Source organism: Quercus robur, chromosome 5 (genome assembly GCF_932294415.1).
Source record: "Quercus robur chromosome 5, dhQueRobu3.1, whole genome shotgun sequence".
Classification (NCBI taxonomy): domain Eukaryota; kingdom Viridiplantae; phylum Streptophyta; class Magnoliopsida; order Fagales; family Fagaceae; genus Quercus; species Quercus robur.
Genome location: NC_065538.1, coordinates 56,032,482 through 56,147,593, shown reverse-complemented (window position 1 = coordinate 56,147,593; position 115,112 = coordinate 56,032,482). Strand labels below are relative to the sequence as shown.

Sequence of the window (115,112 nt, the reverse complement as noted above, 5' to 3'; positions counted from 1 at the left end):
AGCTAAAAAAATTGAAAACATATATAAATATATATATATATATATATATATATATATATATATATATATTTATATATATAGGGCTAATTACAACTTACTCACCTGTGATTTGGCCGAAATTTAAGTTGCCTACTCGTAGTTTGAAATTTGGCACTTTACCCACCTGAGGTTAGCTTAGTTAGGATTCTGTTATCCACCTCTGTTAAAAATGAGGCTAAATATGTATTTTTGCTCTCTTTTATGTTTTTCCCCTCTCAAAACATAAAAAAATATAAAAGAAAAAGAAAAAACAAGATCAAAAAGTGAATTTTTTGGTAAAAATTATGAACAAATATTACCACCACCATAGAAGCTATTAGATTCATGGATTTCATAAGAGTTTAAATGTTTAAAACAAATGATGATTTGTATATTCTATCTTTTTAGTCCACAAGTTCTTCTTTGGTGATTTATATTGGCTTGTTCTTTGTTGAGCAGATAACTGGGGAATAGTTGGGGAGGTCAGGATGGCATCAGACATGCATCAAAGGAAAGCTGATATGGCTTGCTATTCTGACTATTTTATTGCTCTTCTAGGTCTCTCTTTCGTTTTCTCTCAGACTCTAAAATTGTGGACAATTGAATTACTGATTTTTATCCATATAATAGGTGGGTATCTGGGTATGGTCTGTATGGAACTTTGGAAGTTGTCACATGGTCCCAGCTTGGAATCCATGACAAGCATGTAAAGCAACTTCATGATTTAAACTAAAATTTGAAAGCTAGTTCGCATACATATTGGATGATCAAAACCTGATATGTAAATGTTTGTTAATAATTTTTACCAAAAACTTCACTTTTTGATCTTGTTTTTTCTTATTCTTTTATATATATATATTTTATATATATATATATAAATGTTTGTTACCAAAAATGTTTGTTAATATATATATATATATATATATATATATTTTTTTTTATGTTTTGAGAGGAGAGAGACATAAAAGAAAGCAAAAATACATATTTAGCCCCATTTTTAATAGAGGTGGGTAACAAAACACTAACTGAGCTAACCTTAGGTGGGTAAGTTGTAATTAGCCCATATATATAACACTGTTGCAATACCACAGTTATGTACACCAATATGCATAAAAATTAGAAACACTAAAAACTGTTGGTTGTTAGCAAACAAAAAAAAAAAAAAGAGAGATTATTCTATAAAAAAAATAAAAAATAAAAAAAGAAGAAGAAAGAAAGAAAGAAAGAAATTGAAGCTAAATAATAACTTGGTTTTTAGCATGAAGCATCATGGGTTAAGTGGCAACTAAGAACCCTAAATGGGCCAACCAATTGGAGCAAATTATTCTAAAAAATCTAATAAATAAATATGGGGAAAAAGCATTTTCTGATTATTTTCTCCCCTTTATGTTTTGGGTAGTTCACAATTCCTTCCATTATCTTTAAAACCAAACAATGTCTTTCACTATGTTTCAAAAATGAGCAAATACCTTATACCCTTATTCTATTACTCACACTTAAACGGAACAGAATCTTTTAAATCCTGAAATATTTCATTGCACAAAGTCTAAAATACCCTCAACTAAATATGAAAATACCAAAAATACCCCCAAGTGTAAAATCCGTGTAAACACAATGTAGATTAAACAACGCTAGGCTTGAATTTTCAATGAGGAGATATTTGTTCAAGAACTTGATTTCCCCTCCTATCTAAATCTAGAGCTGATTCGTGAGGGTTTATTGCTTTAAGATTGTGAGTTTTACATTGGTTGATTTGAATCTTTTTATCATTGTTGGAAATTTTGGTCAGACATTGATGGAATTCAAGTTTTGTTACTCTGATCCTTGTAAAATGAGCTTTAGGAAATTTTGTCTCTGCGAGAAATATAGAATATATATATCAAGATCTCTGTCGAGAGTTCTTCTTACGTTTCTTGTACCTTAGACACGCGTCTTGATGTTATTAGACAATGCTTAGTCTAGGATTTTTCTAAGAAGGAAGTTGGGCTTGGCGCTCTGCAGAATGGGCTCTAAAGTACTATTTTACCGTTGCCAGTTTATGCGCAAATGCTGCAAAGTGGTCTTATCCTCTGTTTTTGTCACAGAAGGAACTTTTCTCTAGTTTCTGCCACAAGACTGAATTTTTTGTTGTGCAGTAAAACCTTCTACTGTGCAATAAAACTTTCTATTGCACAGTAAAGCTTTCTACTTTGCAATAAAGTTTTTTGCACTTTTCTGCAACGTGAATGACTACTCTTCATTTTTTACTGCAGAAATACTTTTCTACTTCCTGCATATAAACAAATCTAAGACCCAAAGAAAATACCCGTCAAGCAAATGTTAGTTTACATGGGTTATTCTCAAATATATACATACATATATTCATATATGTACTTATACGTATTCACATATACATATATAAAATATATTTTGTAGAACATAAGATACAAGGTATATGTATATATACTTGGCAGGATAATGATTAGTTCATGTCAAGAGTAAAACATGTAATAACAAAGAAATAAGAAAGCTTCAATAGAAAAGGTTTAGCTAGTATAATAGCTAACACGGTAAATATAATAAAAATGTGCTACAGCAAAATAACTAGTACGGTAAATAAAGATACCACAGCAGGACAACTGATGCAGCGAACATGATATAAAACATGCTACAGCAAAATGACTAAATACAGCAAATATAATTTCTAACTAGCAAAATCAAATATATTTGCAATCGAAATCAAGTATTGAATCTTCCTGTAGAATATGTAAACCAAGAAGGAACCCAAACCCCAACTTGAACAACCTTGTCATAGGCTTTTGCCATCAAAGTTGTGCATTTTGGAAAATAGGCCTAAATAGCTACTAGCTATTACTTTTGGGGGACTTCAAAGAGTGAATTTGCTAAGAGAGAGAAAAGATGGTCTATTGATGCATGAACCTATTTATGCCGTGTTTTCTCTCTTCTTTTTACCACTTTCTTTCTTTCTTTCTCTCTGTTCTTTTTACTCTTAGTTTCTGACTACTATCTTGCCGTGGGTTGTTTTTCTCCTTTCCCTTTTGGATCCCCCTCTCCTTGGGTGCCTCTCCCCTTCTAAGTGCCTTCCTTAGGTGCTTACTACTCCCTTACCATAGGTTCCTCCCCTTAGGTACTTCTCCCTTTTCATCTATGGCTACCTCTTCCTTTTATAGTGAACTGATTCAATTGGATTTCTCATTTTTGCTCCTAGGACTTCACCAACTATTTTTGGTTTGTTGTGTACATTCCTTTAGGACTACCCACCAACCCATTGGTTGCCCAGCCACTACCTCTGCTCAAAATACGTTTGCTGCATCACTACTCATTTCATGACAAAATTTCCTTTTGTTTGCTCTTGCTGTATACCTCTACCTCTAGGTTCAAATGGATAAGGATTGGGCTACCTCACCACCTACCTCTATGGCATGCATCAGATGGTCCCAGCCATCTACTACCTCTTGTGTGCTTGCTCCACTATTTTCTGTTTTTGTCTTCTTTTGTTCCCACATTGTTTCTGCCGTAGCAGATTAGCTTTGTTTCGTTCAACTGCGTGTCTATGTCTTATTTCTTCATGTGTTTCCTGTGTTTGTCATTTCCTTTATTTTGGCTTTTCTTTTCTTCACGCAATTCCTGCTGCTAACACTTCCTACTGTTCCTTGTTTCTTTTCATCGTGCTTTTTCATATTAGTTTTCACACATATCCTTTTATATAAAAGGATTTGGGCTTTTTGTGGGCCAAATAATGTTGACTAGATTTAAAGGGTCTTAGGCCCAATTTGCCTTGATTTGTCAAAGCCATTTTGTTGAAGAATTATATTTTGCGGCAGATCTGTATTCTGCTGCAGATTTGTATTTTGCTGCAGATATGCATTCTGCTGCAAATCACTTTCCCTTGCATTTCTTTCTTTGGGCCTTTCTTGCTTTTTGGTCTTCTTGGTGGGCTTTTGGGCCTTGCTTTTCATTGGGCTTTCCTCCATATGGGCTTTTGGGTAGAGATTTGCAAAAATGGGCATCAACAATTTCTTTGCTCTGCCTATTACAATCATAAATATTTTTTAAAATATTTTGTCAAAAGCATTGCCATGATCTGTAATTTCATTATTTAGTTGAGTATTTTAAACTTTGCAAAAATAATAATATTTCAAGTTCCATTATATTAACCAAATGAAAGTATTTGCTCATGTCCAAAACATAGAGGAAACATTGCTTGAGTGGGAGAATTGTGAATTACACTAAACATAAAGGGAGATTTTTTTTTTTTTTTTTTTTTTTCACAATAAGAAATAAAAACACAATTATATAAGACACAAAACCAAAGAAAATTTTGAAATTTGATGCAATTTCTAGTGAATCTCCACTTTGACTCAAATTCCACTAGATAATCTCTTTCTTTTTGGATCAACTCCACCTTAATCCAAATAAACATTCTTTGAACATGTTAATCATGGTTTCCACTAACGCCAAACTTGTATGTGCCTAAATCAAAATAAGTGCAAACTTATACCTTTTATTATTATTATTATTATTATTTTCCATATTGCGGATTCATAGTAGAATAATCTATTTCCCACTCTAGTCACCTTAACCCAGCAAAGGAAAAACCCTGCACCCTGCCCATCACCAATCCAACCACCTCTACTCTAAACCCACGAAGCCAAGTCAGAACAACAAAGAAATAAGATGGAGTGATAGCAGCAATTCAGAAGCTTGGCAAGATGATGAAGATATAAGTGATACACAAAATCTCAACAATGATGACATCCTTACCAATACCATCTTTCGTAGGGGACAGTCATTCAACTAGACAGTGTTTCCCTAGAAAGGAACAGAGCATTATGGAGGCAATTTTTGGTGGGATATCTTCTTGACAGAAGACGTTTCTCTGTAAGAAGAATACAGTCCATTCTAAACTCTGTCTGAAGGCTTAGAGGTAGCATTCGAATAGTAGGTAGGCAAGAGAGTTTCTACATCATCCACTTTGAATATCCAATAGACCAGGAATATATCCTCCGTGAGAGACCTTGGTCCGTTGATGGTGCTTTGTTTGGAGTGGAGCAGTGGACTCCCAATCTAGCTCTAAACCGAATCCAATTAACTTTCTTTACTACTTAGGTTCAAGTGCACAATCTACCATTGGAGTATCATGACATTAAATTGGCACATTTTATGGGTGATTTAATTGGAGAATATGTCTCTATGGATTGGCAGCCCACTTTCCCTCGAAACATCTGTTTCTTAAGATTGCAAGTGAGGATCGATCCATGGCTCCCACTAGTCGCTGAGTTCATTCTAAAATGCGACGATGGCCAATACACATGGATAGAGTGTTGTTATGAATGCATTTTCAAAATCTACAAAAAGTGTGGATTGATTGGGCATTCTCATAGCCAATGTCACATGGACATTGTGGACATGGAAGAACTACTTAGAGATCAAGCATATCGAACACGATCTCGTTGCCTTATTAAGTTTGCCCTTGATATCACATAAGTCTTGTACACTGATGACATAAGAGCCTTCAAACGCCATCCTAGCAAAAGAACAACTCAACTCAGATACGAAGTTGAGTCACAGCCTAGCCCAGCAGACCTCCCTAACAACCAACAACCTAGTGTTCCTTGATCTCCAAACAACCAACATCAAACCAATCTTCATCAACAACCCAGCAATCAGCCACTTCTAAACAACAACCAACCTTATCCAGGTGAAGACAGTAGGAACAATTCTCAAAGTCAGAGGACAACACTAGGGCACTCGAGTTTTGGCAGGTTCATGGTAAGGGATTTAAGTGATCTGAAAGCTCATAATCCTCATAGCCTTACAAATGACAGCTTCTAGGAAAAAAATATCCTTGCTGATACTGATGATGAAAATGATCCTCCAAATGTTGCTTTTAATACTACTACCCAACTAACCTCAGATCAGACTAATAATAGACAAAACCAATCATAGGACCCTCCTGAAGGCTCAAATATCAGATTGGTGGAAGTAGAAGAAGGCTTATGTGGGTTGACTAATGCAGAACTAGTCTTCATGGATTGGGAGGCATCCTACTCCAGCTACCAAAGGGCTATAGGCGAAGAGTTTTCAAGCTTGTTGAGACTTTACCAGAAGAATCAAAAATTTCAAACTTTGAAATAGGAGAAAGCAGTGGGACAACTCATGACAATAAAGATTTACAAGTTATTGGGGGTACTCTCACTAGAATGATTCCTAGGGAGGCTCAATATGAGAATAAAAGCATGAACCATAATCTCACTTGCCAACATGTAGACAACACTGTGGGAAACCTAGAGTTTAGCACACACACTTGGGAGATTAGTCCACAACTAGCAGTATCGATCTTACTTTCCCTTTGCTACAAAACTCAAAGCCCTACCTCCCTTCTAAATCACCTTCAAGGGCTAACACAAAGTTTCATGCAGTTAAATGGTCTCTCTATGAGGCAACTAAATGATCCCAGGATTCATTATGATGCTGCTCTGTCCAACTAGCATGCAAGCACGAAGGTCATGTTCTACGACCCCAGTTTGTCCTTCAACAAGCTGCAATACCAATAGCCAAAAAAGCCTTCACCCAAACGACAAAGATGTGATGAAGTACAAGGTATAAGCAGTCCACGCCGAAGAAGAATTGATCAACATCAATGGATTCCTAGTACTAAAACTCAAAGGGAATTTTATAACCAAGCAGAGGTAGTGTCTAATGTAGTAGCATCTCTACAACACTCTGGCATTGAAAATAATGAGCTTATAATTAGAATCAGAATTCTAGACAATCCTAGTTAACATAGGGAACCAAACTTCAATTGGAACAAACCACAATCTCAACAGCTATAAGCAAGTTTGATGTTATCACAAATTTTGCACCTTTTGTCCAACCTGGGGCTATCAAAGGCAGCCCATGAAAGGCCTCCACAGCAACCATGAGGATTTTGGCATGGAACTATAGGGGTCTAGGCAATCCCTCTACAGTTTCTCTATGCTCAAAGATTGTCCAAGTACAAAGGCCATCCATTATGTTTTTGATGGAAACAAAGCAAAAGGAAGGTAAAGGCAAATATTGGACACATAGATGATCTTTTGAGAATTTTGAAGAAGTGGGTAGGGTGGGTATGTCAAGGGGATTTCTATTATGTTGGTCAAATATTCACCTTGCTATACTGGATGCATAAAAAAATATTATCCACACTAGAATAAAAATGCCAAATGTTGGTTTTGTCTATTACACTTTCATATATGGTCATCCAACCACACAAAAGGAAACATGTCTGGAATCACCTCTTATCTTTTCACAACACAGTAACAGACCCTTGGGTATGGATTGGAGATTTTAACCAAGTCCTTAACCAAGAAGATAAATTTTCTCTTAGGAATCAAGCATGCCTAGGTGCAACAGAATTATACAATTGTCTCCAAGAAGAAAGCATGATCCCCATGAATGCCACAGGAGTACAATACACATGGAAAAATAATAGGGAATGTGAAGAATTTGTGTGTGAACGGCTTGACAGAGTTTTTGTTAACCTGGACTGGTTACACACTTACGAACATAGTAGTCTGAAAGCTTGGCCAATATCAATTTCAGATCATGCCCCTTTAATTTTAGAAACCCACAAAAAGAAAATCTTTCAAAAAAGACCTCAAAGATTTGAAGCTATGTGGTTATTAAATCCAAGCTGCAAAAAACTCATTGAAGACACATTGCAGGAAAAAATATCAGGTTCAGTTACACATATATTGACAACAAAATTTAAGAGAGTGCAAAAGGTATGCAATGAATGGAATAAAAATGACTTGGGAAATATCCATAAACGTCTAGCATAACTGAAGAACCAATTGATGTACTTGCAAAACCAATATTACACCCTAGAGATAGCCAAACAAGAGAAAGAGAATAGGCAGGAACTACAACTTTTGTTGGATATGGAAGAAACCTTTTGGGCACAAAAAGCAAGAAAAGACTGGATACAAAAAGGGGATAGAAATACAAAATACTTTCATGCCTTAGTAAAGCAAAGGAGAATAAATAATCGTGTAGTCCGCATTAGACAGGACTTGAGGCAATGGTTGGAAGAAGATGAATCTATCAGAACACATATTAGAGAATACTTCGAAAAGCTTTACCAAATGTTAGAAGAGGTGAGCAAGGAAGACATACTAAGGAAGCTGGACAATTACAATATTCCAGGGTTGTCCTTCCTTCATAGGCAAGATCTAGACAAAGACTTCACAGAAAAGGAAGTTAAGGATGCGGTTTTCTAGTTGGGAGCCTGGAAAGCACCTGGACCAAATGGTATCCCTGCTTTGGTCCCCTAAAAGTGTTGGAACACCATAGGACCCACAATTACACAAGCTACTCTTGGGTTTTTACGATCAAGCTTCATTCTCAAGGAACTCAATAATACTTTCATTACCTTGATCCCAAAGAGCCTAAGTTTTGAAATGGTTGGAGATTTTAGACCAATTAGCTTGTGTAACGTTGCCTACAAGGTAGCATCAAAAGTTCTGGCAAACAGATTAAAACCCATTATGGAAGACATCATCACTCCATACCAGAATGCTTTCATCAAAGGGCATCTTATTTCAGACAACCTTATCATAGCTCATGAATTACTCCATATAATAAAAGCCAAGAAAAAAGGTCAAGCTCGATTTGCAACTATAAAAGTCGACTTGAGTAAAGCTTATGACCGCCTGAGTTAGAACTTCTTGGAAGCTGTTCTCCAAAAAATGGGATTCAGCCAACTATGGATAAACTCAATTATGCAATGTGTAAGTATAGTAACTTACAGCATCCTAATCAATGGTGCACCAACTGAAAACATCAAACCAACAAGAGGCATTAGACAAGGTGATCCGTTATCCACTTACCTCTTTATTCTTTGTGCTAAAATCTTATCTTGTATGCTACTAGATATAGAGGATAAAGGACTCATACAGGGAATCGCTCTACAGAAAGGAGAAATGCCTATATCACATTTATTTTTTGCTGACGACATCCTCTTATTCATGAAACTAAACAAACAAAACCCAGAGCGATTAAAAGAAGTCTTGGAAAGCTTTTGTAAAATGTCTAGGCAAAAAATAAATGATAGTAAATCCGTTCTGATTGTCAGTCCAAACTGCAAATTTGAAGAAAGAGAAGATTTGCAACACAAGTTCAAGATTCAAATAAAAAACATGATTGGGAAATATTTGGGGATTGCCATTGACGCATGTACCAAAATGAAAGACATAGGAAATCAAATCATTGACCGAATTCAAAGTAATCTATAGAACTGGAAAGGTAAGTTACTGTCCCAAGTAGGCAAACTCACTTTGATCAAATCAGTCATGCAAGCTATGCCAATTTACACAATGTCAATACATCTTCTCCCAAAAGATACTTGCAATCGAATTGATAAAATAATGCAAGATTTTTGGTGGGGTGATAATATTGAAAAGAAAAAGATTCAAAAAATCGCTTGGGAAAAGATTCGTCAAACAAGAAGCAATGGGGGACTTGGTATTAGGAAAACAGAGACTTTCGATAGAGCCTTAGTTGCAAAACAATTCTGGAGGATAGGGAAAAATCTGCAATCATTACTAGCCAAAACCTTGAGAAGCACATATTATCCCAAGACCAACCATATATGGGAAATAGATCGAGTCCCTGGAAACTCCCATAAGATGTGGAAAAACATATGGCAAACAAAGAATTCCTCACTAGCTCAAGCAAAGTGGCAAGTGGGAAAAGGGGACAGCATTGGACTAAGAGACTCCCTTTGGCACAAGCCAAGGAATGTAGACAGCTTAGATCATCTTCAACTACAGCATGGTACAGTTAAAGATCTTATGGATCCAACATCAGGAAATTGGAATAGAGAATTGATAAACACTGTTTACAATAGGCCTAAAGCAGAAGCTATCCTGAGCACGACCTTCTCCAAATTTGGAAACATTGATAAGGTAATCTGGCCCTTCTCTAGCAGAGGTGAATACCAAGTGAAACAGGGCTAAAAAATATTTAACGGCTATAATTCAAGAAAATGCTAATCATAATCATACAAGTAAAAAGTGCTGGCTTAATTTATGGAAACTAGGGATTCCTTTTAGGCTGTCTATATTCTTGCGGAAAATCCTCCACTATGGACTACCAACAAGAACTGAATTATCCAAGAAGCAAATTATCACGGATGAGAATTGTGCGGTTTGTGGAGAACACCAGGAAACTCTAGACCACCTGTTCATGTCATGTCACTTTGCGAGAGCTATATGGTATGGAGCTGTGCAAGGGCGAAGAACTCACTTGACTAACACAACAGATTGGTTAACTGGATGAAGTCACAAATTGAAAAATGTTACATAAAAAATCATGGGGAAATAGAGATATTGACAGAATAAGGGGCGATTCTTTGGACAATTTGGAAGACAAGAAATAGAGCCATTATTTATAAACAGGAGCCAAACATCCATCAAGCTTCGCGTACAGTCCAAAGATTAAAGGGTGAATGGATGCAAGCAATGATATTCCAAGAGCAACACCACTACACCCCACCGGAGAAAAGACATTACAGAAATTACTCAAACTGTAAGGAATGGCAGATTTTAATTATCATAGGAAACAAAAACCATTGTGGTAAATCAAATTGGGATGGGGGAGCCTTTGTGATTAAAAATCACTTAGGACAATCCGTCAAGAAAGGATGTTTCTCATGGCATGTAAGGAATAAGAAGACCAGCAATCTTTTAGCTATTCGCGAGGCGCTCTACACTACTTGGAAGGAAGGATATAGAAAAGCCATCTTACTTGTTAGCTCAGAAAACTTAGCGGAAGAGCTGGAAACTATAAATACAAACAACAAGGAAGCAAAGATTCTCCTAGAAGATATCCGAATCCAAAAGAGAATGTTTCAAAGTCTACAAATCAAAGTTGCTCCTGAACCTATATTCCAAGAAGCCCAGCAATTGGTGAAGATGGCAACCCAGTCCTTTGTGCACACTCTTTGGCACTAATTTTTTTCATTGTTACCAAAAAAAAACACCTCGAACTTTGGCACCAATTTATTAAAATTTAGAATTAGAATTTATACCCATGCCCAACTAATAAGAACCCCATGGGAAATTGAAGATTTGAATTCCTGCCAAAAGGGAAAGAGGAAAGAAAGTTCAGTGTTTAACAACAGAATTTGGGTCTAATGAAGTGTTTTGGCTAACTGCTGCTTTCTCGCAATTTAATAGTCTTAAAATAACATCAAATGGCAACTGCATTTTCAGTGATCTTCAGTCTTATGATGACTGTACACTATATCATTGGCACACAATTTTTTTCTTTTCCCCATTTTAGCTTTGCATCTGGCTACCACAACCCGCCAAGCAAAGGGGATCCAATCTGGATATTGCCCTGTAATTCTAGTGTTTATTGCCTATTACCATCCACAATGAAGTAAATAAGTAATCCTTCCAAAAAAAAATTCCCAAGTAATTAGTCACAAAATCAGCTTCTAGTAACATCCTGTCAGTAAGATTTAACATTCTATGTCTGAATCTCTGATGGAGTATTCTGTTGCTGGTGTTCTCTCTGTTCTACCTCTTCTTGTTGTTGCAATGGCTGCTGCTCTTGATGTTGTAGAGGCTGTTGTGGGTACAGCAGTTGCTGTTGTTGCTGCTGATAAGGTTGTTGCAGTGAAAGCTGCTGCTGCTGATTGTATTGTAACTGTTGTTGCTGAAGCTGTTGCAACTGCTGCTGCTGCTGAAAGGGATTTTGTTGCAGTTGATGGTAATGTTGTTGCAGTTGCTGCTGATACTGCTGTTGCTGGGGATGTTGCTGCTGCTGTTGCAGTTGCAGTTGTTGTTGTTGTAGAAGAAACTGCTGTTGCTGGTAGTAATAATATTGCCACATATGATTATTCTGAACAGGCCCATACTGCCCATCACTTTGTATTACATACTGAGAAGTCTGCGAAACAATAGGTAGAGCAGGCAGCTGAGACTCAGATGCAGTGGTAATACTCTGTTGCTGCACATTTTGCACTTGCCAGGCATTGTTAGTTGTTAAATTAGTATGAGCAGCTGCTTCTTGAAACTGATTTTGTCCTTGACTGCTTTGCTGAACTTGTGCATTTTGAGAAGACTGATTGGAATAACATTGACTTGAAGGCATTTGAGCATCCATTTCAGCCCTTGGGTACTTTTGTGGAGGCTCCTGCCGATGTTGATGCATTTTTCGTTGTGAATGCCCTCGAGACCCAAATTTAAAATTTCTGCGAACTCTATCAGAATTATTTCTTTGCCGCCAATTTCCACCACTATTTGCAGTAAACTGTGGCTGCCTAATTGTCTGTGTTGGAATAGGATTTTGATGGCTTGCTGAAGCTGAGGGATTAACCACTTCAATTTTAGTTCTGGAAGAAGCTTGAGTACCTAATGGGCTGCACAATGAAGCATTGGGACTAGCACTACAACTGCTCTGTAGCATGCTTCTATTCAACATTTGGGTATCTTCAGAAGATTCACACGTGTGAGATGTAGCGGGAACCGATTTAGGAGATCTATCATTCTGGGTGTCCAAGGAGAGATTCTCCAACAAAGGTGGCTTCAGGTCTTGTTCAGACTCATGGTCATACTGTTGCTGAACATCGGGTTCTTTCAAGCATTCTTTTGAAGATTGTAGAGATTCAGCTTCATTAGCAATATCACCAAGTCTGTCAACAGATGACACCATTGGTTCAGAAATATCTTCTCTAGGCTGCTTGGAACCTTCTGGAGCCACCTGTTTTACTTGTATCAAATTTAAAGATGACACATTTGGATCAGGAGTATCTCTTCTGAGCTGCTCAGGAACTTCTGGAGATACGTGTTCTTGTACTAAATCTACAGATGGCACACTTGGTTCGGGAGTCTGGTCTACAGAAGGCACACCTGGTTCAAGAGTACTGTCTACAGAAGCCACACCTGGTTCGAGAATATTGTCTACAGAAGGCACACCCGGTTCAAGAGTATTGTCTTGGGGCTGCTCAGAAACTTTTGGATATGCCTGTACACTGTTGCCATCTTCTCTTGATTGGGTCTGGTCTACAGAAACCCGCTCAATTTGATTATCATTATTTTCAAAAGATGGAAGTTTCTGTTCTGATATGTTAGTTGGAGCCTGATCAGACTGGGTATCATACTTTTCTAAAGGTGACATTTTCTTGTCTCGTAAAGTGAGTTGGATCAAGAGGTTAGAACTCAAATCTCCATATTGCTGATGAGGCTTAGAGAGTGTCCTTAGAGAGTTTGGAAATAATCGTATGTGCCGGTTCCATGCCTTCCTCAAGTCATGGATGGTTCCACAGAGGTCAACAAACTGCTCCCATCATACATGAATTAGTAACAAGTGGATTCTGATAGAATTGCTGAGATTTTTTAGATAGGAATGCATGCAAATAGGAAATTGTACAATAAAGCATGAGTGTGGAGATGCAATTTCAATTAACTCATTAATACGCGCCTGCGCGGGGGGGGGGGGGGGGGGGGGGGGAAGAGGGATCCTTAGTCAACATATAGCATGAATGAGAAAAGGGCTTTCAAATGAAACACATTAAGCGACAGCATATGGAAGAGAAAGATACAGACTCACAAACCAGGAAGAAACGGAACTTCCTCACCAAAACTAGAAAAACAGAAAATGAAATGGGGAGAGAGAGAGGGAGAGAGAGAGAGAGAGAGAGAGAAAGAGAGAGATCATCACCACTTTATACTATATTGCCCATGACCAGATTGATGGATACCACATCATCCACATTTAATATCCTCTACATCTTGAAATAAGAGTTTAAAGAGAATTTTTACCTCTATATATAAGTTTGAAATATCCTCCGCATCTTTCCCATTTAATCCCTGAGATATTCCTGGCCCTGGAGATATTGCATTAGCTATAACACAGTCTACCACATTTATGTGCCTTGGGCCTTCATGCATCATTGTGAAATTTACCAACTCCTGTAGAAATTAAAATAAAGCATCTGAAGCAACAACTAACTGTTTAATAGCAGTTAGAACACGATTATAATGCTGCAGAGTCAAGGGTTCATAATTTAAGAAACAAACTGACAATTTAGCATTAAAACTTGATTGTGACCATTTATGCAAGCCTGTGTATGTTGCAGAGACTGTGTCAATCATTTTTGCTTCAGGATTTCAGAAATGTAACAAATAAATTGAAAAATATAATTTTAAATTGATACAATTCAATGTTGACATATTGTCATTATTTTCGACAAGCATATTAATGTGAGAAGCAATAATATGATTAGATGGAAAAAGGGCAGAAAACCTCTAATAGTAATTTGCAGTGAGGCACATGTTTGATGCCATCTACCAAGACATTTATGGCAGCATCTGCACTACCAGAACTCTGTAGTGTAAACCAAAAAAAGAAACGAAAAATCAGTAACCATATCTAATGTCAGCATTCAAATGTAGAACAAACATAGAAGGAATGACGAATTACCCAAAAGAGAAAACGAAAAAGAGAGGAACAGTTCATATTTGCAAAACAAAGAAGCTACAATGAAGAAAAGGTGCTTCCTAAATGGCCAAACTGGGAACGCACATTTACTCTCCCTTACCAGTTTTATATCAAATCAACGGAATTCAGCTTTACTTGGTTCAATGTATAAGTATCTCAAACACAAACAAGCATAAAAGCACACAATAGCAAATAGAATGTTTTGAAAATTTTGAATATGATCTTTTCATGTTGAAGAAGAAAGACTAATTTTGGGAAAGCAGAAATAAAACAATAGTAAGACTCTCAAACAATTTAGCCCGAGAAATCAATCAATAAGTAATTGACAATTAAAATTTTAATTTTTTAAAATAAATCTGGATCTACAGACAGTGCATGTAAAAATTGATAAAATTGCAATGTTGAAAAGTTGGGTGTGGATATATCACCTACCATATATTTAAGCCGAGAAAAATGCACATATAAAATGGAAAGAGTATGCGTCATTTTCTTCATGGCAGCCATTTCTAGTGCTTCTTTGTACACATTGGAAGCTGCTTCAAGATTTCCCTGATAGTGTTGGAACACAAAAGCATATGTAATTTATTAAACTAATTATAGACAGTATAAAGTCAAGTTAGCTTTCATTTTTGAATGATAAAAGAGAGGATCACACACCATACGTTTTTCCATGTTAGCTTTCATTTTAACATTTTCCACAAAGTTGGGACCAGATTCTGCCTCGCATTGAAGAAAAGCAGCCTGGGCCCCACACACATCTCCTATTTGCTCCTTAAACCTGGATTTGAAAAGATGGACCACTGGAACTCTCTGCAACGAACATATGAGGAGGGCCATAAACACCTCCAGTCATGTATAAAGCAATCGAGTCAAAGTATCCTATGAAAACCAGCAATCAAAAAAGTTTCAGAGTTCCATAAGCTTGTCTTGTAGTTAATTAGAGTACTGTAGATACAGGAGGGAATTCTGATTTAGTCCATCTGCATAATGTCATTCAAGTTTTCCTCAAGGGTATTCAGGACAGCTTAGCTAGTTCTTAGATAGCATTAAACAATATTCACACTGCCCAATATATGATATTGGTACAAAACATTATTTCGTGATAAAGCTATAATAATATCACTATGCTCAAGTAGTTTGAATGGTGCTAAGATGGTTTCACAGGCAGCATATTCCCACTATTACACAATGGGAAAATTATTTCCAGTAGTTCACTTTTTATGTATAAGGTAAACATAAGAAGGTAATACATCTATAGCAGTCAAGATTGCGGATACCTTCACAAGAATTGTCGTATGAGGAATTACCTTTTAATTCAAACAAAAATTGCAAAAGACATACTCTCCAATCATTTAAATACAGAAAAAGCCTATGTAAAAAGTTTAACATATATAATTAACGTAATGTTATCTAACATATCCTCATAGGTGGTGCCGGGAGCAGGTCCATTATGACAGATCTAAAAAAATTAAGCTGTCAAACTTATAGTCTCTATAAAATACAAATATCTACGCAAATAAATAATAATTACTTTCTTGATCACTCTATTATGTAAACAAGGGTACCTATGCTCCAATCATTTGTGTACAAAACTTCAGTCATTTTTGTCCACTAGTAACCTCTATTTCTTCCACTTCTTTATCCATTCATATTTTGATTGTATTGCATGACACATATTATCTGCAGTAACCCTCCAATAAACTATAATCTTAGGACATAATTGAACTAAGATTTGATCCCAATTTATTGGAATTGGCTATTGATCCTCGTCAACTTGGGAATGGCCACGTATAACTTCTCTGCTATTCTATCCTATCAAAGTCATATTCTTTTTTACAACCCTAATTAACGCATCTTCACTACTTCTGTAAATGTTATTTTATGCCTCTCTATTTCTATTACTTCCTCAACTTAAATTAAATCACTCCTGACTAACATACTGATTAGTCTTCACTACAAATACTGCTTTTTGGTAAGTCTTAAACACAAACATTTTTTCTTTGACAAAGACGGGGATCAAACTCTGGAAAAAGACCTCACAGAGGAGGTGACTATATCATCAAGCCATAAGCCAATGGACAATCTTATGCAACTTACCCCTATCTTTTCATCAATAAGAGCCAATAGCTTATGGGAGAACTAGAACATCCTGGTGATTCCAATGAAGACATCCAAGGTTCAAATCTCCCTTATAGCCAATAACCTATAGGAGTCACCCATACCTTTGAACAGACCATTTCATTTCTTATCAATCCTAGCATTCCAGTCCATCTTAATATTCACACTTTGGCTGCATTCTTTTTTTTGATAGGTAATAAGACTTTTATTAAAAAAAATTGAACATCATGTTCACGATGGTGAACACTTTGAACAATGAAACAAATACAAGAAGATCAAGAGCTAAAAGAAATAGAAGCTAAAAAATCCGCTACCACAGTACAATTCGTACACCCCCAAATACGAGCCCAAAGAAACAGAGTACGAAAAAGTAAACATTTTAGATGTTCCAAAGTTCTCGCCTCGTCTTCAAAAATGCGGGCATTACGTTCCTGCCATACTAACCACATTAAACATGCCGGGACCATGTTCCAAATGATTGAAAGATGCTTTCCAAACCAGTTTCTCCAAATAAAGAAAAAAGATTTCACTGACCTTGGCATTACCCATTGAATCCCAAACACTGCAAAAACTTCACACCATAAGGCATGAGAGAACTTACAGTGAAGAAGAAGGTGGTTCACTGATTCCCCATCACAACAACACAAGCAACACCTATTAACCAAAAACTGACCTTTCTTAATAAGGTTGTCAATAGTGAGTATCCCATCATTAGCTGCTGTCCATAAGAAGAAAGACACCCGTTTAGGCACCTTAGTACGCCATATACATTCCCAAGGAAAGGCATCAGTGGTAGGACTAGATAGTAGCTTATAAAAAGAGCGCACATCAAAAACACCAGATGTAGTCAACCTCCAGACCAGCTGATCCTCCCCTTCACCCCTTGGCATAGAGGAATAAATAAACTCAAAGAATGAATAGACAATGTTCGCCTGCCAATCCTGAGGACCATGACGAAACAATAAATTCCAGCTCCTACCTCCTTCTGAATTTGATACAACCAAGTCAGAGACCCATGCTTCTTTAGCAATAGAGCAATCATACATGGAAGGGAAGAGGTCCTTTAAAGGAGTAGGCCCACACCATGGGTCATGCCAAAATCTAACACGGCTGCCCTCCCCCACAGTAAACAAAATCTGGCTAAAGAACTTCCCTGTTCCTTTTTGAATACTCCTCCACATCCCACACCCGTGAGCAACTCTTACCCCTCTAGTGCACCAACCTCCTCTCGCCTCTCCATATTTGTCTGCTATAACCTGACGCCATAATCTATAATTTTCTTTCCCAAACCGCCACAACCACTTCCCAAGCAAAGCCTTGTTAAACAGCCCAACTCTCCGGATTCCCAAACCACCACATTCAACTGGCAGGCATACCTTATCCCAAGCAACTAAAGGATATTTAAAAACATCCTCTAAGGCCCCCCAAAGGAAATTCCTCTGAATTCTTTCAATTCTTGCAGCCACAGCCTGAGGGATAGTAAATAACGATAAAAAGTAGGTGGGAAGGCTCGATAGGGTACTTTTTAACAAAATAAGCCTACCTCCTTTCGACAAATACAGCCTTTTCCATCCAGCCAACCGTTTCTCCATTTTTTCAATAATAGGATTCCAAATTGATGAATCCTTATAATGTGCCCCAAGGGGCATGCCCAAATATCTCATAGGCAGAGTGCCCACCTTGCAGCAAAGGATACGAGCCAAACCATTCAAATCCCCAACATCACCAACAGGAACAATCTCACTCTTGCCTACATTCACTTTTAGGCCTGTAATAGCTTCAAAGAAGATCAGCACCATCCGCACATATAATAACTGGTCCCTAGCAGCATCACAAAACAGTATAGTGTCATCAGCAAAAAGAATGTGAGAAATATGGATACCCCCATGTCTATGAGACCCCGCTTTAAATCCACAAAGAAAACCACCATTTTCTGTCCTCTTCAATAGTCTACTCAACACTTCCATAATCATAAGAAATAGAAGTGGAGATAAAGGATCCCCTTGGCGAAGACCACGAGAACTACCAAAAAAGCCTGCAGGAGATCCATTAACCAGAACAGAGAATTTAACTGTAGAGATGCATGCCTTGATCCACCTACTCCACCTTGCCCCAAAACCCATCCTTTCCATAAGGTAAAATAGTGCATTCCAGTTCACATGATCATAAGCCTTCTCAATGTCCAGCTTTATTATAACACCTGGAATACCACTCTTCAACCTGCTGTCTAAGCATTCATTAGCAACAAGAACTGAATCAAGGATTTGTCTCCCTCCCACAAAAGAGTTTTGAGAGTCCGATATCAGTTTATCCAAAACTCCTCGAAGCCTATGAGCCAACACCTTAGCCAACAGTTTATAAAGACTGCCCACAAGACTAATAGGGCGAAAGTCTTTGATATTTACTGCATTAGTCTTCTTGGGGATCAAACAAAGAAACGTGGCATTAAGAGATTTCTCAAAAACACACTGACTGTGAAAATCTTTGAAGAAAGCCAATATATCCCCTTCTAAAACACTCCAGCATTTCTGAAAGAATGCCATAGTAAACCCATCTGGCCCAGGGGCCTTATCGCCTTCCGCCTCCTTAAGAGCCTTAAGAATCTCCTCCTTCTCAAACTCTCTCTCCAACATAGACCTCTCAGTTTCGTCTAGACAAGCGAACTCTAACCCATCAATAGTAGGTCTCCAAGTTTCTGGTTCCTGATATAATCTCTTGTAAAAATCCACCACTTGATCCGTAACATCTGATTCCTCCTCAAAGAGAACGCCATCCACCTCCACTCCCCTAATCTGATTTGTTCGCCTATGGGAATTGGCAATTCTATGAAAGAACCGTGTGTTGTTATCCCCTTCCTTGATAAAAAGAGCCTTGGATTTCTGCCTCCAAGAAATCTCTTCCAGGGAAGCTAGAAAATCTATATCGGATTTAACCACCAACCTTCTAGCCCTATCCTCTTGAGTCAACACCTGCATCTCTTCTCTTGAGTCAATGTCTAAGAGCTCTGCCAAAAGACTCTTTTTCCTAAAAGCTACATCACCAAAAACATTCTTGTTCCAATGCTTCAAATCCCTTTTAAGAGCTTTCAATTTACAAGCTAGAACATAACTTGGAGGTCCTATGAAATGATAACCATTCCACCAATGACGAACCATATCCACAAAACCCTCCACTTTTAACCACATATTTTCAAATCTAAAAGGGCTTTTCCCCCTCGACATACCACCAGCCTCTACTAGCAAAGGACAATGATCCGACACCACCCTGGGGAGAGTTCTTTGAGTCACATCTAAGAAATGCTCTTCCCAATCTGCTGTCATCAAAACTCTATCAAGTCTGGACATAGAAGGACTATCAGAGTCTCGAAACCAAGTATATTCACCTCCTACCAAAGGCAGATCAATCAGCGAATGCTTAGCAATGAAATCCGAGAATTTAAACATGGCTGGACTGAACGAGTTACAGCCAAGTCTCTCAGCCGGGTAACGGATAACATTGAAATCCCCCAACAAGCACCAAGCCCCAGCCCACCGTGATCTCACTGAGTCTAATTCTGCCCACATAGCATCCCTAAGACTTCCATCAGTCGGTCCATACACCCCTGAACAAATCCATTCAAAGCCATCTGACACACCCTTCAACACAACAGAAATTGAAAAACTTCCAACCACTGAATCTACTCTCTCAAAAACCCGTCTATCCCACATCAGAATAACACCCCCAGATGTATGTATGGCATCTAAAGCCCCCCAGTCTACAAAGGGACTACCCCAGAGACTTTTAACCAATCTGGAATTTGTGCTATCAAGTTTAGATTCTTGAACACAAACGATATCACACTTCCATTCCCGTAAAAGATTCTTCACAACATCTCTCTTATGAGGATTATTCAAACCCCTCACATTCCATGACAGCATTTTTAAATTCATTTACCAACAAATAAACCCAAACTAGAGGATTTCAAACTGCCTCTAGTACTTCTACCAGAACACCCATCATAATTAATAGATGAAAACAAATTTCTTAACTCCCTCATCCCCTTTTGGTTTGAATTGCTTACCCGACGAGTGGTAACAGCAGTTGCTTGCTGCTCCCAAACCCTCTCAAGTTTTTGAAAAAAATCAATACACTGTCTCTCGCAACAATCAATTGGGAAACCCACATAGGTACCAAAATCTCTAATCATCCTGCTCACCCATTCTGAAGGCTCCAAAACCTCTTCCATTGAAATCCCATCCGAGCCATCATCCATAGAGACGAGATCAAGAGAACCATTTGGGTCCCACAGAGCCAGAGGTGTAATGACCTCAGGATTAACAGCCTCCTCACCCTTACCCAAAGGCAAAGAAGCATCCCAAATCAGTCTAGAAACCTCAGAGTCAACCGACCCACAACCCACCTCAGAAATAGGAACATTCAAGTCCGAAACCACCCTCACTTGGCTCTGAACCTGAACTGGACACCCAGAATTTTCAATAGTTGTCACACGAGCTCCAAGACCTGTATCGGCAACCAAAAACCCAGTCCCTTGGTCCACGTTTTGATCAGCGACAACAGGGGAGCATGCCGGTGCTCTATCGACACTCAAGTCTGCCTCCACAACAGTGCCGTGAACAACTGACCCCGACTCACGATCGACGAGCTTCGAATCAGTCACAAGTGGGTCGCTCAGTCTCTCGCCGGAGCACTGGAACTCCCCTGACTCTTCCATGTGAGCCGGTTCCTCAACGGACTTCATATCGGCAACATGGAAGCCACCCAGCGACCCATTCGGAGCATTGATCGCCGATAGAGGTTCGTCGGAGGCTTGGTTCACTACCGCCGGTCCTGTCGGCACAAAGGGAGGCTGAGCCATTCGAGTTGGGCTGAGCCGATCACCCTCAACTGCCACTTCCGTCACTGCTAAAGGAGAAATCATCACTGGTGTCGTAGTCGTAAGCGAGACCAAGGGCTGGTTAAAAGACTCCAGTACAGATGGGCCACTAGAAGAGCTCTCTCCAGTCTCCATGTTACATGGGCTTGACCAGCCCAGGCCCAAATTAGAAGATTTAGTGCCCAACAGACCCACTGTATTACCCAAAAGAGTTTGGGTTTTCTGAATGCACGGGTCCAGGCCTCCTGTTTTAATCTGAGCATTAATACTCTCCCTTGCTACCCATTTGCCAGCTTGTTTACCACCCTTAATACCATCCCAAGAAACCCGCCTCTTTCCAAACTCATTCACCTCCACAATCAATCCTCTCCCTAGCCAACGTGACTTCCTATTATCATGCAACTTTCCAAACTCAACAATATTTGAATTCAAATTGAACTTGAAAGGAATATTGTGATTATTACCTTCCGGGATTTTCTCCTTAATAATAGTCTTACCATTAATACCACCTTCTTCACCCTCACCACCACCCACGGCTGCCTGGGGAAGACTTCCGGCCTGCTTTTCTGAAACTACTACCTGTGTATTGTCACTCGGAAGGTCCAAAATATTCTTCACAACACCATCCTTGACTTTTTCTTTGATAAAGGGCTGCTGAACAGGCTTTGGCCTTGCCTGCACTGGAGCTTTGACAGCTTCCACATAGGATCTGGCAGCACGATATTTTGGGACTTGCTTCGCCTTATACGGTGCAAACTTCAAACCACCCAACGCATATTGAGAAGGTTCCAACATTCTTCTTAATTCAATCCCAAAAATTCTCCATCCTTGTTGTGACTTTCCGGCAGGAATAATGATAGTTCTCCGCAGCCCCCCTACCTTAAGCTCTGTTACTGATAAGTACTGTCCAAACGAGTTGGACCCCCGTTGCAAAGTGTAAGCAGTATCACCCTCCCTGAACGTGAAAAATTGCTTAGGATCAACCCCAATCACAATGTGTTCCAGATTCCGCATTACCCACAGTGCTGCACTCTTGCCCATAAAAACAGATTGCATGTAGTATTTTCCCCGTTCAAAAATCCAAAGAGAGAAAAAATTCCCTCCTTCCTCAACCACCAATTGAAACAGCTTAGATTCAATAAAAAAACTTCTAAATCCACCCATACTGACTTAGGTGTAGTTAATCTTTCTCATATAGGATGCAACTACATATGTCCTTTAAAAGTTTACAATACTTTGGCTGCATTCATCATGTTTCTTTTTAACAACTTAAAAAATTTTGCACCATAGAGCATAGCTGGTCTTCCGATAATCCCATCAACCTATAATTTTAGGAGTAAATACAAAGCACACCCTCTAAGTTTGGGGTAATTTTGATTTTAGTCTCCAGTATTTAAAACTTCTGATTTTAGCCCTAAATATTTGAGTCTGTTTTTAACACAGTCCTTCTGCCTAAACACGTTAATAATGAGGCAGTTAAATGCCACCTATGCCTGTAATTTGCGCTAGCTGGTACAATTAAAACGATATTAATAATAATAACAGTTCTTTAAAATCAAAGTATAAACTCAAAAATAATATAAAATAACTGGATCAATCTCTTTTTCTAGCATGTTTTCGACATCCAAACAAAGAGACAACAACCCAACCCTACCACCACACCATCGGCTCACCACCCATCACATATCATCAATGTGTGTACGATATACCCAATTGAGAAAAGACCAGATTCAAAGAATTTGCAATTTCAGAAAAAGAGAAAAAGAAAAAAAGTGAAAGTCAAAGAGGAGCTATTGAAGGGAGGAACTGCCACTTGAGCTAGAGCTCATTGGCAACATGTTTTCAATTTATACGGAAACCAATGGGCAAAATTAAAACGATATTAACAAACAAAATCAGTGTACTTGAAATGGAAGAGAAAAAAAAATTATTTATATATATATATGAGGAAAATACCTTCAGAAAAATTAGTGTCGATCGGTCCAAAGCATTATTGGCTATTTCTCTTCCTCCCTTAGATTCCATAAACTCCACATAACGCATCCAAAATTCCGGGTAATTAGCACATGGAATCAAGCATCTCTCATAAAGTTTAACAGCCTACCATCAGGGAAAGAAAAGGGTGGGGTATTAGAAATCCTAAGAGAAGGGAAAGAATGTAAAGGAGGAGAGGAAGGGGGGGGGGGGGGGGGGAACAGGCATAGTCCACATAAGCACAAGGATAATATTTTACCCAGTCAAAATCCCCATGCATCTCAACAAAGTCCAGATAGTTATGCCAATTCTCCAATTGACTCGAATCTAGTGGCTTGACATGGAAATAAGACCTATGAATATTAGCTTCAAAATGACGAATTTGATCATCTAATTTGTGTGCTTCTTTATAGAACCATTCTCCCACAGACAGATATTTCTGCAGTGCTTTAGATCTAGCAAAGCCAGTGGATGGATCTAGCAGGTCTTTGATGATACAAGAAATCTCATCATCCTTAAAACATATTGGCTCTTTGCTTTCAAGCACAGGTTCTTTCTGTAATTTTTCAGTAGCAGAAATGCTCTTGCACTTTATCTCCTCTTCCCAAAAAGCAACCAACTTCTTAAAGCTGAGGAAAAACGGAACTAATAAGATACAATTTAGATGAAAAACAGAATCATGGTAAAACACTGTGGTAGTATCACAATAAAAGAGAATGCAATGGAAACAAAAATTAACTGCCTTAATAAATTATGGGTTTTTTTTTTTGATAAGTAATAAGAATATATTAAAAAGAAGAGGGGTGTCACCTGAGTATACAGGAAGTATACATCAAGGACAAAACAAATCAAGTGCATAAAGTACAAAAGTCCATGAAACCATGGACTGAAGAAAAAGAACGAAAACCAAACACTGTAACCCAATCTAGAAGAGTCTTAAGGAAGATGAGTTTAAGATCTGCAATTAATCTCTCTAAGTCCTCAAAATGCCGGTTATTCCTCTCCCTCCAAATGCACCACATCAAACAATGGGGCACAGCCATCCAAATAGCCGAATTCCGATGCCTCCCCAACTTTCCTTGCCAACAAGCCAACAGATCCACCACTGTTTTCGGCATAACCCAGTGAATGCCAAAAAGAGTAAACACCATAGACCATAAATCAAAAGCAATAAGGCTATGGATAAGGAGGTGGTCAACAGATTCCCCATTTCTTTTACACATACAACACCAATCCAAAATCAAAATCTGTCGTTTCCTAAGATTATCAATAGTCAAAATATTCCCTAAAACTGCAGTCCACACAAAAAAAACAACTCTAGAGGGGACCTTAGACTTCTAAACAGTCTTCCAAGGGAAAGACTGATCGACACTATTAGTCAGCACCTGGTAATAGGAACGAACAGTAAAACCTTTACCCCTAGCAGGTTTCCAACACATCTTATCGTCCCCAACTCCTTTCAAAGAAACTCCATAAATCCTAGACATTAAACTGTAGAAGGATTCCAAATCCCAATCTTTGCTGTATCTTCTAAAAGTTAGATCCCAAAAAAGAACACCATTTGGGAACTTCATCAACTCAGACACAGAGGCCTCCTTATTTCGACTTAACGAAAAAAGTCTTGGGTAGAGCACACACAAAGAATCGTCCCCACACCAAATATCCTGCCAAAATCTAACAGTAAAACCGGCCCCAACCTCAAATTGGATGTGACGAACAAAAGATGGCCAACCACGACTAATAGACTTCCACAAGCTTACACCATGAGGGCCAATAACAGGAAGAGTGCACCGACCTCCCCCTTCACAACCATATTTTGCCCCTATCACTCTCCTCCACAAGGCCTGACGCTCATTCCCAAATCTCCATAACCACTTTCCAAACAAGGCTTTATTAAAAGTTCTCAGACTTCTAATAGCTAAACCTCCAGAATGAAGAGGAGTGCAAACCGTGGCCCATTTCACTAGGTGAGTTTTCTTAACATCCCCCATACCACTCCAGAGAAAATTCCGTTGAAGTTGCTCAATACGGTTTGCAACCTCCACTGGGATAGGAAACAGAGAGAGAAAATAAGTTGGAAGATTGGACAATGTACTCTTAATAAGAGTAACTTTACCTCCTTTTGAGAGATACATACGTTTCCAACCTGCTAACCTCCTCTCCACCTTCTCCAAAATTGGATTCCAAATAGATCTATCTCTAACATTAGCACCCAAAGGAAGACCTAGGTACTGCAATGGAAAGGAGCCTTGCTTGCACCCTAGCACATCCACCATATCTACTATGTTAGGAACCACACCCACGAGGACCAATTCAGATTTGCCCAGATTAATATTCAGCCCAGAAACTACTTCAAACCAAAACAGCACCAGCTGGAGAAACTGAATCTGACCAAGATCAGCATCACAAAAGACCAGGGTATCATCGGCGAATAGAAGATGGGACACCTGCAAAGAGTTCCCTGTAGGACCCACCCTAAAACCAAACATGAGCCCATCCCTCACTGCCTTATCCAACATTTTACCAAAAGCATTCGTAATAATGACAAACAATAACGGGGACAATGGATTACCTTGTCTTAAACCTCTAGAGCTATCAAAAAAACCACATGAAGATCCATTAATGAGAATGGAGAATTTAATAGTAGAGATGCAGAAGAAAACCCATCTTCTCCATTTATCATGAAAGCCACAACGATCCAACATATAAATGAGAAAGTCCCAATTTACATGATCATAAGCCTTCTCTACATCCAGCTTACACAACACCCCAAGAACTCCTGACTTTAGCCTACTATCCAAGCATTCATTGGCAATAAGAACATAATCTAAAATTTGTCTTCCTTTGACAAAAGCATTTTGAGATCGTGAACAATATCCCCAAGCACCATTTTCAACCTGTTAGCTAAAACTTTAGCAATAATTTTGTACACCCCTCCAATTAAACTAATAGGCCGAAAATCCCTTACCTCCACTACATCAACTTTTTTAGGAATTAAAGAGATGAAAGTAGCATTCAAGCTTTTCTCAAACTGAGCATTATCAAAAAAATACTGAAAAACCTCCAAAATATTAGTTTTGATAATGGCCCAACAAGCCTGAAAAAACGCCATAGGGAATCCATCAGGTCCAGGAGCTTTATCACCATCAAAATCCATGACCACTTCAAAAATCTCAGCTTCCTCAAAAGGTCTTTCCAACCAGCCAGCCTTATCCTCAGAAATCTTCGAAAAATTCAGCACATCTGGATGAGAACGAATGTGCTTATCTTCCGAGTAAAGACTTTTATAGAACCGAACAATACCCTCTTCAATAACTTTCTGATCTGATGTCAACACTCCACCAAAGATTAAATTGCCAATACTGTTACTCCTATTAGAATTAGCTATTTGGTGAAAGAATTTCATATTGCAGTCCTCCTCCTTCAACCATAGCACCCTTGATTTTTGTCTCCAACTAATTTCCTCCAACAACACCATCCTCTCAATCTCCAAGCGAATTCTCTCTTTATCGCGCTTCTCATCATCAGAAAGAGATACCCTCTCCTCTTTAGTATCCAGGGCATTCAGATCATTCCATAGATTAATTCTCTTAATGGAGACATTGCCAAACTCGGTTTCATTCCACTTTTTTAAGTCCCCCTTTAAAGCTTTCAATTTCATGGCAAACTTGTAACTAGGAGTTCCAAGAAAATGATACGAGTCCCACCAATTTTTCACCTTCTCCACAAAGTCATCCACTTGAAGCCACATGTTTTCAAAACGAAAAGGCCTACGACCCTTATGAATATCCCCGCCCTCCAAAGAAATGGGAAAGTGGTCTGACAGAACTCTACCCAACCTTTTTTGATGGATATTTGGATAATGCTCCTCCCATTCTGAAGAAAAGAGGAAGCGATCTATCCTAGAACCAGACAGAGAGTTTGACCAAGAGAAACTACCACCCTCCAAAGGGATATCCAGTAACCCATTACAAGAGATGAAATCAGAAAAATTATACATATCCTGAGTGAAGTTCTCTGCCCCCAAACGTTCGGAAGGAAAACGAATTGCATTGAAGTCACCACCCACACACCAAGGCAAATTCCACCAACTAAAAAGACCCGCTAACTCCTCCCACATCAGCCTCTTCTCCCTATCAACATTAGGACCATACACTCCAAAGAAAGCCCATTCAAAATTATCTCCCACATTCCTAAATCTACAAGACTTTTTAAAAGTCACCCACAGCTTCTTCCAACTTTCCTAAATGTTCTAGAGAACTGCACAGGTGATTGCTTAGACGCCAACTCTTCCACGTTAAACAACAGCCTCTTGGCACTCTTCTTCCCCAAAGTGACAAAGCGTGAAGAATCTTGACCTTTTTCAATAATACGTAATGAATAAAAAGTACCACCTTCTTCGACAGAAAATTCAAAAGCTTTGGACTCAACAAAGAAAAACGTGGACCCTCCCATAAATCTCTCTGTTTTAGCCTCCACAAAACAGAGCACAGTGCAACTACTGTAATTTCTACGCCCAAAACTTACTTTAAGATCTCCATACTTATGGTTTGTTGGTCACAAGAAATTCAAAATTCTTACACAAATACATAAAGGTACCACAAAAATAAATGTGTAGTCAATGAAGAACCAAACGTCTGATTGATAAAATCATATACGATTCAATTGAAGTAAAAATTTGGTGAATTGTAACAAGAAAGTTCAAATATCAGATAAATCAATCAGTTCAGTTGTAATTGGTAGGATGGGCATGGTTTAAGTATCACAGATTTGCAGCTTGAAAACAACTAATAAACTCAAAATTACTGCATATAAGTGTAATTTTGGGAAGAGTCACTGAATATTAAAAACAAAATTTGAATAGTAAATTGAAAGTTTTTTTTCTCTTCTTTTTCCCTTTTTTTTTTGGGGTGTGTGTGTGTCACTGCATATAAGGTAGATGAAGACTAATAACATCAGTAGAAGTGATGCAGCACAAGTAGGAAATATGAATGATAAAAGAGGAACAAAAGGAACAACTGGACAAATCCTAGGCTTCACCACCTAGAACCTGCCTGCAAACCCTAGGCATCATCACCTAAGGGTGTTTGGCATCACCACCAAACAGAGGAAAACAAAGGAGGAGACATTTCTCAACTCATAATAATCATATTCTTATTCAAATTCAACTGCCTTTCACCATTACAAGAGCGCTAGTTAAATAGTTTAAGGGATTAAACTAATATGGAAAGCATCTAATCAAATCCCTAAAACTGTCTACATTAATAACCAAATTCAAAAACAAAATTGATTGCAAATTAGACAATCTCGGTTCCCTGCATCAAGAAGTAATACAGAAAAGAAAAGAATGTGCAACCTCTTTTTAGGTGAGGCATGCAATCTTATTGGCCTATCACGTGAATAACAAAGATCTATATCCAGTATATTACTAATTTACTTGACTATCATTATAAGTTAAAATCACTGAAACTTCCAACGCTAATAGCTCTAATCAAAAGCCATCAATCAAATAACATGGTCAATTAAAATGAGTTCAATCTTAATGTTTCTCCTACTTAATAATTTCTTTTTATGATTTGGGTGTTTTTGTTTTCTTTTGATAAGAAAATTTCACTACTGAACGATACAAGTAATAAGAGATCCATGATGTATCATTTGTTCACACAACTTACTAGAAATGCATCAACCAGCCCATGTCACAGTTGGGACATCTATCATGTTTTCATCAAAATATGATCTAATATTTGCGATATCCTGACTTAGTCATCAATGTAGTTATATATTGGTCCATAATCTAACCCTATATTTGGATGGAGGATATAAGTATAACAGGAGAAGAGAAGAGTACATTCCTGCCACCCTTCCCCTCTCCCCCACTCCCTCCAGCACCCTCCATTCCAAACACACTTTAGATCAGAACAATGCCATGTGAAATAGGGTAATGCCTAAAGGTTAACAGGAAGAGGAGATGAACTATCTGGTTTTAAGCACTTTAATTAGTGTATTCCAGCCACCCTTATCCTCTCCTCTCCTCTCCTTCCATTTGCCACCATTTGAAACATACCTTTAGAAGCAGAACAGTGTCATGAGGAATACGGTGATGTCTAAGGTCAACTCAAAGAGAAGGTGGACTACTGCTGGTTTTGAGCTCTTTGGTTGATCATGGAAGAGTTCATATGAATAAGAGTGAGCAGTACATAACGTTGGAACAACTAGCGTATAAAAGGGAACATTTTGGTTGGTTTTCTAGTCATTCATAAAAAACGTAATGGGAATGAAATAAGAATCACATTTGTCATTAGGAACATTATTTTAAAGGGTTTATATAGCAACATTTTCTTTTTTTCATATCTCAAAAGTTTTAGTTTTTAAAACTACATTATGGAATTGGGAAAAGAGAAATCTTTTTTTTTGATAAGTAATAAGGATATATATTGAAGAACACTACCTTATGCAGAAAAACATAAGGCAGAGAGCAAAATACAGAAAGATAGGATAAAGAGGAAAGAAAAAAGAAAGGAAAGGGAAAAGAGAAATCTAGAAAAGCAAGACATACCGATTATAATAATGACGCAACTTTTTGGTTGGGAATCGTAGAGCTTTGATGTAAATGTGTGTTAGGGAACTCCACTGCTGTTGAGAAAGCTCAAATTCAATGTATTTGTCCCACAAAGTCTGGCACATGTAATCTTTTCCAACAAAAGAGATACCTCTCTGAAACAATCTGTCAAAAAAATAAATAAGAAACCATTAATTGCCTTTTGAATGGCTATATGTATTTCATCAATCAAGAAGATCCAAGGTATTGAAAAGTACTGAAATCTTTAAAATAAAAAATAACAGAATTAAATGAAATTTAGAATTTTTTTGATAAGTGAAATGAATTAGAATATGCACACTTAATCATTCAGCTTTCAGAAGAAGACATTCAATTGCTGAAGCATAGATTACTTCATCATAAAAATAAATTAAATGAAATTTAGAATATGCACACTTATTTACAGCTTTCATCAATAAGTATTGTTCAGATAGTTGTGAGCCAGAAGGTAAAAATCCTTCCACGTTTATCACTCTGGCATTACTACTATTTAGTATTACCATCAAGTAAATACCTAAAAATAATAATAAAAAACCCATAAAGTGAAACTGGCAATGGACATTAAACTAAACTCAATAATAAAAAACCCATTAAGTTATTTCTATTCTATATGATAACCAAGATTAAAACTAGAATATTACTCTCTAGCCAGGACTTCCACAAGTACAAAAATAACATGGCAAATCAAAACTCAATCCATTAAATACAGGGTTGTCCAGATCATACATTTAAAAGGGTGGTACCAAGTCTCTTGTTAATGTGTTTGACTACTGGAAATCGTGGAAGAAACGGTCCACACCAATGTTCACTTCCTCTAGCTTCCCAAATACTAAACAAAGCTTGATATCCAAAGAAGCTTCATTTTTTTTTTTGATCAGTAATAAGATATATTGATAAAAAGGAACACCCAAGTGCACCGGAAGTGAACAAGGGAAAGGAAATCAAATACAAAAATTGCAAGAGTCTAGGAAAACAATAAAAGAAGGGAAAGATTTATTTTGCAAAGCAAACAACCAATCCCTTAAAGTTCTAAAAAAGAGAAGCTTGAGATCCGGAATAGATCTCTCAGAATCTTCAAAACATCTACTATTCCGCTCCCTCCAAAGGCACCACAATAAGCAATGAGGAATGATAGACCAAATAAAACCATTTCGATGACGACCAAAGCTGCCTTGCCAACATCGCAGCAGCCCCAAAACAGAGTGTGGCATAACCCAAGAAACTCCAAAAAGATCCAAAACCATAGACCAAAGATCCGAAGCAAAAGGACAATGAAGGAATAGATGGTCAATCGATTCACCATTTCTCTTACACATGTAGCACCAATCCAAAATCCATACCTTCCTTTTACGTAAATTGTCAATCGTCAAGCATTTCCCTAAGGCAGCAGTCCAAACAAAGAAAGCAACTCTAGAGGGAATCTTCTGCTTCCAAATACTTTTCCAAGGAAATCCAAAGAAGGCGAAGCCAACTAAAATTCTATAATAATCACTAACCAAGAAACCCTTAACTTTGCTAGGAATCCAACACATTTTATCCTCACCTAGCCCCCTTATAGAAGAACCATAAATGGTTTCCAAGAAATCAGACATAGCCTCTAGATCCCGAGCATGGACACCCCTAACGAATCTCACATCCCAAAAGCGGACACCATTGGTGGACATCAAAAGCTCAGCCACACTGGCATCCTTATTCCTGCAAAATCTGAACAAGTCCAAATATCTAGCAGCAAGAGAAGTCTCTCCACACCACCGGTCCTGCCAAAACTTCACTCTAGACCCATCACCAATATCATATAGAATATGGCGAGAGAAGGAAGGCCATCCCTGATGGATATTTTTCCATAAACCAACACCATAAGGGCCAATCACAGCTCTGGTACACCAGCCCCCCCCCACATACATCCATATTTTATCTCTATCACTTGCCTCCAAAGGACATCTTCCTCGATCCCAAATCTCCAAAGCCACTTCCCAAGCAAAGCTTCATTGAAGAGTCTTATCTTCCTTATCCCTAAGCCACCCGAAGAAATAGGAGAACAAACAGTAGCCCATTTAACCAAATGAATTTTAGGATCATCTCCAAAACTGTCCCATAAGAAATTCCGCTGGAGCCTCTCAATTCAGTTAGCCACACTAGCAGGAATAGGAAATAGAGATAGAAAATAAGTGGGTAAATTAGAAAGGGTGCTTTTGATTAGGGTGACTCTACCTCCCTTGGATAAGTATAAGCGTTTCCAACCCGCCAATCTCCTCTCCATTTTCTCCAGAATTGGATTCCATAATAGTCTTATCCTTGAATTTAGCACCCAAAGGAAGACCAAGATATTTCATTGGGAGAGAGCCCTGCTTGCAGCCAAGAACAACCAAGAAAAGGTCTATATGATTGACTACCCCAACCGGAACCAATTCTGACTTGCCTAGGTTAATCTTTAGGCCTAACACCGCCTCAAACTAGATAAGAATCATACGAAGAATCAAAATCTGATCTAAATCAGCCTCACAAAAGATTAGAGTGTCATCCGCAAAAAGGAGATGAGACACCGCCTTGGATCTTCCCTCCAAGTTACCCACACTGAAACCCGACATGCGACCTACATGAACAGCTTTATCCAACATTCTTCCAAGAGCTTCCATCACCAAGACAAACAACAAAGGAGACAACGGATCACCTTGCCTCAAGCCTCTAGTGCTACCAAAGAATCCACAAGGAGAGCCATTAATCAAGATGGAGAAACGGACAGTGGATAGACAAAAGAGGATCTTCCCTCCAAGCTTCATTTTTTTAATACCCACAGATGACCTAGTTTTACTCAAAATCACTTTTTCCAATAAGAAATGGAACATTCAACCTTTTCTGATTGGGTGTGTGTGTCTATAATATATATGGCATTCATACTTCGAGAGGAGGGACAGAGATGAAAACTGAGAAACCAAGATGATACAAAGTGTTTTTCTTTTTTTGTTCAAGTTTGTAGTTTTGTGTTTTCCTTTTATACTAGACTATCTTCATCTGAAACAAATCAAGTTTGTTGTTTTACTTTTTCCCCGTTTATACCAGACTATCTTCATCTGAAACAATCAACTTTTTTGCGTGGAAATCTTTTAAATAATTGGACACCTAAGAAGGCAAGAACTTATCCGTCTAAGTACAAATAAATCCTTTCACCTGAATAACCAGGCTCCAAGGTGCATTGTTGAGATGATAGATAAAAACTGCACACAAGTTAGAAAATAAAACATCCCACTTTAATAGTGTGATTAGTGTCTGAGAAGCAACATTTTCAATTAAATCCTTTCATATTTCTAAGTGGAAACTGTTGTAGCATGGTTCAATTTCCAAGAATATATTCATATAACTGAGAATTCTTACAATATATATACAGCAAGCAATTGTTGTGGAAGCTAAGTCAAATTTTCTAACTATTGATATTACCTACGGATATCAGATGAATCCTCAAAAACTGACATGCTGAATGTACAATAATCAACCCACACACCAACAGAGTATGTTGCTGACTGGACAGCTCGTTCAAAAATTTCAACAACCTTGTCAACAGTGCATAATCGTGTCTTATGATCAGCATACTTCCTCCAGTATCCATAGCACAAGGGGAACTCGGACAAGAAGGAGTCATACACTAAACATATTTTTTTAATGTCATCCTGCAGTAGTTGCACAAAATACCTTATTTGCAGTCAGCATACAAATTAATCTGTGAGCAGCAAAAATTAATAATTAAGATTTAACCAAGGCAATTGCAGTGAAGTAGACAGACTAAACAAAAAGTACCACTAGAGCTAACTCATCGAAGTAGATTTGTACAAACTTTCTTAATAAATCATAAACACATAAAGGAACTCCTTAGAAGAGCAGCATCCAAGTCCCCATGATGTGCAAAAGAACTCTACTCCTCAAGGGGCATTAGCAGATATAAGACAAAGTTAACAAATCAGGACAAAAATTAGAAGAAAAAAAATAAAGAGGGAGACAGAGAAAGAGATAAACATAAACATAAAGTTCCAGAAAAGGGAAAAAGGGTCCTAAGAAAGTCAAATTATATCCCCTGAATGCATCAGTGTCATTTCTGTCAAAAGCTTGCCTACTTCTCTCCATCCACTTAGTTCCAATCATGCATAGTGGCAATGTTCTAAGAATCATGCATCTTTATTCTCCAAATATCTGATTCCACCACATCACCTGATGCACAGTGAACAATATGAATTCAACCACCACATAATTCCATTTATGCATGTATGCATCAGTGTCATTTCTGTCAAAAGCTTGCCTATTTCTCTCCATCCATGTATTTCCATTCATGCATAGAGGCATTGTTCTAAGAATAATGTGTCTTTATTCTCCAAATATCTGATTACACCACATCACCTGATGCACAGCGAACGATATGAAAGTCAACCACCGCATCTCCTTGCTAAACATTTTAAAAGAAGATGGTCCACCAACTTGTCAGAGCTTCTATACATGCAAATCAAAACGTGGGTATCCCTATAAATCGAAAATTTTAATTTCAAGAATGCCACAGAAAAGTGATGGCTTTCCTTAAATATAAGTTCATTTTACAAAAATAGAATAGTGTTGTCAAACATACATGATATATACAAGAGGACCTCCTAAAAGAAACTCCAAAAAGGAAAATTATGGAAGACTGCTGAGAACAGTCATTCAGTCAACATAAAAGTGGTAAGCTCTATTATGTTAAAAGTTCAATTATTTAGTTTATATTAGAGTATCCACATTACATTATAATTGCCAATTTTCCATACACCCTTTCAAGCAAAAGTGCAAAACTTAAGTAGGGATACCAGCACGTGACTTCAACTCAAACTGTCATCCCCTTTTAGAAGCATACAATTACAACTCTTGCATCTAGTGTGGCACCAACCCAATGTATCTCCTCAGAATTCACTTTTGCTTAATGTGGATAGTCTGGTATGAAAGACCAGTTACACTGTAGTGTTGCATTCAAGCTGTGGAGCTTTGTTTTTCATTCCGTTGGGTTTCAACGGGTGTTACCAAGCACAGTCACTGATCTCTTGTTTGGATGGTGTAATTGGATAGGCAAGCAGTCTTCAGATATTTGGATTTTGGTTACATTATGTTTGATGGGGACATTTTGGTTGGAATGTAACCGTTGTATATTAAGGAGTTGGAAATTTCAGGGACACATTTGATAGAATTGTTTCCTAGATCATTGTTTGATTGGTCTTGGGCATGAGGTTTTACTAATTGTAACTTCTTTCTTGAGTTTTTAGCATCATTGTCTTTCGGTACATGACATTTTGAAATTCCTTAGACTCCTTTGTGTTCATTTCAATGTGCATAAAGTAGTCTCGTTCAATAAATTATTATCTAGTTATCAATAAATAAATAACCACCACTTCTAGCTCCTAGTTATTTTTTGATTGGTAAGTTATGCACGCACCTGGGGTCTTAAACCCACCATCTCACCCTCAACTTGCTCTTACAATTGAAGGAGGTGCCATTTGAACCAGTGCTTATTGGCAAGTTCAGCTACAAGTCATGGAAGGCTCTCACAAACTTTGGAATCCAATGAATAACACACCCAAACCAACTCATATAACTCAAAACTACAACATTTTGCTATACTGAAATGTCAAACAAATCAGGGGGAAACCAACAGCAAAGGGCTCTTCTCTACACCAAACAACAAGCCAAAAAAGGGTCCAAATACCATCACCAAGAATCAAGAAGACATGCCAACCAAAATAATCGTAATCCCTGCATCAAGATCCATATCCAAAACCTGACATCATGCAGCCTATTGACACATGAATGTACCTAATTATGAATTGTGTCTCACAACCACATGTTTCACACTTGCCACCAGTCCTGGTGAACCCCAAAACCACTTTCCTAAAAGAGCCTGACTAAACATAGACACTTGCCTAATGTCTCTCAACCACCAGTTTTAAAGGAAAGAAAGTCCCCCCCCCCCCCCCCCCCCAATAAAACAAGTGACACCTAAACTCCTCCCTGACATCACTCCAAAAGAAAATATTGAATAAGAGATTATATTTCAAAGATTTAAGGACCTCTTTTTGGCAGGACGTTACTTTCATTGTAACTTGTGTCATTTTCATCATCAATGAATTAATTAACCAAAGAGGAGAGATATTTATAAAAAGGAAATTAAATAAAATTGAAAAAGTTGTTTTTCAATTCTTCCACGTGTTTTGCAACATGAGCCTCAGGAACCTACTGATTGCTTGGGTTGCAAATATTTATACAAGTGATCATGAGAACTATTCAGTGTTCAAAAGGAATAAGGACAACAGAAATTTAATAATGAAAAAAAAATAACAAAAATATAAACTGCTTTCTTCTTAATTTTTGACAAGTAAAAATATTGAGTTTTATGATTTCTCCTCCGGAGGTAAGAAAATTAGCCAACAAAAGTTCAAAGTATCCAGGAACCCTAGAAAGCTCATAGTAGAAAAAGAAAAAGAAGTCAAAGTCCAATCATAGAAAGTCTTCAAGAATAAGAACTTAAACTTTGATAAGTTCAAATCTTTCCCCTCAACGCAACAAGAATTTTTTTTCTCTCAAAATACACCACACTAATCACAAAGGAACAACTTTCCTAATCTCCCTATAGCTTCTCTTTTCGAAACATCCCTTCCAACACAATAAGAACAACACAGGATGCCAGTCATGTTGAACCTAAGATTGCATCTGATCTTAAAGATAAAGTCTGTGTTTGGAGGCCTGCCAGCTCAGATCAGCTAGTGGACATACAAAGCTAACTGCACCTGGTTGAATTGAAGGAAGAAGATAGAGTCTTTTGGTCCTCATCCCAGAAGTTTGTGTGCGCTGGAACATGGAATAAGGGAGCTAAGGTGGATTGGTTATTGTGGTTCAGTCTAGCTATTCCCACTTCCAGGCATTCTGTCATAGGCTGGATGGTTGTGCTAAACAAAATCCCAACCAAAGCTAGATTAATTCAATGGGGAATTAATGTAGACAGCTTATGTGGGTTTTGCAGGTCCGCAGGGACCATCTTTTCTTCCAATGCTCATTCACTAAAAGAGTGTGGGAATCCATCATAAGGTTATGCCTAATCTCTGATTTTAACACCAGCTGGCAAGAACTAGTTGATTGGAGTGTGGTTCACCTACAGAGGAAGGGCCTGAGAGCTACACTGAGTAAAATAGCTTGGTGGGCAGCTATATATCACCTGTGGAGCCAAAGAAATGCCATCCTTCATGTTAAGAGGCTATATTCTGAAGATCAACACTTTAGAATAATAAAAACAGATGTTAGAGGAAGAGTTGAAGGCAAGCAGATGTTCAAGAATTAAATTCTGAAATGTGTACTGTGCTGTAAATGGGGGATAAATGCATCACTGGGTTTGTAAGGACGCTTGACCTTGTCTATTTAGAGTCTTTAAGTTGGGGCTGATAGGTGTCCTTTTGGTGGCTGTTTGATTTGTATTTTGTTGGTTTGACCTCAGCTGAATCCTATATATGCTAGGGTTGGATATTTTGCATCTGATTGTAATCTTGCAGGCTTTGGTTTTTTGCTCTCAGTTGGGCTGTATTCTTGTGCAAGTATTAACCAAACTAGGAAGCTCCCAACCTAGGAAGCACATATAACACCAATCAAGAAAATAAGAATCACTTGCACCATAGACATTAATCTATCTCAAGAGGTTGTTGACCTTCTTGGTCTTGGATATATAGCACTTAGCAGAAGCTCCCTCCCTTGAGTACCACTCTCGAATTAACTTTCTCTTAGCACCCTTGTATCAAGGTGAATAATTGATGACTTCTTGTCAATTAACTTAATGCCATGGTTCTTTGAAATTCAGGTTTTATGGAGTTATAAGTTCTTGCATATTAAATAAAAAATAATCCTAGATAGTTTCTAAAGCAATAAGTTCTAACGGATCTTAATCACAGATAAAGCTAGATATTTAACATGGTTGAAACATATATAGAGTTGGAGTAAAAAACTTTCCAATATGCAAAGTTTTTTTGGGGAGAAAGTAATAAAATGTTGTTAAAATGAGAAGCCATATCATGTACATAGGAAGTGTACACAACAATCTCCACAGGCAAGGAAAATTTTGTATCTAAATTGCTGGGTACAGCCAAGTCAACAATTAAAGATGATTTTTAGAGCACATTCAAAAAACCAATAATTGAAAGAGTCCAACAAGATTTTGAATTGTGGGAATGGAACTTACAGGATACTTTTTGTCAATCTCCGAAATAAGTGATGTCCATTCATGAAAATCTAATGGACCTTTAGAAATAACTTCATGAAGTTTGAGCTCATCAAAATCAACTGCAGAAAAAACAACATGCTTATGAGCTGCTTTATTTGGCTGGTGAATTGCTAGCATCACATGATGAAGAAATAAGCACCAAAAGCATTTGACTTATCCTATATAAGCAGATTTCTATATCTTAATCCAAAACAAATACTTTTTTTTGATAAGTCTGAAACAAATAACACTTTAAGTTTCTAGGAGTTGCTCAGGAAAAAATAACTACTTATTATTAAATTAATCAGCAGCTACGAGTCAACAAATGTAATAAAAGTCTCATTAATGACTACCAACTTTAAAATTTAAAATGCATAAACTTTCAACATTTTAAAATATATATATATATATATATATAACCTTTCAACTTATGTAAGGGAAGAAAGTTACAGAATAGGGTAATGCTTATATACCATTATTTACGTGTTATACATTAGGTTCCCCCAAAAAATAATTGGGGGTAAGACTGCCTACCATGGCCTCTCCCAAACCCCGCAAAAGTGAAAGTTTTGTGCACTTGGTACATCATTAGGTTACCCAATTAAATTCAAACACATGGTAGCATTGAACAATAAAGCATAAACATTGCTATCTTTTCCAAAGACAATTAAATTCAATGCAACTATGTGTTTTGAATTTAATTGAGAAATCTAATGTACACCTAAGGAATTGTATCTAAGTTTTACCCTACAAAATAAACATCTTGTGCCTCGCAATTACAGTATACTTCTTGCAATAACAATGGATATCTAAGAGCTCAATGAATGACATAGAAGCCTAAATTGAACTCATTATGCATGGCATAAACTCTATAGATACAATGAAGTCCAAAGAAAATTAACCAACCTTAAATACATAAACTCTATGGATACAACGAACTCCTTAAAAACAATTTGAGCAATTTTATAGCTTGTTTGCTTTCAGCCTAGTGTAACATATCCATCCATTGTCTTCCTATGTCACCATAAAATTAGACCATTTCACGCATCCATTTGAAGAACATATTCTTGTTGTCATCAGTACAATTTTGGACACCTACACCTATCCTGTCACAAGACTCACAACATACTTGCACAGAATGTCGAACAGGGAGTGGAAAATTCAAACCCATTCTTGAATATTACTTAAACATAGTCAGCATCGGGTTAACCCAACACGACCAGTTACACTTACACCCACTGTTTACGGCCATATCCACTGGCACGACATACGCTAATAAATATACACCCACCGGGAGTTTCGAACCAGCAATTGTTTATAATCCTCTAATCAACCTAAACAATTATGCCTCTTAATGAGCGGGAGCTTTGTGCACTGAGTACGACCTTTTTAAGATGAAACCGAGCTACCCACAAACACCACTCTTATCATATCTATAGAAAAGCTAATTCAAGCTCATTTGCCAATTAAAGGCACAAACCACAAGCTTAATTTTTAGCTCAGCAACTTCACTAGAAATTCCAGAGCAGTGCGGAGATGACAGTGACTCTAATTTTGCTTGATTCTCAGTGGAAATAAGCATATTCCACCCAAGATTGAAAATTGCTATCGCAGCTAAAAACCCTAGCTCAACCAAGCCAATTGAATGCACAAAGCCCAAGCTTTTTTTTGAATTACTATACGTTGTGAAATTCTGATTTCTTAATATCCGAAACTGAAATTGCATTACTAAGCAAAGGAATTAGGTACAGAAAGAAACTTCCAAGAGAGGGAAATTTACCTGAAGACTTTGATTCCATTGGGGCTGGCTGAGCACTGGAAATTAGGGTTTTGATTTGGGCGAATCGATGCCGTCGGGGAAAATTTTGCTATTTGGGTAATTTTTAATTTATGCCAAAATTTGAAAATTGTTATATTTTAACGAATAATATAAATATAGTACTTTTTTTTTTTTAAGTGTCATGCCTTGCAAGGTTTTATTCATGAACTTATATATAATATAATATTTTGCTCAAAAGAAATATATAATATAATTTATTTGAGAAATGATAAATAAATAAATAGTTATTACTACCCTCATCATGATGAGACTTTTTTTTTTTTTTTGAGGTTTAGTTATATTTATAACCAATTTTTGATTACGTAAGAGTTATCTATTCACAAAATATGTAGTTGAGAATGTAGAATAAATTTTGGTAAGAGGTTTACCAATTTTGACATGAAAACACTTAACTATTAAGAAGAATTCAATATATGAAACCGAGAGTGCAAAAGAAAATAGTATTAGATAGAAATAAGATGAAAGAATAGAGCAGAAACTAAAGGAATGTTGTGGATTTGCAGTTTAAAAGACCACAACGTGAGAAAGGGGAAGAGAGGAACAAACGAAGGGCGAAAATTTTTTTAAGGAAGTTTACAAACTTACAATTGGTTTCAGTGGGGTTTTTTATTATTTATTTATTAATTATTATCTCTATATGTTAAGAGAATTCAAAAAGTTAGCTATTGCCTTTTTGACTTATAAAAATATTCCTAATTTAGTTCACTTATTCTTATTCCAAAAACATAAGAAATGGGGTTAAAACTGTAAATAGACAAAAATTTTAAAAAAAAAATGAAAAACCTATAAGCTAAAAACTCTCCACTAAATAGTAGATAGATACATGCTACCCAATGTTTATCACAAAAAATTGAGTAAATTGCAAATTACACACCTAAAATTTGAGAGTGTTTGGATATTACATCTTGAAATTTGGAGAGTAAAAATTCAAACACAAATAAAATTTAAGGAGTAAATTTTAAATTCTGAAACATTAGGGTATAAAATCAAAATACTCTCAAATTTCAGAGGGTTAAATCTAAATTTATAAACTTTATAGTGTAAAATCCAAACGCTCTCAAAATATAGGAGTATAATTTGCAATTTACCAAAAAAAATACCCCACCTTCTATAAATAAAATAAAAATAAAAATAAACCACAGCATATTTTCTATTAAAAAAAAAAAAAACTATCCCAATTTCTGTCAAATGAAAAACTACCCCATCTAGAGTGGTTTTTTTTAGAAGGTGGGATAGTTTTTTCTTTTTGACAGAACTTGGGATGGATTTTTTTTTTTTTTTTTAATAGGAAAAGGAACTTTGTATCTTTATACTATCTTGTGGATAGTTTTTGCCCCGTAGATTTTTCACTTTTTGGTTTTTAATTTTTATCTATTCATGGTTTTAACCTCATTTCTTATACTTTAGGAATAGGGATAAGTTTTCAGTCAAAAAAATAAATAAATAAGGATAAGTTAATTAAATTATGAGTATTTTTATAAGTAAAAAATGTAATAACTAATTTTCTAAATTCTCTTAATATACAGTGTAAGGGCAAAATTTGGTTGCAAAGCCCAACAATGAAAAGGGCTAAGGCTTAGAGAACCCAAAACAATGAATTTGTAGAGAGTGGGCTAGAAATTAAACTCCAGTAAGCTGGACAACAATTACAGTACGTTAAACGATGCTTAACAGAATGAATAAACAGTTTTGTGCAAAGAAAATCCTCCTTGGCAAAGTCTAAGAAAGGTAATTCTTATATATTTCTATTGGGCTTATACACAATTACAGTTTTTAAGTGTACAGTGATTTTCCTACTGATTCTCTCTCCCCCTTGTAATGGAATTTTTCTTCTTTGTATCCCCCTTCTTCATTCCATCTCAGCCCCTCCATGTGTAGATCAAGTTGCTAGCTTTGACACTTGTTTCATCAGTACCTTCCTGAAGTTTTTGTGGATAGCTATAAGGTTGAATGTTGCTGTTCAGATATCACCTCCACATTAATGCGGTCAGAGAGTTAACTGCAGAGCATTCAATGTGATGGTAGCAGTTTTCTTCTTAGATATTTCTTAGTTTTCTTTTGTCTTATCCCAATCTAATGCTCATCCTTACCAGTATGTCTGTCTAGTGCCTTGTTCTTGATGAAAGGTCGAATTGTTGACCTCTACTCTATTTAGCCAAGGAGGTGTTTCTCATTGGACTATACTCCCAATCCCTCATGACTGGACTTCTTCCTTGGACTACTAGCTTGTATGCTCCCATTAGTATCCATCTGCCCACGGCCTAATATCCATTTCTGGGCCCTTTATCCCTACATATAGAAATCATGAAATTTTAGAATTCTCATCTAACGCATCAAATAACTACAATGAAGTAATTTCTCACTATTGTTTTAAATATTTTAATAATAATAAAGAAATTAAAGTAATACATCTATTATGTAAAAGATAAAAATTGTGATTTTTTTCTTGATTAGTGTTTAACTAGCTAAAGTCTTGTGCGTTGCACTGTTACTCATCAACTTATATACCATATAATTTATTTGAGAAATATTAACTAAATGAATAATTGACATATATATATATATATATATATAGAGAGAGAGAGAGAGAGAGAGAGAGAGATATTTCATATATAGTTTCAATTAATAATCACAATGATGTGATTAAATCTAAAATTAGGTTATACATGAAAAATTTGATCGTATTATCTTAATAAGGTTAAAAGAAATTAAAGTTGTACCTTGTGAAAGAGATTAAAAAAAAAAATTGTGATTTTGTAAGATATATCATATATAAGATACAGGAAAATAACACTTATAAGAGGGCATAATAGTGAACCTCATAGTTTAAGCATTATAAAGTATATACTGTAATAACTTAGTAGTGTGCAAATAATATTTTCTTGGGTGTGTCCGATACTTGTTTCAAGATTAAATATAGAGACAATGAGAGATAAATATTTGAAAACAATCCATGTAATGATTCTCAAAAAAAAAAAATCCATGTAATGGTTTTTGTTTATTGGATAGGTTGGAGGCTTTTTTTTTAGTGTGAGTATTGCTACAAAGTCGTTGATGCTATGCTTGCAACTTTACTAAGGGAAGCTATAGGTTAGTAGAATGAATTCTAAGTAAATAAATTAGCAGATATAGCAAAATAATCACTTGAAAAAAAAAAAGAAAAAAAAAAAAAAGAAAGAAAGATAAAGGTGAAAACACCATTTTGGCCCCTACATTTTGGGATTACAATCAATTTGATCTCTACATTTTGGTAACAGCCAATTTGGTCTTTACCTTTAGGTCACTAACAAAAAATACTTAATTGGCAAATGGTATGCTTTGTTGGCACACTTGAAGCTGACATGGCAACCAAAATAATAATAAATTTTTTTTACTGACATTAGAAAAATGCCACCTCAAACTTATCAATATTAAAAAAAAAAAAAAAACTATAAAAAACCAAAAAATAACATGAATTTAGATTTGCGAAGTGGGAAAATAGATTGTACATGAACTCAAAGAACATAAGCCCCAAAAACTATATAATTAAATTTATTTTCAAATGGGAAGAACACAAATTTTTTTTCCATTTCGCCTTAAATTTTTTAAAATTTCGTTAGTGGTGATTTTTGCAAAACAATGTGGAAAAATAGCATCTCGAGATAGAACTCGAGTCTTAAATGTTCGAGTTCTAGAGCTGGCAAACAAAAATTATCCAGGTGGAATCCACGTAGAACTCGAGTTTATAATACTCGAGTTCCTCTGTTTTTCAGTTCTTCATCTTCTTCAGTTCTGCGTTCTTAACTCCAACTGCAAATCCAAATCTCTATTCAAATCGTTCTTTGAATCAGCGCTTTCTAATTTAGATCGTTCTACATTCTCCACTCCAAATCTTTGTTTTTCTTCTTCGAATCTGCGTTTTTCAGATTGTATCTTCTTCTTCCTTTGGATCTGTTTTTTCAGTTCTTCAGATCGGCTTCATCTTCATCTTCATTCTTCGGCATTTTAAGGTAATTAACCTTGATTTTCAAACATTATAATTAGTAGGTCACGTTTTCAAACTATATTTTTTACTAACATCTCGACTCTAAGAGGCTCGATTTATGGCCTATAAATTGAGTCTTAAATACTCGATTTTCATGGGTTAATCACGTCTGATGTGGCATTTTTTCCACGTGGCGACCACCTGGAAATCGAGTCTCTAAGACTCGATTTATATAATGTTTTCTCTTTTCCAATTCCCAGCACGTGTCTGATGGGTTCCGTTCCTTATTATTATCTTCATCATCTCACATTTTCTTACCCAGCAAAACATTTCTTGGTGCTACTATCAGAGCAGAAGCCGCCTTCCAAGAACATCAAGCCTTGGACGACGAGGTCTAGCCTAAACATCAAGCCTTCCAAGAGCAGGCTTGGCGTGGGTCGCATGGGTCGCAGCAGTGCGACCAGGTCTTTCTCTCTCTGATCTGATGGGTTTTTTCTCTCTCTGATTTGATGGGTTTTTGGGTTTTTATTTTTTTTAATCTGGATTTTAGATGGTTGTTGGGGGTAGATTTGGTTGGATGTTTTGTACTGGCTAATCTGTGTTTGTGTTTTGTACTTGCTGGAATTTCATGAATGATTTAAAGAACAAATCGAGTCTTTGAGCGTCAATATATAAATCAAGTTTCTAAGACTCGATTTCCAGGTGGACAAACTGCCACCTCGGACCCGATCAGAATATGAAAACCGACCCTCAAAGACTCGATTTATAGTCCAAAATCCGAGCCTCTTAGCCTTGAGATACTAGTAAAAAATATAGTTTGAAAATATGGTCTACTAATTATAATGTTTGAAAATCAGGGTTAATTACCCTGAAATGCCTCGTTCTTTAGATACTTCTCAAGTCTAAGAAACTCGAGTTCCATGTAAATAAATTACTCCATCTCAGCACTAAAACTCAAGTCTTTGAGACTCGATTTTGTCACCGAACTTGAGTTTCAAAGACTCGAGATACTAGTTTCCTAAATGCTTTCAGAACCTTCCTAACTAACGATATTCTATCCCCTCACTATGCTAGTCTCCAAATATCCCCGAAGAACACAAACCAAGTACATACATATTTGAACAAAAATTTCTTTATAAGTTCAATCCAAAATTTTTATTTATAACAAAAGTTACAAAACAAGTCAGGTCAAACTCAGTACATTCACAAAACAAAGGGATAATATCAAATAATTAAAATCAAAGAAAAACAAGCACAAAATGGTTCCTCTCCCTCTCTTTACGATTAAGACCCACCTCCATGTTTCTCTCTTCCTCTCCCTCTCTTTCTCTATTCTATATCTCCGTCACACCTAGATCTCTGTCACTATCCATAGCTGCTGTCGAGACCAAGATTTGCTCATCTCTCAATCTCCCTTTTTCTCTCCCACTTCCGCTTCGTGTGTGTTTGTGCCATGGCCATGGCTCAAGTTCGTCACAATGAGCTTGTCATCTTGTCCCTAGCAACTAAGTTTAATGGAGGTGGTGGTGGAGAAAGATGAAGTCGAGCAAGAGCACACCAAGTATTGTAAAAAAGCCGATTTTTTATTTGGGTGGGTTAGTTGAAAAGAAGTTAGAGATCAGAGGTTGATGTGCGAAGGAGAGGATTTGAAGAAAATTTAGTGATATCTTGAAGGGGTTTCAGTTTGATCTATGTTTTCCAACTTCCCAAATCTTAATTCATGTTTTTTTTATTTTTTGGTTCTTAATATTTTTTTTCCTAATATTGATAAACTAATTTTTTTACTTAGATGCTGAGGAGTAATGATGATAAAATTTTTTATTATTATTTTAGTTGCTACATCAGCTTCAAGTGTGCCAACAAAGCACACTGTTTGCATGTGGACATTTTCCGTTAGTAACTTAACAGTAAGGACAAAATTAATTGTAAATTGAAAATAACAGAGACCAAATTGACTATAACCAAAATGTAGTGATCAAATTGAATGTGATCCCAAATTGACTATATATATATATATATATAGTTCTACGCCTAAGATTAAGAGGAAGAAAAAAGAGTAGGATAGAGAAAACTAATGAAATACTAATGATAATATGGAGTAGAACTTTCAATGGATATAGCTTTCTCAAGGTATGGAGAAACAATTGAACTATAAAATTGTCTAAGAGGGCTGGGATCTTTCAATTTCGGTTTTTTTTTTGGTTGGAAAAATGGTTTTGTAGTTCAATTGCTCAATATAAGTTTAGAAAATCTTAACCACAATTTATAATTTTCAAAATTAAAGTAGACTAGTTGCTAATCTGTGCAATGTACGGGATATATTTCACTTTGCTTGAAGGTAAAATAACTTAAAAATGAAAAAACATAAATAATTCCAATATAAAAAAACTTGAAAATGAAAAACATAAATAATTCCAATACAAAATAAATGTTGAATATACAATATTCTTTGCAAAATGTTATTTGAGAATAAAATGATCATCAAAATGACAAATAAAATTTAAAAAAAAAAAAAATCATGTCCAAACAACTCATCAAAGTGGAATTTGGTTATTACTAAGATCCTATATGTAACTTACTGAAAAGATATCATGTCAGTCTTGATCTTCATTCTCTTTTGCATAGTAGTTATAACATTTAACTTCTATGTAAAATTTTGCTTTAACTCAATTGTCATTTTGGGATAAATCTATAATCATTTCATCTTCACTACTGGTACTCATCCCACGTCTTTCACCATTGTCATCCTTTCTTCCTTTCTTCGTTTAAAAACTTTTGCAAAATCTGAAAATTGAATAATCCCTTTTTTTTTTTTTTTTTTTTTCATTTGCCATCATCAATATTCCTAAAAGACCAAATTTTGCATGCTCCTACAAGAAGTCATACTTATGCAAATAGTAATTTGTAGTAGAAAGAGAACTCAACATGCAAACACAATTATGGCTTGTAGGGACTACTAAATTGGTAAGATCCATGGGAAGCTTTGAAATCTAAGGAGATCCAAGCAAGGCTCTTCTATCTTGAATTTTAAAGGTAAAAATATATCGTTTTATAACATTGATGTTTCAAGATCTTTTTTGGTAATAAACTATGCATTTAATTAAAATTTTAAATAAACAAAATAGAGTTCAGGACAGAGCCTGTCATAATTGTAATACAGACCCAAGGAATCATAGAAGACATAAAGACATCAGTAGGGGCCTATCAAAACACAATCTTGTTGTAGATGTCTATTTTCTTGCAAGAGCATCTGCACTCTGTAACTCCCCCCACCTTGATCAAAACTACAACTGTCTCTTTGAAATTCAAAAGCAGAGAGTAGCAGAAACATATTTGCTGATGCTGCATCATAAAAATTCCCACATGAGAATGAAACCCTTCCAGTACGAGAATTGTACCAGCTAATCTGAGTAAATAAACATAACCTTCTATACTCTAGAATAACTTTCTACTTCTTTCTAAGTATTAGGAAAAACAATAACCAAATAAACTTGAATATAGTCCCAAAAGTTGTTGGTTAGGACAGGTAATGAGAAAACAAAAAGAAAAAAGTTCCATCATTATACTACTTGTCACATACCTTCAAGAATTTAATACTTAATATTCCATATTAAAGAAGAATGTGAGGCATCAACTGCATACTTTAGTTGAGGTGGCAGTGGCACACTTGTAGGTATTGTATGTTCTAACTTATTCCTTAATGAAGATATCAACTGTTTATGCCGTGATTCTTTTCTCTTCAATACTTGTATATATGCATAAAATCCAAGCCATTCAACTTCTTCTTCCTCCAACTGAAGTATTGGCCGGACATCAGAATAATGGCATGCAGAATGCATCCGTTTCTTTATGAGCTTGTACATATACCTAACAAGTCAATCAATAAAGACAAAGAACTGAAAAAATAGTAGAAAATAAGTAACTTTAAATTTGATAATTACATTTTATAGTTCTTAAAATTTAAAGATTGTGAATACTGCACATGGGGCTTCAACAATGCTAAAAGATCAACTAAAATCAGCACAGAAAAACTTCTCTCAATAAACCAAGTTTATTAACCACATACACTGTAAGATAAACAAGAATTACATTCATACCTCAGAGATCTTTCAATAATGTATAAATAGAATCCCGCATGAAGTTTGCATATGTACGATAAGTCACAAACATAGCAATGAAACTTCATTGCACATACCAAGAAAGCCTGATATATATTTAATCTGATAACAGCTGCAGAATTAATATTTGAATCAAAGAATATAGGGTGGCATTTAGGTCTCATAAAGCTACACAGCTTTGCCCTCAGATGGCGGCCTGGTTTACTTTGCCAGCTGACAGTAAGAGTCGAACTTAAATGATTATTCAGATACCTGTTTAGCATATGGAACAAGTTAATTGGGGAAGAAATTGAACTTTCACAAATTCTGGCTGGAAAATCAATAAGAATTAGAATTAATAAATAAAAATAAATCAAGCGACAGCCAAAAGGAAACTCTCAAGTATAATTGTTTGGAAGAAAGAAGATATACAGCCAAATAAGAATGCTAACATACGATTTTGAAAGTACCAAATGTTATGGCCTTAAGGGCAGTACTTATACATCAATAATTTTTTGATAATTTGATAGTTGGGGAATGAGGGGATTTGAACCCTGGATGTTTAATGTTGGAAACGCCACGAAATGCTAGTTAAGCACATGGCTCTTGGCAATATACATCAATAATATTTAGACTATAGACTACAGTCTGCGCAGTATCATGTTATGTACACTTCATGAGTAGCCTGACAATGATTTGGAATGATTTCAAAGGTTCAAATGATTGTGTCCCAATCTTAGCATCTGAAGCTAAAGCCCACCAATAAAACAAAAATGTTGATTATCCATCAAGACACCACTAGGTAAATTCCAAAACAGAAGATCATAAGATATATCTGGCAAGTAGAATGACAACAAAGTAAGTAAAATGTATATACGAAAATTAACTTAGTGTAGTCTGCCTGAACTTCTAAAGTGCAACAGTTGAGAAGCAATCCACACCATCGAAGAAATGAAATGCCATCTTCACCCACATATGCCCTGCTTGATGGAATCCCTGATAACTGTCCAATATCAAAATTATGAGAAAATTTGCCATCATTCATGTAGCAGTTGTACTCACAAAATCCTCTTTGCAGCCTGGAAAAGTAGCTAGCAGCCTGCTTCTTTGAGGTTGAAATGAAAAGATAGTCATCAGTAAATCTAAGAAGTATATATCTATCCCCACTACTTTCCTCTGCAGAAGCATCCATAGAAATATGTCTTCTAGATATATCTTTACTGGCACCTTTACTAGTTTTTTCAAGAAATGGAATGATCAAATTCCTTTCCAGATGTCCATAGTATAATGAGCAAAGCAGAGGTGACAAAGCACTTCCTTGAGGAATACCTACACCTTGCAAAAAATACTTTTTATCGAATTGCAGTACATTGTACTTAACATGTTCCTTTAAAATGAAAAAGAACTCTTCTTTTTTCACATGCCTGCTCCACTCCTGTAAGAAGAAAAAATATTAAACAAAAACTTAGCTTCCTCAAAAGAGATGATTTCTTTACAAGTATAACGATTCAGAACAGAGGCATTTCATTTTTCCACTTTAAAAGTATTCTGTCCCATTCGGTTGACATCTACTTGTGGAGTCCACTAGGATGATTTGACACTTAGTTTATTGAAATATTAAGTGATGTCTGTTGCTTCAAGCTAATAGGAATATCAATTGATAGGGAATGAAGTGGCATTTACCTTTTCAACTATAACAATCATTACATCTGCACAAGTGAATGAAAAAGATACATTCAGATTCAATTTCGTTTTAAAACATAATTCTCAGATATCATTGAATTATACTTCCACCTATACTTCACCAAATGCAGATTGGAGGATAAAGGGCATGAAAGATCCCCACTAGAGTTCCATGTATAAGGGTGTGAAAGAAAAGTGCAGTGACATGAAATTGCATTTTATTAGTTCAGGCTCGATCAAATTAATCCCTATGCATAGGGAAGTAAACGATATATTTTCATTAAATGTAGAAATGATGAAAAAATCCTTAAATGTGTATGTTGGTAACATGTAGTGTGCTTAAGGAAATTCACAAGTCAAGGACCAAATTGAGAGAGGAGTTTGAATCAAAGAGCAGCTATGCTACGTAATGGGCAGAACTGACCAAACTGGAATAGAGGCATGGTGGCAGCTCTTCAACAAAATAGATCAATTTTCACTGTCAAAATTTTCTGGAAATGGGTAAATTTGCCACAGGAACTTCTGCATGGCAGCTGCTTTTAGTCTTGGGCTGTTAGTGATGCAAACAGCAAAGTTTTCAAAGAAAAAACAAGGTTAAATACCAAGAGATTCATGATTTGTGGTCAAGTTTTGATGTGGGCCTTCCTTGGCGTCTTTCATCATAGGTTACTTTAATTATCATGGACTCTTAATATTAAGTATTTTTAGTTTAGAAAGTTGTTGGTTTAGTTTTGATAGTTTTACTTGAATAAGGGCAATTTGGTAATTTCCACATTTATGGAATGGGCTGTCCTTGGTTGTACTGAAGGCCCATGAGTCTTTTTTATGTTTTCAATCCTTTCCTATTTGGTTTAAACATTCTTAAGTCTTTTTTGTTTGTTATTAGTAATAATAGTAGAGGAATAGCTTATTTAAAGTCTCTAGGCAAGGATTTAACACTCACCAACATAAGGCTTTATTGTAGTAAATAATAATTACAGAGAGTTTGATTTTAATAAAATTTCAGCATCTTATTTGAAGCTTTGAGGGTGTGACTACCTCCTCATACCTAAGTGTGATTGCTAAGGAAAACCTAAGAGTGGTTGTCCTAGTGTTTTTTTCATTCTTTATTTTAATGTTATTTTCATCTTTTTTTAATAGCAAACAGCCATCAACCATTCAAGATCTAATCAAGAATCTAATTTAATGCTGAATTTCTAAAGACCCTACTACATCAGTTAGGATAAAAGCTTGATGACAGTAGTAATATGGAACAGAAAGAATACTACCTAGTCACCACAACATTGATGCATCCAAAAATCTTATTACAGCACATAGATACACCACATGGGCTACAAATACTTTATTCTTTATCTTCTTTAATGTACATCAATGCATAGCTGACATAGGCTGCATATGCTTGGAGAATGAGAACATTTGGGGGACTGAGGAAAGTTGGTTCACTAGTCAAAGCATAACTGACCTAAGACTAAATCTAAATAACCAAATACATTTTTTAAGACCAAAGTACCCTTTTGGCCCTTGAAGTTTTGGTTTGGTTTCATTTCAGCCATTTACATTTCAAAATTTTCATTTTGGCCCTCCATGTTTTATTTCATTTTCATATTGGCCTTACCATCCATTTCTGTTAGTAATCTTTTTCTCTCTCTCTCTTTTTTTTTTTTTTTAAGTATTAGTAATCTAACCATCCATAATATGTTATTTTTCCTACAATAAGGAAATTACTACATTCCACAACATTATAGAGCTAGTATTTCATGAATAGTTAAATACAAAGGACACTTAATGATTAGATTACTAAAGGAAATGGATGGTAGGGTCAATATGAAAATAGAATCCAACATTAAAGACCAAAATAAAAATTTTGAAACTTATTAAAGGGTTAAAATGAAAACAACCCCAAACTTTAAAGACCAAAAGTTATCAGTAAGTAACACATGTATCCAACAAATCTTGAACCCACAACCTCACCCTCCACACTTTACCGTTACAAGGGAAGAGGTGTCATTTGAGCTAGAGCTCATTGGCAACCCAAATACACTTTAGTTGACGACTAAATAAGAGTCACAACCAACTAACCAGTTCCCCGGCCATAACAAAATAGACAAGAATACCCTTGTCATTCAGTACAACAACCAAATGAGTGCCCGTCAATCTCTACAAGTACCAAAATTACCCAAAGGGTAGCACAATCAGCTGGGCCTAGGAATCACTCAGAAAATCTCTGCAAGTACCAAAACTATTTTCATTTGGCAGAGAGCTTCATTTGAACATCAAAACTTCTAGTACTAAAAGCTATGATTTGATCTAGAAAAAAAGGTAGTCCCCACTATTTTGCAAAATCAGTGACAAAAATATAAAGAATAAAAGTCCAACTCAATAAATTGCTTAAGGTGCTTACAGGATTCTAAAGACTATTTGTATATTGCAGGCACTATGCGTGAACGTAAGGTAGTAGTTAGAAGGGTAGTAAGAGCTGATACTATGTGACCTAGCTGATAAAAAGCAAAAGCAGTAATCCTTAAAATATTCAATGGAAATAGAAAAGATCTATAAGAAAACATATCACCAACTTTGCTTGAAGATTGACTTTAAATAGTTACCTGGTTAACAAAGACAGTATGCAGTAAACGGTAAGGAACAGAGGACGTGACTTTTGGAGTGCTCATATTTTGATCCATCAAGACAAGGTTCTTATGAACCCACAAAGATTTGTGTGTGCAGACTACTTGATGGGACTCTTTAAGAAGATATTCATCTTTCTGTATGATATCTTTCATTACAGTAAGCAGCTTATCCTGATCAATAGAATCAAATGCTTTTCGTACATCAGAAACAACAACAAATGCACCAGGCATGGTTGCCAACCTATTTTTCAGACCAATTAGAAATGGACATAACTTTCTGTAGACGTCATTGTAATCAAAAACTGATGATCCCAGCTTCTCAGGTTCTTCCAACATTCCTTTTAAGACAGTGTGTGTATCACGAAGAACAATATTTACAGACTTGAATTGATTAAATTTAACTTTCTTTGGACAAGGTTTTCCTTTTCCATGCATTCCACATGATTGATTTTCCAAAGAGGATTTTTGTGTTGGCATTCTTGATGAGGCTTTTAGATTTGCCAGCATCCTCATATCATTTCCTTTGGGACGAAGTCTTAGCTTTGAGAAGCCAAATTTTCTGTTTTTCATAATATTTCTAACAGTCACATCATCCAAGTCACGATAGCCCTGATCTTTCAAGCAAGTGACGGTGTTATTTATCAACTTCTCCCAAACTGACTTCCTATAATAATATATATCTTGATTCCCATGCTCAGTTTCAGTGACATAGAAGTTTGCTTGCACCAGTGGTACTACTAGACATGAAAAGAGCCAAAAGATCCAGCTTTCCATAAGTTTATGTCTCAAAGCATATGCAGCATCATCCAATCTTCTGGATCCCTTATGCATGTCAACACTCTCCCCTGTTGCATATTTTTGGTTTTGATTACTAAAGCAACATGAAAAATTTTGAGTTGATAGAAATGGGAACTCTGATACTTTTAATTTATGCACGCATTTCTTTAATGAGAACTTCTCAAATCTTCGTAGTTGAATAAACCAGGCAATATTTCTCCTTAATATTCTCCAGTTAGAAGGAGTTCCTAGCAATTCTGTAGGAACTATACTCCTAATCATTGCCCATACAAATGACACTACCTGACTTCTCAAGCAATAGCAAGTATTTGCTTCAAACTGAGGTTCAGTTTCCTTGCAATATGCAGTATGAAAACCATGAGCTTTCTCAGGATCATTTTTCTTTGATTCAACCTGAAATGAAAATTTCAGAAGTATTATATTTTTCTTAGAGGAAGGAAGACGTGATTAAATTAGAGTGATAGCTTAAAAGATGTGCAATGCAGTGTGCAATTCTATGATGAGCTCCCATTTAACAAACCCCCCTATCCCCTCAACTGAAAAATTCAGAAGTATTATATTTTTCTTAGAGGAAGCAAGAAGTGATTAAATTAGTGAGATAGCTTAAAAAATGTGCAATACAGTGTGCAATTCTATGTGCAATACAGTGTGCAATTCTATGATGAGCTCCCATTTAACAAACCCCCCTATCCCCCCCCCCCCCCCCGGCGCGTGCCCAAAAAAAAGGCCAACCACCCCCACCCCCACTAAAAAGAAGAAAGAAAAAAGAAAATTGCATAGTCAATCTCAGTTTCCACAGTTATCAAGGCATGGATATTATGCACTACGGTGTTCAAAATGCATAGGAAACTGAGCAAGGTGTAACCTCATAATGTAAAATTGAGAATGCTAATTATGCATTCACACAACTTGTACACAACAAAATAGTCCCAATACTTAACTTAAAGCTGGTGCTAGATTTTCCAGTATCATTTAATTCTGGAACAGCACAATGCTTATCCAATAATCTCAGATGTTGGCAACACTGTGTCCTGCATACGACCCTCTTAAACAACTTAACAAGTGAGTGGTACCTTCAGAACCAAAAACAAGCAGTTAAAGCAGAACCACCCACCAAAAATAAAAAACTGATGTATTGGCTTCAAGTGCAATTATTTAATGCCCTAATATGATCATAAACATGTCCATATTTTATACGTCAGTAAAAGTTTTCGTGTATCTGTGCTCTAAGACACAGTATGGCTTCCATCTGAAGAAGCCCATTTTAATGGTAACCATCATTTCATTCCAGACTTTAGTCTAAAGTACGAACATTGGCTATAACATTGTTGTCCCCTTTGACCTTAATCCCTTTCAGAGCCTTTAAACTGCAGTCCTGGTACTTGTTGAGCAAACATTGTCATTACTCATGATTGAAAGTTTGGAACTATCTCATGCATAAGTCTCCTATTCTATCCGGCAGAGGAGCTATTTAACGGTTCCATATCTAAGAGCTTATAAGAACTATGTAATCAATATTATACTGTAAGAAGAAATTTGGATTGTAGAGATCAAATCATTAAATTGAAATCAATAAAGCCCTATAAGGTATCATCATACAATTAAAAAAATGATCCACAACCAAAATATATGAATATGCCACTTACATGCATGCTGATTTGTTGACACAGAAGCCACTACTCTGGCAGCATGGCATTTCCTGAGTTGCATTTATCTCAGATAAGCCAAAGATATTGCCAATAAGAAATTTTGCACCAGCAATATTGGACTTTAGAGAATTTAGTATATCTGAAGATTATTAAGGTACTGTGTTCTTTTGCACCAAAGAGAAAGCATGGCAGAAGCTCATAGCATCACAAACTTTAAGGTCAAACTGTGTTTCTTTGGTAAATAAAATGCATAATTGCACAACAAAAGAAGAAATAAAAAAAAAAAATACAAGGGGTATTGACAACCAAAGTACCATTAGTTGCCGATCATTCAGTCTATCAAGTCAGGTGAAAACAATGGAAATGAAAGGCAATTTTATAATGGAGAGAGGACAAATTAGCTACATGTACATTTAAAATTGAACTAGAGGATACGTTTTACTGGAAACATTGATGAAGAACGTTCCATGTCATAAAACATGGATTTCCGATTAATATAAGCCCCCTTGGCGACTACCAAGGGCTTAGGAGCTTGTGATACTGAAAAACAAGGCATCTGCAGAATAGATCATATCCAAAAGGAAAATTTTCAAAGTTAAAAATAAATAAATAAACAGTAAATATCAGGGAGAAATGTCTATCATTGCATTGAACAAATCTAAATGTTCACTAGGAGGCATAAAGTGATTCAATCTTCTTAATATGTGTAATGTGTATAGATCAACCAAAATTTAGTCTCTCTAACCCTATTGAGGCAAAGGATCTTTTAGTCACTGACAATCACATCTATCTCAGAATCTCCATGCCGACAAACACCATTCTAGCCATGTATGTTTTAATATTGATTATGGTACTGATATCTCCTAATTGATGTTCTACTTCCAGCTTCTGTTACTTTCTTGGAGATGCTCATTAACCAGAAGAGTGAGCCTTGACATACTGCATCTTGTTCTCGTGCTCAAGCAGGCACCATGAGTAAATAGCCACAACTACCTGCTGAGATTGTTTGGTTGTATGTCTTATGTTTGCTACTTTGTTGGGAGATTACTATTTCTGCACCTAAACCCTTTACTCTGATAATAGAAAGGCAATCACTATTAATCCAGACTTTCATAATGATAACACAACAGTGACACTCAGTTTGTCATATACAAAAGAAAGCAAAAAAGGAAATCAATGTAGCTGTAAATGATTGAAATGTTTATATACAACGTAATACACAAACTCCATTATCAAAATTCAATGGGATGTTATCATGTCATGCTCCAAAAATCTTTGATAACAATTCAATTATCAATTCATGTGGGGATCATTAATAAAAGTGTAACCATACTAGGCACACAGAGCATATATCTAAAAATTCTTCTAGATCAGGCCACAATATTAGGTTTCAGGTACTAAAAGAACCTTTCTCTTTCTATTAGTAAGTCACACGGGCATTTAGTGAGCCTTGAACCCTCAAACTCACCCTCCAACCATTATTGTGGGAAAAGGAAGTGCCATTGAGCTAGAGTTAACTGGCAGAATGGAACCCCTCCAACATATCAAACCAAAATTGAACTTGACAGAAAGATCCTTTGTAGGGAATCACCTTTTCACAACTATTTAAGCAAGAATTCACATCATCCTGGAGCCTCCCAGATACGCTATCTTCAAAATTTAAATGCCTTCGCTTTCTATGACGCAGCCAACTAAACGGCCTTGAACGCTTTCTAGACTTTGCCACTATCTGATTTGAGATTTTTGGAAGTTCCTCATTTGAGTCCCCTTCAGTATTATTGGTACCAGTTCCAGTAATTGGTGTGACTTCTTCCAATAAACTCGTTCGAGAACACTTGTTTCCATGAAGCCGACTAAATGATCTTGAACAACGCCTAACATTGGAGCCAACACAATCTCTACTGAGTTTCTGTATTTCTAACATTGAGTTAGCACCGTCAACTAAAGCCCTCTTCTTGTTGGATCCTGAGAAAAGTTGGGAAAAAATCACCACTTGGACTCCCATCAATCTTTAAGAAATGAGATGTTATATAACGACTGAACTATCCAATGCAAATACAATAACCACAAAAGCAAAAAGAAATAAGGACAACAAGAAAAGGGAAAGACCTATTAGAAACGAATGTCCACAAAATGATGGGAACAGGTCAGGTAAGAAAAGACCAAGAAAGAAGCAGGCCTAAGTCAGAAAGAGGCTACCAAGCAGAGGATTAAGGTATCAAAGACTATGGTCGCGTTTGGCCTTGGCTGAAAAAGGTAGTTTATTTTTACTATTATTCATGTATTCTATTGCACTTTTTGATGCTATTTATGAGTCTCACTGTACTATCCATGAGTCTCACGGTACTGTTTCAGCTAGTTTTTAGCTTTATCTATACTACTTTCAACAAAAAAATTTCAATTTCAGCTAAATAAGTTATTCTCAAACGAACTCGTGAGTGTGTGTTTGGCATGCTTAATTTTGCATACTTATTTTATTATTTAGCTTATTCTTACTATTATTCATAAATCCCATTATACTTTTTAGTATTATTTAACTAATTTTTACTTTTATCTACAGTACTTATTGTCAGTTTCAACAAAATAAACTAATCTCAAACAGAGACTTAGACAGTTGCATTTTATCCCATACAACAGAAGTGCTTAAACTTTAAAAAAGAAAGGCAATATGTACCATCGGATTCTATTTATTATTTATTTAAATTGTAAAATTGATGTGGCTGTGTATAATTATCTGATTGTATTAGAGTGTTCTGAACATGGTCGCATTATATATATTATTTAAAATTTTAAATAATTTGTATTCACCAACCCTTTAGTTCTGCATTGGATATTTCAATAAACTTCATTTTACACATAAGGCTAAAATATTAACAAAGCATTTTGAAAAATTAGGGGTCTAAGTGTTGTGAAAATATGTTTAGGTGAAAAAGTGTTGTGAAAATACGTTATGTTATTTAAATAACAAAAACTGATATTTAAACAACAAAAATTATTGTTTAAACAATACTACCAAACATTCCCTAGATGGTACTTATGGTGATGTGTGTGCGTAGTAACATTATAAGGGAATTTTGATGCAACCAACACATGTTTACAGAACTTGTACAGGTCATTACCACATTTATCAAGTGAAGTAGGTTGATCCTGAGGCTCCAATGTTTGGTTGGAAAATTTGAGGCATAAATCACTTATAGGAGGCCCTGATACCTGATAATGTTTCTTACAAGGAACTGGCACAAATATTGATGTGTACTTTAAAAGATAAAGCATGACATCATCCCCAACCTGCATAAAACAAAATGCAAGTTTCACCTTAATTCATAGTAAAAATAGGTAGCCATTGATGTAGATGTTAGTTAAAGAAAAAAAAAAAAAAAAAACAGAGAAGAAGTACCCTTTGTAAGAGAAGACACCAAGCTGGAGAGCATAGAAGTTCCATAATGGGGGTTGAATGATTAATCTGTAAACCCCATTTCCCAAAAAAGGTTGATAGCAGCAACATAGTAAGCAAAACAAAGAAAGAAAGAAAGAAAGAAAGCTTGCCTTATCATAAGCATTGCAAATAACATTAGAAGACATGGGTTGCTCAGAAATCAGTATTTCAATGGTCCTTTGCACAATCTGAGATTGGGACCAGCGAGAGTGGGGGTTGAAACGCGAGAGAGGAGGCGCATTTTCAGAGAGCACAAGGAAGCATTGATTCAAGAGCTTCCGGTACTGTGGGGGGTCCTTCTCGTCTCTCACCAATGACGACATCGAAGAAGGCTTAGGCAGCAGCGACTCGATTGTGCTCGCCAGACTCCGCGCGCGCTTGCGGAATAGCCGCCATAGCACCTCCGGAACCCTCCTCCGTTTCTTAGTCTTAACCATTTTTGTTACCAACGCCAACAGGATTTCTCTTTTTCTTCTCAAAATCACAAAAAGATAAGGAAACTTGTTTTTTCTATGCTTGCCGCTTCACTGCCTCAAATCAAATGTAATAATAGCAGGTAAAGATTTCAAATTTTCAATCCATCGTAAGTAGTGCCATTGAAATGACATTTTTCCCGCCATCAATAACAACGGCAACATTGTCTCACAAGGATGATTTGTTGTGAAAGTCAACATAGAAAGAAAAAAGCAATTTACTTTTTTTGAAAACTTTTTACAAGGAAAGAAAAAAGTTTTTTTTTTTTTTTACAATTTTATATCAAATAGAAAAATGACAGGGATATACACATACTCATTCCCACACTTTACTTATGTGTCAACTCTTAATTGGATTTCAACATTTTCACATGAGTTTACCGCATGTACTTGAAAAAACTGAAATCCAAGAAAGATTTGAAACATAAACAAGGTATGAATTTGGATGAATGAATGGGTGTATCCCTAATTATTTGAGTGTAAGAATGAATGTGTCCCTAGCATTTTTCCATAAAATATCATAACACATTAACGCCCCATTTTATTGCCTCAATCACTCCTTCTCTCTTTCTCTAGTCATTCTCCCTTCTAAATATCTCTTCTCCAAAATAAATCAAACCCCCATGCTTCTCTGACCAAACTAAACCCTCATTTGGGAGGAAGGAATGGAATGACAAGATTTAGCAAGTGGAGCTCTCAAAGGCAAGAAATCGAAGATTGATTACTTGGGCTCAAGGATGGCCAAATCCAATGGGAAAGGGGTACCCAGCATGATCAAACTTGAAACTGCTAGGTTTTTCTCAATATATCATGGGTAAAAGGAATCGAGTCACATTTTCCTTAGTTAGGTTCCAATATTACTCAAATTCAATTCTTTTTTTTTTTTAAGGTCTAAATTTAAAATAATACCACGTCAGCTGTATCAAAATCTATAATTTATAAACATAATTGCAAAATTATCAAATCAGGTATTTCACCACTACTCTTATGGGTATTAATGGGGTGATTATTTTTGTGTACATATTTATTATTTATTGAATTTTGATACAATTGAAGTGATATTATTAATTTTGTGTGTATGTAACAATATTCTAAGCATTCCGTTTAGCTCACCCTGATTGCAACGTCACACTAGTCTACTTTAATAGCATTGAAATTTGTGGCTAACCTAACATGGTCTTTGACTCTTGTTGCACGACTTTAATAGCATTGAAATATGTGGCTAATCTTTCCCTCCAAAAAAGAAATATGCAGCTAACCTCTTTTGACTTTTGTTGCATGTAGTGTAACGCTGCAATCAATGCGAGCTAAAAGGAATGCTTAGAGCATCCACATCCGGATCTCAAATCCTATCTTATTTTACTATTCTAAAAAACTACTTTATTACTTATACCATACCATTTTTCAATATACCCAACATCCCAACTTTTATTTTCCTATCCTACTCATTAAAATAATATTTTTACACAATAAAATAATATATCCTTAAACCCAAATAAAAACAAAAACCCAATACCCAAATAACCTCTTCAACCAACTGCTGCTTCAACCCAATACCCAATACCCCAGAAACGCCAGCCACAAACGCCATCCAAACCGATCCTCAGCCCCAGAGCCACCACAACCCACCACCGACGCACTACACACCTGACACCGCCACTGCCACCACCAGCATCAACTCATAATTTACCGTCAACACCCAAAAAAAAAAAAAAAAAAAAAACCCAGGCAGCAAACCCACCCTGCCACCCACTGACCCAAAACCCATTCCGACGGAGCCATAGACACCCACCCCATCGTCGACCCACCAGCCACAACTACTTCCACCACCTCCACCGTCGGCCCACTAGCCATAACCACAAACCCAGTAGCTGAACCAAAAAAAAAAAAAAAAAAAAAAAAAAAAAAAAAAACACAATCCAATGGCAACACAGCACAGCCAAATCCAGCCAAATCAAAATCAAAACCAAAATCAAAATCCTAAATCAAAATCCTAAATCAAAATCAAAATCCAAAATCCAAAATCAAAAATCAAACCCATTTGTTCTCGCAAAACCCAAACCCAAACCCATCTGTTCTCACCGGCAGCGATGGCGAGAGAGAGAGGGTCGCCCGTCGCCGTCTGGATTCATCCCAAACCCGTCATCATCATCATCATCTTCGACCCAAACGCCAAACACCACCCAAACGCCACCCAATCGCCACCCAAATTCGACCCTCACGCCGGAAACCCACGACCTCCACGCCTCCACCACAGCTTTTCTGATCAAGCCTCCACGCCGTTGCCTCCATTCCGTTGAAGAAGAGAGAGCAGGAAGAAAGAGAGAGAAAAGAAACAGAAAAAATGAGAGAGGAGAGAGGAATTTACTGGGATAAATGAGAGAGGAGAGAGAAATGAGAGTATTAAAAAATTATTTTTTTTTATAACATTCAGCTACAGTACCATCTTACATTTGAGATGGTACTGTAGCTAAATCCCAAATTTGGAATTGGCATTTAGCATATGGCCTTCCCATTGTTGAGTAGTTTTGGGGCTTAAATGCCAAATGTTTCTAACATTTGGCATATAGAAGCTCCACTGCTGATGCTCTTAGGAGCATGGAGAATGCTACATCCAAATGTAAGGAGAATTTGGCATTTTAAGTTTCAAAGTACTCTGCATCAGGGAATGTTAAACTCAGTTGTTGCAAATTTTTTTGCAATACTGCTACAGTGCAATTTTAAAGTTAGAATTGCACTATAACAGTATTCTAAAAAAAAAAAAAAAAAAATTATTCCACCTTTTTCTCCTGAAATTTCTCTCTCCTTTATCTCATTATTTCAGTTTTCTTCTCTCTCTTCCTTCTCTGTTTCTCCATCTACTTTCTCCTCTCTTCAGACCCAAACACCATTCTCCTCCCAACATCAACATCACACATCATAGTGGCTCATTTTTCTGGTGGGTTGTGATTCAGCGGGTTTTGTGGTTGCTTTTTTTTTTTTTTTTTTTTTGGCGTGGGTCACTGTGGCTGTGGTTTTTGGCGTGGGTCACTGGGGTGGTTGTGGTTTTTTTTTTTTTGCTATGACTGGTGCTTAAAGGAAGAGGTGGGTATGGCTGAAGTGGGTCATTGGTTGTGGTTGGGTCATGGTTGGGTCCGGTGTTTGGGTCGTGGTTGGGTTGTTAGTCGTCGGAGATTGCCAGTGTTTGGGTCCGATGAGGTCATGGCAAGATCGGCGTGGGTCACGGTGATGGGTTTGGTGGAGATCAGCGTGGGTCACCGCATGGTTGGCTGGTTCTTTTGGGTTCTGCCTTTCCGATGGGTTTTTTTTTTTTTTTTTTTTTTTTTAATATTGGTTTTTGTTCCGATGGGATTTTGGTGAGCAGTGAGTAGAGGTGGGTATGGTGGAGGCGCGGTGGTGGTGACTGGGCAATGGAGGTGCAGTGATAGAGGTTGAGGGAAGGTGAAGGAAAAAATTGGAAAAAAAGAAAAAAAGAAAAAAAATATATTTTATTATGTAGATATATTATTTTAATGTGTAGTATGGCAAAATAGAATTTTGGGATGTTGGGTGTGTTGTAAAATGATATGGTATAATTGATAAAGTAGCTTTTTGAAATGATAAAATGGGATAGAGTAGCATTTCCTGATGCTAATGCTTAGAGTGGATTAGGATTCAGAGCAATATCCCGAGCTAAAAGGAATGCTTAGATCGGATTAGGATCGTGCAAATGGCGGCTCCAAGTTAGAGTCAGGGTAGTCACAGGACTACCCTAGCCTAGAAAAAAAAATCATTATTATATATAAAATTTAAAAATTTTATGACTTTTTTACCTTAAAATAAATGTGACCACCCTAAGTTTTTTTAGGTCCAATATAATTAAACTTTGGACAAAATTTAGCAACAAACTTGGTTGTAGATTAATGTTACAACTCCACTCAATATTTTTTTATTAGATATGAATTTTAACAATTCCACAATTAGATTACATTTTTTTTCCTTATATCCTCCATGTTTGCAAAACTTCAAGAAGATTAAAGATAAATAGCTTATGTCATCAATCAAATGTTTAATTTTTGAGCTTTTGTAATCTAAAATTATACACAAAAAATAAGTTTATAGATCAAATAGTAAATAACATTCGATTGACATGAAACTTGACATGTGTTTTATGAATATAAAAAACATACAATTCAACGGTTAGATTTTCAAAATATGTAATCATGTTAATTTGTTTAGTGAAAGTTGTAGTTTTAGGTTACAACTAAGTTTGTAGTCAAATTTTGGTCATTTTAACAATATATTGTACAAACAAAAAGAAAAATCCAAGAAAAATTTTATTTGACTAAAATTTTAAAAGAGATATAGCTTGCAGCATTGATAATGAGATATAACTATTTTTTTTATTAAATATTGTATAATTTAAGTTTCTTAATGACCACATTGGAAAAAATTCATAGAGCTGCCACTGGGTGCAATTCATCATTTCCATTCACAAATTTTATTCACTTTTCACCTTTTTAATTTTCACTTTTTACTTCTTTAAAATTTTTCTTAACTTTTTTGAATTAATGGTTGAGATTGAAAGTTGCTTTTTGCAACTATTAATCTCAACCATTCAGAGGAATTGCATCAGGTTAGAGTAATGTTGCACCAGCTTTTGACACCAGCTTTTAGGAAAAATTATTGAATACTCCGGAAGTATCATAAATGCGTACTCCCTCCTCTCACATGAATTGTGGGTTCCACCATAAATTTAATTAGTGAGACCCACAATTATGTGAGAGGGGAGAATACGCATTTATGATAATCCAAGAATACCTAATAATTACCCAGCTTTTAGTATTAGCTTTTAGTTTTTATGTACATCATTTTAAAACTTTACTTTTTCCTGTATTTTCTCAAATTTTCAAAAATTTTCAAGATACAAGTATATTTTAGCAAAATTTTTTTAATAAAAAGCTAAATACGCTGTTTCTAAACATATATATTAGTTAGGGTTGGGTTTTTAATTTAAGTTGATGAATTTTTTTTTTTTTTTAAGAGTTATAGTACATTGTTGGTTTGGCAATTTTTTTTTTTTTTTGTTGGGTCCATTTTTTTAAAATAATTGTTTTGTGAAAATGAGAGTCCTTTTGATAAGAGATTTCTAGTAACGTTGTTTGTATTTATTGGAAATACGTATGGGTGAAAAAGTGTGTGAAAATACGTATAATGTTGTTTAAACAACAGTGACAAACGAGCTCTAAGTTACCAAAAACTATATAGTTTGTCTCATATTTAACTAATAAGCTACCGAAAATTATAAGATATTGAACAAACACTCAGTTAAAGAAGTATTTGCTATTTATTTTTACTACTTTTCAATATAGTGAGACTTGTTGGATTGTTTCATAAACAATTCATTCACACACCCTGTACAATATATATATATATATATATATATATATATATATATATATATATATATATAAATGGCGAAGAAACAAATTATATATATATATATATATATATATATATATATAAATGGCAAAGAAACAAATTTTGAAATATCTTGATTCCATTCATGACTAAAATCTTGAAAATTTTAGAAATGTTACAAAATATTTGACACTCGTGAGAAATGTCAATTATTATAGTTTTTTCATTGATGTGTTTGATAATAATATTTCCTTTTAAATTCTAAAATTATTTATTTATGTACACTTTTTTTTAAAATACATTTTTAGAGGAAAACTATTCTTTATGAACTTTCCAATGCAACAAGTAAATCTAATAACTTTCCAAAAAAAAAAAAAAAAAAAGAGGAAAAAGAAGTAAATCTAATTAAGAAGATTCTAAAAAAGTTCCTTCTTTAAAATTAAAAAAAAAAAAAAAAAAGTTAAGCAAAAAGCTACATCTAAAATGGCTGATATTTCTGTTTGGTAAAGGCGTAAAGTAAAATAGCCTAGTAAATAACTCCAGTTAGGTCTATCTTCTCACCCGGATTAGGATTTAGTGCAATTCACCCTACCATGTCTCACAAAAATATTTTACTTTTTACTCTACTTTAATTTTTTTTCTTAACTTTTTAAATCAATGGTTGAAATTGAAAGTTGCTTTTTGCAACTATCAATCTCAACCCTCCATCCAAATCAAAAAAAAAAAAAAAAAGAAATCTCAACCCTCCATAGCAATTGCATAAGGTGCAATACCTAGAGCATTGCACCTAATCTCAATCCCTTCTCACCCATTGTGTACTACTGTACCGGTCTCTGTGTACCACTGTACCGGTCTCTGTTTGGCCATATAATTGTTAACTAGTTCATAGTTTTAGTTAGGGGTGTGCAGCCAACCCACCAACCCACCAAAACCGACCCAACCCAACTAAACCCGCCAGGTTGGGTCGATTTTTAGGACTTGGTGGGTTGGGTTGGGTTACAAAATTTTTTTTGATAGTGGGTCGGGTTGGGTTTGTGTCATAAAATTCCAAACCCGTCAAACCTGAACCGACCCACCCATATATTTAATATATATATTTAAAATATATTATATAATTAATAAACTTTTTTAAATAACCAGCTCTTCCTATCCTATATAAAAACCAATTAGTTCACACAAACGCAAGTAAATTACTATTGTTGTTTAGTCATTAGTGTTGTTTGTCTTTAAAGAGTTACATTGATACTAATCTTTGGGTTTTTTAATATGTTTATATTAATATTTTTTTCTACTCAATTTAATAATTAAAAAAATTGTCAAACCCATGGGTTCAACCCAACCCGCGTGGGATGGGTTGGGTTGGATTGAATTTTTTTTAACCTGTCATGGTGGGTTGGGTCAAAAAATCTCTTTAGTCCGACCCAACTCGACCCATGCACACCCCTAGGTTTAGTGTACAAGTCTAAGTCTTTTTCACCATTAAAAAAAAGTCTAAGTCTTTTTCTTTTTAAATTTAATTTATGGAGTATTTAGTTTTTACCTTGGTTGATATATGTGTATTATAGTACCACTGTACCACTACTGCCACAGTAGGCAATAGCTTTAGGCTTTAGGCTTCATCAACTCTCCCCTTTAATGTTTTAATAATATTTTATATTAGATTTTAATTTGAAAATAGTGGTTTTCTATTTGGTTACTTCGATTTTAGTAAATTAAAATTTTCTTTTTTAATAATAAGTAAGAGCATTCTTATCAATAGAGTTTCTCTCCCAGGTAGGAGTTCTCTCCCTCTCCTCTCAAAAAAGGAGTTCTCTCCCTCTTGTCTTTTAGTATCGAGCACTCCCTCCCTCTTTCTCCATTTGGGTTTTTTCCTTGGGTATACCCATCACCCCTTCCTAACGCCGCCATGGAACAAGCGGTGGTAGATGGATTACTCAACCTCCATCTCACAAAGGAGGAAGAAGAAGAAATCTCAATAACAACAAGGAGCAAATTAGAGCTTCTAGAGGAATGTGCTTTGAGCCTCTTTGGTAGATTGCTATCAAACTGACATCAAAACCAAAGGGCACTGAAGAACATGCTGAGATTAGCATGGAAAATGGGCTTCGACCTGCAGATTGTAGATGTGGGAAACAATATACTACAGTTCAAATTTAGCTCCGAGTACCAACTGAAGTGGGTTGAAAAAAATGGGTCATGGAATTTCGACAATAATCTCCTATTACTGTGCAGATGGAAAAAATGTCTCTCAGATACAAACATCACTTTCACCCACTCCCTTTTCTAGGTCCAGATTTAGGGACTCTCCTTTGAGCACATGTCAGACGAGGTAGGTAGAGACCTTGGAAATAGTTTGGGGAAATTCATTGAGTCAAACCGAAGGGCAAGACAAATAGATCAAACAAAATTTATTCGAATCAAGGTGGATTTACAACTTGATAAACCTCTTAGGTGTGGGGGTAAGGTAGCTAGTGCAGATGGTGAAAAATTCTAGGTAAATTTCAAGTATGAAAGGCTTCCTACCTTCTGCTTCCACTGTGGTAGACTGGGGCACGATGACAAGCACTGTCCGGAGATCACGGACCAACAAAGCTCATCCAAACAATATGGCAACTGACTCTGAGCGTAGGGAAATTCGAAGTGGGGGACGGAAAAATCAAGATCCACTAGTAGTGGGGGTCGGAGTGATGGTAATGAAGATAAAGTAGAGGAAAATATTCAAACAACAGCAAAAAACTCCTACGCTTCAGTGACAGATGGTGGTGAAGGCAGCTCAGGTAGCGGCGGCAACCGGAGAAAGAAAAAGTCAAAAAATATGGAGATGTGTGATGTCGCGGGCTTCAAGGAAAATCAGTTAGCAAGAAATCAGAATGGATGGGACTACTCTATGCGGGTGGTACACTGCACCACGTAACTGTCAGGGGCACATGATGAGGCAGCTGCTCCTTCCAATGGTCCACCAAGAGATTTGAAAAAGGACAAAGAAGCATTGGATGCCCTTTCTCTAATGGGCTAGTAGGCCCAAGCAGGAACAGAGTCTATGGAAGTCTCCAACCCACTCAAACTCATGGCTGACCCAACCGAAACTAATGAAAGAAATAAGGGAACCGAGGGCCCTGAAATAGAAAGGAAAGTGAAAGCAAAGGCCCAATGGAAGAAAATAGCAAGAGAAAAAGGGAAAAACAAAAGCCCAAAAGCTGAAGTCCAACCACCAATTGCAGGGATTAAAAAGGTGGGAAAGCTAATATTTGAAGAAGGGGAAGAATCATTGCAAAAAAGGAGATGTACAATCTCTAATACAAGTCAATCTGCAACTAAAGAGGGATCGGTGGTGGCTGCAAGGCAGCACCGCTGGGAGCCATGAATCCCTTAAGTTGGAACTGCCGGGGGCTTGGGAACCCCCGGTTAGTCAAAGTGCTACATGACTTAATGCGGCGTTGGGATCTCAAAGTGGTCTTCCTTATGGAGACTAAATAAAAAACTAGACGTATGGAAAGGATAAAGAATAGAATTGGGATGGCAAATGACCTCATTGTTCCCTGTATAGGCCAAAGTGGAGGACTTGCTCTCTTATGGGCAAGAGAAGTTGACTTGGAAATTAAAAGCTTCTCAAAGAACCACATAGATGCAACTATCATAGAGCCTGGCAACAACTTCAAATGGAGGCTAACCAGCTTTTATGGTCACCTGGAGACCCATCGAAGGTATGAATCTTGACACCTTTTAGCATTTCTTCATAATCAATCCCAACTTCCTTGGCTTTGTTTAGGAGATTTTAACGAAATTTTATCAGTTGAGGAAAAATTAGGAGGAGCTCCTAGACCCCAACAGTAGATGGATGACTTTAGAAAAGTAGTAGATTATTGTGGTTTTCAAGACTTGGGCTATATAGGGCCTGATTTTACTTGGTGCAACATGCAAGAGGGGGAAAACAGAAAATACTTGAGGCTTGACAGAGCTTTTGCAACTCCAGAATGGATTGGAAAATTTGGGGGGAAGAAAGTACACCATATAGTTGATTCCACTTCTGGTCATAGTGCACTAGTAATCTCAGACTCAACATCCAAATGCCACACCCAAGCAAAGCGGTTTCATTTTGAAGTAATATGGACTAAAAATGTTGACTGCAAAGCTATTATTGAGGCGTCATGGGAGATGGCTTAGCACCCCAGAAGGAATAATGAATAACTTAAAATTATATGTAGTTGAGCTAACTAAATGGATTTCAAAGGTTTATGAGAAAATTCCAAAAAAAAAAACTAGGCCAAAAGGAACGCCCTAAATAGCATAACCAAACAAGATAAGGAAGGAGACATGAGCACCGAGATTAATAGCCTAAGGAAAGAAATCAATAAGCTTCTGGATGATGAGGAAATCTATTGGGGGCAAAGAGCTAAAGCTCACTGGCTTAAGGAGGGGGACAAGAATACTATGTTCTTCCATGCTCAAGCTTCTGAAAGGCGTAAGCAAAATACAATTCTGGGAATCTGGGATGAGCAAGGCAGATGGTGTGATGAAAAGGAAAGCATTGCCCAAGTAGCCATTGCCTATTTTGAGAATATTTACACAACAAATAATCCAACATGGGTTGAAGAAGTAACTGCAGCTATCCCTTCTAGAGTGACTAATGAAATGAATGCAAATCTAACTTGGGACTTCACCAGGGAGGAGGTATCCATAGCTCTCAAACAGAGCCACCCTACCAAGGCACTTGGCCCCGACGGTATGTCTGCCATATTTTATCAAAAATATTGGAATATTGTGGGCTGTAGTATTACTAATATGATTTTAAATGTTCTTAATAACAATTTGTCCATGGCAGAGCTGAATAAAACAAACATAGCCCTTATCCCCAAAACAAATAATCCTAAGAGAATGTTTGAGTTCCGCCCCATCAGTTTCTATAATCTAGTGTTTAAACTCATTTCTAAAACCCTTGCTAGCAGACTTAAAACCCTCCTCCCTCACATTATAACGGAAAATCAGAGCGCCTTCACCTCGGATTGACTCATTACTGACAATGTGCTTAGATTGACTCATTACTGACAATGTGCTTATGGCCTTTGAATTAATGCATTTCTTAAATCACAAAAATGCAGGTAATGATAGTTTCATGGCAGCCAAGCTCGACATGAGCAAGGCCTTTGATAGAGTTGAATGGTGCTTCATCCAAAGGGTTATGAAAAGAATGGGTTTCAACACTAGGTGGATAAATTGGGTAATGCAATGCATCACCACAGTCTCCTACTCAGTTTTTATAAATGGGGTAGCCTGGGGAAATATCACCCCAACTAAAGGACTTCGCTAGACCCCTTTTCCTCAAGCCTCTTCCTTCTTTGTGCTGAGGGCCTCTCTGCTCTCATACATGAAGCTGCACGAAACCAACAATGGATGGGCATTTCAATTTGTAGAGGCTGTCCAAGAATCACCCACCTCTTCTTTGCGGATGATAGCACTCTCTTTAGCAAGGAAAATGCCGAAGAGAGTCAAGAATTAAAACAAATCCTTCAAAAATATGAAGAAGCATCTGGCTAAAAAATTAACACAGAAAAATCCTCAGTGTTCTTTAGCCCAGACACACCTCAGGCGGTCAAAGAAGAGATTTTTGCCATCCTTAGCCCCATACAAGACTCAAGACATTCCAAATACTTAGGTCTCCCATCGTTTATTGGAAGATCCAAGAAACAGGTATTTGCTACCTTGAAGGAGAGGGTGGGGCACAAACTAGCTGGTTGGAAAGGTAAACTACTCTTTATGGGAGGTAAGGAAATCCTCATTAAGGCAGTTGCTCAAGCAATCCTAACGTCTACCATGAGTTGCTTCCAACTACCTCAAAGTTTATGTGAAGATTTGGAAAATATGATGAGGAATTTCTGATGGGGTTAGAAGTAACAAGAATCCAAGATGTGCTGGATCAGTTAGAAAATGATGTGTAATTTGAAAGCTAGAGGAGGAATGGGGTTCAGAAACTTGCAAGCTTTCAACCTAGCCATGTTAGCCAAGCAAGCATGGCGTATCCTCTCAAATCCAAGTTCCCTTGTTGCCCGTGTTCTTAGGGCCAAATACTTCCCCATAGGTGATGTACTCAATGCCAAGCTTGGCAATTCTACATCATACTCTTGGAGAAGCATTTACAACAGCCTCGAAGTCTTAAGGGAAGGTAGGCAACGGAAAAAGGATCCATATATGGGATGACAGATGGATGCCAAATCCATCCACTTATAAAGTCATTAGCCCTCCAAACAGCAATCCAGAATTCCCAATGGTTTCCTCGCTCATAGACCCTATCATAAAATGGTGGAAAACTGATTTGGTTCGAGCGACGTTCCTCCCCTTCGAAGCTAAAACAATTCTCAGAATCCCTTTGAGCCATAATCTACCTGAAGATAAAATAATATGGTTGGGGAATAGTTGTGGTGAGTTTACAGTCAAAAGCACGTACTATATTGCCCACAAGTTAATGGACGCAGGGGAAAAAGAGGAAAGCTCCTCGGGGGATCCCTATAGGCTGTTATGGAAGAAGCTTTGGCACCTAAACCTCCCAGCAAAGATGAAGATTTTTGCTTGGAGAGCTTATGTTAATGGGCTGTCCACAATGGAAAACATGAATATCAGAGGCATTACTAATAGCAGAACATGCCCAATTTGTGGTTCTGAACCTGAAAATATCACCGATGCCATCCTAAGATGTGATTTCACCACTTAGGTTTGGAATTTATGGGCTGAAAATCCATTAAGAGCCAGTCAAAACAGCTTGAATTTCCAAGACTCGGCCATACTTATCCTCACTCAAAAGTATACCCAAGACCTGGAAACCTTCTTTGCTGTAGCTTGGGCCATTTGGTACATTTCATTGTGGACAACCTTATTTTTGTTATACCAAATGGCCCAGGCTACAACAAAGAAGGTTTCCAGACTTGGCATATGGCAAAAAGCTCAATGGAAGACTATTCAAGTGCTGCTGATTCGAACCTTTCCTATATCATAATCTCCCCCACCAGATGGGAACCCCCTCCATAAGGAGTTTACAAAATAAATGTTAATGGAGCTTTGGACCAAAACAAGTACTCTAGCATTAGGGTCATTGTAAGAGACAACAAAGGCCAGCCAATTGCTAGTCTCTGCAAGTTTCTACAATCCAGTTATTTTGCAGAACTCGTGTAGATAATGGCTTTGGAGCAAGGAATCCTGCTAGCTACAAAATTGCAGCTGCCTAGAGTTATTTTTGAATCAGACGCACTTAATGTCATCCAAGCCATTAATGACAAAGCTATAAGGAGTAGTTTTGGCCACTTCATTCAGGATTTCATCCAAGCTCGGGATATGTTTGAATCATGCTCATTCAAGCATCTAAGCCGCGACCTTAACAAGTTTGCCCATGAGTTGGCCCAATATGCTTGGAGGAGTGCAAGTTCGCATATCTGGAGAGGAGTCACCCCCCTAATGGTTGCTTATTTAATTCAATCTGAGATGTGTACTGTTTAGCTATGTTGTCTGGCTTGTATTTGAACTCTCTTTGTTGTACTCTTTGTTTGGTTATTAATGACATCTTATTTCCTTCTAAAAAAAAAAAGAGCATTCTTATCAAGGATACTATAATTCTAAAATGCTATATTTGACATCCAAAACACCAAAATACCTTCTACATCAAACATGCCAAATGTTAAAACCAAATATCAATTTTTTAATCCCCACCCATGCATGCCACAAAGTCCTTTCTCTCTTTTCTTTTCTTTTTCCCTCAACCCACACTGGCAAGCTCCCTTCCCTTCTCCTACACTGCATGCCTTCCCTCAACTCATGCCACCAAAAATCGAAGATCCTTTTCCCTCTAACCGAACCCAAAAACCCACGCTGCCAATAATCCATGCTCTGCCCTTCTCCCTCTAACCAAACCCAAAAAACCCAAGCTCTTCTCTTCTTCCTCTACGGTGCTAGGTGTTGCTGGGCTACAATGGTTGGGCTGCAGTGGGTTTTGTGATTTGATATCTGTGGGGTTTGATTTCGTGGGGTTTGATGGATTTCGATGGGTTTTGATTTCAATGGTTTTTAATTTTGGTGGTTGGGTTGATCGAGGTGGCTGAGAGGTGGGTGTGGGTTGATTAATTCATGGTGGGGTTCTGATTTGCAGGTTGTGGGAGGCGGTGATGGTGGTTTTGGGTGATTATATATACTTTTTTTTGGATGTGGTAGGTTGCAATTTGTTGTGATTGTGGTGGTTGGAGGTGTAACAGTGGCTGAACGTGGCTGAGGCAGTGCTAGTTATGGCTAGATATGGCTTTTTATTTATTTATTTATTTTTTAATGAAAACTGGATGTGGGTATTGTATATTGTTGTGAGATATATTATTTTATTTTTATATTATTTTAATGTGTTGTATGATAAAATAGAACCTTTGATGTTGGGTGTATTGTAAAGTGAGTTGTTAAAATAGATAAAGTAGATTTTTGAGATGCTAAATGCTAAATTTTTTGAGATACTCAATGCGAATGCTTTGAACCAACTATGATATTTTTACTAAAAAAATCAACTATAATATTGCTATACTTATATATAGTTGTTTATTTATTATGTTTGCTTAGAATTTAATATTTCTTATTTAAAAATAGATCACTATATTTATTTGGGAGTATTTTTGTCCATTTTATTTATATTTTACTAATTTAATATATTTATTTATATTTATATAATTATTAAATTAATTATGACTTTATTACGGTTCAACCTCGACCCAACCTTAAAAATCTTGAACCTTTCTTTTTTTCGGTTTTATAAACGGTCTAGGTTTCAAAACCATGCTTTCTTGCTTTGTTTGATTATGGTTTCTATTATTCTCGGTTAGGATGAGGCTAGCCAAGGTGGATGCCATCTTCACTCTTGCCTGTATGATTTTGTCTTGCTTTATTTTCCTCTTACTTTGCAAAATTTTACTTCATGTTAATCTGTCACACCTCGCGCTACACTTATTACACTTTTTTTTTTTTTAATTTATAAATTTTTTTCATTAATATAAATATAATTAAAATTACCATTAAATTTATTACATCAAATCAAACTAATTTTTAGTAAGGATTAAATAATATATTATCCAAAATGTTTAATAAGACAATATCATAATAAAATAAAAAGTTTTAATATTCATGCATTTAAATACTTAGCAATACAAATTAATTCTTTAACACTAATAAAAGTGGGGTAGGGTTAAAAAGCCTAAACCTATCCATATCCTACCATCTTTGCAAGGAGGAGAAAATTCACGCGAGGCAGAGCGGAGTGAGGTGGGGAAAATTATCATCCCTCTTATATTATTTGGTTTCCATTCTTGGCTTTGAAACCTACTTGAAGGTGACAATTGACAATGTGGCTCGATGCAATAATTTTAACTAAGGTTTTTTCAATACTTTTTTTGGGTCGGAATATATGTTATTTGGCACTTTTCATTTTCTTATAATTATTTTTTTAAATATTTGTTATGTGTATTACATGCTTGTTTATAATTATAATTATTTTCATTGTTATTTTTATATTTTATTATCTCATTATGTTCAAACTCATTTTGAAACTTTTACTCATTTGTGAGATTTTTACCTATTATTTATTTATTTATTGTTAGTAACAAATTTGTCAAAATATTCTTGTTAAGATTTGATTAATTTTTCCATTTTATTTATATTTCCAATAAGCATTCATAATATATATATATATATACACACACCGGCCACTTTTAAAAAAATAAGTCAATAAATATATATTTTATTTTATATTTTATTATTATTATACACCTTGCTCCATTTAGGGAGTTTTAGACAATGGGATGTCTATTTCATGTGTGACACACTATATACAAGAGGATTTTTACTTTCAGACAATTGTAAATGTGCCTTACCGAAAGAATTGAAATAGCTCGGCCCTAGAAATTAAAGTAGTATCTTTAGGCAATGATCCTTTTCACGTCTACGTGATATATCTATATTTATAATTTTCACATGTAGGTAAAACTCGAGTTATCATTTTCACGGCTCAGTCATCATTTTCACATGAGATGATTATGTGAGACAAAAACACCTATCCCTTGAAATACTTTCACACGTAAATATCAAAATGCTGAAAATACAAACAAACGGAACATTATTATAACTAGAGTAATGTGTAACTCTATGTGCGGGTATAATTAAAAATAAATACAATTACACAGTTCAAATTATATATTATTTGAGAAGAGATTGAAATTGTACATGGCATTAGCTTACATATTTTTTAAACCATATATTTCTAAAATATATAATGATTTCTCATTATTTATGTAGGATTAAGGACCCAAATTATATATTGGGCCTTGGGCCTTGGGCCTTGGCCGAGAGTGTGAGTGGTCTGAGGAGAAACGAATGGTAATGAACGGTTCAGACTCAGAATTTAATGAGAAAGATACAAATAGGAAGGTTGTCCGAGGAGGAATATCTCTTCGGATAGGATAAGTACAACTCAAATATGTATTCCAATGATCAGAGTGACCTTCCATGTTGCTCCAGTGATAGGGACGTGCATCATGAACATACGAGAAGGGGGGGGGGGGAACCCAAAAATATCTAAGGAAAAACTGCTACCACCGCATTGAATGCACTGCAGCTACTTTTCTGGCCGCATTTATGTGGAGAAGGCCTCTAAACAGTGCTGCCTTGGCTACCACAACTCACAGAAAGCCAAAAAGAGTGTCTGATGGGACATGTACTCAAATAAGGGCTCAAATGACCAATAAGTGTAGGATTAAGATGGTCCAAAAGGAGCTATATAATATAAGAGACCCCCCGTGAGGAAGGGATCGGAAAAATAGAAAGTGAACACTGTAGCCATCAAAATTATACTTGTATTCAGTCTAGTTGATTTATATAAAGACTTACCTCCTCGGACAGTGAATTGATTCAGATCAGTGCTTCTTGTTCTTGTTTGATCATCATTTAAATCCATACTAGCCGTTGTCAAATTCATTAGGGTCTAGTTCTTTAACCCACTTTCTACAAATTTATTGTATTGGGCTCACTGGGCCAAGATCTCATACATCTTGGACTTGGGCTGCAAAACGTGTCCCTACAATTTATTTATATATTGGATTTAGACTTTTTGGTTTTGCACCAAATAATTCACTTGCCACAAAATATATATATATATATATATATATATATTATACTAAAAAAAAAACATTTTAAATTATTTCTCACGAATATAAATTTTCCGATTTCATCCAATGAAAGTCTTAATTCTTAATAACCACTACAATTCAAATATATACAACTTAAAAATAAAAACAAAAAAAAAGAGGAAAAAAAAATCCTAGCTTACAAGTCCTTCTATTTGCTGTCTCTCCCTTCTCCAGCAAGCTCAAGCCTCCTGCTTCAATAATTTTGCAAAATTTTTACTTCCTACCTTATGCTCTACAAAAATTTCACAAGCAAATACCAAATGGTAAGTAACTATAGGCTAATACCAAATATTTTATTTATATTTTTCCTTCTTTCTCTCCCTACGGTTTTCTTTTGTATTTTCCATTTCATCTCACACTAGTTGATACCAAAGTACATGTTTAATATTGTTAAAATGATATAGTTCATGAACATAAAAATATCCTTAAAAAATCAAAGAATTAATCCCACAATTCAAATAACTGTAAATTGTAAATCATCTTGAAGATAAAATCCAAATAATAATAAATGATATAACCCCACAATTACAAGACCACCACCACCACATACATCAACACATCCGTGTACAACAAAGTAAATCATGAATCATCTCAAAGATTAAATCCCAAAAAATAAAAGTAAAACACAATATAATCCCACAATTATAAGGCCACCACCACCATGCACAAACTCACAAAAAACTCAACAGTTGTGTGGTTGAATGAAAAGGCTCTACCTTGTTAGGTGGGAGTTGAGGATGCAAGAAAAAGCAAGGCGTAGGATAGGCTCTAGCATAGAAGCTCCTTATGGTCTCCTTGAAAAAAATTAGGCATTCTAGGGTTTTTGTGTTAGGAGTAGCATGCTTGTTCTCCTTTTCTTTTTGTGAGAGAGGCCAATCGTGTTTTTTTTTTAAAAATAAATAAAACTTACTTGAGAAGATAAAAAATGCTGATGTGAAAAATTGTGGAACTAGTAAAGCTGATGTGGCAACATTTATGAAGTTAACAGAAAGTCAAAAAATTCAGTTTTATAGTATATATAGATGACAACATAGATGATAACATCACCGTAAACAATCCATTATTCTTAGAGTTATAAGGTTAAAAATAAAAATAAATCAATGAATTACTGTAAGATACATAATAAATAAGATACGGGTAAATAAAATAAATAAAGACCATTATTAAGAATAAACTTCCATGGTGATAATTAATTCACACCTACAAACAATTCCTTGTTTGGTTCATTAGATGAAAGAGAAATCCTTCATGGGTCCTCCACAAACATTTTATTTTCTCTCTTTACTTCTTCTTCCTAACCAAACAAGGGAAATGAAAACATCCTCTTTTTTTCTTCACAGAAGAAGATTCATCAGCATCCCACTCATCTAATAAACCTTCCAGTACTGTTCCACCAAGACCCCCAGTGAAAAGATGTAAACCCTCCATGAACTGAACAATTTGTGACATCGTGGGGCGTATCTTATGATAGACCACGCAACGAAATATCAACTTTGTAATTGCTACTCCATCAGGAGCATGAAATCCAGGTTCTCTCTTCAGGCTCTCATGCACGAGTGGACAGTCAATTGGTTGGAAGCCAGAATACTTGTATTTTGACCAAGCCCATAACTCAGGTAGTTGATCATAATATTTCCACTTCTCCCCACCGAAGGCATGTTTACATATGAGTTCAATAAGTACAATAGCAAATGAAAACTGATCTGATCTCGGCCCCCACTCTCCTGTTACAAAATTTTTTGGTAAGTACTATAGTAAAATTAAAAGAGAGGGGGAAAGTACAATTGGAATGCCAAAAGACTCATGGGTCCAAGCTATTATTCTACGGTAAAACATAACTTTAAACAACAAACAGAGACAGGAAATAAAAGAGAACAAAAGGGTAAACCTAGTCTCACACTCACAGTCAGGCTTCCTAATCACTCCTATGGTTTGCACATCCGAGAAATGGTTGCCCACTAAAGAATATAGAACACTATAAACCTGATACGTAGACTCCAAAGAATATAAATTCCCAGCGTTCCTCAGCAAAGTAGGTCATCAGGCCTTTCATCAACGCTAGTGTTCAACCAAAAAGACAAAACCCTTTACATCCAAGTTAGATAGAATATTCAAACTTGTCACCTAGTGTTCATGTCGCATAATTAATTGACCTAGCTAATATATATACATAAGTAATAAACATTCTCTAAAAGTGCACAAAAAGTGTGTGCCACCCTAGTACACAGAAGGAAACATGAGAAAAAAAAAAACCCTGCTAACATCTAATGTTTTATAGCTCAAAAAATCCAATATTGAAGAAAAAGTAAAGCAATTAGTAGCAACTATCAATTTGTATGAAGTTACAGTATTAAGAGCTTAATATCTTGCACTGTAAGTTCACCTTTCAAATGTACAGGAATTCCATTAATGCCAAATACACCACTAAGTGCCATTGGCCCAATGCCACATTCCAAATCATCATAACTGAATTTAGTTGCCCAGTTTCTCTGGCAGGGCGAATAGGGTTAGTGTTTAACTGTAAAAATAGGTGCACTTGGATTTAAAAGTCGTTGAATCAAGCAAATATGGCTTGGGATTGAAACAATCAAGAAAACTCAGATTTTAGGTTGCAGTTTTTGAAAGCTATAACTATTACTTTTGAAAGCTATGACTATTACTCTTGAAATATTGTTCTGGATTTATATGTTTGAATGCTAGTTGAAGGGGCAATGAGTATTTATCAAAGGCTTCCTAGTTTTAAAAAGTATGTAAACAAGAGATTTAGCTTTTTCATATCATGTTAGGATATGAGATAGTTAGAGCTTAAACAAATCACAAGGAGGCTAAAATAGACGAGATAGAAGGAAGAATCTGAAAACAAAATGATAAGAGGACAGAAGGTTTGAAACTAAGAAGTCATCAGGGTTTCAGTTTCAGCACCAAAGACTTTATTAAAAGGACTGCTGACAGGCTGGTACTAGAAATTAGGTGTTAGAAAATTGAGAAATTAAGTGAGGTAAAGCTAGTTAGTTGGTAGTAATTAGGTGTTAGAAAATTGAGAAATTCATACTATAAATTCTCAGGGCATCTCACTTTGATGCTTAGACGTTAAAGTGAAAGAGCTTATAGGTAGAGAACAATTGAAGTTGCTGAAGAACAACTTGAAGCTGTAAAACAGCAAATATGAAGTAAAGAGATGAAGGAAAACAGAATAAACTAGGGTTCTTAGGCATCAAACATAATGAGGGGATCCGATACATCTTGCACCGAAATTTTAATAGCACCATACCACAACGTGAGCATCACACAAAGCCAAAATAATGTAACTTCATTCATCTGACTCCAGATAAGACAATTAATGCGTCATTCATTTCAAGTTCCACTTGACAACCAGTCAAAATCTATGATGGTTGACCAAGACTTATTATAGTCCGGTTTGGATAGTATGTTCATGTTTACGTTTGTTGGTAAGGTTTGCGCGTTTTCAGCCTTTTTTTTTTTTTTTTTTCTTTTTTAAGATGAATTTTTTTTTTTTTTTTAAGACCAACGTCTGGTGAGCATATTTAAAAATTATTTTACTATACTATTTTCAATTTTTAGTTTTTAGCAAAATAAATTATTTCCAAACAAATCCTATAACTAGAAGTCAAAAAGTCTAACAAAACAAAAACGTCCACAACCAGAACGCAAGTAATTAATGCCTCAAAAAAGAACATGCACAGCTTTAAATACTGAAATACATTAATACAAAAATGGAGATACCTGTCTTGAAAAAACTGCTGTCTAAATAGGGAACATCTGAGATTAACATGACGTCCTGGTTCAGAAGATGCTGCTTTTCACCAAGAGCTCCACCAGTTAGCATAAAAAAGTCGAATAGCACTGGATTGAAATCCTGTGAAACAATGAAGATCAAATCACACCAAATTTTAGAATCCTTTTGCTCATAAAACAAAAGTGAGTCTATTGAAAGTATGGAAGAAAACCAAAGATGACCTGATCAAGCATTATAAGTGCAGGGTGAACAAAGTGAAGTAGGTAAGGGGGATTCTGACAATGCAAATGCTCAAGCACACGTGCAATCGCAGATGCCACCTGCATTCTTTGTTTCCATGTTAAATCATCTGCAAATGCAATTAAAGCACTTTTCATTTAGTCTTTTCGATGGAAATGGGCATCAATGGTTAAAGTTCATACGTATGTAATGCATGAGTCAGATGAACAAACAGCTAAAATGTCACAATACACGAAGATTATAATATATATATATATATATATATATATATATGTATATACACCTAATCTTACCTTTGTCAGTGAGGTTGATAAGAGTATCCTTTGATATAAGATCATAGACAACACCAAAGTGGTGATCTTCAGCTTCACAGCAATATCCAATCAATTTTACCAAATTGGGGTGATTTACAACATCTGGATGTGTCAGAAAAATGCATTCACTCTACAACAACAAGGATGAAGCAAATCAATTTAATTTTCTGCAGTTCTTCTTTTGAACATAACATGTGGTAGCGGTAGTAAATAATAAATGAAAGAAACATGCGTAATGTATATACATACCTCCAGTCTGGTAAGACCATAATTAGCATAATGTTTGGCAATTCTTCCAACATCAGGGTGAAGCCATATCTTGACAGTAACTTCTTGACCTTGCTGAGTTTTCCCCCTATAGACTTTCCCGAAATTTATCTTTCCAATAAAGTTTTTTTCGCTAAAGGAGTTGGTTAGGAGTTCCAAATCCCTCCAGCAATATTTTTTTGGTTTGCAATCAGCAGAAAAATCCATCTCTGCATAATTTTTTTAATCCAATATTAATGACTTAATTAAGAGTACATTTTTACAGTATGATTATAATCCTAGGGCACAGCTAAAAGGAATAATATGTCAACTTGCTATTATTATTATTATAATATATGTGTATATATATATATATATATATAAAAGTATGCATTGGGCAACAAGTCATATTAATGGAAATTGTCATACTAGAAACCAATCACACAACCAAGAGCCCTTTTAGCTCAATTGGCACCGGTGGCAGAGTTAGAGATTTTTTCCAAGTAGGGCTAAGGTAAAATATAATAAATTTCTTAAGTGAAAAAAAAAAAATTCTTTAGTTCATAAATTAACTTTGACTCAACAAAGTTGTGCCCTGCACTCCTTCTTGGCATTAAAATCATTTATAATTGATTCTAAACTAAATTACATGACAATCCCTTTATGAGAACAATATTTATTTATTTATTTATTTAGGTTCAAATCTTTGAGCTATTCTAGGTGTTTTAGCACTTGAAGTTTCAATATTTGATATAAAGGATTGAGCAAAGTTTGTAACACTTTTTCTTTTAAAATATGCATCAATGATAGATGATTCTCCATAAATTATTCACAATTTGAAAATTTGAATATTGTATCTTGTAATTTTTCAATTTCTTAATAAACAAGTCTATAACAATAATTTAATTTAATTGGTCCAGCCATTAATATCAATTAAACAAATAATTAACAAAAATTAGTATTATTAAATTATAATAAATTGCTATAATATTGTCTAGAGAGTCGTTGCTTAGTTAGAAATTACACAATTGTTTGGTAGTTTGTAATTGATTCTAAACTAATTTTTTTTAGTAATTTCTATATGTGCAGTTAGACAAAACCAAAGAATTGTGTAAATTTATCTCAATAAAATAATCATACATGATACCTGATCAAATATAATTATATAATATAATAAACAAGCAGATACCAGTAACTTATTCTGGGAAAAAAAATAATACAATTACTCAAACCGTTGTTATCAAATATAAACATCAAACCAACCATAACAAGCCAGCCACAAATATCAATTTTTTTTTAAAAAAAATGTAGATTATAAAAAGATGCTAGCTGTTGACTATTTATTTATATTTTAAATCTAATAAACAGGATGTACTACAAATATCAACTACTTGTCCTTTATAACAGTCTAATAAACTTGAGTTCCCAAAAAATGCTATATAACTAAATAAGTTTGACCCATACTTTTTTCTAAATATTTTCTAAAATTATGCTATTTGGCAAAAAAGGCCAAACAAAAACTCCTAAACTAAACACAAGCACTCAAAACATACCAACAGAGAGAGATACAACGGCCACTTTCGTTGAGTCTGCGTGCCTATAGTACAACCAATGAGTTGAGTTGTGGAGGCAAAGTGTTGAGAAGCTGCAGCGACGTCTGGGTTAGAAATTTTTTTTTTTTTCCAAGTAACATTAGATCTCTCTCTCTCTCTCTCTCTATATATATGTGTTTGTATTTGGATGAGTACTCATTCCTGATTTACATAGAAGAGGAATCCTAATTTTGAAGGGATCCTTTTTCTTTTTCCTTATATTGCGGATGAGATTTGGTGCTTGGATTTGTAAAGATGATTATGGGCCGGATTGTATTTTATATGGGTTGTTTCAACTATCAATTGAATTTTTTTTTTTTTTTTTTGGATATTTTCTTATCTCAGAATTTGGGGGACTGGTAAGTTCATTTCCCTATCATAAAATTTTCCCATTTTATCAGCAATATCAATGGAAAATCACTGCACACCTTTGGTGCGATGGTCACTCTAAGTATAAGTGTTTGTCGGGTGTGGGGCATAGGTCGGGATTCAAGTCTTTAGAAGAGAGTCTTACATATATATACACTTAAATTAAGTTAAAGTTGAATTTCTATTTTATTTAAAAAAAAATCAGTGGAAATTTTGAAAATTTAAGGAGCTATAGCCTATGATAAATTATTAGGTCTACCGAAATTATAATGCAGACCATTATTAAAAAAATCATTAGGTGATGTCACATTTGCATAAATGATAGCATTTTATTGGTTAGGAGGACGTACCTAGCATGGACATTATCTATACTACTATTTATCTACTAGCCTCATCACACGCGTTTCGCGTGTGTGATGAGGTTTTTTTTTTTTTTTTTTTTGGTTTAGTGTCATAATTTTTCACTCATTAATTCTAATTTGAGGTTTATATGTTTTTTCACAAAAATTGCTCATTTAAAACTACTAATATGGCTAGAAGTGTCATAAGGCTAACTACCAAAAATGAATGTTATTTTGATGTTCAATTTTTGTAGCTAGCCTTATGACACTTCTGGCCGTATTAGTAGTTTTAAATGTGCAAGTTTTGTGAAAAAACGTATAAACCTCATATTAGAATGAATGAAAAATTATGACACTGAAAAAAAAAAAAAAAAAAAAACCTCTTTGTGTATTTGTTCAATAAAATTTATGTAGCTGCTAACCACCAAAATAGTTAAAAGTGTAATGAAAACTAGCACCCAAAAAAAAAAAAAAAAAAAAAAAAAAAAACTATGATAGTATTGAAGTCATTGTGTAGGTACTTTTACTTACAGGCCTAAGAAAATAAATTGCATTCCAATTTGAACAACAATTTGTATTATTTGATCTCATCCTCTATCTCTATCTGTGTGTGTGTGGGGTTTGACAATTTAACAATTTAATGACCACAGTCATATTTATAATATATATATATATATATATATATATATATATATATATATATATTTATATATTCTATATTTGATTTTAAAAGAAAAAATGTTAAGTAAATAACAAAGTTTTATCCATCATTCCTTGCATTTTATCTTAGTGGCAATTTCTAATCCCTGTGTGAAGCATTGGATTTGAATTCTGCCCCACTTATTTTCTAAATTTGTGTTTGATCAACTATAAGATAAAATAAAAATAAAAATAAAAAAATTGCTTAGTGTGCCTTTGGATAGTGTTGAAAAGCACTATCCTGCGTCTGTGTTTTTTTTTTTTTTTTTTTTGGAGAAGTGTGTTTCAACAAAGCCAATGCACTTCCAGTGGATCCCGTGCAAGGACGGAGTTGTGTTGAAGGTCCCAAAATTTTGAAAAATTTTAAATTATATATATATATATATAATTATTTTAATATTTTCAAAGTTTAGTCTATAAAAATGAGAGTTGGCCCTCCCAAATATTTGAATTAGTCCAATGATGCTCTTAAAAAAAATAATTGGTCTAATAGTTATAGAGATATAACTTTATTTTTCGCAATTCTATTTTTTATTGTAAAATGTGCTCTTATATTTGTTAAATATTTGATAAAGTTTGGTAGCAAACATGATTGAATTTATCTTTTTTAACCCGTTATGTGGCGATTAACAAGTCATCGACTCATTAAAAAAATCTTGTCACTAAAACTACACATGAAATGTCTTTAGTTGACACATAATAGGTTAGAGCAAGATAGCTTTAAATATGTTTGGAGCCTAACTTATTTTAATGTCTTTAATTGCATGTTTTTGAAATTTTCATTAGTTCAATTGAAAGATTTTTTACTTTAATATAAAATTTGATAATTTGTATTTAAAATAAAACTTTTTAAGAATTTCACTATGAATATGGAAAAAATAAATTTTATTTTATAAAGATCGTCATCAAACATAACTTTCATTGAAAATACTAAGTTTTTTTTTGGGTGAGTGTGTATATATATATATATATATATATATATATATATATATAACTTATCAAATAAAAAAGCGTGTATATATAATAAAAAAACGTGTGTGTGTGTATATATATATATGTATATGAGGGTTGTCTTGATAAATATATTAGTGCCGCAACTTGGCCCCTCCAAACAAAAATTCTTGGCTCCGCCCCTGGTCCCTTACACTGTTCACGGGATCTACAAACTTCTTTTTTCATCAAATCTTTTATTAAAAATGGGTTCTACGGTACTATTCACACATTTTAAAATTATTTTGCTACAGTGTTTTCAGTTTTCAGTTTTCAGCAAAATAAGCAGTATCCAAACACACCCTTATTATGATATTTTCGGATAAAGCTTTAAATATAATCTCTCAAACCTATTGCAATCATGTTTGCATCTTCAACTCTGTGCCCAAAGACATCACATACAAAGCAGAATTAATGAACTCCAATCTCTCAAACCTATTGCAACCATCTTTGCATCTTCACTACTATGCCCCAAGGATATTACAAAGTAATGAATGAACTACTAAATTTATTATTATTTTTTTAAAATTCCTTGTCCAACTTTGTTAAAGGTGAATTCTGATTGTTGGTGGTGCATGAACTCATCATCGCACTATTTGCGTAGTTATTTAGCCAGGTGTTAGTGCTTGCACTCCAAAGGAAACTAATCAAAAGATATATTAAGGAAGCAATATAAATGGAATTGATTAAAGGATTATCTCTCCTATATTTTCCTTTAAGAGTAATTCTTAGGTACTCTTAGAGTATGGAGAATTGTGCGCCCGCTTCTCACATTTATGGTGGAGTTCGTTCATTAAATTCATAGTAGGGTCCATTATAAATGTGAGAGGACGGAGCACTATTTATTCATACTTTGAGAGTATCTAAGAATTTTCCTTTACCGGAGTAATTCTTACCGGAAAAGAAGTAGAGAGCTAGATCCAAAAACTTTCCTTTCTGTTTCCTCAAAAAAGATAAAACTTAAAATACTAATTTTTAATACCCAGTATGAGATGAATACAGTACAATTCATAAATTATTTTTTGTGTAGTTAATTATATATTAATGATGGGGTTGGCTTCAAAAAAAATCAACTAAAAAAAATGATGGAGTTGCGATTCATTCATTTTGGAGATAAGATTTTATCTACTCTTAATAATAATAGGATTAAATGAAAATTTTATATTGTAATCAAATTAAGATTTTTATCAACTTAGAAATTATAAAAGAAAAAGATAAGAACAAATAAATTTATATCTATTTTTTTAAATAAAAAATGTACAAAAATTTCTGTAATTTAGTGCTGCCACTTGGCGCAACTAAGACTTCTAAACTTAACTTTTATTATATAGTATATAATATGATAAGATATGATTTTTTTTTTTTTTTATGTACAAAAATTTCTTCAATTTGGTGCCGCCATTTGTCGCAATCACAACTTCTAAACTCAACTTTTAGAGAGATGCTACGTTTACAACATTTTCACAACAAATCATAGGTAGTTAATTGTTATTGGTTCTAATTTGAATTTACCATTGAAATTATTTTTCTACCCCACCAATAACAACTTGTAACGACCTGCCACATAGGAGTTGCTGTGAAAATGTTGTAGATATAGTATTTCTCCAACTTTTATCATATAATATAAGATGAAATGAAGATAAGATGTAAAATATAATAATATAATAATATAAATATGATGTAAAATCAATTACTTTCGTGCTAATATGAAATCCCATTTGGGTGCCCACAATATTTATCCCTTGCCTTCATTTCCGGTTCCTTTAAAATCCTCTCAATATTTTGGCTCTCCCTTTCTCCATCTGAAACTTTGCTTCCCTGGCTAACACTTTCTCCCTAGCTCTCAAAACCGTCCTTCTTTTTCTTTTGTTTTTGTAGAGATTTCAATTCAATGGCTAACAAAAACAAAGATCAGGACAACGATGCCACCGGAGTTATAGAGATGATTCATCACATAAAAAATTTGCTTAGAGAGTCAAGGATAACGATGAAGTATCTTATTAAAAGTACCAAAGGAAGTGAAGCTTTAAATGTGAGACTTGAGTCACTGAAGAAAGATCTTGAAGCTATTGGGAAGATGTTCAATGAGTCGATGAAGGAGTACTTTGAAAAAAAAATGGTGTGATAATCTTGAATTTGGTAAATCTCTCAATATATGAAAATTCCATGAGCGCAAGGGATCACTCTCAGTCACAGTCAACCATGCAGAGTCAACTAGTTAGAGTCAACTCTGAACAATGCACAGGGAATTTTTTTTTTTTTTTGAGGAAAACCATGCACAGAGATATAATTCTTGCACGAGGTTTCTTCATTTCTACCACTTATATTTACGTTTATAGTCAAGTCTCGTTTATATTTATGTTTATAGTTAAGCCTCGTTTATCTAATAAAGAATTTCATCTCTTACGCTATTTGTATGACCTATTTATGTTTATAGTTAAGTCTCATTTATCTAATAAAAAATTTCAGTGTAAATTGTGAAAATGTTATGAACACTACTTAATGAATTTTAGGAGTATATGTGTTCAGATGTAAGTGCTGACCCCTTTGCTGAGGATTCCGACTTGGATTCACAGAGTAGTAACGATCTTGAAGCTCCTTTCGCAAGGCATGGCCCATTGCTGGAAGCTGATCCTGAATCCATCCACATGCAACGCCTTTTTTGGTCTCAGTGCACATTGGGGTTTGTATTGGACTATAGGAAGTTTTCTATAGCGTATCTTCAGCATCTAATCCGTTCTGCATGGCGACTTAGAGGGGCAGTGACTGTTGTAGGAAGGGATTCTTCCTTTTATGTGATCCATTTTGAGAGTATGGAAGACTTGGAGTATATGTGTTCAGAGGGGCCTTGGTCTATAGATGGTGCGTTGCTGGTACTGGAGAAATGGCGTCCAAATCTGGTAATGAGCAAATTGCATTTAAATTTTGTGTCTATCTGGGTTCAGCTTCATGGATTACCTTTAGAATATCAATATCCTGAGTTAGCTGAACGAATGGGCCAAATGATTGGCTCTTTTGAGAAAATTGATTGGGAAGATTGTCAGCCTAGGAATATAAGATTTATGAGGATAAAAGTGGGATTGAATCCATGGATGCCTGTAGTCTCGGGGTTTATGCTTCGGTTGGATGATGGTACTGAGACTTGGGTTCAATGTAGATATGAGAGAGTGCATAAACTTTGCACACAATGTGGACTCATAGGACATACTAGAAGTCAGTGTAGTGAGAGCTTAGATGAAGTGGAGCGCATGCTTATCCGTCAGAGGCAGAGAATTCAAAGGTTACATCAGGTTCCTTATGCTTATGATTCTCTTGAACCTCATTTTCATAATGAATTGAGAGCTTATTTTAATAAGAGGAGGTGCTGGACTACAAAAGCAAGATTTGGGTATACAGATGGTGTTAATCCCCCTCAGGAGCATCCCTCGCATGGTACTGTGGACCCTGCACCACAATCGGTCCTTGATCCTAATCCCAACCCGAGTAACTCTACTAACCACATATCTCACTCCTCACCTTGTCAACATGACTCTGGGCAGGCTTATCTACATACAGCCATTCTCTCCCTGTCTATCAATAGAGGGAATGTTTCACCTGTTCCTGTTAACTCTGCAATTTCATCCTCAGATGTTCCACACAATCTAAACCCGAACCTAAACCTGCATGCAAACCCTCCTTTTGAGCCTAACCCAAGTCCGAATTCAAATACTAGCATGCATGCAACCCAGGAGAATCAAAATAATAATTCTCTGCATGAGATGTGGGTCAATGGTATAGATCCGTCTTTGACGAATGGGGAATTAAGGGAGGCCACAGGGTCTTCCTTAGCTACTGAAAGTGATTCGGAGACGGTTGTGCTGTTTAACTTAGATCGACTCAATGATAATCGACCGGAATGGTTACGTGGGATAGCACAGGAAAGGGGTCAAATTCCAGAGTCTCCTGATGGACTTAACAATCCTGTGTTCAACAGAGAGGAAAGGGCCAGAGTACGGGCTGCAGTAGGAACTATGAGAAATGGGCCTTCTTTTATTCATGTTGGTGGCTCGGCCCAACATCAAAGTCCTATTTAGAATTTGCATGAACGGAACGCTATACCTAACTTGGTCCAATCAGTTAGCCTTGATACGGGATTGGATGTTCTTAGGAATTCAGAGGACTCTAACACAGCTTCCAGTCAATCTCCTTCTATTTCAGCTAGGACTGATCCTGGCATTTGTGGTCCTTCTAAAAAGAGAGTTGGTACTGAGCTGGGCAGGATTGGGAGGAACATTAGGGAGAAACTACTTTGTGGGTCTTTTTCAAAGGAAGGTACCATTTACTCATCTCTCAATCAGAATTGTTCATATAATTCTTGTCTTATTACGAATGTTGAGAATTTACTGTGTAATCCAAAGGGTTGTTGGGAAGCTGGCCCTAATCAGCTTCCCCATCAACAATGAGGATCATGAGCTGGAACTGCAGGGGTTTGGGCAAATCCTCTGCAGTTCAACAGTGCAAGAAAAAAGCCCTTGATTTTAAACCTGACTTTTTGTTTCTCATGGAGACTCGTCTAGCTAGTGGTAAAGGGAAGGAAGTGTGGGAGAAATGTGGTTTCTCGGAGGGTGGGAGGTCTCTAGGGTGGGTTTGAGTGGTGGTCTTATTTTAGCTTGGTTACCCAGACAGGACCTGAGGGTAGTGTTTGATTCTCAAAACCTCATACATGTCAATTTATTGGATGACAGAGGCAGCCCCCTCTCCATCACTTTTGTCTATGGACATCCTGATCACTCTAAGAGAGGGGTGGTGTGTCAACAATTGAAAACACTAAAACAATGGGCGCATCCTAGTTGGCTTTGTATTGGGGATTTCAATCAAATCCTTTATAAGGAGGAAAAATTCTCTTTCAAAAATGGGACCATTCCGGGAGCTGAGGAATTTCTGCAAGTTCTAAGGGATTTGCAATTATGTGATTTGAGTGCCTCGGGTCAGAGATTTACGTGGATGAATAATAGGGAGGATGAGGATTTTGTTATGGAAAGGTTGGATAGAGCTTTTGGGAGTGTGGAGTGGGTTAATCAATACCCTTTCTACTCCCTTAGGAATCTCCCAATAGTTTGATCAGATCATGGCCCAATTCTTCTGGACCTTGAAGTTCAAACACCCTTTAGAAAGAGACCTTTTAGATTTGAACTTATGTGGTTAAACCATGAGAATTGTACAGAGATGGTGCATCAGGCTTGGGATTTGCATTCCATAGGGTCAAGAGCTACTCAATTGAGGAACAAATTCATTAATGTTAAGCGTAAGGCCATAGAATGGAATAAAACAGTCTTTGGTAAAGTGGAAGTTGAAATTAAGAGGAAACAATGTCAATTGCAACAGTTACAGGACTCTATTGTGACTTGTGAAGATGCAAAGAGGGAAAGAGTCTATAGAGAGGAATTGGAGGAACTTCTGAATAGGGAGGAGTTGATGTGGGCTCAAAAAGCTAGAACAAAATGGTTTTTACATGGGGATAGGAATACTAAATACTTCCAAACTGTGGTTAAACAAAGGAGGTCCAGAAATAGAATACTTCAAATTAAGGATGACCATGGGCACTATACTGACAATCATGAGGAAATTGAGCAGATTTTTATTGACTCTTTCCAAAGAAATTTCAGTTGTAATTCCATTTTAACTGTGGAGAGTATTTTATAGGAACTTCGTGGGCTTCCTATCCCTTCTCTCACTAATCAGCAAGTTCTTTTACTCAATAGGGGAATATCCAACATGGAGATTGAAGAGGCAGTTTTTCAAATGGGGCCTCACAAGGCCCCTGGGCCTGATGGTATACCTGTTTTCTTTTTTCAGAACTTCTGGTCGATCATTAAAACTGATGTGTGTAATGCTATTCAAGCTTTCTTCCATTCGAGTTCCCTTCTTAAAGCTTTTAATCATACTTTCATTACTCTCATCCCTAAACTTCCCAACCTTGAAGAAGTGTCCCATTTTAGGCCTATTAGTCTATGCAATGTGTTTTACAAAATTATTTCTAAAGTTCTTGTCAATAGACTGAAGCCTATTATGGATAGTATTATTACCCCTTTTCAAAATGCTTTTATCAAGGGTAGGAATATCACTGATAACATTCTGTTGGCCCATGAAATCATTGACGTGGTTAGGAAAAAGAGGGGGAAGAGGGATAGCTATGGGGTTTTGAAAATTGGCATGTCAAAAGCCTATGATAGAGTCAATTGGAACTTTTTGAAGGCTGTTCTTACCATAATGAGGTTTGAGCCCAAGTGGATTAGGTGGATCATGGAGTGTGTTACTACTGTTGAATATACCTTGTTGATAAATGGAAGTATGACTAGGTCTTTCAAACCTTCCCAAGGTCTTAGACAAGGAGACCCTTTGTCTCCATATCTTTTTCTCTTGTGTGCAAATATTTTATCCATCTCTTTAACCCATGCTGAGGATCTCAAGAAAATCAGAGATGTTAAAGTTGGCAGAAATGGTTTGATTTTCTCCCACTTATTGTTTGCTGATGATTCTCTGTTATTTTTCAGGAAAGATAAGTATTCTGTTCAAAATCTCCAATCTATTCTGGAATGGTACTGTTCTATCTCTGGTCAAACCATAAATTTGGCTAAATCTGATGTGTTCTGTTCTCCTAACATGCCTTTGGAGGAGCAGGTAGGTCTTGCTAATTCCCTCAGGGTCAATTTGGTTCAACAACCTAGCAAGTATCTTGGAGTCCATTTTAAACTAAGAGGTAATAGGGTTGCTGACTTTCAATTTCTTGTTGACAAATTGCAAGCAAAATTACAAGGGTGGAAAATGAAGTTATTGTCTCAAGCTAGTAGAACAACTCTAATTGCTTTTGTTCTTCAATCCTTGCCTTTATACTCATTTTCTTGTTTTAAAGTTCCTGATGCTGTGTGTAGTAAAATGGACTCTATTATTCGTGCTTTTTGGTGGGGTCATGATTATGGAGAAAGGAAATTGCATCTCATTAATTGGGATAGGATTTGTCAACCTAGGAGAATGGGTGGTTTGGGGCTTAAGAAATTCAAAACCTTGAACTAGGCTATGCTTAACAAGCAATATTGGAGGTTATGTCAGAATCCTAACTCTCTCATTGCTAAAACTGTCAAGGCTAGATATTTTCCTAATAGTTCAATTCAGAATTATAGAGCTAAACCGCACCATTCATGGGTTTGGAGAAACATCATCAAAGTTGATCATCCTTTTTTGAGAGAAGGGAAATGGAGGGTTGGGAATGGGTTTAATATTCCCCTAAACCATAAGGATTGGTTTCCTCATTCAAACTTTAGTGCTCACCAGCATCACCTCCCTACTGGCACTGTGGGAGATTTGATTGATCATGATACTAGGACTTGGAAGGCTGATTTGGTTAGGAGTTTATACCATTTTCATCAGGCTTCCTCAATTCTTCAAATTCCTATTTCCAAGACAGATTCTGTACAAGACACACTCTGTTGGAAATTCTCCAATAATGGGGAGTATCAAGTGTACAAAGCCTATGACTTGTTAAGTAGGAATTATGCTAGCCAATCTGGTTCTTTTCAAGCTCATTCGGGTTGGTGGAGATCGTTTTGGAAAATTAAGGTTCCTTTGAAAGTCAGTAACTTTTTTTGGAAGTTGTTGAACAATTGTTTGCCAACGTTTCATAATCTTCATATTAGAGGTATATCCAAGGGAAATCTTTGCCCAATGTGTAATGAGGAAGAGGAGAGTTTATGCCATATCTTTCTTCTTTGCCCATTCACTAGGGCGTGTTGGCACGGAACCACTCTAGCTATCCATTCTTCAGACTTCTCTGACCTGTCTGTTCAACATTGGCTGCAACAAATCATTTCAAGACATGAATTGGGAAATTTGGACTCTATGTCTTATTTACAGGATGTTTTCATTACCCTTTGGGCTATTTGGAACCATCGGAACAAAGTAGTGCATCAAGGAATCATCCCTAATCCAATGGAAGTTATTCTAATTGCTCAAAATTTTTCTTGCAGGTATAAGGCCTCTCTCTCAAGCTGTCAGACCCCGAGAAGAAGAGATAGCAGCTGTTCCAACACTTGGCAGCAACCTGCAGCCAGGAACTGGAATCTAATCATCAAAATTGCAGCAGCTAGAAGGAGGAGGCAATGTAGATATGGTATTGTATATGAAGCTCTAACTTTGCAGGGAGATAAGGTGTTTTTTGGAGTAGCAAGTACCTCTGCTACAACTTCTACTGGAGCTCTTTTGGAGGCTGTTATAGAAGCTGGTTTGGTAGCCAAAGCTCAAGGTTTTCCAAATGTTTTGTTCCTCAGTGATAGCAAAAAGTTTTTGCAGATAGTTAAGAAGAAATGTGCCACGGATTGGATGGACAGCACTAGGCTCGTGGACTACTGCTTCCTGAATCAGAATGGCTTGTTTTGTGATCTTTTTTGGGTTCCTCATGTTGTTGTGAAGGATATTTGGTCTGTAGCTAAATTGGCAACACGTTTGCCAATTCACTATTGCTATCAGTTTCCAGTTGGTATCTTGTAATGCTACTATACCTTTTGTTTTCTCCCTTCAGTGGTATGAAAAAAAAAATGAATTTTAGGATAGTTGATTCTTTGAACCTACTTCAAGCTAGGATGACATGACTAATCAACCAATCTTGGGGTAAATGGGCTTTTCTTCTTCTGTTTATTTATTTCATAGAAATCCCAATCTCCAAGTTATCGAAATGAAATAAATAATAGATTAGAACCCACCACAATTAAAAGTAAAGGTGTTGATTGTGTTTAACAATCAATGTATATATATATATATATATATATAATACTATATATAATAATATAAAAGCAATAAAGTTTGCATTTATATCAAAGTATATGTTCATTACTATCTATAGTTGTGCATTAATTATTTATATTAAATGAATTTATATGATTATTTTTATAAACTTTATGTAAGAGATAATTTTTAGTTGGAATAATTAAAAAGAGTTAGAATTTTACATTTTTACCCATATTTAGTTACTTTGACAACAATTGACACAAAAGCCATAAAAATTAAATATTTGTGAATTCATTAAAATTAATCTTAATCCTTTGATTAAATTTCCTAACTCCTTTATATATTTATTTTGTTATAGTATGATGAAATTTTAATATCATTTTTTCTAAGATTTATATGAGAAACTTTTTTTTTTTTTTTTGGAGAAACAATTGAAACACGATATCACGCAACAATCGAAGCGAAGTCCAACAAAAAGGGGAAAAATTAATAACACATAATTAAGAATGTAAAAAAAAAAAAAAAAAAAAAAAAATTGAAGGATATATGAATTTTTTTAATAGGCATGAAACATGCTTATCTATATTAACCACTATATCATGTAATTTTCAATTTATGAACGCATGTATATAGTATGATCAAATCACTACACTACTCTTTGTGTCTTTTTATTTTGTTTATAAAATAACTAAAGATTAAAATTTTTTACTAGGAAATTTATTGATTTTTGGGATAATTACACATAACCCACCTGTGGTTTGGGCGAAAATCACTTTGCCTACCCGTGGTTTGAAAAGTATCACTTAACCCACCTGAGGTGTGTTTCCGTCACTCTCCGTAACCCACCTCGGTCTCTGCCGTTACAAAAACACCTTTTAACCCCAAAACAGAACATAACGTGAATCAAAACCCCCAAAACTCAAACACTTTTCGAGAGAGAGACCCGGGGTGCGATCAGCTTGTTCTTCGTGGTTTGGAGCGTGTGGAGAGGGAGAAAACACTTGTTTTGCATCATCGAACCTAGGTAAGGTATGTGTGACTGCTGTTCATCTGCATTTGGGTCTGTTCCTGATTTAGGGTTTCAGATTTTGTTCAAGTGTGAACTTACTGTGTGAAAGTCTAAATTTGTACTTCCCAGGAATCGTGTTATGTTGAGATGTCTTCATCAAGTGGTAATTTCTCGGGTTCATGTGGACATATGTGCAATGAGCAAACTTGTGTTTTGAGAACAAGTTTGAGTTTGCACAATTTTGGGAGGAGGTTCTTGGGTTGTAGCCGTTATAAGGTTGGTCCTAAGTGTCCTTTCTTTGTTTGGATTGATAACCCAACCTGTCCTCGTGGTAATGAAACTGCACCTTTGGCTCTAGAGAAGATGTCTAGGCTTCAGACTGCTCTCCAACTTGCAAATGAGAGGGAAAGGACAGCTCTGGAAACGGCAGAAGAAGCTAGGCAAATGGCAGAAAAGGCTCTTGAAGAGGAAGCCAAAGCCAAGGAGAGGGAGAGAAAGGCTCGAGCTGTCTGTGTAAAAGCTAAGGAAAAAGCCATTCTTGCTGAAGAGAAGCAAAGAATGTGGAAGTCTGCATGCATTTTGTCATGGATCTTTTTTGTTATTGTTATGTTGTTGTGTTTTGGCTCAATTGAGTTCTCTGGAGTGAAGAGACCTAGATTGTTGCCCCTGAAGTAGTTAATTGGTTAGTAGAGATAGTTATGGCAATGGTGTTAATGAATTTGCATTGTAATAGCACTAGCCTACTGATATAATGTTTTGATGTGTCAATGAATGAAGAATTGGTCAATTATTGAGTATTTTGTGCATATCATAACAACCATTCAATGGAAGAAGTAATGGTCAATTATCAATTTGGCTGTGCATACCATAACAACCATTCCACAATAAAAACTTCCATACACTATATTAGAAAAATATACTTGGACACAATTTGTAGTAGCAATAAATAAACTTTCATATAATTTGGCTGTGCATACCATAACAACCATTCCACAATAAAAACTTCCATACACTCTATTAGAAAAATATACTTGAACACAATTTGTAGTAGCAATAAATAAACTTCCATATAATTTGGTTGTGCATACCATAACAACCATTCCACAATAAAAACAATATACTTGGACACAATTTGTAGTAGCAATAAATAAACTTCCATATAATCTAGTTTGGACAAATATTGTTCCATACAAACTGTAATATCACAACTTCCATATAACAACCTGGAGTGTATTGTACCTTAATTACAAAAAAGCACATTCCAAGGCCAGCAGTGATTGTTTTTTACACTAATTAGTAATTACAAAAAAGCACATTCCAAGGCCAGCAGTGATTGTTTTTTACACTAATTGATAATTACAAAAGGCCAACAGTGGTCTTCACAAAAAAAAAAAAAACCAAAAAGGCCCACATGTTCCCACTAGCTTTACTCCCAATGCTGGCATGCGTACTCACTAGCTTCATTCATTTCTTGCCTTTACTCTTTCCTCTTTCCACCCACTGGATTCATTTTTGGTGGCCTTTGTGCAGCAAGCTGTCCTCTAGTCCTCACACCACCAGTGCTCCCACTTGCATGTGAAGGCTACAAAATAAAAATAGATCCACTTGTTAAAAAATATTCCAAGCTACACAACCATCCAGGACTAAGTTACCTGTGAAGAACTTGGTAAGGTATCCCAGGTCTCCCTAGGTGTGTGAAACTCTGGTTGTGAGGAAGAGAATCATCCTGCTCTCTTGTGAGATGGCCTAGGTTGATTTCCTTGCTGTGAGGATGAAGGCTGAGTGGCAGACATCATGTTGTAGGTCTGGGTAGGCTGCTGGGATGGTGGCTGAGGTGCAGGCTGAGGTGCAGATCTAGGTGCAGGCACCCCTTCCCTTGCCTGCAACAAAACCCAGTTTCAATACAGTGTCTATTGTAAGTTTAAAAACAAGTTTTTTTTTTTTTTTTGCCATTTAAATCCTAATTACTTACAGCTTTTTCTTTTTGAAGTCTCTGTCTCCTCTGCCATGGTGTCTCCCCAGTGATGCCAGCCTTGCACCCTCTTGAGTTATGCCCTTCCTTTTTGCATTTCCCACATCTTACAGGTCTGTTCTGTCTACTTGCTTTGTAAGGGTTCCTAGGCTCATCAGAAGCCCTCTTTCTTTACTTGGGTGGTCTGCCTGGTGGTTTGTATATGTGAGGTGCCAGGGGAGCAGGCTGTCCAGTCTCAGCCCATTTTGACTGGCCAGGCATGGGAGGAAGTACCTCCTTGTATATCTCCATGTAAGTTTCTTTGAAGTAGTATGGGTGGGTATAGTCTTCTGGTGTCTCAATGTTTGTATAAATGGTTGTTATGGCATGTTTGCAGGGAATGCCATTTAAATCCCAAGACCTACAGCTACATGTCTTCTTTACCAAATCAACTACATGCCTCTCATACTAACTACCTACCTCATAAAGGAAACTACCAGCTGGGGTAGCACTAAATGCCTTACTTTCAACCTTTAATTTCTCCAACCTATCTTGTATGCTTGGACACAACTTTCTAGCATACTTCTGTATCCCTTCCCTTTTTGTGTAAAGCCTAGTCATAAGTCTAACCCTAATCCACTCCAACATTGCCAAGATAGGCTTGTCCCTAGACTTCAATATCATTGCATTAAAAGACTTACTCAAATTATTTACCAAACAATCTGTTAAGGCCCTAGGAGTGAAGTGTGACCTTGTCCACTGTGTAGGTGCAATGTTTGCAAGATACTCATATGCCTTTTCATCCAAATCCCTTATGTACTGCATGCATCTCTCAAACTCCCTTACTGTTGTGGCAGCAGCACACCTCCACAATGCATCCTTCAGCTCCAATCCCTTGTGATCAACTTTGAAATTGTTGTAGATGTGTTTCACACAGTATCTATGCTCCACGGTAGGGAATAGTGTCTCTATTGCAGGTATAAGCCCCTGTAAATAAGCAAACAAACAAACAAAACAAGTTAGTTCAGCAAACAAAGTCAACTATTCAAGTGTAACTGAACAAAACAAAACTTGCATACCTTTTGCCTATCAGAAATGAAGACCAACTGAAGCTCCTCTGGCCTCCCTATATCATCAGCAAAAATTTCCAAAAACCATATCCAAGACTCCCTGGTTTCTTGTTCCACAACAGCCATGGCTACTGGAAAAATGTAGTCATTTGCATCCTTGGCAGTGGCAGATAAGATTTGCCCACCAAATTTGTGCTTTATGTGACAACCATCTAAACCTATAAATGGCCTGCATCCAGCTAAAAATCCTACCTTCTGAGCATTGAACCTAACATACATCCTCTTAAATTTTGGTTGAGAAGTCTCCTCAGCCATTTCTGTTTGCAGTATAACCCTACTCCCCTTGTCTACAGTGGTTATCATTTGTGCATAGTCCCTAAGGACACCATATTGCAGTTGCTTATCTCCATTTATCAAATCCTTTGCCTTTCTCTTTGACCTATACACTTGGTTTACACTTAGGTCAACAGATAAATTTTGCATCACATGGTTGTGTACACCACTCACCTCCCAATTTGGATTTTTGCTAAAATCCTCAATGAACCTCTTAGCAACATAAGCTGATGTTGCTTGGCTGTTTTTGAAAGACTTGGGACAAGTACAGTCATCAGTCAAGGTCTTAATTTGAAATGTTAGCTCTCCACTTATTTGAGATGCATAACATCTCCACCCACACCCATTCTTGCAGTGAACTGATATCTTGGTCTTCTCATTAAGCTTGAATTTGATGTCAATAGGTTTTTTGATTGCATACTCCCTCAAAGCAGTTCTGAACACCTTTGCATTAAGGAACTTCATCTCCTTCTTCAGTACAACATTTCTCATGTCACTCTTAGCATTAAACTCTACTTGCTCAGGTACCTGCTCATCATCAGACCCATCCATGCTTACCAGGTCATCCTCAAGGGCTGGCTCAGCCCACTCAGGGTCTGTGTAGGGTGCATTGCTTGATTCTAGGGCTGTGTGGGGTGCATTGCTTGATTGTGGGGCTGTGTGGGGTGCATTGCTTGATTCTAGGTTTGTATTGGGAGTAGAACCTTGTGGAGTTGAGTTTTGAGCAGCAAATACATCATCACCAAAGCCATCCCCCTCTAGGCCTTCATTTAGCCAATTATCATCATCATCATCATCATCATCTCCTTCAACATTCTGTTCTTCATCTCTTGCATCAATGTCAACATCCTCAACATCTTCTTCATCATCACTCTCATCATTATTCTCATCATCATTCTCATCATCTTCATCATCATCACTATCCAATTCTATTTCAACCCTTGCTGCATCACCACTTACATCACCACCTGCATGACCACCTACACCATCTGCCACTCCCCCTGCATCACCACCTACACCACCATCTGCCACTCCCCCTGCATCAGGATACTCAACTGCCAATGGCTCCACATCTATGTCAGTATAGATTATGATTTTTTCAGCATACCATGCCTTATGAAGGTTAGTCATGTTTACGACATCTGTATCTGTTTCTATGTCTCTTAAATCATGCTATAGATCACCATCAGGAATTAAATACTTATATCTACTGTGTTCCTTAGGAGCACCAACTAGTTGGCATAAATCCCGAATTTCAAAGTAACTCAACTTGTCAGGGTCAATCTCTGTCAGTAAACGTACAAACCCACCCACATATTGTATGGTTGGCTCCTCCACAAAACATCCCCCAACATGAATTTCAAGGTCAAATGTGAAGTCAACCATCTGCAATTAAAATAAGTATTTTGTTTACACACACTGACATGCAGAAAGTGACAAGAAGCCAAAAGAGACAACAAGCCAACAAATTGACAACAACACACGGACAAAGGACCACATAAAGCACATGCAAAACCAGATTCCCAACAAATTCATAGGGACCACACTACCCACACTTCACAAACAAGTGCAATCATTGACAAATAAACTTGATTCCTTCAGGTATATGCATTATAAAAACAATCATAGCAAAATGCATATCCTAAGCAATTCTACACATAAATAGCAAAATGCTAATTTAACATACAAAAAAAATTTTATTGTGCAGATGAACAGCAAAACCTAACTACGTGGGTAGGTCACCATAAAAAAATGACATCAAGAACCCAAATGCAGATGAAAAACAATCACACATACCTTGCCTAGGTTTGATGATGCAAAACAAGTGTTTTCTCCCTCTCCACACGCTCCAAACCACGAAGAACAAGTCTGATTGCACCTTGGGTCTCTCTCTCGAAAAGTGTTTGAGTTTTGGGGGTTTTGATTCGTGTTATGTTCTGTTTTGGGGTTAAAAGGTGTTTTTGTAGCGGCAGAGACCGAGGTGGGTTACGGAGAGTGACGAAAACACACCTCAGGTAGGTTAAGTGATACTTTTCAAACCACGGGTAGGCAAAGTGATTTTCGCCCAAACCACAGGTGGGTTATGTGTAATTATCCCTTGATTTTTTTTTTTAATAGTTGGAGGATCTGGATCATGAATGTCAGCATTAGAATTTCAAGTGCCAACAAGTTAAGCTACAAGATTTTTGGTAAAATTTATTGAAATATTAGAAAAAACTAATAATAAGTTGCACCACACATCATGTAATCATGCGAGAATTCAGCTAGTTAAAAGACAAGCTTGAAAGCAAAGTTAAACACCCAATTTTTAATTAATATATATTACAAAAAAATAATAATAATAAAATAAACAAATTTTTATTTATTATAAGAGTAATAATGTTAATGTAAAATGTAATTTAGTTTTTTTTCGTTTAGTGTAGTTTTTCACATTTAGTCTCAATTTATTAATTGAGAGTGAAAATTTTTAATTCATTATATTATTTAAAGTAGTATTTTTTATTTAGTCTCAATTAATAAGTTGAGACTGAAATTTTTTAATTCATTATATTGTTTAAAGTACTTTAAAGTAATTGAATACGGGAGTGTTAACTTTACAAATGTTCATGTGGGAGGTTCGAGGACCAAAGAGGATCAGAACACATAATATCTTGCATAAATCCTACCTGAAGATGTTGCATAAATCCTACCTGAAGAAGTATATCAACTCCGAGTACTTTGCCATCTCGAGGATGGGAGTGGAGATAGGATAGCTAGTGTTCCAAGAAGACCCAAGGAGAAGAGACAAGATCAAGGACGGAGCCAGGACTTTAAGTTAAGGGAGGTGACTTTGACCTCTAGTTCAGCAGCTTCTTAGCCGTAGGGTTTTTTTTTTTTTTTTTTTGAGTTTTTAATGTGTGCATCTGTTGGGTAAAGACAAAATTATTCTATTTAAAACTTTTTAAAGTGCCAGTTGTTTGTTTGAGTAAAATTGGTTAATTGGACTTAATTTTTTTAACTTTGCTATTGGTGGTTTTTGTTGTTGCACAAATGTTTTTGGGCTAGTATATGTTGTTTTAGATTTTAGATCTATAAATTTTTTTAATGGCCTTTAAAATGAGGAAAGCACTAGAGGTATATTGCTGATATAGTGAGTGATTATTGGTAAGTAAAAAAGTGATGCAAGTAATAGGCCCAGATGCGAATTAACAAGAATTTGTACCTCAACAGTTTATAAAATTATTGTAAATAATTTTGTAACTATAACGTTACTTTTAAAAGAATCAATGATATTGTTAAGGAGGCAAAATGCAATTTTATAGAACAAAATTACTAAAATTAATGCATACATATACTAATATTTTTTAAAAAAAAAATTAGGTGGGGCCATTGCCCCCCTGGTCAGTTAATGCCTCCGTCCTTGGACAAGACCATATGGGGGACAGAGCTGGTGGGAGGAAGCTTCCTGAAAGGGCATAAATATCCTCTCAGTATTGAATGCCCTCCAACAACTTTATCAGCTACATTAATGAGAAAATGACACCTGAATAGTGATTTCACAACTAACAGGCCCTTCTACCACCTTTAGTAGAGCTTTGATGGGACAAATATCTTGAGAAAGGCCTAGAGACATACAAGTGGAGGGTTAGGATGTAAGTAGGAAGGATATATAAGGGGGGAAGCCTCCTAGACGAGGGGATGACTCATTCTAGAGAAAAATAGAAAAAGAAGGAAATAAACAGTGTACAATTGGCCTAGAACTTGTAATATTTATAAATAAGAAATTAACCCTCGGACCAACTAAAGGAGAGCATTACTTCCATTCACTATTCAAATTTCTCCTTTCTATCACTCTTGTATCTTCGGTTGTATCCCAAGATTAAGTTTAAAAATTGCACTTGAAGTATCTTTCTCACTCTCTTAGAAATTTTATTGTTGGGCTTGGTATAAAGGGCAAGGTACCACTATTTTAAGTGAGCTTGAGCCTTTATTTTCTGAGCACTTACAATTCATATTTGAAGGAATATATGGGTGATTTAAAAAATAATAATAATAACTTTATTAATTAACATAATAATAGTGATATTCTTTATCTAATAAAGAATATCACTCTTACTCTTAGTGAAGAGGGTTTATGTTTATCATTTTGTTGGGTTTATTATATTTTGGAGAAATATTAGGATAAGGATTAAGATTTAGCTAGAGTGTAATTATTTCTTTATTAATGTAAGCTATTTGTATGGCCTGCTGAAATTTAGATCGATGAATAAATCATTTCATTGTGAAAGTGTTGACATAGCATTTATCTTATATGTTTATGGTCATGGTTTTGAAACTTGGATTGTTCAAAGTATCGAAAAAAAGGATGAGTTTCAAGATTTTAGAAAAGTTATAAAATATAAAACTATGAATATATTTGAAGTATTTTAATTATAATTATTTCTATATATATTCCTCCTTTTGAGATGGATAATTAAAATAAATGATATAATAAACTTTTTTTTTTTTGAGAATGAATAAAATATTATTAATATTGGTTATATAGTAATGAAAGTAAATTATTCTTATGTCTTTCTTTTAAATATACTTCAAATAAATTAGTTTGCCGCAAGTAGTATAAATAACCAACCATAGCCTAGTGGCTAGGCGGTTAATTAAAAATAGCTCTACTGGTCTGGAACACGTAGGTTCGAGGAAATCCCAATCTCCAAGAGTTATCATAATGAAATTTCATGATAGCCCAATTTATACAGATTAAAAATTCCTAAAATGTTTGCTTCTTTACTTTTACTTATACTATATATAGTTATGCTAAACCTATTTTATCAAAATAAATCATGTGGTACACCAGTACAATGAAAGAAATTTCACTCTCTCACTTTAGCCCACAAGCCACAACTAAACAAAACAAAGGGGAAGAAATAAGGCATACGCTAATTACCCACACATTAAAAAAAAAAAATACTAAGGCATTATATTTATATACTAAGCCATTATCGATTTGTGAAAATAAAGGTGGTTATAGATTTATTAATTACTATATACTAAGTCATTACGGCTAAGGTGCTGGTCCCTCGTATGACAAAATAATAAAATAATAGACTATAACCCACCACAATTAAAAGTAAGAGTATTGTGAAAATGTTATGAAAATTTGTTGTGTTTATAAAATTTCTCTTAAACAAACAATATTCCTATATAAACAAAGTATTCCTATATAAACAAAGGATTCCTATATAAACAAAGGTTGGTTTAGGAACTAAGCCAAGTGGTAGCAAACTTCAGGTGATGAATTGATGATGCGAATGCGTAGTGTCAGTGTAGCCCCTGATCGGGCATACTCCTTGTACAACCAAGCGAATAACTTATAATAATTAATAACACTCACAATTCATGTAAGTGACAAAATTTTTTATTTTTTCATTTAAATTAATGTATTGTATGATTCTTGTTAAATATTATAAATCTTAAGTTATATCCAATATTACGTTATTTAAAATTTAAATAATGTGATGTTTTGTACAAAGCCATACTGAAAATTAAATATTAATCATGAAAAAAGTTCTCTCTATTTCAACAATTCAAATGTATGGAGAGGATTCAATTTTTTTAAATATGCTAAGATCTTATTTTAGGGAGTCAAGATTAAAAGACAAGGCTGAAAGCAAAGTTAAACCCCCATTTAAAAAAAAAAAATTAATATAGATTAAAAAATAAATAAAAATTAAACAAAAATTTAATTGTTATAAAAATTATAATGTTACTGTAAACAGTAATTTAGTTTTTCACATCTAGTGTTAGTTTACTCAATTGCCCTTGTCAATTTATCAACACTAAATTGAGAGTAAATTTTTTTAATTCATAATATTGTTTAAAGGAATAAACTGAATACGGGGAAAATTAACTTTACAAATGTTCATGCTTGAAGGAATATGGCCTTACTCAAGCTCCACTTTGCTTCATCAGTTTATCCCTTGAACCATTCAACACTATGAGAAGAAATCTCCATCTCTGTTACACTAAAATTATTTTTCATATTATCTTGTTCTTCTTTGAAGCCTTCTGTCTCCTCTTCCATCTTTCATCTTCATGCAATATATCGCTTGCTGAGGTCCTTCAGTTTTAACCAACGAACTCAATGAGCCTCGTCTCAACATTATCTTCTTCTTTCTTGAACCACTTGATTTATGTCTTCAAGACCTCAATTCCCTCGCTACTGTTTCTAAAAGCTTCAAGATTGTTGTTTTTGTGCATCCACCCGCAAGACCTTCACTTTAAATATTGTTGCTCTTTATTCAGTACTTTGATCCAAGTCTTTAGAAGCTTGATTTGATTCTCACTTTTTGTGTTGTTTTCTTGCATGATCCATTTGTTCATCTTCAGGTCCATTTTCTTGAGAATTTGTGAGCAATGTCATAACTGTCTTTCTTAACCATTGTTGTTCCTTTTGTAAAGAACAAAGAAAAGATAAATAGTACATCAGAGACTAAGGGAAATGAGAGGAAAACAAAGTTAAAAGAGATAAACAAAGAGTACCTTAATTTTAATTCTCAATTCTGCAAAAAAGTTTGGCATCTTTCTTCATCCCTTCAAGCTCCTCTCGACTCTTTCGTTCTCACAACGTTGGCAACGCTTGACCGATTAACAATTCATTAAACCCATATAGAGGGCCAATATCACTACAGCTGGAGAGTTTCAACTTAAGAAAAAAAAAATGATCATAAGTAAATATATGCAAAACTCTTTTAGGGGATACACATGGAGAGATTGACTTGCAGCAAAGGACCAAGCACACATGCTGCTAATACAGTCAACTTCCAAGGAATGATTTATAATTTATTGGTGAATCTGTCAAATATCTGCCAAATTTTCACAATCACTAAATCAGTTCTGCTTCTGACCATTATATATTAACATTTTATCCTTCAAAATAGTCAGCATGCGTCATTAAGTTTACTTCCAATCAACAAAAAAATTCGTACATACCTCATTATGAGACTTCCATAGGAAACATGGATTAGTAGAACTCCTGTTTATTGCTATGAGAATTCCCACTTCTTATGGCCATCACCACTGTATAAATTTTTAATAATCTGATGATGAGGACTATCTAGGAAGAAGGAAATTTCCAGCATGGAACAATTTCACGTGGACTCATCATATAAGCCAATGATAGCTACCAATAATCCCCACAGGAACAGTTTCCATTCCTGAAGTGATGAAAGCGGCTAGAATCTCTTACAATGATCTCCCGCCCAACAATCTTTGCTATAAGCTTAATGGCAGAATGGCAATCGCCGCATACACGAAGATTCTTCATTACTGTTATTGTACTCCCCTCCACAGTACTAATTAACCCAAATCCAATAGCAAGCCTCTCACTATGATAAGATAATGCCTCTTCCTTTTGTTCAACCTCAACATCATGCAAGGCAAACTTCTGATCAGGAACATATCCCAATTCCTTCAGCTTTCCTCCCAACCAGTCCAGTTTTTCATATATTTTTTCACTGAAGGGGTGGGACCTATCTCCAGAAAGAAATTCATGCCTCAGTCCCTTTAGAGTAACCCAACTGGATCCTGCTTGTTTAACAACTCCACTATGTTTCATCTTCCCCCGTATCCTAGAGACATCACCCCATCTATTTGCAGAAGCATATAAATTAGATAATAAAACATAAGCTGCACTGCAATGTGGCTCTAAATCAAAAATGTGCTTTGCAGCTCTTTCAGCCACATCTATGTTTGAGTGCATCCTAGAAGCACTAAGCAAAGCTAGCCATACTGTGTAATTTGCTTTTATGGGCATGTCATTTATTAGTTCTTCTGCTTCTTCCAACTTGCCACATCGACCTAAAACGTCAACCATACATGCATAGTGCTCAAGCTTCACCATGGATTTATCTCGACTGAAATATTTAAAAAAGCATCTCCCTTTTTGTAACATCCCAGAATGGCTACAAGCAGAAAGCAACCCAGTAAATGTGATTTCATCTGGATCTACCCTTGCACGTATCATTCTGCTAAACAGAGTCAAAGTCCACAAGCCATACCCGTGTTGTGCACATCCAACAATGATAGAGTTCCATGAAACAATATTCTTCTCAGCAATATGTTTGAATATAGCTACACCATCACTTATATTTCCACATTTCATATACATGACAATAAGAGTATTACCCACAAAGACATCGGTTTCGAAACCTAACTTAATACCTGTAGAATGGATCTCTTTGCCCCTATCTAGAGCCTCTAATCCACAACATGAATTTAAAGCACTAGTCAAAGAAGACTGATTTGGCAGGACGCCTATCTTTATCATATCCCCAAAAACCTTCAATGCATCCTCATGCTTACAATTTGAACCATATCCCGTTATTAGAGCTGTCCATACTACTACATTTTTATGCATTCTCTCATTGAAAATCTTGCAAGCATTCTCTATTTGCTTGCAATTTGCATAAAACGTTATAAGTGACACAGATATAAATTCATCAAAATAGTACCCCACTTTAACTATCTGTCCATGAATCTGAACACCTACATGAAATTCTAATATATTTGCACAAGCTGTCAATACACAAACCAATGTGGTTGAAGTGGGCTCCACACCAGAACCCACCATCTTCCCAAAAAGAAACAAAGCCTCATCGCTCTTCCCATTCTGGTTAAGCCCACCAATCATCGAAGTCCACGAAATCACATTCCGACGAGGCATCTCCTCAAACAACTTCATCGCATCTTCAACTCTACCATTCCCACAATACCCATAAATCATCGAATTCCACGCCGCCACATCCCTCGCCGGCATCTCCCGAAACAAGCGCTCAGCCACCTCAACTCTCCCAAACTGCAAGAACCCACTAACCATCGTGGTCCAAGAAACAACATTTCTCTCAGGCATTTCGTCGAACAGCTTCCGAGCCATGTCCAAATCCCCACAATCCAAACACCCTTTCACCATCGAATTCCAGCAAACTATATCTTTAACGGGCATTTCATAGAACAGTTCCAAGGCATCGCCAAGTCTACCGTTTCGCGCATAACCCGTAACCATCATGGTACACAGAGTCACATCCGGAACCGGGATTTGATCGAAAAGCACACGAGCTTCGTCTAATCTGTGGTTCTTTAGGTGATGGGAGAGCAATGACTTATAAGAGGGAGTGCTGGGCTGTGCGTGATTCACCATACCCATGAAGCATTTGGAAAAATTAGAGCGTGAAACAGAAGCACGTTGAAATTTGAATTTTCTAAGAGAAATGGCGCGAAATATTAACATGGCTAAGCGTTTGTGTTACTTTAACGGTCAGAGAAGAAAAGCAGTGTCGTAGAGGGCTTTTTTGTCTTTTTAGCACAGTCAAAGGCACCGTTTTCTGTCAAAATTAGAAATTAACACTGTTTGCCAAACAATATAATTAGTAGGCACTGTTTTCAAACTATATATATTATTAACATCTCGAATTTAAAATACTCGATTTAGGGCCTATAAATCGAGTCTTTGAGACTTGATTTCCATGGTCTGATCACGTCTGATGTGACGTGTAGAGCTCACTTTCGAGGACTCCCATCCGATCGGTTATAAGCCTACCTACTACACCCCCCGGTTTTTACCACGTGGCGTCCACTTGGAAATCGAGTCTCTAAGATTCGATTTATAAGCCGACCCTTTATAAAGAACACCATTCTATGTTTAGGAAAAAAAAAATTAAAAAAAAAAATTTAAGATAAGATTAAAAACATCTCTCGACCTCTCTCTTCTCTCGTCCCTCTGCTTCTCTCACATTAACAACCAATGTTGACCGCAACCACCGCAAAAACACCAACAATCACCGCATCCACACAAAACAAAACAACCACAGATCTCGATGCTACCATAAGCAACCCACAAACTCACTGATCGTAACCCACGAAAACCTATTCACCGCCAAAACACCAACAACCACCGTGACAGACAAACCCCAAAATCCAACCCACCATGACCACCGCACACAACCCAAACACCCATATATACGGTCAACCCAAAACACCCAACTTGCAGACCCATAGTCGTGAACCCACGATCGACTAACCAGCAGCCAAAATCAACCGCCGCCGCCTCCACAACCCCACCACCACCAAACCGGTGAACCGAGTCAACTCAGTGGCTGGGTTTCTGCAGTTCATATTCAAAACCACCACCTATCCACATTGTCGTCGCCACCTAGCAACCCAGCATCTTTGGTCTGTGCTCCTGAAAGAAGAGAGAGCAAACATAGTAAAAGAAGGGAGAGAGGAATGAGGTGAGGAGAGATGTCTGAATGATTGGGAGAAAAGAGACGTAACTGTGCATTGATTTGTGCTGTACAGCTTGCTAGCACTGATAATGTTTGAATAATATTTTTTTTTTTTACTGAAAAGGTAGAATTTGGATTAAAATAATGAAATAAAAGTACAAAGGTGTAAGTAAGGGTTTTGATGTGCTCCAAGGCTATACATACTAGCCTGACACCCAGGACAAAGAAAAAAATAAAAAAAAGAATATCATCATTACACCCATCCCTTCAAACAGCTAATGTGTCCGCTGGTTTGCCACTAATGTTTGATATTCATGCAGAAATGACGTAGCCTCGCGAAGGATAGCTTCATGTCTAGGTTGGAAGTCCTTAAATGTAAAGTGTTTTGTTTTGTTTGCTAGCACATACAAATCGATGCTTAAAGGGTTGGCTTATAAATCGAGTCTTAGAGACTCTATTTCTAGGTGGACACCACGTGGAAAAAACGCATCACATCAAACGTGATCAGATCATGGAAACCGAGTTTTTGAGACTCGATTTATAGGCCTAAATTGAGTCTTTGAGACTCAAGATGTTAGTAATATATATATATATATATATATATATATAGTTTGAAAACAATACCTACTAATTATATTGTTTGGCAAGTAGTGTTAATTTCCAATTTTGGCCCTGTTTTTCTACTTTCCTAGAGTTTTTTTTGCAATTTAACACCAAAATATTAACAGTTTTGTTAATTAGCATCGTTTTCAAACTATTTAGGAAACTAATATCTCAAGTTTTTGTGACTTAATTTTACTATAGCAACTTTCAAACTCAAGTTTTATACGGAACTCGAGTCTTTGAGACCCGAGTTCCTAAAGAAAAAATGCAGACTTCAATAATGAAGAAAGAAGAAGGTAGAGGTGTTGAGAAAAGAAACAATGCAAGATCAACAATGAAGAAGAAAGAAGCAACAACAACAACAAAGAAAAGAAACGACGTAGAGATCAACAACGAAGAAGAAAAGGGCAACTCAGCAGAGAAGCAACGATGCAAAACCTAGCAAACTAGAGAAGAAACAATGAAGCAACTTAGGCGGTGTAGCAATGGTTCGAACTGAACCCAGGCGGCGAAGGCTTTAAGCGGTGGCAGTGGTGAGGGATATTGGCTCGGATTGAACTTCTCTACTTCAGTTTCTCTCTCTCTCTCTCTCTCTCTAAACCAGATTTGCAGAAATTCGATCCTTTGGGTTTTGGGTATTTTCTGAATTTTTGATTTTGATCTTAAGAAAGAAAATTAGATTCTCACACACATTCTCTCTCTCTAAACCAGATTTACAAAAACCCAAGCCTTTGGGTTTTAGGTATTTTCTAAATTTTTGATTTGGGTCTTAAGAAAAAAGAAGAAGGAAGAACAACAAGAAAAACTAGAGCTCAATGTAGGAATTGGAACTCAAGTTCGACACGGATTTTAGCTACAGTGAACTTGAGTCTAAAAGACCCAAGATGCTAGTTTTTTAAATAATTTGAAAACATTGCTAACTAATGAAATTGTTATAGCAAAATAGTTTTTTTTTTGCAAAAAAAATCCACTTTTCTTGGGTTTTTAACTTTAAAAAAAAAAAAAAAAAAAATTGAGAAGATCTTGGGTTTTTGTTACTTTTTATCCATATATGACTATATGTACTCTATACACTATATATTAAGAGGATTCATAAAATTAGTTATCACTCCAAAAATTGTCAAAAGTATCCCTAATCTAATTAAATTGTCCTTATTCCTAAAAAATAAAAAATTGGGTTAAAACTGTAATTCAGAAAAATTTAAAAACCAAGAAATTTTCAAAAAAAAAAAAAATTTCCCACTAGAGTCTTCACCCCCAAAAACTTCCCACTAGAGTCCTGGACAGATACAAACTTCCCACCCCACCCACACAAAAAACCATCCACACAAGTGCACAATCAATTGCAACTTCTTAGCAAAAACTTCTCCTTTTAAATTTCCCCCGCTTCCCTACTTACATCCAGTTACCCTCCATCCTTATCCTCTCAAACTTGAAAATTTAAGAAAAAAGCAGTTTTTAGAGTTGGAATTTTTTTTCCTGTCCATTGATTTGTATTTTCCATTCTTCTTCAATCACTCATCTCTTCTGAATAATATATTGTTCCTTCAAGTCTTCAACCTTTTTTTTCTACCCAAGTCTATTGTGAAGAAATGTTGAGACTATTCAATGCAATTTTTTAATTACCGACAATAGAGATTTAAGGAGCAACGACTTTTGGATTTTGATGAGAGAGTCGCGAAGGAGTTTCAAAGGGAGGCAGACAGCAAACTTGAAAAAACAAAAGGTATGTCCATGAATGAAAATTTTTAAGCCAATTTCAATAGAAATTTAACAAATCTTTTTCACACCATTATTTTTCTTTGTGTTGGTTTGTTATACCGTCTTCAACAAAGAAAGAAACTTAATTCTGGAAGAGTGCTATGTTTCCAAGAGTTTCATCACAAAGAAGTGCCATGTTTCCAAAAAATCATTTTCACTGTTTAAGATGCCCAAAACCAGAACAAAATAAAGAAGCAAATGGAAAAAGGTTTCAAGAAATTAAAAATTACTTATCTAATTTTCTTCAAAGGGGTTTTAAAATGAGAAGTGCTACGTCCACAACATTTTCATAACAAATTGTAAGTGGTAAGTTGTTATTGGTTCTAATTTGAACTTACAACTGAAATTACTTTTTGCCCATATATAATAACCTATAACAACCTACCACTTAAGATTTTTTTTTTTTGAGAACTTATCACTTAGGATTTATTGCGAATGTATTTTGAAAATATTATAGATATAACATTTTTCTTCTAAAATTTGCCAATTTGGAATTCATTTCCATGTTTCTATATTCTCTCTTACTCGCTTGTTTGCCATGTTCACATTGATATATATATATATATATATATAAAAGTTAAAGCATAACACTTATTGCTTCTACGCTTCTATTGAGCCACCTCATTCACCACATTATTATTCTTTTTCTTATTTATTTTTTACCTATAATTTTTTTGACAGTATTAAATACTGTATATAAATATATTGGTTTTACAAATTTATCTTAGTCGGTTTTAATTTTACATATTCATCTACTTTAATTTTGATGCTATAACTAAATAATAAATCGATGAAAAATAAAAAATAAAAAGGCAAATTACAACTTACCTACTTGTGGTTTGGCCATAATTTAAGTTGCTTACCTGTTGTTTGAAATTTAACGCTTTACCCATCTAAGGTTAGCTTAGTTAGAGTTTTGTATCTCACTTATGTTAAAAACATGGCTAAATATGTAATTTTGCTCCATTTTTATGTTTTCCTTCTCCAAAAACACAAAAAAAAAAAAAAAAAAACATAAAAATACAATATCAAATAAGATAAAAAAGAATCCAACGGAACACTTGCAATATTGGATTTCAAGACATTGGTAGGCAACTTAAATTTGGGTCAAACCTCAGGTGGGTAAAGTGTCAAATTTTAAATCATAGGTATGCAATTTAAATTTCGGCCAAACCACAAGTAAGTAAATTATAATTTGCCCAAAAATAAATAATATTGTTTATATATATTCATCTTGGATGGTTTTAACTTTACATGTAATTTTACCTTTACATGTTTGTCTACTTTAATTTAGATATTTATAATTGAAAAATGAAATTAATTTAGATATTCACACTTGCTTAATCTTTGATGGTAGAAAAGATATAACTTGATAAGTGACAATGGCCCTATAGGAGGAGTCCAAATCAAGCGCGTTATAGATCTCCTATTAGAGATTCGTACCCCCATTGTCTAATTATTAACTAATTTATATGTGTTCGTTGATGCAAGTATTTTCTTTTTCATTTTATTTACAACACTAAATGATTTTAATGAATGTTGTTTATTGTTGACCTGATTTTGGGAGAAATCATATTAAAATATGTTATATTTTGTATTATTGTAAAGTTTTAGTTCATTTGGAAAATAACTGGATAGATTGGACAAACCGCACGACTGCACCTAAACCGACCAAAATTGCCTGCAAAATGAAATAACCGCATTGCACCACAAGTGGTAATGAATCATACCGCTCCGCACCACATTGTGTGGTGCAGAGTGCAGTTTTATAATAAGAAAATTGCATCACACAGCACCGTACCTATATATATATATTTACTTTATTTTATACTAGCCTCATTACACGTGCTCTGCACGTGCGATGAAACCCTTTTTTTTTAAATTTTGAGTTTAATATAATTTTTCAATTTGAATTTATATATTGTTAGTGAGAATACACAGAAATGGATTTTTAAGAAACTAAAATTTAGAATTTGAAATGGAGTAAACTGCTAAGTTTAGTGTATACTAGTTTTTAGGGAAAAATATATCAAATGTGCATAAGATATATTTAAATAAAATGTGCTAATTTTTAGGAAAAAAATTTCTTGGGTATTTTTTTTTAATTTTTTAATTTTGTTGAATTACAATTTTAACCCTATTTTTTATTTTATTTTTTAAGAATAAAGATTATTTAAATTGATGAGGAGTATATTTGACACTTTTTGAAGCCATAATTAACTTTATGAATTCTCTTAATATATAAAGATTAAATATATATTAATAATTTAATATTGTATGAAGTAAGGGACCAACCTAGCATCAGTGCATTCTAGTTTCACGTTAAAACGATATCGTTTTAGTTAAATACAAAATCAAAAGTTCTAAACATCATTCACTTTTCCATCTCACACTCTCACTCTCACAAAATCATAAGTTCAAAAGTTTAATATTATTTTTTTGTTTTGTATATACTATATATATTTGTTTCGTATATATTTGTGTTACTTTTTTTTGTTATACAGGTTATATATATATTTTTTAAACTTACTATCATATTGTCATAATTATTAATAGTAAATTAGAAATTGATCATAACATATTGAAAAATATATCATCCCAAAACCAACCAAACTGCACCTTGTACACCGTACCTCACATGTGACTGCAAAATTGAGGTGCAATGCAGTTAATGTTTTGCCGTTTTGGCCAAATACAGTACTTATAATGGCCCAAAACCACACCGTGAACATATAGATGGTATAATTTCATTAATAAATGATAATTGCACTATATATAACAAACTATTTTATGAATTCCAATTGCAACAAAAATATTCTCACAAAGGTAAGACAAATTATATCTTTTGTCAACTTTTCCCTTTTTTCAAGTTATTTAATCTTTTTTCTGTATTCTATCAATCTTCTTTTCATTTTTGAAGTTATTTTTCTATTTTATTTGACGAAGAAAATAAATAGAAAGTAGTTAATTTTTCTATTTTATTCATTTGTATAAGGTTGTTGTTGATGATGTTTTTCATATAGGAAGTCACCGAGAAACTAAACAAATTCTGAAGTCATGTAACAGAGAGAAACAAGGAAACTGTGGAATTTCACTTCTCTTGACGCTGATGAAGTTCTATTATTTGTTGATGTTCTCAATACTTATGTTTTTTTGGTGGCTAAATAGCAAATTTGATGCCATTGATGTTATTAACTTTGGTATGTAGTTTTTTTTTTTTTTTTTTGAAGTATATATAAGTGGTTAATTGAAAATTGCTTAATTATTTTTCTCATTCTATTATTTAAAATTATTCTTTCAAAGTGGGAATAAAAAAATATAAAGTAATCAAATTTAGTTACAAATTAAAAGAGGACAACATAAAATAACAACAAACATAATAATAATAATAATAATAATAATAATAATTTCTTTTAAATGAAGAATACATTATTTTCATAAGGAGTTTACTTATAATATTTATAAATTAATAATTAAAAAATCGTGCAAAGCATAGGCCAATAACTAGTCAATCAATCAATATCAATATATATATAAAAGTAGAGACTTTATGCAGGAAAGCATGAGGTCTTGCCGTGTGGCACTCTAATTTTGAATTTAGCCTTTTTAACATCTTTTCATTAGCTTTTTTTTTTTTTTTTTTTTTTTTTTTTTTTTTTTTTTACAATCGCCCAAAAGATCAAGTTAAATTCTTTTTACTGTTATCTAAAAGATGGGTTACTATTAGAAATTAGACCAAATCAAACCAAATCTTATGAAAAAACCTAAGCCCACTTATTCCCTTACATATTATGACACAAGCATGATCATTTCCCATGTGTAGATGAAAACCAAGACCCTAACCCACTTACAAACTCTCTTTCTCCTCCCCCACGTGTAGATGAAACTTGAAAGCCAAAACTCTCACTCACTTAGAAGCTCTTTTCCTCCATACAAGCTTCCCTTTGGACTACACACTCTTCAATTTCTTTGCAAACAACAGTTTTGCAGTCTGAATTCAGTGATCCCATCTGACCAAACCAATTTTCCTATTCATTTTTCAAGTCTTAATTTAGTCCTTCTATGTAAACTAATGGGGATGTACGGTTAAGGAAGATATACAGTCTAATCTCAACAGTCTCTCTCTCTCTCTCTCTCTCTCTCTCTCTCTCTCTCTCTGTGTGTGTGTGTGTGTGTGTGTGGTATATTAGGATTCCCCAAATTAAAGATAATATTCAATCTTACCAATGGGTGACACATTGAAAGGATTGTCTTCTAAGATAATGAATGCTTCTTTTTACAGAAAATGTCAAATGGTATGCGGTATGACATAGGCACCAATAGTCATATTGCATTAACTATATTCATATTAAATTTTGAGTTGTCCATGATGTAATTGTGCTGGGTATGAAGACCAATTTGTTAATATGACTTTTGATATGCTCCTATAGCTGATTAAGAAATTCACAGCAAATTGGACCAAATTTTTGTGATTTCTTCAAATTGTAGATTTTTTTTTTTTTTTTTTTTTACACAAATGAATGAAAGTGGTAGGTCCATTAAGCATAAAGATGATCATAAGTTCAGATATTGATAAACAATTGAAATATTGTGGTTATAGATTCTGATAGCATTTGTCCCTTTTGAAAATCTAAACAACTTATAGGATCCTAGCCACAAATGTTTGGCATATAATCTATAAAGCAAAAATATAATTGGTATCCCATATAGTAGAAACTAGAGAGGACTACAAAAACTTTTAGTTAGATGCACACTATTTTTTTTTATAAGTCTTCATGTCATATTTATTATTTCTGTTTGAGACTAATATAATTTAATTATATTTTCTATGCAAAGCTTGAGACCAACATACTTTTAGGCAAAAATTTCCAGTGCATCACATGAGTTTCTGACTAATATATATAAAAGTAGCGACTTCATGTGAGAGGGTATGAGATTTTGCCATGTGATGCATTCTTTAAGATTTTCTTTGTTTAGTTCATTGAATTAGCCAATCAAGTAAATACATATATTAAATATCTATAATTGTACATTAATTATTTATATTAAATGAATTTATGTTATTATTTTCTTTTCGTCTTCTTGTATTCGATTACGATTTTTCACTTTTATCTCATATCAATTTTTTGAAATATTTTAGGTTTGAGGCCTGCTCTAAAACAAATTTTTGTGTTAGGTCTGCTAGACGAAATTATAAAATAAAATTTTGAGTTTCATTTTTAATGCTTAAATGTTGCATAAGCCATAACTCATAATGAGTATTATAGGACCATGTAACACTTGATTACTTTCAATCGGATTTCTTAATGCCTCAAAGATTCTACATTCACAACAAAG

General features: G+C 35.6%; 4 protein-coding genes and 1 long non-coding RNA gene across 7 annotated transcripts; all 5 read right to left on the bottom strand.

The window, feature by feature from the left end:
* Window positions 1-11,184: 11,184 nt before the first annotated feature.
* On the bottom strand, window positions 11,185-40,267 carry LOC126726386 (pre-mRNA-processing factor 39-2). Of its 3 annotated transcripts, XM_050431633.1 has the most exons (11): window positions 40,100-40,267; window positions 38,299-38,399; window positions 33,507-33,736; window positions 30,030-30,197; window positions 23,733-24,102; window positions 23,456-23,599; window positions 15,166-15,318; window positions 14,941-15,057; window positions 14,314-14,394; window positions 13,830-13,979; window positions 11,185-13,344 (listed from the first exon to the last, which is right to left on the bottom strand). In XM_050431633.1, exons 1-11 carry the CDS (start codon window positions 40,116-40,118, stop codon window positions 11,533-11,535), a joined length of 3,345 nt encoding a protein of 1,114 aa, XP_050287590.1. In that variant the 5' UTR covers window positions 40,119-40,267; the 3' UTR covers window positions 11,185-11,532. The 3 variants fall into 3 exon arrangements, with proteins under 3 accessions (XP_050287590.1, XP_050287591.1, XP_050287592.1); XM_050431634.1 differs by lacking the exon at window positions 14,314-14,394; XM_050431635.1 differs by lacking the exon at window positions 40,100-40,267 and having other exon boundaries at window positions 33,507-33,786.
* A 6,847-nt stretch (window positions 40,268-47,114) lies between these two features.
* LOC126726385 (telomerase reverse transcriptase-like) lies at window positions 47,115-58,450 on the bottom strand. The gene is made up of 12 exons (XM_050431632.1): window positions 58,375-58,450; window positions 58,097-58,265; window positions 56,569-56,942; window positions 55,413-55,533; window positions 54,975-55,116; window positions 54,270-54,401; window positions 54,011-54,014; window positions 52,507-53,721; window positions 49,108-49,655; window positions 48,221-48,493; window positions 47,704-47,990; window positions 47,115-47,465 (listed from the first exon to the last, which is right to left on the bottom strand). Exons 1-11 carry the CDS (start codon window positions 58,417-58,419, stop codon window positions 47,714-47,716), a joined length of 3,300 nt encoding a protein of 1,099 aa, XP_050287589.1. The 5' UTR covers window positions 58,420-58,450; the 3' UTR covers window positions 47,115-47,465; window positions 47,704-47,713.
* An 18,313-nt stretch (window positions 58,451-76,763) lies between these two features.
* On the bottom strand, window positions 76,764-80,269 carry LOC126728398 (probable serine/threonine-protein kinase PBL21). The gene is made up of 5 exons (XM_050434224.1): window positions 80,045-80,269; window positions 79,775-79,925; window positions 79,463-79,590; window positions 79,229-79,361; window positions 76,764-77,208 (listed from the first exon to the last, which is right to left on the bottom strand). The coding sequence occupies exons 1-5, from the start codon at window positions 80,267-80,269 to the stop codon at window positions 76,766-76,768; spliced, it is 1,080 nt and encodes a 359-aa protein (XP_050290181.1). The 3' UTR covers window positions 76,764-76,765.
* Window positions 80,270-94,959: 14,690 nt separating this feature from the next.
* On the bottom strand, window positions 94,960-96,058 carry LOC126729120 (uncharacterized). The gene is made up of 3 exons (XR_007656513.1): window positions 95,774-96,058; window positions 95,454-95,681; window positions 94,960-95,383 (listed from the first exon to the last, which is right to left on the bottom strand). It is a non-coding gene; the product is annotated as an uncharacterized LOC126729120 (long non-coding RNA).
* Window positions 96,059-102,935: 6,877 nt separating this feature from the next.
* LOC126726384 (pentatricopeptide repeat-containing protein At5g46460, mitochondrial) lies at window positions 102,936-106,455 on the bottom strand. The gene is made up of 3 exons (XM_050431630.1): window positions 104,122-106,455; window positions 103,672-103,834; window positions 102,936-103,579 (listed from the first exon to the last, which is right to left on the bottom strand). Exon 1 carries the CDS (start codon window positions 106,415-106,417, stop codon window positions 104,312-104,314), a length of 2,106 nt encoding a protein of 701 aa, XP_050287587.1. The 5' UTR covers window positions 106,418-106,455; the 3' UTR covers window positions 102,936-103,579; window positions 103,672-103,834; window positions 104,122-104,311.
* Window positions 106,456-115,112: the final 8,657 nt, after the last annotated feature.

Coding starts and splice junctions, on each gene's coding strand:
- LOC126726386 (XM_050431633.1), bottom strand. Junction 24,103..30,029: donor TTGCGTCATTATTATAATCG/GTATGTCTTGCT, acceptor GTTTTTCCTCAG/CTTTAAGAAGTTGGTTGCTT. Junction 14,395..14,940: donor TTTCTCGGCTTAAATATATG/GTAGGTGATATA, acceptor TTTACACTACAG/AGTTCTGGTAGTGCAGATGC.
- LOC126726385 (XM_050431632.1), bottom strand. CDS start 58,419: ATGGAACTTCTATGCTCTCCAGCTTGGTGTCTTCTCTTACAAAGG. Junction 54,402..54,974: donor GTCAACAAATCAGCATGCAT/GTAAGTGGCATA, acceptor TTGGTTCTGAAG/GTACCACTCACTTGTTAAGT. Junction 49,656..52,506: donor ATACTGTCTTTGTTAACCAG/GTAACTATTTAA, acceptor TTCTTCTTACAG/GAGTGGAGCAGGCATGTGAA.
- LOC126728398 (XM_050434224.1), bottom strand. CDS start 80,269: ATGGATTTTTCTGCTGATTGCAAACCAAAAAAATATTGCTGGAGGGAT. Junction 79,591..79,774: donor TATCAACCTCACTGACAAAG/GTAAGATTAGGT, acceptor TTGCATTTGCAG/ATGATTTAACATGGAAACAA. Junction 79,362..79,462: donor CACTTATAATGCTTGATCAG/GTCATCTTTGGT, acceptor ATTGTTTCACAG/GATTTCAATCCAGTGCTATT.
- LOC126726384 (XM_050431630.1), bottom strand. CDS start 106,417: ATGTTAATATTTCGCGCCATTTCTCTTAGAAAATTCAAATTTCAACGT.